The sequence below is a fragment of the Myxocyprinus asiaticus genome, chromosome 36, assembly GCF_019703515.2.
Source record: "Myxocyprinus asiaticus isolate MX2 ecotype Aquarium Trade chromosome 36, UBuf_Myxa_2, whole genome shotgun sequence".
NCBI lineage: Eukaryota > Metazoa > Chordata > Actinopteri > Cypriniformes > Catostomidae > Myxocyprinus > Myxocyprinus asiaticus.
Window position 1 is genome coordinate 13,536,212 of NC_059379.1, and position 144,179 is coordinate 13,680,390.

At 38.1% G+C, this 144,179-nt stretch overlaps 7 protein-coding genes across 22 annotated transcripts in view; 3 read left to right on the top strand and 4 right to left on the bottom strand.

Moving 5' to 3' along the window:
- Positions 1 to 1,927: 1,927 nt before the first annotated feature.
- On the bottom strand, positions 1,928 to 33,145 carry LOC127426890 (carboxypeptidase N catalytic chain-like). Of its 4 annotated transcripts, none has more exons than XM_051674004.1 (19): positions 33,077 to 33,145; positions 20,046 to 20,097; positions 19,303 to 19,506; positions 19,188 to 19,217; positions 19,006 to 19,038; positions 18,868 to 18,900; positions 18,638 to 18,703; positions 17,313 to 17,350; positions 16,946 to 17,057; positions 16,660 to 16,761; positions 16,470 to 16,540; positions 10,646 to 10,842; positions 9,055 to 9,210; positions 4,351 to 4,527; positions 4,141 to 4,252; positions 3,469 to 3,608; positions 2,917 to 3,016; positions 2,700 to 2,818; positions 1,928 to 2,098 (listed from the first exon to the last, which is right to left on the bottom strand). In XM_051674004.1, exons 11-19 carry the CDS (start codon positions 16,537 to 16,539, stop codon positions 1,991 to 1,993), a joined length of 1,179 nt encoding a protein of 392 aa, XP_051529964.1. In that variant the 5' UTR covers position 16,540; positions 16,660 to 16,761; positions 16,946 to 17,057; positions 17,313 to 17,350; positions 18,638 to 18,703; positions 18,868 to 18,900; positions 19,006 to 19,038; positions 19,188 to 19,217; positions 19,303 to 19,506; positions 20,046 to 20,097; positions 33,077 to 33,145; the 3' UTR covers positions 1,928 to 1,990. The 4 variants fall into 4 exon arrangements, with proteins under 4 accessions (XP_051529964.1, XP_051529962.1, XP_051529963.1 ...); XM_051674002.1 differs by having other exon boundaries at positions 16,470 to 16,543; XM_051674003.1 differs by having other exon boundaries at positions 16,470 to 16,543; positions 20,046 to 20,094; positions 33,077 to 33,140.
- Positions 33,146 to 35,247: 2,102 nt separating this feature from the next.
- Positions 35,248 to 67,742, bottom strand: LOC127426878 (glycerol-3-phosphate acyltransferase 1, mitochondrial-like). Of its 4 annotated transcripts, XM_051673961.1 has the most exons (22): positions 67,577 to 67,742; positions 64,479 to 64,591; positions 58,342 to 58,476; positions 55,894 to 56,013; positions 55,734 to 55,807; positions 52,882 to 52,995; positions 52,624 to 52,773; positions 52,410 to 52,509; positions 51,955 to 52,091; positions 51,699 to 51,798; positions 49,959 to 50,171; positions 48,662 to 48,775; positions 48,483 to 48,568; positions 48,248 to 48,363; positions 45,128 to 45,198; positions 44,646 to 44,910; positions 44,332 to 44,483; positions 43,821 to 43,898; positions 43,490 to 43,621; positions 41,913 to 42,102; positions 41,604 to 41,662; positions 35,248 to 39,366 (listed from the first exon to the last, which is right to left on the bottom strand). In XM_051673961.1, the coding sequence occupies exons 3-22, from the start codon at positions 58,441 to 58,443 to the stop codon at positions 39,250 to 39,252; spliced, it is 2,490 nt and encodes an 829-aa protein (XP_051529921.1). In that variant the 5' UTR covers positions 58,444 to 58,476; positions 64,479 to 64,591; positions 67,577 to 67,742; the 3' UTR covers positions 35,248 to 39,249. The 4 variants fall into 4 exon arrangements, with proteins under 4 accessions (XP_051529921.1, XP_051529920.1, XP_051529922.1 ...); XM_051673960.1 differs by lacking the exon at positions 64,479 to 64,591 and having other exon boundaries at positions 35,249 to 39,366; positions 67,577 to 67,741; XM_051673962.1 differs by lacking the exons at positions 55,734 to 55,807; positions 64,479 to 64,591; positions 67,577 to 67,742 and having other exon boundaries at positions 35,250 to 39,366; positions 58,342 to 58,370.
- An 8,037-nt stretch (positions 67,743 to 75,779) lies between these two features.
- Positions 75,780 to 83,483, top strand: LOC127426897 (beta-tectorin-like). Its single transcript, XM_051674019.1, has 11 exons — positions 75,780 to 75,868; positions 76,102 to 76,177; positions 76,308 to 76,498; positions 81,734 to 81,885; positions 81,995 to 82,067; positions 82,313 to 82,416; positions 82,513 to 82,596; positions 82,725 to 82,887; positions 82,974 to 83,052; positions 83,139 to 83,171; positions 83,413 to 83,483. The coding sequence occupies exons 2-11, from the start codon at positions 76,111 to 76,113 to the stop codon at positions 83,481 to 83,483; spliced, it is 1,017 nt and encodes a 338-aa protein (XP_051529979.1). The 5' UTR covers positions 75,780 to 75,868; positions 76,102 to 76,110.
- A 406-nt stretch (positions 83,484 to 83,889) lies between these two features.
- On the bottom strand, positions 83,890 to 103,327 carry LOC127426876 (guanylate cyclase 2G-like). Of its 3 annotated transcripts, none has more exons than XM_051673950.1 (21): positions 102,786 to 103,327; positions 101,289 to 101,637; positions 100,391 to 100,512; positions 97,373 to 97,552; positions 97,144 to 97,288; positions 96,912 to 97,047; positions 96,719 to 96,822; positions 95,553 to 95,719; positions 95,330 to 95,467; positions 94,168 to 94,251; positions 93,967 to 94,071; positions 93,760 to 93,831; positions 93,073 to 93,397; positions 92,332 to 92,509; positions 92,089 to 92,229; positions 91,312 to 91,504; positions 86,081 to 86,255; positions 85,872 to 85,970; positions 85,649 to 85,740; positions 85,467 to 85,568; positions 83,890 to 84,030 (listed from the first exon to the last, which is right to left on the bottom strand). In XM_051673950.1, exons 1-21 carry the CDS (start codon positions 103,152 to 103,154, stop codon positions 83,911 to 83,913), a joined length of 3,396 nt encoding a protein of 1,131 aa, XP_051529910.1. In that variant the 5' UTR covers positions 103,155 to 103,327; the 3' UTR covers positions 83,890 to 83,910. The 3 variants fall into 3 exon arrangements, with proteins under 3 accessions (XP_051529910.1, XP_051529909.1, XP_051529907.1); XM_051673949.1 differs by having other exon boundaries at positions 93,760 to 93,891; XM_051673947.1 differs by having other exon boundaries at positions 96,912 to 97,288.
- A 4,378-nt stretch (positions 103,328 to 107,705) lies between these two features.
- LOC127426913 (long-chain-fatty-acid--CoA ligase 5-like) lies at positions 107,706 to 120,162 on the top strand. Its single transcript, XM_051674048.1, has 20 exons — positions 107,706 to 107,947; positions 108,357 to 108,465; positions 110,239 to 110,303; positions 110,400 to 110,501; positions 110,836 to 110,935; positions 112,338 to 112,516; positions 112,654 to 112,686; positions 112,975 to 113,026; positions 113,172 to 113,245; positions 113,346 to 113,423; positions 113,564 to 113,698; positions 114,059 to 114,193; positions 114,343 to 114,438; positions 115,633 to 115,705; positions 115,791 to 115,879; positions 115,960 to 116,076; positions 118,657 to 118,800; positions 119,503 to 119,604; positions 119,732 to 119,803; positions 120,001 to 120,162. The coding sequence occupies exons 1-20, from the start codon at positions 107,792 to 107,794 to the stop codon at positions 120,133 to 120,135; spliced, it is 2,046 nt and encodes a 681-aa protein (XP_051530008.1). The 5' UTR covers positions 107,706 to 107,791; the 3' UTR covers positions 120,136 to 120,162.
- A 343-nt stretch (positions 120,163 to 120,505) lies between these two features.
- LOC127426891 (palmitoyltransferase ZDHHC6-like) lies at positions 120,506 to 132,860 on the bottom strand. Its single transcript, XM_051674005.1, has 11 exons — positions 132,621 to 132,860; positions 130,391 to 130,922; positions 129,847 to 129,938; positions 126,809 to 126,968; positions 126,284 to 126,445; positions 125,952 to 126,005; positions 122,269 to 122,436; positions 121,942 to 121,983; positions 121,711 to 121,856; positions 121,467 to 121,513; positions 120,506 to 121,335 (listed from the first exon to the last, which is right to left on the bottom strand). The coding sequence occupies exons 2-11, from the start codon at positions 130,655 to 130,657 to the stop codon at positions 121,235 to 121,237; spliced, it is 1,239 nt and encodes a 412-aa protein (XP_051529965.1). The 5' UTR covers positions 130,658 to 130,922; positions 132,621 to 132,860; the 3' UTR covers positions 120,506 to 121,234.
- A 47-nt stretch (positions 132,861 to 132,907) lies between these two features.
- LOC127426901 (vesicle transport through interaction with t-SNAREs homolog 1A-like) overlaps positions 132,908 to 144,179 on the top strand; it is a 200,588-nt gene continuing 189,316 nt past the window's right edge. For all 8 annotated transcript variants that reach the window (XM_051674030.1, XM_051674031.1, XM_051674027.1 and 5 more), the window contains exons 1-3: positions 132,908 to 133,084; positions 142,268 to 142,326; positions 143,211 to 143,321. In XM_051674030.1, coding sequence (XP_051529990.1) covers positions 132,991 to 133,084; positions 142,268 to 142,326; positions 143,211 to 143,321 — 264 coding nt within the window. In that variant the 5' untranslated portion in view covers positions 132,908 to 132,990. The remainder of the gene's footprint in view (positions 133,085 to 142,267; positions 142,327 to 143,210; positions 143,322 to 144,179) is intronic.

Sequence of the window (144,179 nt, forward strand, 5' to 3'; positions counted from 1 at the left end):
TCTCTTCATCAGCAGAGGTTAGACATTATCACTACATTGACCTCTAGTGTTCCTTTTGCTTCAATACAAATTGAGTATCATGCTCACATATGTACCATGCCAGAACAAGTCAGGCATATCACTTATATTTTTCATGAGTTGAAAATCCTTTTGAGACATACACAGAATATGTCAAAAACACATGATAGCTGTTTTGAAAGCACTATGCATAGCTCCTCATCAAAAGCTTGCACAATCAAGAACAAAAGAAGTTTAGGCTTCTAGTTGGTAGTTGGAACGACATACGACTAAACACGTGGAACAAACACTGGCCTATATCAAAGAGACTTTAGCAAAACATTGCCATGTTACCATCACAGGTAAATTTGCGGCAGATCCCAGAGTTTGATTTGACGCACAGCTTTTGATGTCAACTTCAAAAGAAACAGTAAGCCTGTTTATGTTGCTTGTCCTTACTATAATCGATTAGTTGCGTGTATAAACTTGCATGTATTATTTATGAGCTGATGCTTAGCCAGTGAAAGATTATGTGGTGCCAGCTTTAAAGGAATATTTCGCCCAAAAATGAAAATTCTCTCATCATTTACTCACCCTTATGCCATCCCAGATGTGTATGACTTTCTGTCATCTGCTGAACTCAAATGGAGATTTTTAGGAGAATTTATCAATGTTTTGAATGTTTTGATCCAAACAATGCAATCCAAAAATCACATAAGTCAGCAAAATATGTAATCCATATGACTACAGTCCAGTGGTTAAATCAATGTCTTCAGAAGCGATAGGATAGGTGTGGATGAGAAACAGATGAATATTCTCGTCCCTGCTCAGTCAATCTCCACTTTAACTTTCACTTTCACACTCTTCTTCTTGTGTTTTTGGTGATTAACATTCTTCATGCATTTCGCCCCCTACTGGGCAGGGAGAATAATTTATAGCAAAAAAAATAAAAATTAAAAAATTAAAAAAAGGTCTTAAATATGGATCTGTTTCTCACCCACACTTATCATATCACTTCTGAAGATATGGATTAATACACTGGAGTTGTATGGATTACTTTTGTGATGCCTTTATGTGGTTTTTGGAGTGTCAACATTTTGGCACCCATTCACTTGCATTGTATGGACCTACAGAGCTGATATATTCTTCTTAAAATCATAATTTGTGTTCTGCAGAAGAAAGAAAGTCATACGCATCTGAGATGACATGAGGGTGAGCAAATGATGAGAGAATTTACATTTTTGGGTGAACTATCCCTTTAATAGTTGTAGAAAAAGGGCTAAAGTTTTTTTTGTGATTTTTACACAAACATGTATGTACTCGAATTTGCCAGCAGATGGCTATCTGTGTATGCAAAATGTACTGCGCAAAGAAATTCACCACTAGTTGCTGTTGGATTTTCACTTTTAATTACAGTTTGGGATCTCCTTAGAAAATTTCAGTAAATCTGTACTTTGTGTTCAAATATAATTGTCCAAAGAATAGATTAAAAGTCCAATCTTAATTTTTCAATGATAAAAAGCAATCTTACTAAGTTTGTTTTTCAAAGATAAAATGTTTATTTGTATTATTATTATCAACATACTGCAAGAGATAATTAATCTCAAATTGACCTCTTATCATATTCAGACACAATTTGCAGTATCCAATATCAGTCCATCTAAATGTCTCCATTAGTCTACTAACTTCTCATAAAAGAGAGAAATATTTTTGTTACCTAATCTTTGTTTCTGCTCCTTTTATTCAAGTTATTATTAGACACATACCTTATATATATTTGAGCTCTACAAGAACATGAGCACAAAATATGGATTTCTCAATGAAAAGCACACATGTATGCATCTATACAAACAACTGAGAAACTGTAGAAATAGAAAGTTGAGGTTCGTCACAGTGTGTCCATGTTTCCCTTTATTTTACTCTTCTTTAAAAAAAAAAAAAAAAAAAAAAAGCAGAGACAGAGTTTTGTCTGTGTTTAGAGAGTCCTTGCTCTTTATCTTGGTCCAAGGTTGGTTGGAGCTGTTGATGGGCCTTTCTTGTTGGTATGAGCTTTCACATTCAAGTTTGTGACTTTTGGTTGAACTTTCAAATAGAAATGTAACTAAAGAAAAAAAAAAAAAAAGAAATTTTTAGGCATTCATGAGCTCACTCTGTAGGCAAATGTCCAGTTACACTTCTCAAGCACCGTTTCTTCAGCGACTGGTACATGTTATTTTGTTATTGGGGAAAAGTCATAGAGATAAATAGTACTGTAGAATATTGACTAATCATTCATTGGGGTCAAACAATCAAAGACCAATAGTGAAAATGCTTCTATTTTGCATTTTAATTAAAAAAAATAAAAAATAAAAAATAAAAAAAATACCATTACAAATTATATTCAGCTTAACAATTTCACTGAGAAGTTTAATTGAATAATTAACATGAATTTCAGGATTTCTTAGTATTTGGTATGTCCCCCTTTTGCATTAATGACAACACGCATTTGAGATGTCATGGACTTCACAAGTTTGTGCAAAACCTGATGATCCATGTTATGCCAGCATGATTTGAGAATGTTACAAAGAGTGTCTTCTGTGCTTCAGTGGAAGCAAGGAAATCTGATCATTTGTACAAAGGAGTTAACATGGATTTTCAATGTGGCCTCAGACTTTTGGACCCCATTGTAAAGTTTATTTGTCAGTTTTTTATTATGTTTTCACCTGTACAGCTTCAGCTGGTCCCACTGTCACTGTGCTGGTAAAAGGCTGGTACCCTGGTGCAGATGCAGTCACTGTGTAGGTTCCAGGCAAGAGCAGACGGAAGTAGTCCCCATCCGCCCCTAAAACAGCATCAGACATCACACACTACATGAAATGAAATGGTCATACATGTATATACCACAAAGTATGCATGCATTTAATGGGGATCTATACTCACCGCTGGTTATGTCATGGTTTATGCCTGCCACAGAGATCTCTGCATTGCTGATCGGGTTGTTATTCTCATCATAGACCATGCCTTTAATCCCATGGTGCACCTGTAGGACAGGAGGGAGTCACAGTGTGTCAATCAATTATGTGTTTTAGGGAAGCTTTCAGTTACGGTTAGGTATTACACTCACTTAAAGTGGTAAAATGATTCCATTCATTACTTTAAAAGTGCTCGCAAGCAGGGGTAGTGTTACTTCAGCTCACAACAAGACCACATAACATTCATATCAATTTCACATTCTAAGTACCAAGGGACAGGTTCATTACCTGCTGGTGCCATCGTAAAGCTATTAGTCCTTCTTACCTGAGTCCGCCAGAATACTGGGTTCCTTTTTATCCGTTTCATTTGAAATACAAAAGCTATCTCCATTTGCTACAGGTTGAATGCTAGAGGTACTGTTTGACACAAGAGTTAGAGTTTGAACTTCTACTTGTTTCAGTATAGCCGGACAGAGCCAAGAATAAAGCAGGACCTCAGACATAAGAATGGGAAGCTCACCTGCTCCATGTAGGACACCAGAGCCTCCCTGTTGGCCAGCCACTCACTGGCAAGAGCTGTCGCTGGAGGGAACTTGTCACAGCTGAGCTCAAGAGTGATCTCAAAACAGTTAGTGTGGAGGTAGTTGAAGTCCTGCATACCTAGAACACAAAAACAGCTAAGTTTTGTTACAATAAAACTCACCCTCATGTTATTCCAAACCTGCATGACTGACTTTCTTCCGTGGACCACAAAAGATGTTAGCCTCAGTCACCATTCATTTTCATTGCATCTTTATTACAGTATATACAATGAAACTGAATAGTGACTGAGGCAAATGAGTTTGGAACAGCATCAGGGTGAGTAAATGATCACATCATTTTCATTTTTGGGTGAACTGCCTCTATAACCTGCAATACTTCCTTTGTCAACCAGCATCACCAGAAAAAAATATGCTGGTCCACCAGCTAGATCAGCATCAAACCAGTGGTAAACAGCATAAGCCAGCCTGAACCAGCAAAGGATTTCATGTTGGTCTTTTCAGCTGTGTTACTAAATAACCTCTCATCACAGATTAAAGGCCTTGTAATTCCCACATTTTGGCTAAATTAAATCATTGGATGAAAAAAAAAAAAACCACAAGCCTTGTTGAACCAATTGAACGAGAACCGTGGTATGTAAAATATAACCTACCCTTTGACAAAGAGTACCAGCTGGCTCCATTTGTGATGCCTTCATCAAAGTAATCCCCACAGTTCCAGCCCTTATGCATCCAGCTGTGGGCATAGGAGTATGTCTTTGCCAACTGCACACACACAATACCAACATACAAATCTGTAAACATTCACTAGGGAATCAAGAAAAACATCATCCAATCCTTCGTTTCATTCAAAAACAACATACCTTTCGGAATATTTTGTCATCAGCGGTGGCCGAGTAAGCTGTCTTGCCTCTTATACGGGGCTCGCGAGACTTATCGAAGGGGTAGTTGGCAACAACGGCTCCACCGTGGAGGTTAGCTGACAAAATAAAGTTATAATTCTGCATCCATTTGATCACTGCTAAAGTCTCTGGCTCAACCTGTAAGAACCAACAGAGGGAAAATAATACACAGAACACATAAGATGCCTTGCACAAGTTTCACACAACTTAGTCTTGCTTAACCAGACTTTTAACTTGCAGCATAAAGTCTGGTCCTCACTGCATCTTATTTTGGCCAAAAATCGCCCACTTAGACAGGAAAACAACTATTGTCTCATGACAATTCATACTTATTCATATGAGATAGTGAAATCATATTATATTGTACTAGACCGATATATCGTTTATCGATTAATCGGTACCGATAGTTGCTCTTTTTAATCGGTTATTGGAAAAAATATATGCAATATTTTGGCAATATTTTAATTTTTTCCCCTAATTAAATTTTTTTTTTTTTTTTTTTACTTATAAATAAACCTCATCTGGTTAATTATATACATACAAAACTCTTCATCTGGTGAATCTATAGGCTGTAAAAAGCTTCATTTGGTTAATACTCACATATAGAGCATTGTAATGGAGCCAAAGCTCTGTAATTTCAAAATAAGAGTCCCCGGTGTATTTCGGACTTGTTTAAAGTAAAAAGTCCCGTGTTATGCACCAAACCTTAATTTCTCTGGTTATCATTGTGATTTTGGTTGCACGATTAACTGCTTTTGGGGTTTATTCATTTTGCAGCCTCAATGTCTGTGCCCTTCATAGTAAGGAAAGAATAAGATATTTTGTATTATTATATAGATCAATTTGAAAAAAAACATATCGGACAGTTAATCTTTTATCGCCCTTTTCTACCACCTTAGTTATTGGTATCTGCAAAATCCACTATCAGTTGACCTCTACAGTATATCATACGACTTCTTCACCAACCAATCACATACGCTTCCTTTGTCTCCTTTCTTAACCCTGATATTTCCTTTCTTCCGTGGTACACAAAAAATATTTTACAATTAAAATCATGGTAAGGGATTCCACTTTATGGTTAGGTTTAGGTATGGGGTTTGGGCTAGGAATTAAAATGACAAAAAAATCTTTCTTCCATGGTGTACAACAGGGCTTTATAGATTACTATCATTGTTATGTTAAGGTTCTGGTGTTATATTTTATTGTTAGGTTTAGGTAAGATGAGGAAAGCATATGTGATTGGTTGGTCTAAAAGTTGTATGTTTTTGTACGACCCAATTAGTGGGATTGCCCAATATCAAACTATTCTTACAAGTTTCATGAGATCAAGTTAACATGTCCGACTGACATGTAAAGTGACTGTTTGTTTTGTTTTACCTTCTGTTTAGTTACAGGGTTATCTGAAATAAATTATACTACAATCATAAACTGGCGTTGAAAAAAAAAATCAATCTAAAAATGTCACGAAAGTCTCTGCCAACAGTTGTACAAAAAGCATCAAAAATATGTTGAGACATTGTGATCAGAATTTCTGTCTAAAAGTTACAGTAGAAGTACTAATTTTTTCTCAGACATAATAGAAAACAAAGTGGAATATGGTTGTGGATATCTAGTTAACTTGCTATTAAGTGCCTTAAACAAAGCTCTGAATATCTTTCAAAGATTTGATGCCATTAACCTTGCAAACTTTGGCAAAATATGTGATAAGTACTTCCTCAAAAATACAAATTGTATCAACCTGGTACCTTGTTACCACAGCTTTATTTCCTGGTGGTCTGATAAAAATATGTTGTGCCTTCATTCCAGGGTGCTGCATTCCAAACAAAGCCAGCAAATCAGTTTAGAACTGGCGATTTCAGCCAGCACTTGGCATTGTTATGTTAAATTTACATCAGACAGTCAGTCAACAGACTGGACGTAGCCTAAAGCTGAGAATACACACACCAAGGGCATGTTTGTCTTTATTCTGTGTCTTTATTTTAGCCCCTCTTATAGGTTTCTCTGCCATGACATTCCAGCAGCATTCTTTTGGTCTTTCTGGAATATTATTTTAGCTCTGTTATCTGGGAGATCTGACATGTGGTAATGTATCCTACTAAAGGTGAAGGGATAATAAACCTTTGTCTGGCTCTGCTTGAAGTGGGTTCCGTCTGGCAGGACAGTCTGGTGGGGGTATTGGTCCCATCCAAACTCTGGAGCAGACTCAGTATTTATTATGTATGGATCTGTGTATATAAACAGCCATGCATCCCTTTGGCCTCAACTGTCATCGAAGAGTCAGGTTTCACACTGTGAACTCACACAGATGGTTTTCCTCCTGCTTAGCTCAGTGTAGTGTGAAGCCCACGCTGGGGTCAGACAATCAGGAGTGGTGTTTGATGTGTGAGTGGCAGCCCTTGACTCATAGTGAAATGAAGGGAATGTGTCATACTCCTAAGACTGCAGTTCTTCATTTTTTTCTTCCTGAGGGATGACCGGTTGCTAATGGACAAATGTCTCCAAAGCTGGAATTCTCATTTTAGACTGAGGAAAATTTAGTTTTCAGTGTAGAGTTGACAAAGTTAATTAAATAGTTCATACTATACCAGCATCGTAGCATGGTATTTAAATTAAAGTTTAAATAAAAGAAAGTTTCAGGATTTAAAAAATACAAAACATTACAATCATCCTTTTTTGCTTCAAACCCATTCTGTCTTGCCATGAGGAACGGTGCCAGAACTAGATTGCATAGGACACACATGGCTGTTTTGACATAATGGCAATGTGTAAATGACAAAGACACACCCCATCTCGGTAAACTCAACAGACGTTACTGATCCAGTGCGAATTGACAGTGAACATTAAAGACATTTGTCTGGAAAACTAATTTAATCCAAACAAGGCTTTAGACTGAAGAAAATAAAGTTTTTAGAGGAGAAACAGATTTTTTTCTGGACAGTGCTGATTAACATGTGCTAAACCTAAGCTCAAAAATATACAGTGGGGTTTAAAAGTCTACATGGAAAATTTCATTTAAACCTGGAAATAAACAAAATTTTAGGATTTTGAAAAATGTTAAAACAAAGAAATGTTATGACGTAAAATGTAAGAAATATTTCCGGATCACTGATCAAATAAGCAACATTTTTACATTAACTCCTTTATACGAACGGTCAGATTTCCTTGATTCTATTGAAGCATGCAAAATGCTCTTTAAAACATTCTCAAATCATGCTGGGATAACGTTGAACATGAGGTTTAGTACTAATTTGTGGAGTCCATACCAGCTCGATGCATGCTGTCATTAAAGCAAATAGAAATTCATGTAAACTTTTTAAATCAAGTTTTCACTCAAATTGTCATGCTGATAATGCTATTTGTAATGAAAATTATAAAAATGCAAAACAGAAGCATTTTTGCAAATAGTGACAGACATTTGTACCCCTTTTTGTACTCTATCACAAAAATTGTGACCTTCATTGAGAATTATGAGCAAAATCACCAATCTGCAAACTACAAACTAGATCTACTTTAATTACCCAGCAAGTTGTAAAAGGCTAACCGAAATATCCAGAGCTCATGATGAAGACTAACAGCAGTTTTTTGTAAAAGCTAGATCTGTTGACAGTTGATAGAGAGCAGGCCAGCAGAGCGAGAGCTGGAAGAGTTACCGACACACTAATGGAGAGCTTAAGTATGCCGTCCAACTGTAAAAACAACAACGTTTTTATTCGGAAGGCAGAAACTGGCTCTATCCTGCATTTTACTTAAGACTGGAACAGTGATTTATCTATAGTATGTCTGAATATGAGATTGCTGTAACGCAATTTAAAAGTCACTCTATTGCCTATGGAAACATATAAACAACACACTGTATACTGTATAGAGAATACCTTTAGCTCGACTGGTAGAGCATGGCACAAGAAATTCAGCAGTTTATGGGGTAGGCCAACACAGAATCTGTGCCCACAGATTTCCACAGAATTCGAATGTCATTCACAAAGTTCTGCACATCCCACGCCCTTATTTAAACATTTATTAGATGTGAAGTATGTAAATTCTGTGCCACTAGCATCACCAAACAGAATTTCCCAAACACGGCTCCTGTCTTCCATTGGTTGTCAATCATATGGTCCCACCCCATTCTCATGGTCAGGATGCTCAAATAAATGTTTTGATAGCACCACAGTTTTTACAAATGACTTATAGTTTACCGTGCAAATTAAGCTGGGATAGGAGAAAGTATTCTAACATCACAAAAATGAACATGTCACCATTTTACACCTTATATTTAAATCCATTCTACCAAATTCAGCTGAACCCCACCCCCCTGCCTTGTCATGAGTTCAAGTCCCATTTTAGCACTCATACGGATAAATACTGACTTCAATACACTCTAAAAAGTACCTAGTGACTTTATAAATGTCAAAGGACAAAATATGCACACATCACTAAAAACATGGATATATATAAATGGTTAGCATATGTCCTTGATTATTTGCAAACATTTTGTGCCATCTTAACTCTTGCAAAGTGTTTTTCATATTGTCTCAAGATCATGCAATGCTTATCAGAAGTTTGAAGCTACTAGCTACTCAAGCTCCATTACTAATTGCTTGACCCGTCTTTCCCACACCCCATTTTCCATTTGCACGGCACTGTAGGTCAACACTGACTGATGCCCACCTGTAGTTCCCAGTTGTCTGGCAGCGGCAGGTGGTGGTTTTGGCCGTTGTGCTTCTCATAGTAGTACATGAGAGCATTCAGGTCTGGGAAGTTGCGGTTCAAGTCTACCTCCTTTGAGTTTCCACGGCCCACCAAGTATCCATTGAACTCTGGACCCTGGAAATCAGATAAGCATTAGACAGACAGTATATAATTTCCTGTACTTTGAGCAACCTTTGGGATGGGATATCATCTTACATTTCCAGTATTCCATATCAGGGATGAGACTTGCACTTCATGTGGTTTGTTGTGTATGCTTGTTTGTGTTGTGTCACTGAGTAATAGAATGTTACATGAAGCCTGTCTGATAGTGAATTGGCATCCTTTGCTAGTGGTTGTCTTGGACTCCGGTAGGCGAATGAGATGCGTAAAGCCAGATTTAGTCACAAAGAGTTACTGCTGGACCTTTGCATATTTAATTAATCTCAAATTGAGAGAAAGAGTGTGTATTACTGTATTTGTGTGTGTTTTGTGTTGTAGAGGTGTAGATGGCAGGTCAGTCTATTGTATGCTAAAGGAAAGGGGTGCTTGCATGTTTTATATTTGTTCCTAAAAATAAAATCTGTGTATTGTTGTGTGCATCGTTTCATATTTTGATGTTATTTCTTTCTTCTGAGTTCTTCTAGTGTAATTAGTCTCCAAAGAAAGGCAGCGATGCTCTCTGGGACAAGGCTGATTCTACCATAACAAACTGAGAGCCGCAAGAGAAACACTCCCACATCACAGCTGCCATACTAAATGCAGTGTATACATATGCATGTTTGTGTTCACACGATGGGCTGTGATTGCCACAAACACTTTTAGTATAATCGTGCCCAGTTAGGATAGCATAATAAATAGGCTCATCAACTTTCAAAAGGGAGGAGAAAATGTTTCCAAAATCTTTTGTTGTTGACATCAAAGGCTTTATGTCCAATCAAACTCTATGGTATTTTGGCATAAATTTAACCATCACTGGACAGAAGCTAGCCAAACTAGACATATCCTAACCTGGACAAGCTGGGTGCCATGTCCTCATCCTCGAAAACCATGTACAAAACTGTGCAAGGTAAAAGAAAATACGAGCCACACTACAGTACATACGGGTTTAATACTGAGGATTAACATGGTTTGTGCTGACTACAAATTGTTTTGTGCTGTGAATTATTGGCTGCCAAGAGCATGAACCAAGAGACATTTAACAACTTTGTCAGTTTTCCTATTTTAGTCTGTCATGTAAATAATTGTGTACAGTATATTTGTTGGACCTATTCAGTTCATGGCTATATGATTATACAATACATTGCAATGTTAGAGTTTTATGTTTATATTGTATATATATATATATATATATATATATATATATATATATATATATATATATATATATATATATATATACACATTTTCAGTGTTAGAAATTTTAAGAACCTTTCTACAACAATCAATATTGGTACTGTTTTGGGTCACTACTTGAAAATTTAGGTCCTGACTGAGGCAACACTAGTTGAGAACCACTGTTTTAGTATACTAATATTACAATGTAAATGAAAAGCTACTAAGGGCTGTATACCTGCCTGGCCGCCACCTCATATCCATCCGGGTTCATCGAAGGGAGGATGTGAATCCGTGTGTTGTGGATGAGGTGTGTGATTCGATTGTTTCCTGCTCTGTATTCCTCACACAGGAACTGGGATAAGTAGATGAGCAGCTCCCTGCCAAGCACCTCGTTCCCGTGCATGTTCCCTATGTACTTGAACTCTGGCTCCACTGGAAAATACATGTCAATTGACCACCAATCAGGAAGTCAGGAGGTCAAAGGATCACATCCGTGACTAGCATGCAAGCACACAAGAAGTGCAGCCTGTCCTCATGCAGATGATGCAATTTGGATGGAGCAACTGCATACACTCAGAGCAAATATGAAGAAAGCTCTAAAGGTTTACTATGACAGGCTACCTAAACATTTAAAGGGACAGTTCACCCAAAAATGAAAATTCGTGTCGATCCAAATCTGTATGACTTACTTTCTTTTGTGGAACACAAAATGAGAAATGTTAAGGAATGTGTGGGTCTCTCTTTCAGGGCCGGTCAACCCATTAGGCGACATAGGCGACCGTTTAGGGCAGTATTGATTCAGAGGCACCGATCTACCGAGACAATTTTAGCATGTGTCCAATTTGTGTCGAACAAAATGTGCCCTGTGCATTCCGATAATGTGTTGTGGCAACCTCTACGGAACATATAGGCCGTGTACTAAATTCCTTACTGCCATACCATTCTTTTTTTTTTCTCCTCTTTTTCTCCCCAATTTGGAATGCCCAATTCCCAATGCGCTCTAAGTCCTCGTGGTGGCGTAGTGACTCGCCTCAATAGAGTAGAATGCCATTATCACGGCCATAGACTCACGAGTGCGGAGCTTAATCCTTTATATGTTGATACCCATTTATAATGCCTACTTAAAAAGCCATAACATGCATATTTCTTCCCAACATTGTTATAATTAATGTTTTTCTAGTTTGAGTTTATACATTTTATTGATATTAAGTTATAGCTCTATGTGATGAACATTATAAAACTTAAGTCATTATTCACTGAAAATCTTCCTGTCCACTGTCAGCATCTGCATCCTTTCAAATATGGACATGTTGTGATGCACCAACTTGAATATGTGCAAGTGCCAATGAGATATGAGAGCTATCGTGGAGTGGTAAGATTATAAGTGAAAAATTAACCAAATTTCCCAGATCACACAAAGCTATGGTATATGGATTCAGAAGAAATTAAATATAGCAAACAGGTGAAACTAAATATTTTGTCATTTTGGAGCTCAACCACCTAAATTCACATTCACTCTCATTATATGGAAAAGAATGGCCAGTACATTCTTCAACATTTTTCCTTTAGTGTTCCACAGAAGAAAGTAAGTCAAATGGGTATGCAACAACATGAGGGTAAGTGATGACAGAATTTTACATTTTGGGTGAACTGTCTCTTTAATACAAACGATTTCACTCACCATCAGCATCTGTGGTTTAAAAGATGACACCATAAATGCAAATATCAAATATGAATAAATTAAAATTCATTATTTACACCCTACAAAAGATTGAAAGTGTTTAACAGCGCAGCAGGGTACTCTCATCAAAATTCCTGTCTCACAGGCAGTTGTCGGCTCATTATTCACAATTATCTACTCTAACAAGTACCAGAAGATTTCCGTTTGTTCACTTTTGATGCAAAAGTGAGTGATGGCAAGACCGCAAATCTAATTAGCCACTGTGTGCAGGCAGGCTTATCACAGTCTTCCCATTAATCATGGATTAATTGAATCATTGGTTGTGTCTCTTGCGTCTCACGAAACGAGTGACCTCAGAATTAATACTCTCGCTAAATCATTGTTTGGAATCTAAAGGGTCAGGTTAGAAGTCCTTTGCCCACTCTGCTCTACCGGTTCCTGTTTTTATACTCAGTGTGGAACATGTATACATCCTGGAATTCTCTCTGGGATTTTACCTTTGTAAGCATATTGCCAAGAGAAGTAGACCTTTCCATCAGATGACAAAGATTCATGTACTTTTTTTAGCAATGCATGTATAGATTTCTCACAATTAACCTCTTTGTTGATCGATTTTAACTATTTCCAGTAACTGAGAGCTAAATGTGTTTTGAATTGAAATGAAAAAAGGAAAACGGTCTAAAGACTAAAACTAAGAGGAAACTGTATTGCTTAGTTTGCTATTTTATTTTTACATATCTCATGATGAGACAATGGAATTCTGAGTTATCTAGAAGGATCAACTTCTCCCAATTCCTTTGGAGAAATACAAATAGACACAAATCAGGCAATTGTTGGCATACAGTAAGAAAGCTTATAAATGAATGTGGATTGCATAGCTCAGATAATTTGATCTTGGAAGAATTTGATGAGAATGGTTTGAGTTCATATTGAATCTCTGACTTTTGATTGCAGACTCTGGTATCTTGGCAAATCTGAGCGCAGTTTGTGACATTAGTTGGATTTCTTCTAAATCTAGAGGAGATAAATGTGAGATTACTGGAGTCTTTTTCTCAGGAGAAACGTCTGAGAAGCAGGAGACTTCAGCAAAAATCTCCATTCACTCTGCTGTCCACAAGAATCAGTTGAGATATAAGAGATCCCATTTGTGATTTTTCTTTCCTACGGGAATGTCATATTAAGATGAATAATAAGATAATGTTTGCTCTTGCCTGCAATAACTAATACTCACCACATCCCACGGCACATACAGTATTCCCCTCCCCTAAATCCATTACTGTCTATTTCTAAATGCAATTTTCCATATTCAAATGTGCGAGGAGCAGCAGGATAAATCAAGCTGACAGTCAACATTGCCTGGCCAAAAGAAAACCTGTGAATTACCTGCCAAAGCTTTATTTAAAAGACTGTACTGCCTCAGTTAAAACATTTAAAAAAAAAAACTAAAGAGTTTGTTGGAACACACAGCTATGTGGGTGAGGAATTTAATGCTTTGGGACCAAGGTCTGAAATTTATCAGGGTTTGGTCAAAAATGCCACCAAAAGTGACAAAAATGTCTCAGATTTTTTAAATGTTTCGGGAAAATATGGATCACTCTGATATCTAACATTCGATTTCATAATATTCTATTTTAGGCCTTGATAATTATGGTTTAGACACTGTAGTGAACACTGAAATTAATTGATTTGAAATTAAATGAATTTTATTTACACAAATAGACGATTTTTGTTTATGTTAGAAAATACATGCCCTTACAGAAGTAAAAATGCTCCAGAAAATCAATTTCACAGGGTAAATTTCACCCCTCAATAAAAATTACTTAATTTCTGACACTGCTTGCTACAAAAGTTAAGCTCAGTTCATGAAAAACTCACATGCTTCATGAATGCCAGGATTATCACTGAACTCCAGGACATATAGGTGCCGTCTTTCCACACTGAGACCAATGCTGTAGATGCGAGTGATGTAGGGGCATTCGCTTTGGACAGCAAAAAGAGCCCTCACCATCTCCTCGTATCCATGGTGCTGGAAGTCAGATGTCCTGGTCAGCGAAGCTTCAAGTCCCAGAAGCAGTGCCCCAATCCAGATGAAAGATCTGCCTGACAGCATGGTCCTGTACTGCTCTGCAAACAGAGCGGCACTTCCCTTTTCCTCGCTCCCTTTCTCTTTGACACAATCCTGCTCTCCCCGTTTGCCTCCTCCCTTTGGACCTCCTCTCACTCCCGCTCAAAAGAGCCAGTAAGGACGGCCCCTTTCTCTCTTTTGCTTCTGATTCTCTCACCCTTACCATGTGTGTGGTATGTTTACTCATTTGGCATTGTTGAAGAGGTGCGAGTTGGTGTATTGACACCACAGAATTGACACCTCAAGGACAGTTTTGTCTACTTGTACTACACCTCCCCCCATCTGACCACGTTCTTGTATTTCTGGCAGTGCTAATGTTAAACTTTCATTCCTGGGGTTTGTCTCTGTGCCACCGTCTAGCTTTTACAGTAAATATCTTTTTATGGATGACTTAAAAGTATAGTCAGCCCAAAATAGAAATTCTGTTATCATTTACTCACCAAATCCATTTATTTCTTCTCTGAAACTCAAAAGAAGATATTAGGCAGACTGTTATATCCTTAGTCACCATTCACTTTCATTGTATGGAAAAAAAAAAAAAGATACACTAAATGCGAATTCTGACTGAAGCTGCCATTCTGCTGAACACATCATTTGTGTTTCAAGGAAGATGAAAGTATGGTTTGAAACAATATGAGGGTGAGTAAATAAGGACAAAATTTGGGCATTTTGGGCTGAACTATCCCTTTAAAGTTATGTTCCAGGTTCAATACAAGTTAATCTCAATCAACAGCAATTTTAACATAATGTTGATGACCAGAAACAATTATTTCAACTCGTCCCTCATTTATAAAAAAAAAAAAAGAAAAGAAAAAAAAAAGAGGGAAATAATCATTGTTACAGCAGAACAGTGTCTACTTTCATACTTACAGTGGAAGTGAATGGGGCCAGTTCATACATTTTAAAATACACTGTTTCAAAGTTATAGCCACAAGACATAAACATTATACGTGTTAACATGATTTTAATGTGATAAAATCAGGGATTTACCAACGTTACAGTGTTTGTTTAACTTGCATTGAACCTGGAACACTCCTTTTAACAAGAGGGACAGAAAAAAAAGGGACAAATAAAGACAGAAGCTAAAACATAGTGGTCATTTTTATTTAGGGAGAAAGGGATGTGATTAGCATTGACCATCTCACTCCAACACTTGCTCATTTATTAACTCAAGAGTAAACACACTCTGAGCCTAAGAGGTTAGAATTTCAACAGGGCACTCTGGGACAACAGACCATTGGGGGCCAAAGGTTTAGAGAACTGTGATTTGCTGCAGAACTGTCCCCCAGAGTCTTTACCCCATCACCTATAAACTATAAGCTATAAACCCAAAGAGCTGCTGTCAGTCAGAGTCACTATGACCTGCAAGCCCAGAGCTGTCCATAAGGATGGCAGCTGTTGCTTTGCCTTTGAATTTACATCCATTCTCAATAGCTCCGCAAAATGGAAAAAATAACACCTTTCGCATTGAGCAAACTCAGAGGGCAATATGTTTGTGTCATCACCAAGTGCCCTTGATGTTGCTATACAAGGTATCGCTATGCGCACCATGAAAAAGAAAAAACTAAAAAGGCTCGTGTGATTGTTCGGATTTGTTGACATCAGATTTGCTCATCTGATATCTTTGGAGGGTGAGATTTTGAAGAGAGGGTGTGATTTAATTCTGAGGCTCTGGCTGCAGTTAGCGAAATGGCTAACAGCATATTCAGCAACTTTAATGGAATCAAAATCTTTCTAGCAAGTCAGCCCTAGTGAAAAATAATATACTTAAGCACACTTCAATCGTGGGTGCTTCAGTATACTAAAAAGTATTGCTGGCAGGCTATAAATTGGTATACGTAAAGTCTGAGGCACTTACAATGGAAGTAAATGGGTACAATCTGTGAACATTAAAATATTCACTGTTTTAAAGGTATCCACAACATTCCTGTGACCCATGACGCTTTTGTATTACCATAGGAATAAAAATGACAGAAACTTGAGAACAAATGATCACAGAATTATAGCGAGGTGATATTGTTCTTCCTCACCTATATGTTAATGATTGTGGATATGAGGATTATGGCCAAATATCGCAAATAGAAGCATTTTATCCATCGATGGAAGAACTTGAGCAGACTAACCTGAAAAGCTATGTGGCCTATAAGCGCCTTCACATGTTTTGAGAACTGTAGATAATTATGTTTATTTTAAAGCATATATTGAGTCTAGTCAGAACATGAATAGTTTGCTGTACTGAGATTATGTACTTACTGCAGATACAGGGGAGGTCCAGACAGCAGGATGCTCGTGTTTTACAGGACTCAGGTGATGATACTGGCATGCTGCTGTTTTCAGATAAAACACAATTATTTTGCAGGAGATGACTGTGTAGTAAGCTCTGTATAGCTTAATAATTGTCAAATTACATACTTAATCTCTGTATCTAAATGCAGTAACCTACATGAATTTTTTTAGTGTTGACTGAGCAGCTGATCCTGTAGATTGAATTTGTTGTTCTTGTGTAGGAAATAATGATGTTTTAGCAGCCACACAATAAACTTTACTGTACAAAAAGAACAACGTGCAATACAAAAAAACATATTTATTTGGACATACATTATAAACATTGTACACAAAAGTTCAATGTTCTCTGTAAAACAGCTATAAAACAGTATGTATTATTATAAGCACTGTACAAATACATTTAATTGATACTGAATTAATGTTCACACTGTTTTCCAAATCACCTTTTCTCCTTAAGTTGTTCCTAAGTCAATCCTTCTGTAGGCAGCTGATGGAAGAAGCAGCATCTGGGACTGGAGTGCTTTGCTTTGCGAGTGGTTTCTGATCTTAACATTGCTGTTTAAGATAAAACTTTAGTTTCGCTTGATTATTAGGATAATCATTAAAAAGCAAGAATCTAACCACATGACACGCAAGCAAGCAGAGACCAGCTATACACAAAATGCCAACCAATCGCACTTCCACTAGTCAACCGGAAATTCCACCCATCTAACGAAATACAGTGGACTCGCTGAGAATATTGTGGATAGCCACAAGACATAAAATATATGCATGTTAACATGATTTTAGTGTGAAAAAATGCTTACTTACATTTTCTGTGTAATGTCCAATTTGATAACGTCACTGCCCTAAAACAACCGAAAAAAACCCGACAATTTAAACAACTTTGCTGCTCAAATAATACACGCGTCTTTTTTTAAATATATATATATATATATATATATATATATATATATATATATTTTATTTATAACAGTTTTTATACAAACATAAAACTGATCAAAGTCTCACAAAATGTATACAAAAAGTATGCTATACATAAACACACAACGGAAAAAAACAAAAACAAAAAAACACCCGAACACGCACCAGATACAGTGAAAAATATATACCTTAATACTTAAACAAAACGTTAAAAATGGAGTGAAGGAATAAAAGAGTGAAGTTATCCATATTACATAAGTGCCCGAGCATATTTCAACTCTTAAAAAGATACCTAAGAAAGGGGCCCCAGATTTTATCAAATTTTTTAGAAGCATCGACTTTAGAAAAATGAATCCTTTTGAGCTTGAGGGCAGCAACCATTTCAGCCAGCCATTTATGAAAACTGGGTGGTAAAGTGGACTTCTACTCCATCAAGATCACCCTTTTAGCCACCACCATACCAAACATAAGAGACAATTGCTGAGAAAGTGTCAATGCTAATATAGGGACAGAACATCCAAGCAAAGCTAATTCAAGATCTGGACTGATATCTTCTCCAGAAACATTCGAGTACCACTGAAAAATATTCTTCCAAAACTCAGAAATCTCAGGTTAAAACCAAAAAGTATGAGCATGTGTCCCATCTGAGCTCTTGCATCTATCGCATAACTGAAAGGTAAATTGTACTGATACATGCGTCTTAATAGAATAATGAATGTAAGTGCTTTTATTAAATTATAAGCTTCACATTTCTGCCTTTAAACCCTCCAAAATCTGTCCCTATTCACTACTATTGTATGCCTCACTGTAACTTTGTAACGTATGCTGGAACTGGCAATGACGAAGACAATGATGAGATGAAGAACCCAAGTGCAGTTTATTAAATAAATGTGAAATCCAAAACCCTGACTACAAAACAAAACATGGACTAGACTAGACTAGACTAGACTTTGCACATACCATTTCACATTCAATACTAGACAACTACACAATGGAAAACATAAATACCAATGAACAAACAGAACTGATAACAAGATAATTAAACAATAAACCAATGAAAACATGACACATGAACATGGAGGGAAAACAGAAATCACATGACAAGGGAAACAGGAACTAAACATTTCAAAATAAAAGACATGAATCAACAAAATACACATGACAAACTTAAATGTTTGCTTTTTTTAAAGAAAAAGAGGGATGAGTAGAACCTAGAATATTCCTTAAAACGTAGTGGATGATCATCACAGCAATAGATGCAGCTATCAGAGGAATGCCTGCAAAAAAAAAAAGAAAAAAAGAAAAAAAAAAGAAATCAATAAAACAAGAAAAAAGAGTGACTGTACTGTATGTACAGTACATGGACAGTATGAAATTATGTTGTTATAAATACAAAAATGTAGTAATTGATCAGTTAATGTTATTAATTGTAAACTCTTACTTATTGACAATGCAGAGACAGAATTTCGGCATTCTGTTAAAAATACCACACAAACATCAGTGACTTCAGCATTTTCATATAAATATGAATGACACGAACATAGACATGTTAATGAACACTTGAATTAAATTAACTTACCAACAGATTCATACTCTTCACTGCAACTGATGGCTACAACAAACAAACTGATATGATTCAAGTAATCTAAAATGTACTTCACAAAAAATTTAATAATAATAATAAAAATTAAAAGAATAGCATAATGAAACAGCATTTTTTTTTTATTTTTTATGACACACTATGACTGCTTTTTGACTCACATTTTTGATCACGGGCACACTCGGTTTTTCCTGTGTTACAGAAATAGATATTTTGAAATTAAAATGAAATGGGTATGGTTTCCAATGGTGAAAAGGTTTGTGATATGTGTCCTACCATTCAGTATCATTCCAGAATCATTCATACACATCAGTTCAATGTTTGCAGGCCACTTAATACATGTCATGCCATTTTTGTTCTCAGTATAGCATGATGAGGTTGATTGACGAGACCCACAAACTTGCTCTTGGTCCATCATTTTTCTGAAGCAGGAGACTTTTTCCTCAGTCGGCATCATTGCAACTTTAAAGTCACACTTTTCTAAACAAAACCAAAACAGGCAAATTCTGTTATTGTAGTAAGTAGATGCATTTTAAGGGTTGTTTTACTAAAGAAATGAAACATTCTTCTCAACACTTATTGTAAAGTGTTACTGACAAAACATGTAACTGTACCCCATGACCCATCCCAACCCTGTTCACAAGGGAAATATAAACGAGTCAAAATAAAACCATATTATCAATGTTAACATATCATAATACAGGCAAAAGATGACATTTCATGTGGAACAATATCAGTCATGCATGCAGTTAGGCTACTCTAATTTGATGTTTCACAGAAAACAGTGAAACACTCTAGGCTTTGCATTACTGGCCAACCCTCACAGTTTCAGTTAGGTTATAACCACAACATTATTATTTTTTATTTAGCAGTAAAACACAAATTTTCTCATCTTCTCATGCACATATATGAAATTGAACAAAATGGCCAAATAACTAAGAGTGTTATTATTGACAATAAAATACCAGTAATAATCTAACAGAAATCAAAGTGTGAAGAAAAAGTAAAACATTAATTACCATTTTGCTGTCCACTGCAGAACTGAACAAGTACAAAGCAAAACAGGATCTGCTACAGAAACAGATGCAAGAATCATTGGGGTAGCCAAATATAACAGAATAAGTTGTTGCTATAGGGTTGCTAACTGTCCCATAAATTAAATCATCCCATTTTTAAGAAAACAGAATTGTGTTCCTTTTTAAAAGCATACAGGATGCAGTTTGTCCTGTATTTTAGCTTATCACACGAAACAACTGAGAATTGTATTTTATTTTATATTATTTATTCATTTAATTAAATCAATTTAACATACAGTACATTTGTCTCTGTTAAAAAGTACAGAATAGAAAACAAATGTAAATAAATGGACCCAGGGGCCCTTGACTTCCAGTGGTCTGGAGGATCCCTGGGCTGCAAGCTTTTGCTGTCCATCAACTTGAACATTTTTGTTTATATAGGCTTAAATATGTGAACCCCAAAGCCTAGACAAGGCCCCTTCAGTAGGGCCCTGTGACTGTGAGGACCCCCAGGCCTCTTAAAGCACCCTTTTGCCTCCCTGTTTCTAATTAAAATGAGTTTGAGCCACTCTTTGTCTCTATAACAGCGCTCGTATCATTTGAGACATGACTTTCTAAAGCCTCTTCATTATCAACATGATCAAAACTTTGCTGAAAAAATGGTTGTATGCAGTGCATTAGATCTCTACTGCCTCTTGGTGAAATTTTCCATGCTCTTCTAGAAGTAGAAGACCTTGTAATTTCATTTCCAAAATGGCTGCCTTCATATTGTGGTACTCATTTTTTTTTTTTTGCTGATTTTGTAAAAATTAAGTTAAATGAAATTAAAAATAAAATGAAGAATAACATTTATATTGCTAATGAATTCAAAATGAGTATTTACTGAATTTAAGCAACGTGTGCTAACTTTTTTGTAAATTATTTAATAGAAAATTTATGTTGAAAATGTAAATTTCTTAACCCTGTAATGCTGTATGTATCAAATTTGATACACAACGTTTGACGCTCCTGTCTCGCTCTCTGTTCAAGCTGAAATGCCAAAAAAATAAAAAAAAGTTTGTTATGTAAGTTTCACATGTTTATGGCACCATCTAGTGGTTGTTTGTGAAAAAAGTGGTTTCAATGTTTATATCAATCTATTTAAATTGGTGGCGAACTTCCGCAAAAAATTACTTATGTTGGGATAAATTACAGCTTATTTGAATAAAGTAAAAGTGATAGTAATGATTATATTGTTACTGATATTTTAAAATAAGTATTTGCTGAATATAAGCAACATGCTTGGTTACATTTCTTTTAAATTATTTTATTGAAAAAGCATGTTGAAATTACATGTAGCAAATATGATACAATAGGCTTTTGAGGTATATCTCTGAATCACCATTACATTACATTCATGCCCACTATAAAAATAAATAAATAAATAAATAAAAATAACAGAGACTTGAAAATTCGGACATATCATTTTTATAAGATATATTTAAAGTGTGAACTAATATTTCGTGTATTTTCATAAATGCAGCCTGCTCTACCATTATAAAGATCTCACTATTTTACATTACAAGCTATGATGTCATCTTACCGTATGTTCCTGAGACCCAGCGGAAAAAAGTTTTACAATTTCCCTTTTTTAAATTCCAGTATAGTATTTGGTGCATAAAATACATACAACCCCAATTCCAAATTATTATATTCACCCTTTGCTATATTGAAAGCACTACAACTAAACATTATATGATGTTTTTCCTTGTAAATTTCTTTGCTTTTTGAAAATATACAGTAATTTCAAACAGATGATTGCAACACGCTCCAAATATTTGAGACAGGGGCAATTTAAGACAAATAACAATTTGACGAGTTGAAATAAGGTGATGTGAGACAGGAGATGTTAAACAGGTGAGGCAATCATGTCATAGTATATAGTATGCCTCCTAAAACAGCCTAGTCCTTCAAGAGCAAGTATCATTCGAGACTTGTCAGTTTGCCAACAGATGCTTCAGCAAATAATCCATCACTTTGAGAACAATGTTCCCCAGAGACAAACTGGAAGGATTTGGGGTATTTCACCCTCTACAGTGCAAAATAGTTGAAGTCAGAAGTTTACATACACCTTAGCCAAATACATTTAAACTCAGTTTTTCACAATTCCTGACATTTAATCGTAGAAAACATTCCTGTCAGTTAGGATCACTACTTTATGTTAAGAATGTGAAATGTCAGAATAATAGTAGAGAGAATGATTTATTTCAGCTTTTATTTATTTCATCACATTCCCAGTGGGTCAGAAGTTTACATACACTTTGTTAGTATTTGGTAGCATTGCCTTTGAATTGTTTAACTTGGGTCAAATGTTTTGGGTAGCTTTTCACAAACTTCTCACAATAAGTTGCTGAAATTTTGGCCAATTCCACCAGACAGAACTGGTGTAACTGAGTCAGGTTTGTAGGCCTCCATGCTTGCACATGCTTTTTCTCTTCTGCCCACAAATGTTCTATTGGATTGAGGTCTGGGCTTTGTGATGGCCACACTTTGTTGTCCTTAGGTCATTCTGCCACAACTTTGGAGGTATGCTTGGGGTCATTGTCCATTTGGAAGACCCATTTGCGACCGAGCTTTCACTTCATGGCTGATGTCTTGAGATGTTGCTTCAATATATCCAAATTATTTTCCTTCCTCATGATGCCATCTATTTTGTGAAGTGCACCAGTCCCTCCTGCAGCAAAGCACCCCCACAACATGATGCTGCCACCCCCATTCTTCACGATGGTGGTGGGATGTGTTCTTCGGCTTGCAAGTCTCACCCTTTTCCCTCCAAACATAACAATGATCATAATGGCCAAAAAGTTCAATTTTGTTTCATCAGACCAGAGAAAATGTATCCAAAAAGTAAGATATTTGTCTTCATGTGCACTTGCAAACTGTAGTCTGGCTTTTTTTATGGCGGTTTTGGAGCATTGGCTTCTTCCATGTCGATATAGGACTCGTTTTACTGTGGATATAGATACTTGTCAACCTGTTTCCTAAAGCATCTTCACAAGGTCCTTTGCTGCTGTTCTGGGATTGATTTGCACTTTTCGCACTAAATTATGTTCATCTCTAGGAGATAGATTCAGACAGAATATGATGGCTGTGTGGTCCCATGGTGTTTATACTTGTGTACTATTGTTTGTACAGATGAACGTGGTACCTTCAGGCATTTGGAAATTGTTCCTAAAGATGAACCAGACTTGTGGAGGTCCACAATTTTTTTTCTGAGGTCTTGGCTGGTTTCTTTTGATTTTCCCATGATGTCAAGCATTAAGGCACTGAGTTTGAAGGTAGGCCTTAAAATACATCCACAGGTACACCTCCAATTGATTCCAGTTAGCCAATTAGCCTATCAGCAGCTAATTGCCTAAAAGCTTGACATAATTTTCTGAAATTTTCCAAGCTGCTTAAAGGCACAGTTAACTTAGTGAATGTAAACTTCTGACCCACTGGAATTGTGATATAGTCAACGAAAGTAAAACATTCTATCTGTAAACAATTGTTTGAAAAATTACTTAAGTAGATGTCCTAAACGACATGCCAAAACTATAGTTTGCTTATATGAAAAATTCATCAAGATGGTGCCACGGATGGCCGCCACGGTGTGTAGCTCTTCAGTTCTTTTGTTGTTTTTGTTTGTTTGTCCTGTGTTTAGTAATATTTTTCCAGTCAGTTTTACCAGGAACGAACTGCTGAACATTCTGCAGCATGTACCAGACAACCTTTTCCCGGTTTTTGAATATTCGGATGTTTTGCTGGACATTTTAGTCAGAGGTGCAGCTGTGTTGTTTAAACGCGCTAAGAGATGCAGGCAAGGGAGACGAGCAGGCGCGCTGGTCAGGCTCCGTCGGCGTGGCTTTCGAACAGCGCTGCCGAGCATTCATCTAGCGAATCTCCGCTCTCTTCCTAATAAAACGGACGAACTACATCTCCTCACCCATACAAACAAGGACTTTTCAAACTCTGCTGCCTTGTGCTTCACAGAAACCTGGCTGAGTGAAGCCATTCCGGACAGCATGTTACATCTGCCGGGCTTTCAGCAGTTCAGAGCGGATCGCATCGCAGAGTTAACGGGGAAAACGAGAGGCGGTGGAACATGCTTTTACATCAATGAAAGTTGGTGTACAGATGTAACAACGTTAAAGAGGATGTGCTGTTTATTAACTGTAAGCCGTTCTTCTCACCGCGGGAGTTTTCCTTGTTTATTCTGGTGAGTGTGTATATCGTGCCAAACACGTGTGTGAACACAGCGCTGCAACAGCTGACTGATCAAATCATAGACACAGAACAACATTACCTGGACTCAGTTATTATTATTCTTGGGGATTTAAACAAAGCAAATCTCACATGTGAACTGCCCAAATACAAACAGCACATTAAATGCCCCACCAGAGACAGGAACATACTGGATCATTGTTACACAACAATAAAGGATGCATATCGCTCTGTCCCTAGAGCAGCTTTGGGACTCTCTGATCACTGTCTGGTTCATCTTCTTCCAAACTACAGGCAGAAATTAAAATCAACCTAGCCAGTAGTAAGGACTGTAAAGAGATGGACCAATGAAGCAGAGCGGGAACTACAAGCCTGCTTCGATTGCAAGGATTGGAGTGTTTTTGAGGCTGCAGCCACAGACCTGGTCGAGCTCACAGATACTGTTACATCAAATATCAGTTTCTGTGAGAATATGTGCATTCCTACTAGGACTTATTTAAAGTTCAACAATGACAAACCATGGTTTACAGCAGAGCTCAGGCAGCTTTGTCAGGCCAAAGAGGTTGCTTACAGGGGTGGGGATAAAGTCTTGAACAATCAGGCCAGGAACACACTGAACAAGGAAATCAGAGTGGCTAAAAGAAGATACTCTGAGAAGCTGAAAAACAAGTTTTCAGCTAACGACCCTGCATCAGTGTGGAGTGGCATGAAACAACTCACAAATTACAGGACACCTACCCCCAACCCTGTGGTGGACCAACAATTGGCTGATGACTGAATGCGTTCTACTGCAGATTTGAAAGGCCCAATCTCACACCCCACACCCACTCTGACCTTCACTTCACTTCACACAAACACTAACACCTCCTGCAACCCCCCTCCTCCCCCCTCCTGCTACTCAACCTGCACTTAAGATCTGTGAAGATGATGTGAGTCGGGTCTTTCGGAAACAAAAGACGAGGAAAGCTTCAGGCCCAGATGGTGTCTCACCAGCGTGTCTTCGATCCTGTGCTAAACAGCTGGCCCCCATCTTCACACAGATCTTCAATAGATCACTGGAGCAGTGTGAAGTCCCATGCTGCTTCAAATGCTCAATCATTATTCCTGTCCCAAAGAAACCAAAAATCACAGGACTTAATGACTACAGACCTGTCGCCCTGATGTCTGTGGTCATGAAATCATTTGAGAGACTGCTGTTGGCCCACCTGAAGAACATCACTGGACCCTTTCTAGATCCTGCTTATCGAGCAAACAGGTCTGTGGATGATGCAGTCAACATGGGATTGCATCATATCCTGCAACATCTGGACAGACCAGGGACATATGCAAGGATCCTTTTAGTGGACTTCAGTTCGGCTTTCAACACCATCATCCCAGCTATACTCCAGAATAAATTACACCAACTCTCTGTTCCCATGTCTATCTGTCAGTGGATTACCAGCTTTCTGACGGCAGCTTGTGAGACAGGGGAAACTCACTTCCAGCACCTGTACAATCAGCACTGGTGCCCCCCAGGGATGTGTGCTCTCCCCACTACTCTTCTCCCTCTACACCAATGACTTCATAACCAAGGACCCCTTTGTCAAGCTCCTGAAGTTTGCAGACGACACCACTGTCATCGGCCTCATCCGGGATGACGATGAGTCTGCATACAGAAGGGAGGTTGAACAGCTGGCTGTCTGGTGCAGTCAAAACAACCTTGAGCTGAACACACTCAGAACGGTGGAGATGATTGTGGACTTTAGGAGGAACACCCCAACACTGACCCCCCTCACCATTCTAAAGAGCACTGTGGAGTCATTCAGGTTCCTGGACACTACCATCTCACAGGACCTGAAGTGGGAGACACAAATTGACTCCATTGTGAGAAAGGCCCTGCAGAGGTTGTACTTCCTTTACCAGCTGAGGAAGTTCAAGCTGCCACAGGTGCTGCTGATACAGTTGTACTCAGCAGTCATTGAATCTGTCCTCTGCACTTGAATAACTGTCTGGTTTGGTTCAGCTTCGAAATCAGATATCAGATGACTACAAAGGAAAGTTCGGACTACTGAGAGGATTATTGGTTGCCCCCTGCCCCCACTTCAAGAACTATACACTTCCAGAGTGAGGAAAAAGGCTGGAAAAATCTCTCTAGACCCCACTCACCCTGCCCATTACCTTTTTGAACTGTTGCATTCTGGCCGACGCTTCAGAGCTCTGAGCACCAGAACCGTCAGGCACAGGAACAATTTTTTCCCTCAGGCTATCCATCTCATGAACAGTTATATTGCCCCATTGAGCAATAACTATGTGCAAAACACAGTTTAGTCTTTTTTATATTTATCCAACACATCCAACCTCTTCTGCCATTTCATTCCTCTAAAAAAAAATAAAAAAATAAACATTTGCACTGTACATAACTGATTTGTATTTTGCACTGTACATAACAGATAACAGATTTGTATTAGATTTGCGCTACGTATGTGTATGTGTGTATGTACGTATGTATGTGTGTGTCTGTGTGTGTATGTATGTATGTGTATAATTATTTTTTATTTTTTATTATTAATCTATGTCTTGCTGCTGTTTTTGTATTGTTGTACACTGGAAGCTCCTGTCACCAAGACAAATTCCTTGTATGTGTAAGCATACTTGGCAATAAAGCTGATTCTGATTCTGAAGTCTGAGGACTTCAACCTAAGTGTATGTAAACTTCTGACTTCAACTCTAGTTAAAAAATTCAAGGAATCTGGTCAAATCTCAGTGCTTAGAGGGCAAGACGAAAAACATTTCTGAATATGTGTGATCTCCGATCCCTCAGATGTCACTGTCTTAAAAAACATCATTTATCCGTAATGGATATCATGAACATGGGCTTGGGATAACTTTAGTAAACCTTTGTTAGACAACACCATTTGCCGCTGCATTCACAGATGCAAGTTAAGACTTTACTGTGCAAAGCAGAAGCCCTACATCAACACTGTCCAGAAGCGCTGCTGACTGCTCTGGGCTCTGTCTCATCTTAGATGGAAATTAGAACAGTGGAACTGTGTTTTTTGAAAAACAAAGCCGTCTTGTTATGGGGCCAAAGAAGAAAAGGGCCATCCAAACTGTTATTAGCGTCAGGTCCAAAAGCCAGTGTCTAAATGGGCCAGGGGTGTGTCAGTGCACATGGCATGGGTAACTCGCACATCTGTGAGAACACCATGAATGCAGACAGATATGTAAAAATTTTGGAGCAACATTTACTGCTATCCAGCACCGTCTTTTCCAGGGATGTACTGCCTGGATTTCAAGTGCATGGCTGTGTAAGCAGAGAGTGTGGGTGCTAGACTGGCCTGCCTGCCGTCCTGACCTGTCTCCAATTGAGAATGTGTGGCGTATTATGAAGCACATCATACAGCAGCGAATACCCTGTACAATTGTGCAGCTAAAGACTTACATAATGGATGATTGGGGAAAACTTTCAAAACTTAACAAACTTGTGTCTTCAGTGCCCAAATACTTAATAAGTGTTATTAGAAGAAATGGTCATGTTTCACAATGGTAAACACTCAACTGTCTTAAATTTTTTGGAGCATGTTGCAATCATCTGATTTGAAATTACTGTACATTTTCAAAAAACAATGACATTCACAAGGAAAAACATCATATAATATCAAGTTGTAGTGCTTTCAATATAGCAAAGGGTGAATATAATTTACAAATCACCCCTTTTTGTTTTTATTAGTATATTTCATACTGTCCCAACTTTTAAATATAAATATATATATATATATATATATATATATATATATATATATATATATATATATATATATATATATATATATATAAAATGTGCAAATGTATTTTTTATTTTTTATATTTTGTCTAATGGTACTAAAGAAACATTTTTTTTTTCATATGTCAGGCTTTACAGGGTTAATCATCATTACATTACATCCATGCTCACTACAATAAAAAAAAAAAAAAAAACAAGCTTTGAAATTACTGACATATAATTTTAATATGATATTTAAAGTGTGAACTGCTATTTGTTTTACATATGCAGCTTGCTCTGTCATTATAAAGATCTCATGGTTTTATATGACAAGCTATTATAGTGCCATTTTACTATAACCTCCTGAGACACCGCAAATGTCAATATAGTGTTTGGTGTATAAAAAACCTTTGATAATTGATTTAAAAAAACATTTTGTATTTGATGTGCTGAATTGTAATGCTATACATTTCTATAGTGCATGTCTGCCCTTGCATTACAGACAAATAACTTGGCTTAGGTGGTTGGGGAAAATAAGATATTTATATTTTATTTTCACACACAAAAGTGTGTGGTGCAAAAGTATTGGTTAAACTATATACAAAAAGTTTGTCGAGACAAACTATAATGGTGGCAAAACTAAAAGTTTAAAATCTACAGTCCTACAGTAAGATAAAAAGCGCTAACATTCCAAAACAAATTCTTAGCTCATTTGAACATTTTGTCAATGTGATGTAGTCTTGGGGATTTTTGGCCAGAGCACTTGTATGGGAGCACTTGTATGGGAGAATAATAACGGTAGCCAAGCTGTAGGATCGTTCCAAACAGAATAGAATGTTTTTATTTTGATACATACAACAATGGTATAATCAGATTATAGTGGTTACGACAGGTATTTTTAAATTAGCTGACGCTGGGACATTAACAATCAAAATTTTGCAATGTGTACAGTGCAATGCAACACTCTACAGATACACTGGAGATCATTTTAATCATATTTTAGCTTTTTAAAAATGTACAAATTCTACATTCTAGCAATTAATATGATGTCATGAAATTGCATATACAGTATAATAACGATACGAGATGTCACTGTGTAAAATATCAAGTCAGCTACAGATTTTCAACACAAAATATTCACAAGATTGGAACCTAAAAATTTTAATAGAATTACACATTTAATAAACATTTAACATGTACTATTAAAAAATTACCTTAGCTGCCCATTGTGACCTGCATGATTTACTTCAGTGGGCATCAAAAATAATTATTACTATTTTATCCTAATTCTGCTACTAGGTTAACATTAGGTTTATGGAGAAAGGCTCTGCATGGGTTTCACAGAACCCATTTGTAGATGCTGTAGGAGCCTATTTGTTAAATTCTTCAATATTTAAAGTATTTGATAAAGTTAAAATATTTCATGTTGTATTATTGCCCCTTTAAATATATGCACGTTTACACATTTATTTCACATTTTGTTACATGCTTGTTTCTCTATGCATAATTTGTAGTATTTACAATTTGTTTACAAGTTACATGTTATATTGAGTTTACATTGATATGTATAACAAGCGCTAAAATGGTATACCGTCTCTTTAGGAACAGCCCCTGCTCAGCAAATGTGTTTAAGTTGAGCGGGTTCTTTAGCACATCTGTCCTATGTGTGATTAGAATTAATCTGACAGTAAAAAGCAGAAAGGGTATTATAAGAGACTTAAGAAAATGGATTCTAGAACAGACATGTTCAGTGAACTCGTCAATGCTGTCTGTCTGGTAGTTGCCTAATGCTCAGAAACATTTGTAATTTCGAGGCTTAAACTACACATCAGTAGTGTTAAACCACAAGCTGACAAGCCGCTGGCACACACTAAATGCTGGCTGTCTGGTTTCACGTTCCAAACCCTCTCTGAATGTATCTCTTACAGTAAATTTGCTGGTCCACCAGCTAGATCGGCACCAAACTACAATGTTCCCACCCTTTATGACCAATTTCCATGATTTTTCCATGATGTTTCCAAGTATTTGTGATTACTGGACACAGATTACTGGATACAGTGCAAATTAATAATACACTGATTTGTGAACTGTTTTGACTAATTCTAATGTAATTCTGATGTCAGCAGCCATATCACCCTGTAGTGCTAGACCAGTTGCCCACTGAAGCCAAGCAGGGTCGAGCCTGGTCAGCACTGGATGGGAGACCTCCTGGAGAAACTAAGGTTGCTGCTGTAAGAGTTGTTAGTGAGGCCAGCAGGGGGTGATTACCCCACGGTCTATGTGGGTCCTAACGCCCCAGTGTTATGATGGGGACACTATACTGTAAAAAGGCACGATCTTTTGGATGAGACGTCAAACCTTGGTCCTGACTCTCTGTGGTCATTCAAAATCCAAATTCCCTCCATGGCCCTTATCAATCATGGTTTCTTAATAATCCCCACATGAATTGGCTCTATCACCCTACTCACTCCTTTCCACCAATAGCTGGTGTGTGGTGAGCGTTCTAGCGCACTATGGCTGCTGCACACTGGTGGTGGTTGAAGAGAGTCCCCTGTTCACCATGTAAAGCGCTTTGAGTGTAGTGTCAGAAAAGCACTATATACTGTAAGTGTAACATTTAGGGCAGTCGATTTAACGCATTAATTCAGTGCGATTAATTATATAAAAAATAAAACCCAAGTAATCATGTCCCCGGACGTGATAAGGAATATTCCTTCCATCTGAGCAATTCAAGCTTGAAGCAACACCTGTTTTCTCCAGGGGGCAGTAAGCGAAACTTCAGCTGTTTGGGCAACACGCTTATAAAGAGAACAAACCACACTCCCTGACAGCAGAAAAAACAAGATGAGAACACATTCTTGTGTTCAAACACAGCTTGATGGAGCGCAAATACGAACGCAGGGATCTCAAAACGTGCTTCTCCAAGTTTCAAACTATGTTTAACTTGACACATCGACCTAAAACTGTATGTTTATGATGCGACGCAAACGAGACGCTCTAAAAGTGTCTGACGCAGGTGTACATTGACGTATCGTTAGAAAAGCCCTCATAATAAATTTGTCTCGGACTGACTCAATTGCAAAATGGATTGTGTGAACTGCAGGCCAATGATAGGCAGATGACATAAATTAAATAATGGAAATAAACATATATTGCATACTAAAGCCTCTTTTTGAATTGTCTTTTTGGTAACACTTTGCAATATGGTTCAATTTGTTAATATTATTTAATTAATTAGGTATCATGAACAAACAATTAACTATATATATGTTTTTTTTTACAGCATTTATTAATCTTTGTTAATATTAGTTTATAAAAATACAATTGTTGATTGTAAGTTCATGTTAGTTCATAGTGAATTGTTACTATGTTACTAATTGTTACTAATGTTAACAAACACAACTTTTGATTTGAGAAATGTATTAGTATATGTTGAAATGAATATTAACTAAGATTAATAAAAGCTGTAAAAGTATTGTGCATTGTTAGTTCATGTTAACTAATGTTATTAACTAATGTTAACAAATGGAACCTTATTGTAAAGTGTTACCATCTTTTTTAATGCTTAATTTGTGTTATAAAAAATAATAATGTAGATAATTAAAATGCATTACATCATTGTGGCATGAAGTAATTCATTTTAATTATCTATATTATATTTTTATAGTATATATTTTATGTATAATGATTTAAATATAACTATAAGTATTTAATAATTATTTATTGAATTATTGTTATTTGAGGGGCTTTCTAATCAAATATTTATATATGCGATCAATTGCGAATAATTGGCATACCATGTAATTAATTCAATTAAATTTTTTAATTGACTGAGAGCCCTAGTAACATTCATTCATTCAATTAAAAGAACTGACTCAAAACTGGCAATGGAGAACCGACTCATCCCTATGGCTTGCAAGCATGTTTTACTCTACGCAAGATATTCACTATAGAAATTTCCATGACTTTTCCAGGCCTGGAAAATGCCATTTTCAAATTTCCTGATATTTCCAGGTTTTCCATGACCTTGAAACCATGAAATCCTGAAACCAGCGCTAACCAGAAAAAAACGCTTAAGCATCAGTAAACCCCCCATTTTGTTCTTGTTTGAGACCATAAAATGGGGGTGTGGTAACTGACTGCTGAGAATCCTCATCGTATTGAAGTTATTCAAAATGAATGCAATGTTTCATTTCAGTCCATTGACAGTACAGATTTGTACTCTGCACCACAAATAAAAATTGCCAAATGATTCATTGACTTATGCAATTACCTGATGAATTTGCTGAAATTTCATGAACATTTGACTGACTCAGAGACATTCATATTATCATTGTGATCATTCAGTGAACATATCGTTGAATCACATACAGTATGTCAAACTGAGCTTAACATCATGCAGCAGTAGACACGTTTTTTCCGGTTGGCCATCTTGCACAACCCACAAACCCTTTACAAATCAGCAACATTGTTCAAAATAAAAGTATTTGATGAATCTTTGTTAGGCTAGTCAGACCAATATGGGGATTGTTGGCCTAACATGTAATTGTGTGTAGATTCTAAGTATTTCACATTTCCTAGTATCTGTGACTCAAAAAATACAAATCTCTGTTACAAGTGTGAACCTCACTATGTATGCTCTCGGAAGTCAAATGCTCTCAACAAATATCAACTCAAAAAGGCTTGTTTACATGACATTGTAATGTACAGTATGTTAGTCTAAGCAGATGTGTAAACTTGCTGGCTGAGCTAGCAGTTGTAAGTACCTTAATGTACGATATTGCATTGAGATAACTCCAAAATCCTCATTAGCACATGAGTGCATGAGGAAGCACTCATGCACTGCAAAACAAGTTCAATGAGCTCACCATTCATTCAGTGAAAGGAAGATACTTCCCTTTATTTCTTTGGCACAGCATACAAACAAAATAAGAGCAAGAATTGAAAATTTCATCATTGATAAAGGGTGATTATAAATGCAGCCCCTCTCTTTAGTTTTGAAACCTTTCTGCTTGACAAGCCACCATGAGAAGTTATGCAAATCACTCACCCCAAGGACAGCCACATATCGCAGCATGATGAAGAGAATGGATTAGTTTTGAGCATTTCACGTCCCCTTGTAAACCAGCCTATCAGATTACAGTCCCACCCACACACACTCCCCAGATGATGTATGTTGAAAATGAATGTTACAAACAATAGAGAAACTTTTTTCTCATATAGATACAGACATATGTTTCTGACAATGGAAAGAACCTTTAGTATACTTTAAAGATAGAACAAACCACATGAAACAGACCTCACTATTCAGAAATGTCTGCTGTTGCACAATGCAATCCAGTCGTAATTCACAGTCTTTCAACCACTGCTCATGTGTGATCAAATGTTGATCACACTTGCTGCTGAGGTAGTTTACTGTCATCATTATTACGGCTGTGTACATTCCGCCGAGGGTGAACATAAAGGATTCACTGGGAGAGTTACGCAATGCCCCCTCACTAATTCACCTGGTACACGCCTAGGAAAGACCACTATTTCTCCATATTAAGAAGCACAGATTGATTTACACTCTATTTAAAGGAGAATTTAGCAGTCTTGCACTTCAGACAGCTAATTACAGCATGCATTGCAAATGATTTACTCGCATTGTACATATTTTAATTTGAAACACGTGTAAGTAAATGTAAAAAAGTTGTGGTAAATCGTTGATACGAGTCAGAATAAGTCAGAATTTATTTTAAAAGTGTGTGTGTGTGTGTGTGTGTGAGAGAGAGAGAGAGAGTGAGAGAGAAAGAGAGACAATAAGAGTGTGGGGTGGGTTCTTCTAATGCTAGGATGTTTTCACATCCTGTGGTTAAAGCACATTGTAAAATCGCCGATTTGTAATCCATGTTTCTGCACACTCTCATAATAGATGTCTAAACAAATTCTGATGCTTCTCAGTTTTAAGGCCTCCAGAGAGACAGATTGACAGGGAATCCTTTTCTACTCAAATGACAGTTCACAGAGCTGTAAAATAGACATGCAAAAATTAACTAATTCATTTCTGAATTGTTAATAAACTTTTTGTCATTCATAGAAGATAAGGTTATGCCACAGGTATGGTATTTCCAAAACACCTCGCAGACAGCAAAAAACGACTGCACTTTATGCATGCTTCAACAGCTACAGGTGTTGCCAGATGTTGTTATCTCTATGAAATCTATAAATCCAGGGCATATTCAAATTTACATTGGATTTGCATATAAAATGTAAAAATGTGAGTTGCACTATACTGCACTATATCTTCACCAGAAATTCCACAGTTAAACATGATTTTTTTTTTTTTTTAAATGAAGATGAAATAACATGCACTGATGGCTTCAACAACCTCAGAGCTCACAGTGTCTCTGCCTTTACAGGTTTATAATTAATCTTTACAAATATTCAGACATGGAACATTCTGTAGCTGTTGATGGGCACATTGTCCAGTGTAAAGGCTTCCTGTATGAAAGGACTGGGCTGTGCTCCAGGATGTAATCATTACCACATTTCTGTATAATCTGTGCATGTGTCACAATGAAAACAAATAGCATTGGGTCACTGATTCTTGTGTTAAAAAGCAGCACATACCGTATTATAAAGGTTTTCAGCCCCCAATAAGAGAAATAAAACCTCTATATAAAAGGGAAAACAAATATAAAAAGAGAGCCTCACCCAAATGGGGAAGTAGTCCTGTGGTGTGAATTATGCCCTCTGTTCTTTTACATAGTCTCCCAGATCTGCCTGCATGACGTATGCAGCCAGCTGGAAGTATAATCCTCAAAACTCTCCCTTTCACCTCAGCATATACAGCTTAAGGGTTTTGTCATTTCTATGAGAATGAAACTTCAGCTTTCAGATATGAAACTCCACATGTGTAAATGCAAAAGTGGAGATTTAGAGCCAAAAAATAAATAAAACATTACTTAAATTTTGATCAGTTTCTCGCCCACACCTATTACATTGCTTCTGAAGATATGGATTTAACCACTCGAATCTTATGGGTTACTTGTGATTCCTTTATGTGATTTTTTGAGCTACAAATGCCTTATCACTTGCATTGTGAGGACCAGCAGAGCTGAGATATTCTTCTAAAATTCTTTGTGTTCCGGTGAAGAAAAAAAGTCATACACATCTGGGATAGCATGATGGTGAGTAAATGATGAGAGTTTTCATTTTTGAGTGAACAATACCTTACATTTTTTGGATATTTCCCTACAGTCCACCCTCTAGAGTTGGTGTATAAGAGGAGAATGATGCACAAATTGTTTGCCATCATGGACATCTCTTACCTCCTCCATGACATGTTTTGGAACTGTTCTGGGTACATATAGTGTAGTTTAAAATACATTTGCACTGTAATCTGTATCCCCATTGCATAGTTCACAAAACTGTGCCAACCATTTGTTAACATATTCATTTATTTAAAAAAAAAAAAAATTTAAAAAAAATCTACAGAGCATGAAAATGTCATCGTTTTACAGAAAAACAAAGAGTAACGACTGAGAGTAAGCAGTACTAGTAAGTCTGGCTTCAGTGCTAGGGTAATTTCCTCTTTCACTACAACTACACTACACTACACTCAGCAAACATGCCAAAGTATAGAAAACAGTTCTACTGCATAATTTAAAAAGCATTCTGTCTGCAGGATTTAGAGCTCAATAAGAAGCCCCATTGGTTATCCAGAAGCCAGAGCAAACATAATTTTATGCATTTGTTTTAGTAAACTCCCCATCCCACAATACAATTGTGGGATCTCTACCTTGTATACAAAGTTGATTTTAAATGCTATATTATCACTTAGAAGACAATGCAGAGGAAAACAACTACATTATTATTTGACATGAGGAATATAAAATTTGACTACCTTAATATTTGTTTTCTATGTTTCTTTCAAAATCTAAATGTAAATGTATTGCTCACATTTAGTGCCACTTGGATTTACTGCTGAGCAATAACCCACACTTCACTTGGGATTAGTGGAGTACATGACCATGTCAATGGACATGGGACAAATGACAATAGAATTATTGCTGTCTGATGGGAGAGAAATGCATGTGGCTGTTAATAGTCATGCAAATCTCAAATATACAGTTAACAACTGTCCTAGGTTATTGAACACATTTACACATTGTAGAAACAATTATTATGAAACACATACTTTTTGACCAGTTCTTGTTTCCTTTGACTCAAAAACTGTGTATTGCTAATTTAAACCTTATAATTGCTGCCAAATTGACGCAAGCGCAACTATTTTGTGCATGGGACAACAGGGGTAACTAACTGCACCAAAATATGCTTTAATACAGTATGTGCATAATAAGTTTGAGACCTTTTTAAAGTTATTAGTGTAATATAAGTTATTACATACGTTATTTACCCAACCTTTACAGGCTTATGCTTAGATACCCCAAAATACTTCAAGTCTAATATATAGTTAATAATCATCAGGGTTCCCACAATTGTTCTTGCATTCATAAGTTAAAGATTAAATATCAGTTTTAGAGATTGCACGCACAAAGAGCCATTTCTAGCTGATTTCTAGCTAACTAGAAACATGTTCACTATTCACAACATTTCCAAAACTTTTCCATGACTTTTCCTGCCCTGGAAATCAACATGATCACACAGGGAATTGAAATGTCGCTTCCGAAAGTTCATGTACCCTGAAATCAACCCCAGTCAGCCGAATTACTGACAGGTGCCGTCTCCCATCAGGCATCTTTGCATTAATATAGTGTGAACACAGGGGCCTGGGTAGCTCAGTGGTAAAATATGCTGGCTACCACCCCTGGAGTTCGCTAGTTCGCTAGTTCGAATCCCAGGGCGTGCTGAGTGACTCCAGCCAGGTCTGCTAAGCAACCAAATTGGCCCGGTTGCTAGGGAGGGTAAAGTCACATGGGGTAAACTCCTCGTGGTCGCTATAATGTGGTTTGTTCTCGGTGGGGCGCATGGTGAATTGAGCGTGGTTGCCGCGGTGGATGGTGTGAAGCCTCCACACATGATAAGATGCGCAGGTTGACTGTCTCAGACACGGAGGCAACTGGGATTCGTCCTTCCCCACCCGGACTGAGGCGAATCACTATGTGACCACGAGGACTTAGAGCACATTGGGAATTGGGCATTCCAAATTGGGAGAAAAAGGGGAAAAATCCCCCCAAAAAAATAATATAGTGTGAACAAATTTTTTTCTAGCGCTACAAATTGCACTAATGTAGCATGAGGAACCACCGAGAAATGGCTTCTTGTCCTGTAAGTAACCAAAAAGTAATCGTGTTCACATACATTTTCGCTGCACTGATGGTAAGGTTTAGGGTTGGGGTTTAGGAGTTAATAAAATATGCATTCCTGTTGACTGTATTACATCATTTACAACTAAAAATACAACCTGCTTTTTCACCCAGAAACTGCATCTCACACGTGCCGCCCATACGTTCAACATTTCCAGCTTCAGCCACTGCGGGCATCCATTTTAATTTTGAGAAGCACAGAGCGATTTAAGGAGCAAAACATTCATCCTACTGTTGTGGAATTCAGAGTGATCAGTCTGGATAATTCCAAATTTTTAATGACCGTGGGAACCCTGTATCACATTCCAAAGTTTTCCAGTAGTTTCCCAGGTGTACACGCCTAGCAGCTACATTCTCGCAGTTTATCCATGTAATGCAGGTGAAACACAGGCACTGGAAAGTCTCAACTTAAAATAGAGCTCTAACGTAGATATGCCTATGAGCTGACTCAAAGAAGTTCCCTTTTCCTAGAGTAGCTTTTCACATTCACTTAAAAGACTTGCCAAAACAAGCATGAGTCACGCCTGGATAATGCACAACATAAGAAAAAGATGTTGATGAATCAGCAGAAAAGGCTTGAAAATAGGAAAGACAAACTGTTGGGTCTTTAAGTAGTCAAGTCTTTTGTCACACCTGATAACAATTAAAATGCCACTGGACCATTACTGTGTTCTCTTGACTTTCTACAAGCTCTATATCCATTTTCTAACAAACAAAATATTGCACTTTTGAATATGTCATTATCACGGCAACATGTACCTTTTCAGCATTCTTGTTCTCTTTGCTTTTAACAGGCTTGTGGCATAAATACAGGTTAATACACATACTACAGACATATTGCACACATGCACACACATTCACACAGATGTACAGAAAATTCATTGCAGAGCATCTTAACCCTTATAAAAAATATGACAGTAACTGAGGAGGGAATAAAAGTGCTTGGCTGCAAAGGGACCTCTCCTTCAAATATTACATAAGAGATCTGTGAACAATTTTACAATAGCCAGCCAAGTTTCAAGCTCAATTTCCAGTAATGTTTACCCTGTTGCTGCACACATGATACTCCCGGCCTGCTAAGACCATTACATTTATCTACTGTTTGCTGTGTTACACAATAACTAACTATTCTTCATGGACGTCCAATTGCACCCATAGAAAGTGACTAAGTGGATAAACAAGAACTGACCTTTAATAACCCACTAATGGTACAAATTGCTCAGTAACTATTTTTTGTTCCTCTCAAAGTCTTGAAGTAACTGTTGCGCAATTTCCACCCGGCCATTATTAACAGCTCACACTCAGTCGTCTGCATAGTCACCTCATTCTTCCAAATCTCTGCCACAAGATTATTTAGAGCGAATGCTAGAATGTTATTCTCTTTAAAATGTTCTAACAGTACTAGTGATTTAAAAACAAACAATTAAATGCCCTTTTTAAAGATTTCTATACACTCGCCATTACCTTGGTGAAGTATGCTTGTTAAAACTGAAGGCAGCCTGTTCTCATAAGGAGTGACATTCATGTTCTGATTGGAGTTAAAAAAAAACAAAACAAAAAAAACTACAACCAGACAGACTGACACCATATAAATGCTCATAGCTAGGAAAAGATAAGATTTAGCGTACAATGGCAAAATGAGTACAGTAATCCACAACTACAGCATTAGTGGAGGCTTTCCATAAAAAAAAAAGAGTGGTGCGTAAACTAGTTGTGTATTCAGTGGTACATAAGTGGTAAGTTTCACAGTGAACGGAAGACTAACTCTTGTATAGCATGAGGCGTTCAGTGAAGGCACTTCCAGGTAGAGTAGCACCTTTGACCTTCATGACTAGCCTGTAAAAAGCCCTTGAGTGGGGTGGTGAAGGGGAAGATGAGCTGGGCGGCTGTGTTGATGGTCCAAGCATGTGGCTCACAGTAGGCTGAAACCCAGAATGTACTGCAGGAGTTTGTTCCTGTTGGCCTGAGGTAAGAAAGCACTGCTCAACTCCAGACAACACACAGAACCCTCTCGTCTTTCTTTAAGCACCTGTCGATTACAAATGGCATGATTACTTCACATATATGCAGAAAATTCTTCAGACAGCCATCTGTGTACAGAAAGGTTTTCTAGTTGGAAATGGTTTAGACCAGTGGTGCTCAAGTGGTTTTGCTGCAGGACCTGATTTTACATTGGAAATCAAGTGGCGAACCACCATAGTAAAAAATTGGACCAATGTTCCCTCTAAGCCTCGCACAAGCACGGCTGCACACTTCTGTTGTTGCTTTTATCGTGCAGATTAGGGGTGGGTAAAAATTGTTTTTCTGATGCATCATGATCTTCATTTGAATTATATCGATTCTTAAATCCCAAGGTTGATATATTTTACTCTATGCACAACTCTCTACTATAATGAGAGTAAATTGCTCGCATCCGCAACCAAATTTAAAATTTATATATTTGGCAACTGGCTGGTAAATGTTAGGATTTCTCTCACCAGTGATTGTTTGGTATAGTGGGAAAGAAGTTCAGCACCGTGTTGTGAGTAAAAGTTTGGTTTGACTCGTCGTGTGTGTGTGTGTGTGTGTGTCCAAAGACAAGACCACGCAATCCATTTGTCATTCAATAGTGTCGCTTTTAATACCCTTTTTGTTCTTCACACTGAGTTGAGAAAAAAAAATAAATCAAATAACCACGCACAGCATGGATGAGATAAAGCCATTTGCGTCTCTCACGTTAAACATGCACTCATTTACAAAAATGCCAGTTTTCTTTAAGACAGTGGTTCTCAACTGGTTTCGCTTCAGGACCCAGATTTTACATTGGAAATCAAGTGGCGACCCACCATAGTAAAAACATTACCTATATTTAATGTATCCTGGGTCACATTTCCTTTTACCTTGCATAGTTTGTTCATGGTTTTCAAGTATTTTCAAGTATAAGGGCATGCACTGTGTTTCAAGTATCAAGTGACATTATTTTTGTTATTGATGTCAAGAACAAAAGTTACAGGATGTTTTCTCTCCCCCCTTTTAAAAACTGAACAGTATATTTATTTATATGAGCCCATTATCATCCTGTTTGTTTCCTAATTTCAAACATCATTCAAACAGAACATACATATTACAGAGGAGGAAAGGCTCCTCATTACCATGGTTAGATCAGTGTAGCTAGTCGAATAGTAAAATAATAATAAATTATAGTATTTATGAAAAAAATACTAGCCGAAACACATTTTGAAACTTTAACTACAACTGCCATTGCTGATATAAAAATGAGGTCTAACAGGTCTACCTATTACAGACAGTACCGGTTTTTAGCATGTGTTCAACAAATCAATGTAAATACTTATAAATAGTAAAAATCATGCAGTTAAACAATAAGCATGTAACTAAATATAATGTATGCAGATAGAATACATGAATTTGTTAATTTTTAAAAACCTAATTGTGATCAAAATGATGAAAAACGAATAAAATATAATTAGAAAAATTAATATTTTTGCAATGTTCCTAGTTAGAAGGCTAATGCACACAGCACATATGGAAGCCCACAGATGCCATGCAAAATTATTTTTATATTAATATTAAGTCTTCTGTGATTTCGATATACAAGTTATAAAATATCAATCTTTTCTATTGATCGTTTCTTTTTTCGAGATGAGACGGGAAAAAAATATATATGAAATAAGTGTTGTGAGATCTCTCAACGGTCTCTGTGACAGCATTAGATTCTGTAAACAGAAAACAAAAATGTGTCCGTGGAGACGCTTTCTGCCTGTCAATCATTTTGCACGTTCTCATAGTATTGTAGTTGCAGCAAATTGAGTCTAAATGCCATTTTTATGCCATGTTGCTCATAACAGTTGTCAGTTGAGGGCGCTATTTTGCTGCTGTTGTTTTTGACAACAGCTTCTGCTCGATGTCAGTTTCAATAAAGCTCATTTGGTATGTTTGAAGTGCAGGGTTTTGGAAAAAAGGGGGCGTGGCTTATCCAATGGGTCAGCTTGTGGAAATTCTAGAACGGCTAAAATCACTTACAGCACTTTTAATATTTCATATAATAACATACATTTAACAATCTATATAATACATGTACAAACAACATATATCCATCTTTTGCTTTTTATAATTTTACAATTATATAGTTTATGTACAATTATATAGTTGTTTATTATTCACATTCAACACTGTTTTTTTTTTTTCTGCTATCCGCCACCCGCCAGTTGAGAGCCACTGGTGTAGACATATAAGTGAGCAGCAAATGTCAAAAGACAGCCCTCTTACCCCCAGCTCTTTAAATGTTTTCACAGTATTCTTTACGAGGTAGTGTGTGGCACTCTCTCCTAAAACAACAAAAACAAATCTTTAGTTATAGAGTATCTTTCATACAGGATTGTAGCTCACAGTGCTTTATAACCAGATACATAGATAAATTTCATTAGATAAATGATAAAGATCACAGGACAGAGACAGATTGATTTAACAGAATGTACAGTTCTGGTTTCTTATCATATTGTGGTAGTGGGTAAACACCCTCAAATTGAACATGTTATTAAGGGCTCTTTTACAAATCAAAAAGTGCAGATGACTCACCATATGCAGCCACTCCTCTCTCTGTGCGTGTTAGCAGATATCTGAAAAGCTGCTGGGTGTACTCTCTCTCTGACATGGATGAACTCAGGCTGTGTATAAAGATAGCTGCACCACTGTAGGCCTCTAGCACAGGGGTGACAATCTTCTGCAGGAAAGTAAAAAATTCCTGGTGCTCAGCAGATGCACTCACCTAAAAAAAAAAAATCATAATTTACATGCTTTATCTTCAATATGAAAAATGAAATTTATTATAGGTAAAATAGGGTTTATAAAATAGACCAAGTAGCATTAATTCTGTTTGTCTGAAGCAACTCCCTCACAAATAAAGATATATATCTAGCTATATAGAAAATATTTCTTAGTGCCTTTTGCTACTATTGTATTGTTTTTGCTACTACTAGAGACATAAGAGAAGGAGATGGGCCACTCCTAGAAAAATGAATGGGATAAATCATAGCTTGTAATGTGACAAAAGTAGGAATGGAAGTCCCCTGCCTTTCAGTTTAAAAGAACCAATTGCCTTTTTGAGCCAGTTTACCCAATGTGCATGTGTATTAGCTGGATGTCATTTCTTTTTTTTTTTTTTAACATGATTTGAGTTTAAGTAGTAAAATTTATGATGCCATTGTTGTCAGATTTTTATTTTATTATTTACACACAGACTTTTGAATTATAATTTTGACAAAATGTTTAGGCAATTTCGCTTTTTCCCTATTCAAGTAAATAGGAGCTGTACTTGTATGCCAATTACCTAAATATGAAATAGCTTACTGAGAGTATTACAGAGTGAACTGGCTTGCCTTAAATGAATTGTTCAACCAAAAAAAAAAAAAAAATTTATATTATCTAATCATTTACTCACCTTCATGCCATCCCAGATGTATATAACTTTCTTTCTTCTGCTGAACACAAATGAAGATTTTTAGAAGAATATTTCAGCTCTGTAGGTCCAAGTGAATGGTGACCAAAACTGTAAAGCTCCAAAAAGCATACAAAGGCAGCATAAAAGTAATCCATACAACTCCAGAGTTTTACTCCATGTCTTCTAAAGTGATCCAATCAGTTTTGGGTGAGAACAGAGCAAAATGTAACTCCTTTTTCACTGTACATCTTGCCATTGCAGTCTCTAAGAATGATCATGATTTAAAGCTTGACTACACTTTGGTCACTCTTCACTTACATTGTATGGACCTACAGAGCTGAGAAAAACAAAAGATACTGTTTGTTTTTTTTAAATCTTCGTTTGTGTTCAGCAAAAGAAAAAGTCATACACATCTGGGATGGCATGAGGGTGAGAAAATGATGAGAGTACTTTCATTTTTGGGTGAACTATTCCTTTAAAGCAACTTGACCTTTTCATTGATTGTTGCACTGTATCATGTTAAGATATTTCATGATGTTACTGTACCCAAAAATATGAACCCATTAAGCATCATATTAACTGTCTTTCATTTCTCTCTCCTCTTATTCTAGGTGTTATGCTTTTCTCCCTTTGGGCGTACATGACTTAATTATTTGCAATAATAAGTCCTATAAATTGTTTTGACCCATACAGCAAGATACACTGTATGACTCACCTTTAGATAACGGTCTCTCTGTTCATCTCCAAAATCACTGTCTTCATCCTCCTCATCGCTTCGCCAGGAAAGAGCCTCAGGGAACTTTTTGGGCCAAGGCTCCTCAGATGGGCTTAACTCCTCCTGGTCATCCTAAAAAACGCAGGAGGAGCAAAACTATGAATTTAAGAACAGTTTTTCAGCCAACAGACATACTGAATATAAGATGAGTACATTTCAATTCAATATTTTGAATTATGCATTGATATTATTAGGTTGAGTTATTGTCCAACCACAAATTTAAACCCAGAAACATGCAACTAGATATTTAAAATCAGAATTGACAGCTCACCTCAGCCACAATCAGCACGCCATATTCGATTAATCTAGTGATGGCATCATGGAAGACCTGATACAAAGTCTGACACGGCTATAGAATGTCAAGACAAAAGAATCCCCTTTAATAAATCATTTACAATCTGAATTTCTTGAATGCACATTTTATGTTAATTGAAAATTCTTCTTCTGCTTTGTACTAGTATCCGGAACGTCGCACCAACAGATAGGTTTAGGTCTTGCTACTAAACCATAAACTATTTTTACAAAACGAAAGGTATTACGACTTTGAAATCTGTTTCGCTTTTACATGATCAAACAGTTTTGAATTTGTAACTGATTAAAACTGTATACAGTTTGTTAGTGTAGTGGTTATATGATGTAGACTGTTAACCCCTGGTGTGTGGTGATAGCACCAAGTGAAATTCCTTATTTCAAAAGTAAATGTTTTTTTTCATTGCTTGAATTATCCACATTTAACCACTTGATGGTGCTGCTGCTTAAATGGCAGTGGAGAGAGGACATACCAGTGCCAATGCCACCTCATTGGACAGGAAGTGGGAGAGGCCTGCAGCTCTGCGGATCAGTCTCTCTTGGCTGAGCAGCGTCGAGGAAGAATTCTGCTCACTCTCTGAAGTTACTGCAGCTTGCTCTCTCAGTAGGGCCAGTGTGCTACAAGCTATCAGACATACGTAAACACTTAAAATCATCCCTTAATACTCCAGCAATACACAAACAAATGGAATGCTGTATTTATCATGATAAATAATCATTCTTTTCAACTGTCATTCCAATTCAAAAACTGATCCTAGATCTACACTATGACTCCAAGTGCATTTACCTATAATTGCATCGGCAATGAAAACGTGGAAAAGGCCGTTGCTGTAGAAATTGAGCTCAAAGAGTGCAGGCACAGTGTTGCTGGGGGCGATGATGAACTCTGTGTTTTTGTTGGTGCTGGTGACGTTCACACAGTTTCCCAAAAGGCTGAGTGCATGCATGACCACGTCCTCTGAGTTCCCAGAAAAGCCCAGATCGAAGTCCCGTGATAAGATCTCTTCCTTCATATTGAAGAAATCCTCCACCAATTTAGACAGAAGCACACCCTGTCCAGTAATGATCACAGCTGTTTGTCACAGTAGCCTGGTTTACACCTGCTATTATTAATATCTGTCATGGGTGGTCTGATTGGCATGGATCTCAATACCAGATGTAAATGAAGTCAGTGGTGCACCGACAGAACTGGCACTAGACGTCATACTTGTACGTCGTTGAAGAGACATATTTATGTACATGTTGAGTAGAGGTGATGTCAGTGCTTACCTGCCTGTGTCGATACAGGAGGAGACAGGCCACGATATGAGTTGACATGATTGCTGATGATTTACTGGCAGCTATGGAAAACACATAAACATAGTGATCAGATGGACTGATAGTGAGAGCTGCAGCAAAGTGGTTTAACTAAACCAAACTGCAAGATGTGCCATACAGTTAATCTGACCATTAAAGGAATAGATCACTTACTCACCCATATGTTGTCTCAAGCTTGTATGACTTACTTTCTTCTGCGGAACACAAAGATTTTCGATGAATATTTGATGCGTGTTTGTTCATTCAATGAAAATCACCGGGGGTCCAAACTTTCAAGCTCCAAAAAGGACATAAAGGCAGCATAAACGTAATCCATTTGACTTGAGTGGTTTAATTCATTTCTTGGTGCAATCATGATTTTAAGCTTGATTACACTTCTTGGCTCTGTACAATCACTCTTTCACACGTGTCAAGTGCCAGGAAGTGTAATCGAGCTTGAAATCATGATCGTGTCAACGAAACTGCAGATTTCAAGATTTCTAGTGAAAAATTCGTTATTTTTTGGTCCATTTTTCACCCAAAACTGATCGTATCCCTTCAGAAGACATGGATTAAACCACTTGACCTTTATACTGCCTTTATGTCCTTTTTGGAGCTTGAATGTTTTGGTCCCCATTGACTTGTATTGTATAGACAAACACAAAATGTATCCATTTAAAAAAAAAAAACTTTTGTTTTTGTTCGGCAGAAGAAAGTCAGCATAAGAGTGAGTAATGAGAGAATTATAATTTTGAGTGAACTATTCCTGTAAAGCGGAAGAGTGTAAAGTCTGAGTCACTAGTGCCACCAAATGGAATTGCAAAATTAATTATTGTTTTCAAACAGGTTTCCAGAACACTCCCCCATCTGCCATTGGTCTCTCAAACAGATATCCCCCTCAAACTCACGTTATTGGTTGAGCCAATGTTGCGGTGTCAGGCTGGTCGAGATGCTTAAATAAACCAAGAAATGTTTTGATTGCTTCAGAGTTTACACTTCCAGGGAAATCAAACTACCGATGGCTTACTTATAATTCTTTCTCTATCCCACTCTTTGCTTTCTTTCTATTTGTTTCTTGAAAAACCATCTAAGTGTCTCTGTAACACATTCTGAATATAAACCAGGGTTCATGACAGTGTCTATATTAAACATTCACAAGCAAGCTGCAATTTCACTTCACTGTGCAGATCCTCTGACCTTCTGTCCTCAAAAAAGCAGCACCACCAGGGGGAATTCAAACACAGATGAATGTGATTGGCCAAGTAAATCTCCACACCATATATGACCTTTAGTATCCTCCAAAAACGGTCAGGCACACTATTTTGTACGTACAAAAGTTGTGGGTGAGAAACAATATGAATATTTAAATCCTTTTTTACTATAAATGTCCACTTCCACCAGCCCTGCTAAGCGCCCTTCTCTTCTAAAGGCGGTTTTACACGGGATGCGGTCACAGCGCATTCCCTATTCATTTTCAATGAGTGAGAGGTGACAGGCGGCAAATCGGAGGCGGCAGTCGAAGCGGTGCCGCTTTCCAAGCTCATTGATGAGAATCCTGCCGCTTTTTTGTGCACAACTGCTTGCGCCGCACACCGCACAAGATAAAAATATTTTATCTCTCCGTGGCTTGTCATTGACCAATCAGAGCTGAATTTATTCACAACCAATCAAACGACATTTAGTTTTTGTGTAGTCAAAACAACATCTAGAAGAATAAACTCGCTGTTGATAAATTTCCTGACCTATATAACAATTCTTTGAGTGTTTATAGAGGCATAAATAGGAAAACAGCCTCATGGGAAGCTGTGAATGGACGAGTCGGTGTACCAGGTGAAAATACATCACAGAAACACGTATAGCTTATGTTTGGAAGATAGATGACTGTGCGATGTATACAAACTGGCCGTGGACAGTCTAGATTAATATAAAAAATTGCTTATTACAATATTTATAGTTATAAAAGATTTTATGAAAAAATAAGTGGCATTTATTATTGCAATCACTTATATAAAAACTAATCACATTTTTACAGTAATCGCCTCAGAGACATCGTATCTGAGCAGAAGCATTAGGGGGCATTATACTTTTACTGGAGCATTTTGCACCGCCTCTCATATGAACGGAAAACACCTGTATACACGAGAGGCGGCAAGAACGTTCCATGAAAAACTGCCTCAAGAGTTCTTGTTTTTGTTGATTCGTATTTTTTGTTCATGTCACCACCTACTGGACAGGGAGGAGAAATTATAGTAAAAAAGGACTAAAATATTGGTCTGTTTCTCACCCACACCTATCACATCACTTCTGAAGATATAGATTTAACCACTGAAATCATATGGATTTCTTTTTTGCTGCCTTCATGTGCTTTTTGGAGCTTCAAAGTTCTGGTCACCATTCACTTGCATTGTGAGGACCTACAGAGCTGAGATATTCTTCTAAAAATCGTAATTTTTGTTCTGCAGAAGAACGAAAGTCATACACATCTGGGATGGCATGAGTGTGAGTAAATTATGAGAGAATTTAAATTTTTGGCTGAACTATTCCTTTAATGTCATTTCTCAAATGAAATCAAATTTATGACCTAAAAAATACTGCAGAATCTTAAATATGATTTCTTCATAATCACATGATAATTTTTAAGAATCATTTTTCAAAATCCTTAAACAGTAATAAATTAAAAAAAATTAAAAAATTAAAAAAAAAATCACAGATTTTCAATGTGTTTTGAACCCACTGTACATACTAGATGCTAGGCATACTAGCTTGTTGTTTGGTGTGAGGGGGTATCGTGGCCTTTATTCAACAGACTTGTGCAGTTATTTTTTTCCAAACAATGAGCCCGTGTGTTTTTGATTTTCACTTTGTGTCAGTGATTCTGTGAGGCCATGATATACAAGCAAGTTTTCCAGGAAGTGTAGATGAGCAGTACTGCCAAACAAATATAGCCACAATCAGTTTTTCTTTTATATATATGTAGATCTGTTAACCCCACATCACATAGGATTTTGCCTATTTTGCCACCCTTGATCCCTTGTGCTTAAAATTGCCCACCTCCTCAGAAACTGGTCATATGACCTGTATCATGGCTCTTACTGAAAAGTACGTGCTTGGCCAGGTTAGCAATGACCTGCCTCCTCCAGGGCTCATCTGAAAGGTCTCTAGAATTGAGATTATCTCCATCTTCTCCGTTAAACACAGCCTGATCAGGCCTGCACAGAAACAGATAATCAAAGATAATTCCATTAGCCCTGTTCTTCTTCATACCAAGAAACACCAGTTCACGTGATTATATGGGGTATTGATAGCTGAGAGCAAACAGAGGCCATACTGTGCAGCAATGATGGTAGGGAGTAGGATCTGCTCCAGTGTGATGGGGGGTTGGAGATGCCGACACCGTTGCGTGTCCAGGTATTCCTACAGCAGTAGAGAGACAAGACTGAAACATTAGGGGAGTGATCTGCCATGAATTTAGCCAGATAAATTTAATAAGCAGATCTAGAGCTTAACCTTAAGAGAGAAGGGCTGAGTGAAATCCACACGAACACAGCCGTAGTTCTTCCTGAGCATTCTGAACACACCGCAGACCACACCCCACAGACTTTCATTTTTCTTAGGTTTTCCCTGAAGAAAGGAGAGAAGTGGAATCATTGAACAAAGTCTCATTACATAAAAACAAAATTTGACATAAAATCAGAATTCTTAAAGCTGCAATACGGACCGTGGCCTCTCTAGCGACATCTGTGGTTGAAACCTAAAACTGCAACAACTTGCGGAGAAAGATTTTACACGAGTTGTGTTTTGGCGTTGCTCTTCTGTGTGGATAAATCACATGATTTGAGTTTACCTGGACATTGTCTGTGATACTTCAGACATACATTAACCACCTGCAGAGCCGGAGTCATAACATGCTATTTTCATGTTGATATTATGTTATTCGTTTACCCATTTGTAACCAAAATATTACCTTCTTTGAGAAAAGTTAACACTCTTATTTGCATATTTAATATGATTATTCAAATGTTTTGTCCACTACAAATTAATGTTAGTATCAATTTAAGAGGTTAAACTCGTGATATAGTTAATATGTTCAATGGAAGATCTTACATTATTTTTATATTACAATCTAAAGCCTCACTGAAAAAATGCAAATGAACTGTAATACTACAATAGTAGGTCTATGCACTGTAAACAGTAAGATTGTAATATAAAAACAAAAAACAAGGATTTAATAATGTCGCTGCTGTCCTGGACAGCAACTGACTGAACCGCCATAGCTTCCACAGCCGACACATTTGCGACACAGCCGGTCCTTCTTTTCTGAAGTTAGGGACATGACTTAAACTCATAACGACGAATGACATATGCCTGCGATTTTGTGCCAAATTTGACCTGACAGCTTGATGTTAAAATCATTATTGTAGGCTTAACATAGTGAATCGGGGTAAGGCAAGGACATGGTTTTGAAGAATTGTTTTTTATGTACTCACTCACTAATGGACTTTTGTTAATTGCAATCATAGAAATCTTACATACTGCAGCTTTAAGAAGTCTTCAAAATCTTAAAGGTTCAGTAGCAAAAACAGCCAGTTTAATTCTAAGGGTCAGAGAGAAGGTAGAATATGGTCAAGTAAAACTAAATTATTACTGTTATGGTGCAAGACACCTTGACTAACATTATAAGAGCATACATAATGGTGCAAAAAGCTAAAATATAAAATATATGGCCTGTAAAAAAAGCTTTTAATTATCCGTTTGCCTCATCAATGTCAACTTTAAGATGACATTTCGCCACAGTGGTTCCTACCAGCTGTTCACTATTGTAGTTTCCCTCAATAATGCGGTCATATGAGATCCCAACAGGCACGATGAGAACATCTGGGATGCTACTGATACAAAGTGCATCTACCACAATGGACAGCATGCCCGCACGTGCTGGAGACGGCTTTCCGCTGCGAGAGCGCGTACCCTCTAAATACACCTCTAGAAACTGCTGCTGCTGCAACAATTCTTCCGTGTACTGAAAGAGAGAGAGAGTGTGGAAGAATGACCCTTAAACTGAAGTGTGTAACCTTTTGAATGTTAAAATACTTTCTACTATCCCCAATTAATGTGTCGAGAGAACTATAAGAAAGTCATTTGAAAGTGATTTCACACACACACACACACAAAGTAATCCACTACAAATTACTAACCAAGTACTTCTCTAAAGTTGTAATCAGATTACTTTACTGATTACTTCATCGAAAAAGTAATCACACTACTAATTACTTTTAAATACTTTTACTTTTCAAAACACTTTTTTGTTTTTCCGCTCAAATTCAAAATAATGTTTCTCCTTGTTCATTGTCGCACACCCTTCAGACACAGAAATGCAAACAGATGTACATATGAATTCACATTTTATTTGTATTACTCAAATAATATATATATATAGTTTTATATTTGTAACCCAAGTAATGTACTTAAAAGTAATTAATTTAATTGTTAATCAGTAACTGTAATCTGATTACAGGAATATAAAAATGTAATGAGTTACACTAGTTTTTTGTGCCTAAAAGTAATTAGATTACAGTAACGAATTACTTTGAAATCCAATTACACCCAACACTGCTAAACAGTGTTGTATAATCACTATGGATCTACCAAAACATTGCTGTTTGATTGAGCATCCAGATCAGCCCAACATAGTGACATGTGCTCAACCAATGGGGCGAGAGTTTAAGGAGTGTCTGGCTGTGCTAGTGGCACAGAAATTAAATACTTCAACTTTAAATTCACAGAATCCATATGACATCATGCTCATTGTTTCCATTCACCAAACACAAAAATAATAGACCTCTGGTTTTTTTAGGCCTGAAATTAGACAACGTAAAGAAAAATGGCTCACAATAGCAAATATAAAGAATATTTTTATGAGCATTCTTGTGATCTCACTGTAACAGACACTTTTTTTGTTTGATTAGAAAGGAGACACTGACATTTTATCATAAAATTAGGATTTAAATGTGATATTCACTGGCTATACAACACATTTACAATAACTACAGCAGTCCTGAAGACCCAATACCCCTTCCTCTCCAAATTCCCAGTAATTAAAGCAGCTTGTTGTGTTTGTGGTATACAACAGGAGACAGCATGAATAATGCAGAAGTACAGTAGTCCATCAGCATCCTGTGACATGCACCTCTAATCAACAGCCTCTTCATAGTCGCTGCAATGACAATCAACATGTCATTTTAAATAAGGTACTACAGCCGACTAAATTAAAGCTGTTGCAGTTCCCCATTGCTCACAAGATAATATCCTACATCCATTACTCTCTCAACAAATAAAATACAACCCAGAACCACAAATAGATGACTCCATATCAAAACAGAGAAACCAAACCTCTGAAACAGAGGGCATGTTCTGTATTTAAAGTCTTCATAGAGGTAGTGTTCAAAGAGCCATTCTTTTCTCTACTAGCCCACAAGACCCAGAAATTCAAAGGAGCATTTCCAAACTTCTACTTTGTCAAACACAAACACTTCTTTTGTGAACTTACTGCATGTAACAGCGATCTGTATAATACATCCTTCTTTCCGTCAGAGGTCTCATCCAGTTTACGCCGAATGAAGAATCCTCCAAGTTTGCGAATCAGTGTGCTGAGAGAGCAAGTGAGAACGTAATGTACAATGAATTCACACCTACGGCATATTTATGAATCAGTATTTCAAAGAACAGACATTCCAAGTATCACTTTATCCAGTTTAAACACAATAACATGCTAAATAACAGTCCCTGTACGAATGCCTTAGTACCTTAAAATGGGGATGTTGAGGTTGTTGCCGGCTGCGATGTGAGGGGCTTTGATGTTGTGGCAGAAGAGGATGAAGGTGATGAGCAGGTAGTCTATGTGGGACTTGTGAACAGGAAGGAAGACCAGAGGAGCATTGTACTAAAACACAGAGAAGACAGAGTAAGATGTCAACTATACTTGAAACATAATAATAATAATAATAATAATAATAATAATAATAAAAAAAATCCAAAAACAATCTCCAAAGTCCACTGATCATATAAAAAAAAAAAAAAAATCCAAAAAAGGACTATAATTAGCAAAGGTACATTTAAAAATACAATTAATTAACAAATAATAAGTGACTTTGCCATCTGATGGTTTTATCCATCTATAGCTGTTTTAGGAGTTGCTATGTGCTATAATGCAAATAACACATAGTACTGTAGGTGGAATCAGGCCATGAAGATGTCTGACCTCAGATGCTGCTTTCTTGACCATCTCAAGCTGACCTTTATGAATCTGAATGCTCCAGAAGAAGCCATTAAATAGTTTCAACAATACCCATCCTGTTAATCTAAATGAAAATCAGAAGAGAGGTTCTCAAGAACATTTATTTCTAACAGCAACCCAAAAATATAAAATATTTATAAGAATCATATGGGATTCCTTTAGTAACTAAAAGCTGTACCTGATGAAGGCAGGTGAGATATTGGCCACCATTTCTTGTAGGAATCCTCTGGCCTTCCGTCTGACTTTACTGGCAGTTTTGGGATCCACTCCAGATTCGGCATCTGTATGACCATCCTCTGCCGCTACATCCACAATAGCGCTTTCAACCCTAGAGTATTGAATATTCAATATTCACATTGAATCCGAGTGCTGTGTTGCTTTCCAACTGCTGAGATACAGACTGTTCTTCAAACACTTATGATCTGTTGGTACCTACCTGCTGTTTTTGAGCACGTTCTCCACCATGTTGCGAGCGAACATGTCTTTCTGGACATCCCTCTCCAAGACAAACAGCATATAGCTCAGTCTCCTTGCTAGCCAACCTCTGTGTCTGCACACAAACAATAGTTACTGTGTGTGCAATAGAGTAACAAATTGATGACAAAACATTTAGACAAACACATACACTGACTGTGTGTACACTATGGGTTGCCATGATATCAAAATTTCAATAGGCGATATGCTATTAAACACACACCTTTATTACAAATGTTTAATATTAAAGGAATATTCCGGGATCAATACAAGTTAAGCTCAATCGACAGCATTTGTGGCATAATATTGATTACCACAAAAATACATTTTGACTTGCCCCTCCTTTTTTTTTAAAAGAGAAATCGAGGTTACAGTGAGGCACTTACAATGGAAGTGAATGGGGGCCAGTTTTTAATCATTAAAATACTATTTTTTTCAAAAGTATCGCTACAAGACATAAACAATATGTGTGTAAACATTATTTTATTGTGATAAAATCACTTACTAAACCTTTCTGTGTAAAGTTATAGCATATTTTACAACTTCGTTACCATGACGATGTCAACAAACCCTAAAATGACTGTAAAAATGACAATTTAAAGAACTTCACAGCTAAAAAAAAAAAAAAAAAGATACCCCAGAAGAATTAATGTAAGTGCTTGTATAAAACTATGAGCTTCAAATTTCTGCCTTTAAACCCTCCATAAACTGGCCCCCATTCACTTCCATTGTAGTGCCTCACTGTAACCTCAATTTTTGCTTTTTTTAAAGAAAAGGAGGGACGAGTCGAAATACATTTTTGTGGTAATCAACATTATGCCACAAATGCTGCTGATTAAGCTTAACTTATATTGAATCCAGAATACTCCTTTAAATTAAAACTTTGGCATGTAGCAAGCATTTCTCAATTTCATCAACATGACTTGGTACCAAAGAATCAGTACTTTTGACATCCTTAAATCGTACGCAAATGTAATTAATCTCAATAACCACTGAAAGAAATGACCAATTATCCCTGCCTTATTACACACAGTTCACTCCCTCTTGTGATTGGCAGTACCAGCTCAGACCATGTTTTGTCCTTGTCATCTGATATACTGTAGGCACATACTATCCCCTCACAGTGTTAATAATTCAGTTCCTAACTTTCCACTTCTCACAGAAACCTTATTTATATTTACAGGTGCATCTCAATAAATTAGAATGTCGTGGAAAAGTTCATTTATTTCAGTAATTCAACTCAAATTGTGAAACTTGTGTATTAAATAAATTCAGTGCACACAGACTGAAGTAGTTTAAGTCTTTGGTTCTTTTAATTGTGATGATTTTGGCTCACATTTAACAAAAACCCACCAATTCACTGTCTCAAAAAATTAGAATACATCATAAGACCAATAAAAAAAAACATTTTTAGTGAATTGTTGGCCTTCTGGAAATTATGTTCATTTACTGTATATGTACTCAATACTTGGTAGGGGCTCCTTTTGCTTTAATTACTGCCTCAATTTGGCGTGGCATGGAGGTGATCAGTTTGTGGCACTGCTGAGGTGGTATGGAAGCCCAGGTTTCTTTGACAGTGGCCTTCAGCTCATCTGCATTTTTTGGTCTCTTGTTTCTCATTTTCCTCTTGACAATACCCAACAGATTCTCTATGGGGTTCAGGTCTGGTGAGTTTGCTGGCCAGTCAAGCACACCAACACCATGGTCATTTAACCAACTTTTGGTGCTTTTGGCAGTGTGGGCAGGTGCCAAATCCTGCTGGAAAATGAAATCAGCATCTTTAAAAAGCTGGTCAGCAGAAGGAAGCATGAAGTGCTCCAAAATTTCTTGGTAAACGGGTGCAGTGACTTTGGTTTTCAAAATACACAATGGACCAACACCAGCAGATGACACTGCACCCCAAATCATCACAGACTGTGGAAACTTAACACTGGACTTCAAGCAACTTGGGCTATGAGCTTCTCCACCCTTCCTCCAGACTCTAGGACCTTGGTTTCCAAATGAAATACAAAACTTGCTCTCATCTGAAAAGAGGACTTTGGACCACTGGGCAACAGTCCAGTTTTTCTTCTCCTTAGCCCAGGTAAGACGCCAGGAGTGGCATAACAAGAGGAATACGACAACTGTAGCCAAATTCCTTGACATGTCTGTGTGTGGTGGCTCTTGATGCCTTGACCCCAGCCTCAGTCCATTCCTTGTGAAGTTCACCCAAATTCTTGAATCGATTTTGCTTGACAATCATAAGGCTGCGGTTCTCTCGGTTGGTTGTGCATCTTTTTCTTCCACACTTTTTCCTTCCACTCAACTTTCTGTTAGCATGCTTGGATACAGCACTCTGTGAACAGCCAGCTTCTTTGGCAATGAATGTTTGTGGCTTACCCTCCTTGTGAAGGGTGTCAATGATTGTCTTCTGGACAACTGTCAGATCAGCAGTCTTCCCCATGATTGTGTAGCCTAGTGAACCAAACTGAGAGACCATTTTGAAGGCTCAGGAAACCTTTGCAGGTGTTTTGAGTTGATTAGCTGATTGGCATGTCACCATATTCTAATTTTTTGAGATAGTGAATTGGTGGGTTTTTGTTAAATGTGAGCCAAAATCATCACAATTAAAAGAACCAAAGACTTAAACTACTTCAGTCTGTGTGCATTGAATTTATTTAATACACGAGTTTCACAATTTGAGTTGAATTACTGAAATAAATGAACTTTTCCACGACATTCTAATTTATTGAGATGCACCTGTATACTGAAAGGTAGGCATCTAAGCAACAGTCTAGTGGTCCAGGCCTGAGTCCAGCAGACGTTGATGTTTACCTCGTGTGCGTTTCATTGATGTAAATCACATTACGGAGCCCAAGTGAGGGGATGCTGGGATTGAAGAGCCTTTCCTGCAACACGCCATTTCAGTAAATCAGTCAAAACACTGATAATTCTTGAGAAACACATGCGCATTACATTCAGTAGCAAAGCTAACCTGACTCTGGGGTGTGCAAGAGTGACAGCACCTTCCAACAAATGGTCTCTTTCGATTTAACAGACCCTCCTTCCGTGTGGTGGTCACAGAATGAAAGACAGATGGGCTGGAGCTTCTGTCCTGCAAGGTATAAGCACTGTATGTAGTACAAGAGGCTATTATTATTAATTTTTTTTTTACTCTAAGTCCTGGTGGTCGCATAGTGATTTTGCCTCAGTCCGGGTGGCAGAGGACGAATCCCAGTTGCCTCAGTCAACCCGCGCATCTTATCACGTGGCTTGTTGAGCGCGTTGCCACGGAGACATAGCGCATGTGGAGGCTTCACGCCATCCACCGCGGCATCCGCGCTCAATTCACCATGCGCCCCACCGAGAACAAACCACATTATAGCAACCACGAGGAGGTTACCCCATGTGACTCTACCTTCCCTAGCAACCGGGCCAATTTGGTTGCTTAGGAGACCTGGCTGGAGTCACTCAGCACGCCCTGGGATTCCATTGGCCTGGAGAACAACATCCACCGCGGCATCTGTGCTCAATTCACCATGCACCCCACCGAGAACAAACCACATTATAGCAACCACAAGGAGGTTACCCCATGTGACTCTACCCTCCCTAGCAACCGGGCCAATTTGGTTGCTTAGGAGACCTGGCTGGAGTCACTCAGCACGCCCTGGGATTCGAACTAGTGAACTCCAGGGGTGGTAGCCAGCGTATTTTACCACTGAGCTACCCAGGTCCCCGGCTATTATTATTATTGTTATTACTGTAACCATTAAACTAGGTAAGTAGTGATTAAAGGATTAGTTCACCAAAAAAAGAAAATTCTCTCATCATTTACTCTCTATCATGCCATCCCAGATGAGATGAGTATGACTTCCTTTCTTTAGAACACAAACTATTTTTCTGTAGGTCCACACAATGCAAGTAAATGGTGACCAAAACTGGTGCTCCAAAAAGCCTATAAAGGTAATCCAGAAGACTCCAGTTGTTCAATGTCTTCTGAAGCAATCCAATCAGTTTTGAGTTAGAAAAGACTAAAATATTACTCCTTTTTCAATGTACACCTAAACATCAGATGTCTCTTTGGCGATCATGATTTCAAGCTTGGTTACATTTTCTGTAGTGCCATCCAGCACTCTGCAAAATGTTCTAACACCAAGGCACTAGAAAGTGTAATCAAGCTTGAAATCATGCAATGGCAAGATGTCCAGTGAAAAAATATATATATATATTGGTCTGTTCTCAACCAAAATCGATTAGATCGCTCTAGACGACATCGATTAAACCACTGGAGTCGTATGGATCACTTTTACGCTGCCTTTATGCGCTTTTTGGAGCTTCAAAATTTTGGTACCCATTGCATTGTGAGGACCTACAGAACTGAAATATTCTTCTAAAATTCTTCATTTGTGTTCAGCAGAAGAAACAAAGTCATACGCATCTGGGATGGCATGAGGGTGAATAAATGATGAGAGAATTTTCATTCCTTCAAGATACTAGATTTTTTTTAATCAACCATTGCTAATACATTTTAATCAAACTCCAAACCAGATTGGATAGTGTCCTCTGATTTAAACAAATACATTTATCACATAAGCTCACAATTGTAATGTTTAGAACAGTTGCACAAAAAATGTGGTATAGTGCATTTAAATATGGTAGCAGATGATGAGTGAATGACAGACATTAAAGGTGAAGTGAATACTTTGAACTATCCCAACTTAATGTAGATAAACAACTAGGTCGACGCATAGTGGATTTTGCCGATGCCGATAACTAAGGTGGTGGGAAAGGCCGATAACTGATTAATCGGCTGACAGTTTTTCAAATGTTTTTATAGAATGTCAAAGAAAATTCTTATTCTTTCCTTACTATGATAGAGTCCTAAATGAATAAAATCCCAGATTTAGTTCATTGTTCAACTAAAATCCCAAACATAACCAGAAACAAATTAAGATATGGGGCATAACATAACTTTTAAGTATAATAAAATAAACAAGACTGAAACACACCGGGGACTCTTATTTTAAAATGATGAAAAAAAAAAAACTGTCGCCATAGATTTTTGCAGATAACGATAGTTCCAAAAAGCAACTATCGGCACAGATTAATCAGTAAAACCGATACTGTGTATCGGTCTACCTATCTAAACAACTACAAGTAAGATATTTTTAGGTGGACTTCTCCGAAAAATGTAAACACTATGGTGTTACCAAAACATTGCTCTGTTTGAGCATCTTGACCTGATGACATGGCAACAATGTCTGAACTAATTCTGCTAGTTAAGTGCAGGTCTATCTGTTTGTATAGCCAGTGGAGGACAGGGGGAGTTTTTAGGGATACCCATTTAAAACATTAATATTTACAATTCTGTTTGGTTTCACTATCGGTATGGAAATTACTCTCTTCACATTTATCGATAAGCTTCAGTGTTCTTTGTGCTTACCTGCTCCTCACTGGGATGCTTCAGATAGCCACTTCCTGCATCGGGAGGATTATTGGCCTGGAGAACATTATCCGGCTCGCCCAGCACCATTCGGACATCCATCCCCTCTCTTCAAACCAAACATAAACAACCAAACTGTTGGGACAGAGAAAAACAGAGAATTAGAGGCAGTCTATTGCCACCCTCTGTGGGGCTGGGTTCTGATTACAGCTTTTCACAATAGATCACTCTAGCCGGCAAAATATTCTACAGAAAGCCAGAATGCAATACCATTGTGCCGTCTATTCGGCAAAGCCCCTCCAACTCAGCTGCTGTTGAATAAAGGGAATGTCGGGTGATGCGCAACACCCAATCATGGCACCAGAAAAAAAAAATACGACTGTTCGTCAAACCTGCTTATGTGGTTTCAGGTGTTCAGATATTTCAGGCAGAAAAATGTCAGGAGGAACGGCAAAAAACAAGAGCTTGATTGAATATGTGTAGTCAGGCATGTTGGGAAACATATATTACAGTGACATATCCAGGCCCACACTGCAAAAACATGTTATCCTGTAGATATACAGTATGTAACATCTTTAAAACAAGATAAATGTACTTGGGAAGCAAAATTGTGTAAGATTTTCCATTGGCAAATAGTTTTTTTCTCATTTTAATTGTAAATCTCACTAAGGTTATTTCCATGTCAAAACAAGCAAATTTCACAAACTTCCCCAGCTAACATTTCTGATTTGTTTAATGCTTTTTGTGAAGAAGGATAAACATAAATGAAGATGAAAGCCAAAATATTAATTGCAACTGATCAATATTTACTGAGTAATCCATTATTTTGTAGAGGGGGGACAAAATGACAGTTTTCGCCTATGATTTTGGAGCAAAACTACAGGTAATTTTATTTAGTCATGACCTTTTCAACTTTAACCACCTCAAGGTTGCTAAAACAGCACACGTGAGTGTGAGCCTCTCCACTTACCTCTGCATATCTCATAATGTCCTGGGTGACCTGCAGTTACACAGTCTCTCAGTTCTTATTCGCTCATTTGCTGACCTGTAGATGAGATCGCCCACTCTCTGGTGTCATGTTAGCCTCTTGTCTGCACTAAAACTCACTTTAAAAATATAAATGATAGAATCTAGCAGCTGTCCAGGGCAGAAAGGGGGGAGAGGTGAACTAGAGGGGTGGTAGTCAAACCAAAACTGTACTGAACTTGCGCTCTTGCAAAGTGATACATTTATGGAAGACAAGCTGTGGAAAAAAGATCACGTCAACTTACGGGTGCAGCATGTACCCTTTAAAACCAAAAATATTCAGTTCACATTAAGTGTAGCAAGAAGCATCTCCCTCCAAGGCTCTATTTTGGCAATAGATGTGCTAAAAACAAAATCAAACAAAAAGCTATTTCTAAGAATAAATCTGAAGATAAACTCAGAGTAATCAGATCTTGTATCATCCTGATGGGATTTATTTTATGATAATAAAGCCATCGTTACACTGCAAAAGTGTATTTACACAGACTGTTCAGAGTACATTTTATGCTGCTCAGAGGTGGCATAAATGCATTTGAACAGCAATTATAAATTGCGTAAATAATATTATGAGATTAATAATTTAAAGTGCACCTATTATGGCTTTTCAAATATTACCTTTCATGTAGTGTGTTATATAGCTGTTTGTGAATGTAAAAAAGTGTGCAAAGTTTCAAAAATCAAAGTGCATGACAAATGGAGTTATTGACTCCCAAAAGAAAGAACCAATTCTGAACACCTGAAACGAGTCGTTAGTAATTCCAGACTTACTTCCTGTAATAACCTACATAATTTGGTAACAAAAAAACCCACCTCTGGTCTTCATTGGCTGCTCGCGAACAGCTTTGACCCGCCCTCAAACACTACACTAAGCGGAAGACCAATCACAACAGACTGGGACATCTGACCAATCAGAGCAGAGTAGGCTCTCTGAAAGGAGGAGTTTAGAATGAATCCTTAAGAACGGATCATTGAACGAGTCGTTTTTGACACTGGGGGAAAAAAAAGGTAATGCTGCAATTTAAATTATGAGCAAATTAAAGTGTTTTTTGACCTTGGATGCATGTAAATCTATTGTATGAGACCTTATAAACAAAATTAGGCACATTTAAAAACCATAATAGGTGCACTTTAACTGAAAAATTATGAATATAGACATACGAAACCGATAAAAATATGAAATTATATTTTTAAATATAAAAACTAAATTATGAAATATATGCTCTATCATGACAACAATAAAGTTTAAGGCTGCTCTGATGCTGCATTTCATTTAACCAAAGCAGCATCAGAATTGCTTTTGATACTAGGGGCTGAGGTTGGTCAGAGCAGGCATTAATTATTCTGGCTTTTATGTGGCATTGCGTCTTTACACAGAATTTTGAGCAGGCACAAAGCAGCCTTAACTCGGCTGTGTTAAGTAATAATACTTAACAATGTGATGAGACCAATGAGAATCATTCCAGAGAGCTGTGTAATAATATAGGCTATTAGTGATAGACCGATATATCGGCCAGGCCGGTATTTGGCCATTTTGCGATTATTGGCATCGGCCAATAACCATGTTCGCTTGGCCAATAAACAGAAGTTTTAACTTTCTCTTGTGACAATTCCAAACTCTACCAAAAGATTTGTCAATGGATTGCCAACAATGTTTTCAAAGTTTTCTTCTTTTTAAGTCTATGCAAATTTGAGAAAATATTTAATAAAATAAGTTTTTGTTTTACTTAAGAAATTTTTGTGCACTTTAACAACAGAATCTGATTTGCTGGATTTGCACATTTCAGAAAGCTCAATAAAATATTAAAATTATATTTTGGTTGCATTTGTGAGATAATAAAGTGTACTTGATTGTGTAAAATAGGCACATAACATCATAATATCGATTTCAGGCGAAATTGCATCGGAGAAGACTTTGAGGTATCGACAAACATCGACATTAGGGCACAAGTACTCGAGTACTTGGGTACTCGGTCGTGGCAGCATTGATCGATCATGAAAACGATGATCGATGGTGATCATGCATGATATGACTTTTCACTTAATTCGAAATTCAGTGACAATTACCTGACAACTACAACACACGTGTCAAAGAGGGAGGGAGCTTATTTTTAATTTTGAGATTGATTACGCTGTGATTTTGAGAGGTACATTAATTGTCAGAGACATCTCATAGCAACCAAACTGATATACGACGCTGCAATGCTATCGTTACGATAATCAAAAGAGAGTGTATTTAACCTGTCTTTGCAAAACGTTTGCTAAACATCTTTTATTATCATTTAATGTAAGAACTTTGACTAGTTAATGGATATTATTCAATAGAAGTGAATGTTTGTCACTGACTGTAAACCTCCCTGCCCTGGATGACGTAATACACACCTGCATCTCGACGAAATGGGAGTTGAAGGTTTCTGAACGAGTTTCCAAGTTAGAAGTTTGACATAATGTGTCATTCCGTTGCACTTTCCCCAGTTGAATGGTGGAAATTCCAACTCTCCGAGCTGAATGGAAAGCTTCATGAATCATCACAGCAACAACAATATGGAGCATTGCAGCTTTCCCCACAGGAGCAAACACTTGGACACACACACATACACCAGGCGTGTGGCAGTGGACTCAATGCAAATATAGCAGGTGAGTGTTTCAAACAGCTAGACAGAGCACAGCTAAATGGAACAGAATGCAGTGTCTTCAAAACTGAACTTCAACTTTGCACGCTTATTAAAAACGTGATGGTTATGGCGTAACCTGTTAAGCCAACTGCGATTTGAAAATAGACGGTTCAGACCAAAAAAAAAAACAAAAACTGGTGCACACTTACTAAGATTACTACGGTAACCTGAAGAACAGACAGACGCGCGTTACACATATTCTTTCATTGAGTTGGGTAGCGAATCTTCACATAATGACAAAATAAGATGCATTATATTTTGATTATGCAATCTTTTGTACATTTTGAAACAGATTATTTTATACCAGCCTATAATAATGAATAGACGATACACTGGAACAACAAGACACAATGCAGCAGCCAAAGACATTTGTCAGACATGTTATTATATATAAAGTTATGTACATGTCATTGCCCCTCGAGTACTTGACGAGTACTAAAGTAATTAGTCAGAGTACTCCAGTAGACAAAATGACCAAAATGTCCATCCCTAATCGATATAAGATCGTATCGTGATGAAACTTGCGATTTACAACCGTATCAACCACTACAGGTTATATCTGTTTATGTTTCTAAGAAAACATTTGGTTGTCATACACAGTCATACAAACAGAAGGTGAGAAAGAGGAAGCACATCAATCAATGAGACACAAGCTCTGCACCATCAAAGGTGCTGACTTTCACTTCCTCAGCTGTCAACAGATTTTACAGTAGCACAGTATTATTATGGGTTCTTCTTGTTACCTCTGTGAAAGCACTTCTTCAAAACACCACATCAGCAGCTCACAAGGGCATTAAAGAGAACACAGTGGGACTGTTAGTAGCACAATACTAAGGCTGTTGGATGTTATTCTCAATTATCTTGGGCATAACAAGCAGAGATAGGAATTAAGACTTTATTCTGATTATTGTTCTCATTCAATGGGTCAAAATGCTGCAAATCGGCTACACAGCATTGCTATGCATTGTCCATTTTGATGCACATATGCATGTCTTTAGGCTTTAATACAACATATGCAACTATATTTTTACATTTTCTGAAGAAAATGCGAATAGTGCTTGCCCATGTACAACTAACCACCACTATACTAAGGTGTTCTGAGTGTTCTTAGCATGTTGCTAAGTGGTTGCTATGATGTTATGAGCAGTTGCTAGGGTATTCTGAAGGGCTGCTTACTTACTCCAAGAGCCCATCAAAAGAGCCCACTCCAATGTCTCTATAATATTCTGGTCCCAAGGCCCAAGTCCATCTTTACAAGTCTATAGCTGGGTTCCCAACGAAATGTTTAGCATTTTTTAAGTGCATTTAAAAAAATTTGACTAGAGAAAATACAAATCGTTGCACGTTTCCATGGACAACGTCATGCGTGTTATCTTGATGGAGCAGCTGAATGATCTCCTTGCTTCTGGGAGAGTTTTATTTGCAGGATTGGAGCAGTTGTACCTCATTTTATTAAATGCTGCCAGGAGACGCTGCAGAATAAATGTAACATCTGATATAATGAGGGCTGAAATTCCTGCGATGCCCACACGCCGCCAGCCTCCGCATACCTGGGAGCACCAGCCATCATCTGGCGTGGCAGATTGTGAGGATCCATTTTAACGACCAGCTGTGGGTTAAACACTTCCAATTGTCAAGGGCTATGTTCAAAGAATTGTGTGCCAAGGTCAGACCTTTCGTTGGGCCACTTACAGCAAGCTATCGCACTCTCATAACACGTGCACAAATGGTCAAAACACGTCATCGTTTTGCGAATAAACTGTTTCCATCACCTTAACACGCATTTTAACTAGTACGAAACTCCACCTCCTCCTAGCGCATTCAATTTTAAGCAAATGTTGAGAGTTTATTCGCATGTCAAGCATTTCCACTCAGGATTTCTTACTCACAATTTGAAAAATTGTTGGATGGAAATTCAGCTTATGAGATTTTTACCACTAATAATCAAAAATCATAACTCTGGTCACTCAGAAAAAGTAATAGCACACCTCTCCTCAATAAGATGACTTGAGGTATCATTCATATCCATAGCACAGAAGGCTCTGAGTGGTAAGTTATGCACCAAAGCTTAATATTTTATGTTTTTGAGGTTAGAGTTAGGGTTCCTCCAAACAAATGAATGACCCTAAAAATAAAATAACAGTATTTAAATAAAGAGTAAGCAAATCAACTTTAATCACTGTAACCCATTATTCTTGGGCGACCGTAATTAAGATCACTCCATCACATGCTCTCATTAGGGTAAGTGGGTCACATGAAGAGAGGATCTTTGAATGAATGGAGCAAACCAAGCCAAGAAGGGGGAGAAACGATTGAATAATCTCCTCTACAATGAGTAACAACCCCAAGCAATATGCAGAGCACATGCTGAATGAGCATGAATGGGAAGAAGGAGAAATACAGAGAGAGATGCTAAACATTGAACTCTGGAAGCCATGCCTGCATTGTCTGATTTGTTCTCTGCCAATGGGTGACCAGAACACTGATGAGAAAGGAGGGTGGAGAAGAGAGGGAGGGACGTGTTTTCGGAAGGTCTGGCTGAATGTCAAAACCTGCAGAGAGAAGGCCTGCTCAGATGCCAAAAAAGAAAAATAGCCAAGGACTCTGAAACTTTAAGTCACTGAATTGACCCTTTGCTGATATTTAAGAAAACCTATCTGATCCAACACTTACAAACAGTGACTTTGCAACTAGAAAATGTCCAACTGATCCAAGTACTTGGGAAGCCATACTTGCCTAATATCGTTGGCTAGTATGCACTAAGTTGAGCCATGTAGCTTCCTGTTTTTTATGAATTGGCAAAAATAAATATTTAAAAAAAATAATTATGAACCGGCTACAAAAAAAGAAAACATACACTGACTCAAGTGCACACACATAAAGCCATAACAACCAGACACTGTTTTGAAATAATCAGTTTCACAACAACACACTGAATAATGTATAACACTAGTTAACTTGTGAAGTTAGACTTAGTTAATGAAATGTCACCAGTAAAGAAAAAGGTAAGGCCTGTAATCATAATAGTAAATTAAGTAGCCTACCCTTCATAATAGGGCTGGGCTATATGACAAAAAAATAAAATCTCAATTTTGATCAAACGGTTCACGCAGAGCAGTGCAGCAATATAAAATGTATCATTTATCAATTCAACTCGCAAAGTTCGTCAAAATGATCGCTTGCCAAATGTTGGCTATAGATGCAGTACACTTGAAACACGTCACATAAAGCATTCATTAGCGATCTATCTGAATCATCATGGTAAAGGGAGCGGTGGATGTTTGCTTCTCCTAAATATAGCCTCTCCAATTTATTTGATACTTTTTAATGGGTCAAAGAAAGGAGGTCGTTCATCAACATGCGCACATCGATGCAAGTTATGGTCTTAAGCCATTATATACATGCATGATGGACAATCACACTGTGTACAACTGAGAAGATTACTGCTGTCTTTAATATCAGTCTCCGAGTTGTTAACCTGATACGTTCATTTGGAGTGCGCCACACACGTGCAGCTGATCAGATCGGTTGCGGCATTAAGACAAGTGGTGTGAATTCATTCCCTCTTCCTTATTCGGCCTTTGGTGGATTTACAATGTATCTAACTACAGCGTTTGCAGTGTTTTTAGGCAAAATCTCAATTTCTCGATTAAAAACAAAGTGTCAAAACGCAAATTCGAATTAATCGAAAAAAATCAGAGAAAATGCACAGCCCTACTTCATAATATACGAAGGTGATTTAAAAAAAAAAAAAAAAAAGAAAACTGTGATCACTAAACGCGCCCCAGAAATGTCCTGGTCATATTTAACCCAAAATCAATAAAAAATAAATAATTAAATGAAACTGTTTATTTATTAACGAAAATTGAGCTTACATTTAGGACTATTAAAGGGATAGTTCACTCAAAAATGAAATTTCTCTCATCATTTACTTGCCCTCATGCCATCCCAGATGTGTATGACTTTATCTCTTCTGCTGAACACAAATTAAGATTTTTAGAAGAATATCTCAGTTCTGTTTGCTCATACAATGCAAGTGAATGGCGACCAAATCTTTGAAGCTTTAAAAAGCAGCGTAAAAGTAATCCATATGACTCAATTTGTGACTTCAGAAGTGATAGGATAAGTGTGGGTGAGGAAAAGACAAATATTTACGTTTACTATAAACCTCCACTTTCACTCTTTGTGCATTTCACCACCACCATTGGGAGGAGAATTTATTGTAAAAAAGTACTTAAATATTGATCCATTTCTCATCCACACCTATCATAACACTTCAGAAGACATGGATTAAACCACTGGAGTCATATGGATTACTTTTATGCTGAATTTAAGTGTTTTTTTGGAGCTTCAAAGTTTTGGTACTGATTGTCTTGCATCCGAACTACACAGCTGATAAATTAATCTAAAAATCTTCGTTTGTGTTCAACAGAAGAAAGAAACATCTGGGACGGCGTTAGGGTGAGTAAATGGTGAGAGAATTTTCATTTTTGGGTGAACTATTCCTTTAAGATTTTTTGCATTGTGACATTATTTTCAGGACACTTCAGTACATTTTACCCCCAAATTCTCTTTGATTCACAGTAAATATGCATTAACGCGTCTAATTTTTTTCATTGATGATTCCCATTAACGTAACAGTCATTATTTTACTGTATTACAGTAAAAATATGTTGTTGTACAATGATTTTTGAAAAGCAGCAAAATGAAAGGCAGTCCCAATGAACTGAGAACTATATATATTACTTTGCGCTACTGAGAATTTCAAAATAACAATTTTCATTCGCATTGCGCTAATGAATATTGTGAGGTAAAATGTGCGTAACTGTTATGAAAATGTGACAATGTAAAAAATCTTAATGGCCCTAAAAAGTAGCGTAATTTTCTATATGCAAAATATAAATCTGTATTTGTTTCTCTTGATTTTTATGTAAAATAGGATTAGAATATTTTTGACAGGTTTCGTGATAATCACCGTCCTGCGTCAGCAGACCACATTTCTGTAACGTTCACTTTTCAAATGAACAATTTGAATCCGCACGCGCCATTTGAAACGAGCTGTCAAAAGCTCGCGCTACGGTTTGCAGTGATGTCCTCGCGCTAGCTGTATGCTAGTCTGACTGTTACGAGCCTTTGTCAACTCAACCACGCTGTGGTCGCACAAGCTGCGAAGATTCGTCTTTTTAGTTCTTGAGCTGCACGCATTGTTAGGCCATTTCGTACTGAAAGCACACATGTAGTGCAACTATCAACTGTGTGCGTTATAAAGAGCAACTCCCGGCGACGTTTGTGCTTAATGTGGAATTTACTCCCAAATAAATAAATAAAAAAATAAAATGCTCGGCATGGAAGGGAAGGTCGATTCAAAATCATACACTGTCCTTTAACTTGGGCTAAAAGTCCCGTAGTTTCAACGTATATTCACTGAGCAATCCCTTCGTGCTAGCTTGCTAACCCACTCGCGCGCCCACCCTATTGTGTTTCAAACTGAACGAAGTCAGAAGAGAAAGCTTGGTATGCAAAGAAGAAGATTTTACCTGGAGAAAATGTCTTTGATGCGCCATCACATTTGAAATAGCCTCTTTTGCGTACTGTAAACCTGCTCTCGTCCTTAAGACAGCCGACTACACAACCTACAGGCTGCACTGCAGTTGTCAGCCACTGCCTGCACAGAGAAAGAAAAGAGATGCATGACAGCTGGGTTTATGCTCTCTGCCCTATGCTGTCATTGCAGCGTTAGTAGATAGAGCCACGAGGGGTCGTAGTCACATGCAATGTGTGTAAAGTAAGCTGAGACCATGTTATCATTACAGTTTTTGGTGCATAATAACACAAATATCTTACAGTTTTATTCAGATAGGCTATGTATATATTATTGTCCTCTTTAAAGGGATAGTTCATCCCAGATGTGTGTTATTTTCTTTCTATTGCTGAATACAGATTTTTAAAAGAATATTTTAGCTCTGTAGGTCCTCACAATGCAAGTGAATTGGTACCAAAATTTTGAAGCTCCAAAATGCACATAAAGGCAGCATAAAGGTAATCCATAAGACTCCAGTGGTTAAACCTATATCTTCAGAAGCGATATGATGGGTGAAAAACACATCAAAATTTAAGTCCTTTTTTTACTATTCTTCTCTCTGCACAGTAGGTGGCGATATGCATAAAGAATGTGAATCACAAAAAAAAATGTGAAAGTGAAAGTGGAGATTGATAGTTAAAGGTATAGTTCACCCAAAAATGAAAATTCTCTCATTTTACTCACATGCCATCACAGATGTGTATGACTTTATTTCTTCTGCAGAACACACAAACTAAGATTTTTAGAAGAATATCTCAGCTCTGTAAGTCTATACAATGTAAATGGATGGTGAGAAACAGATCAATAATTTAGTCTTATTTTACCATAAATTCTCCTCCCTGCCCAGCAGATATGCATGAAGAATGCAATTCACCAAAAACAAAAGAAGAAGAACGAAGTAAAAGTGGAGATTTATAGTAAAAAAGGACATAAATATTGATCTGTTTCTCACCCACAGCTATCACATAATTTCTAAAGACATGGATAAAACCAGCTTAAATGTTTTGGTCACCATTCACTGCCATTGTATGGACTGAGCTGAGATATTCTTATAAAAATCTTTATTTGTGTTCTGCAGAACAAAGAAAATCATTTATATCTGGGATGGCATGCGAGTGAGTAAATAATGAGAGAAGTTTCATTTTTTTTGGTGAACTATTCCTTTAAAAAGGGCTTAAATATTGATCTGTTTTTACCCACACCAATCATATCACTTCTGAAGTTATAGATTTAACCACTGGAGTCATATGGATTACTTTAATTCTGCCTTTATGTGCTTATGGAGTTTAAACATTTTTGCACCCATTCACTTATATTGTGAGGACCTACAGAGCTGAGATATTCTTCTAAAAATCTTCGTTTTTGTTCTGCAGAAGAAAGAAAGTCATTCGCATCTGGGATGGCATGAGGGTGAGTAAATGATGAGAGAATGTTCATTTTTGGGTAAACTTTTCCTTTAAGAAACACCACGACTTAAACAGTGGTATGTATCATCTCAGAGATCTACTGGGACTAAAATGTCTGTGGACTAAAATGATTTGCTAGGCTTAGGTCTAGTTGATATGAATATTTTTGGAGCCAGTATAGATAAATTAATTTCATAGTCTTTTTAATCATTTAACAGAGAACATTTATTCTGCTATCTTATCCTGTTATACAATTTTAATGTTATTAATCCCCTATAAAGGGCAATTTAATATGTTTGCAAGCATGCAGAACTTATTTTAAATGCGACTTTTCTTGATCTCCTAGCAGATGATTCTGGTACACTGAATTAAACATTAAATATGCTTGATAATCAGATAAAGTGTAAGCTCAGTGGTAAAACTTCTAAAGAAGACTATTTGTGTGAAATAAATGTTGTCCTCCTAACAAATCTAGTTGCAGAATTGAGGCCTCCAAGTAGTCTTTTTAAGTCTTACTCATTAAGCTGACATCCTGCTGGGTCTGATTGTATATTCAATAAGAAACAAGAACATTTGCATATGTATTCTGGACATGTCCTTCTTAAATTATGCTGGTGTTTTTTCCAACATTCATCCTCATTTATTAGTCTTTGGAGGAGAGCTTTGAGCTTCAAGGGCTTTTTGGATACAGCAACAAGCAGCCTATGTTTGAATTCTGTCTTATTCAACATACACAAGGGTTATGTATCTGTAAAACTTCCAGTTGTATGCACATTCACAGGTGTATGTGTGTACATGCTACATTTTCTCTGACACCAAATAACCTAGATTCACTGTAATGCATTTAGCACACCTGGTGGACCATCATTGTATTGCTGTATGTGAGCTGTTCTTGGTCCACTGTTGGTGGTGAGATCTGTGTTGCTCTTTACTAGTTAGACTTCACCAATGCCACTTTTTTTCTGTATGTCTTACTGTTTACGTTTACTATTGCTCCAACTATGAACAAACCCCTAAGCCTACAGTATGAATAAAACTTTGGTGCATAAGTTAGGGTTACTGCTATAATAGTTCTCGTTCCTTTTGCTCTTTATTGTTTTTGGTTTTCATTGAACTTAATAAACTTTCTGCATTTGGGTTCTAAAATCCTACTTGCCAGACCATAATAATTACAGAATGCAAGACCCAAAAATGAACCCAGCAGAGCACATTTTTTGACCAAGGATCAATGACGGTGGTGGATTACAGTTTAACATTTTGGAGGCTGGCCTCTCGCATTGGTGTGGGGGAGAAAGCACTGAGAATTATGTTTTGGTTAGGGTTGAATAGGACTGTTAAAGAGCTGGTGCCATTGGACTGCGTTAATATTTCACTGATGGAGTTTGTTGCTAAAACAGTTCTGGCAGATTATCATCTGAGGTGTGCTCTCTCACCAGAGACGGTGGTCTCAACTTTGATGGTACCAGTCTCTGTGGTCTCAACCTCGGTGGTCCCAACTTTGGTAATCTAGGGTACCACGCTATCTGAATCGGCAGTTACTCTGACCATGCTTGCCACGGACTGCGAACCAGCGTCCACGCCTGCCACGGACCACAGGCCAGCATCCACGCCTGCCACGGATCACAGGCCAGCGTCCACGCCTGCCACGAACCAGAGGCCAGCGTCCACGCCTGCCACGGACCACGAGCCAGTGTCCCCGGCTGCCCTGACCATGCTCCAGAGGTTTTCCTAGTCTCCGCCTCCTGCGGCCTCGCCCCCCGAGTCTCTGTCTCCAGCAGCTCCGTCCCTTGAGTCCTCTAGTGCTTTGCTTGCTGAGTTCCCTAGTACTTTGCTCTCTGAGTCCTCTAGTGCCTTGCTTACTAATGCCTTGCCCTCTGATAACCCAAGCACCTCATTCTCTATCCCCTTGCTCCCCGAGTTCCATAGCAACTTGTTCTCTAGGGCCTCTGAGTCCCCAGCTGCCCTTACCACTGAGTCCCCAGCTGCCTTGACCACTGAGCCCCTTAGTGCCCTGTACTCTGCTTCGCCAGATGCTCTGACTTCTGAGTCCCCTTGTGCCTTAGCCTCTAAATACCTTAGTGCCTCACCCTCCGAGTCCCCTGTGGCTCCGCCCTCCAAGTCCCCTGTGGCTCCACCCTGGTCCGCCCCTGGTTCACCCTGGCCGTCCGCCCTGGTCCCCTAGCCATCTGCCTGGTACGCCCTGGTCCCCTGGCCTCCCACGGATCTGCCCTGGCCTCCCGCCAGATCCGCCCTGGCCTCCTGCCAGATCCGCCGTGGTCTCCTGGTCTCCTGCCGGATCCGCCCTGGCCTCCTGGCCTCCCGCCGGATCTGCCCTGGTCTCCTGGTCCTCGTCAGTCTCCGGGCCCTCCACCAGCTCCGCTACTGACTCCGTCCTGGTCTCCTGGTCCTTGCCAGTCTCTGGGCCCTCCGCCTGCTCTGCCCTGTTCGCCTGGCCCACCTTGCTCTCCATCGGCTCCGCCCTGGTCTCCTCGTCCATGCTGGTCTCCGGGCCCTCCTCTCGGCCCACCCTGGTCTCCTGATCATCCGCCGGATCCCAGGTGGGCACCTGCTGCCATGCCTGGTCACCCTTGGTCTCCTGGCCTCACCTGATCTGCCCTGTTTCTTTTGGCCATTCGTCGTATCCCCCGAGATTCCATGGTCTCCTTTTGGTTCTGCCTTGGTGTCCTGGTCACCTGTCAGATTCACCCTGGTCTCCTGGTCACCTGTCAGTTCCCTCCTGGTGTCCTAGCCACCCCCTGATGTCTCCTGGTTCCCTGTGGTTTCAGCCCACACTGTCAGCTCCCCCATGGCCTCCTTTTTGCCCATCTGGACTCTTCCTGTTTCCTTTGTTTTGGGCATCAGGAGCCACCCTCATGTAAATAGAAAATGATGAAAAGCCATCATGGATGCAAGGTTTGCAGCTGACTGTCCTACTTGTAGTTGCAAGCCTCACAATGAATCAAAGCTAAAAAGAGCGAGGGACTAAAATAGATGCAAGTGGGCGAAAGAAAGAATTTTAGTTTAGCACAAATATTTAAAATTGTTTCTTTGTGTTTGCATTCTGATGCAACATGCACACCTGGTATTGCATAACATACTGAAGTCTCACAACACCTGAACAATTTGAACACCTGGAGGGCTCTTCATAGTCAGCTGTAATGCTAGCTGTCCCTGGGCTCCAGGCCTAGGAGTAGATTTGCATCTGCCATAGTTTTCTTTCAGGCATTGCACTCTAATGTAGAGTCTCTTCCATTCTCATGATAATAAGCGCAAGTGAAAGTAGCCTTTGCTGCTCTATCATTTTATCACATGGGATATCTGTGCCGGGGCTATCTACACCTCATTATTTTACATTAGAGGTTGTAATTAGCAAATTTTGGCTAATATCTTTTGATCTTAATAAAAAAGCTATTCATAAAATATGCACTCCCTATGTGTAACATTACCTGTCCCATTGGGCAATATACTGTATATACAGTATATAATACAACATTTACAAAATATTATTATATTTAAATATATAATGTATATTTAAAATATATTAATACTTTTTTATATATATTTATGGTGTTTACTGTATTTTTTCTGCAATAACTTTGAACCATTTTTTTCTATATTAAAAAAAAAAACAACAACAACAAAAACATATAGGCTCTGTACTGTCCAAAATATGTATGGTCAGAATGACTGTATAATCGACTTGGTTTATAATCAAGGCCTAACATGCTTTTTCAGATTAGACTACAGGTATCCACAACAAGACTATTCTATGGCTAGAAAATATGGTTATTGTATTGAATAAAAATACTGTCTATTTATATTAGCTGGATATAAATTGGTTTATGTCGTGACTCTGATTAGCAGTGGGTTTTCACTCCCCATCATAACCAACAATGTTTCAGTTATGTTCTCCATAAATAAACACAGAGCCACATGGGGTATGGAGCACATCTGTCTGCACAGGCTTAATTTCCACACGAGAAGATTATGTTTTAATTGTGTTAAACTTATTGGCATTAGTGTGACCAGAAAGAACCTGCTGACCTCTTGCATTCATGATTTATACACGTGAAGAAAGACTAAATAGGGATACTCCCCTGTCTTTAAATTTGAGGCGACACACTGTCTGAGGATAAATGTCGCTTCTCTAAGTGCCCTGCTTTCCTTTGAGGCTTGAAATACTATCTCTGTGAATGGCACATCCTTTGCCTATCAGATATTGTGTCCTTGTCTTCAGTCTTCTTACCTTATCCAGGGGCCCATCATGATCTATAAAGGCCCCATCTTTACATTCCCTTTCAGATGTTTGAGCAGGGAAATCCTAAAGGCTCTTTATGCACTTGCTCCCCAGTGTGATGTTTTTGGATTTGTGACCAAGTGTCAGTTCATGGATGATGACTTTGGTATATGGTAGATCTAGGGGTTTTTGCCACTGAGAATCATTATCAGTCTGACTCATGTGGTTCCGGAAAGCACTTATTTCCTGACCTACATTGCATTGTAACTTCTTGATATGGGTCGGGGGCTGACCATTCCACAAAGTATTTTGCTTACCTCTTAAAGTGTTCATGACATGTAGAATAAAAATGTTCTTGATATTTTGACGTATAAGAGGTCATTGTACTATGAAAACAGACTGTAAGTTTAACGACTCAAAACTTCTTCCTCACTGCAAAAAGTGCATTTGTTGAAACCAAGCTGCCAAAACGACTCATTCTCTTCTTCTTCCACATTGTGATGTCACATTAAGGTAGAAATTTGCATCTGACAGCCTCCACAGCAACAAATCAAGGCCTACTTTACCTTATCATTTCCATAGCCCTGCCCAGTAGTGGTGAGATGGCAAGGAGTTAGCTTTTCATTTCTGAAATTGTGCATCCTCATTTCCTTTCCTTGCTTCCTTTCCTCACTTCCTTTCCTTGTTTCCTTGCTCCACCCTCTTAGGAAACAAGGAAAGGATGGAATCAAATGATCAAATTATCACCCATAATTTAGGAAATGAGAAGCTCCCCAGGTCAGTCAAATGCAGAGAGACAATCATAACAGTGGGCGTTTACTGTCAAGTCTTAAAGGAGAAGCAGCACCATAACCAAGTGTTTCTGACTAAGGGTCAGAATGAGGGTGGAAAATGATCATGTTTTACAAATATATAAATGTTTTTTGTGCAAAAAAACTTAGCTAATGTTATAAGTGAACCTCAAAGCCATGTTATGACCCCTTTAAAGGATCATTTGACTCTAAAATAAAGTTGGACTGCACGATTATATCAAAAAATCATAACTGATGATTATTTCCCTTGAAATTTTAATTGTGATTAATTTTGATAAATAGAATTTACATTAAAATACTTATTTTGGGTGAATAAACTGCATGCTATATTCTTTATGTTGGCTACACATCCAAAACAAGCTAAGAACTGTGTTTCTGAATTAATTTATTGCTGTTTTAAACATCATTAAGTCAAGACTGGTTGTCTAAATGGTCAGCTTTACATTGGCCCACTTAGAAGCATTTTAATAATAATATTTTTTAATCAGTAACACACAGAAAGCGAGCAACAGAATTGTCTGTGATTGCTTACAGTGCTTAACTGCTGCAAAAACACAAGTGAAATAGAAAGTTTTGATGCAACATGAGTAGACCTACATGGGCTGCTTTAACTGACACTTTTCATGATTAGTTCATCGTGGCAGCTGTTTGAAGAATTGTACTGGTTGCTCTTTTCTATGCAATTACAATGAATGGGGACTGAGGCTTTCAAGCTTTAAATGACGCAAAAGCACAATAAAAGTATCAACAATGAGGTCCATATGACTTGTGTGCTATAGTGTATTCCATGTCTTTTGAAGCATTTTGATAGCTTTGTGTGAGTAACAGACCAAACTTTAATTCGTTATACAATGAACATTTTGACATCTGCTCTGAATCTCCTGGACACATTCATGAGAGTTCATGAGAGAAGTAGCGGTTTCTGATTCGCTCTTTTGAATCAGAACAATTCCTTTAAGAGACTGCAAACTACAGAAATGGAAAGCATCTGCGAAAGGACTTCCCTGATAAGAAATCTTAGTATCTCCCAGTACAGCCCTTTTCTTTAAAACAGACAGGTTGAAGACTGTGTACAGCCAACCTACTTGTAGTTATAGCACTTGCATCTGTTTTGGCTAAGCTGAATGGGACTGGCCTTTATGACACTGTGCTGCTTTAAGAGACACTCTGGCACAGACATGTCACATTAGGTAACTTCTGATGGCAATCCACTGATCGGCATGGTTGCCTAGCAGAGGCAGCACCAGCAAGGTATTACATAACCTGGTATGAGTGTAATTTTGGAGGGCCATTTTCAAACTGCCCAAAAAGATCCTCATTCCTAAGAACTCTGGAATGAGACCTTGACCTCTGCCACTGAGTTACCATCACACAAGCATGTCAAGGACTGAGACACTGGCTAGTGGGTTTTTCATGCATTTTTGCTATGTGAAAAGTTTTCACATGCTATGTGAAAATAAAAAATAGTGGAAGAAATTTCTATGTTGTTGGTTTAAAGCTGAGTAAATGGTCTTCCCTTGAGAGGTTGGTTATTTAAAAGTCAATGTCTGGCAATCACAGAGAGCTTTTGTGCTCTCCTTGACAATGCCATGACCAAAAGGCCTCACCAGACTGGCTGATCAAAGAAGCGAGGGGGGTTCGTGCCTACTTGTGGACCTATAAAGCAGCTCTTGTGCTGACTTTAACTCTGCTCTTAGGATTTATCATCATTTACCTGCAGAAGAGCCACAGAGGAACCATGCAAACCTTCTGCTAGAGACCTGAGCCAAACATATCTTCAGGATCCTGCATCGGTACTGTATTGTATGAACGTTAATTAGAATTAAAATACTGTGGTACTTGTTTATGCAAAGTGTGATTTGTCTTAGAAAAATAATATCATCATTAGACAGAAAGTAATTTATAGATACATGTAAATAAACTTATCATGTATAAGATCTGAAATACATGCAAATGCTTTGACTGCCTAGTTTAAGTACATGTTTAAACATTTTAATGCAAATCCAACATAATTCTCTTTGTTCAGTGAAATGAAATGGCAGCTGTTGGTGTTATCCTCATTTTCTTCCCTATGACATGGGCCTGTGCCCCTCAAAAAGCTGGTAAATGTGAAATGAACATCACATTTGAAATGTTTCCTATCATTGTTGATCAAAGGGCCGTGCATTTGGTTTTGGCTTAGTTTAATCAGCAAGATAATCCTAACACAGTCCAATTTGTCATCTTTTTCAGATTATGTGATGGTATCGTGTTTTCCCAATGCCATCATTGCAAACGTGCCAGAGTGTCCATATGGATGGGAGATTGGCCAGCTGTCCCTGGGCGGCGTGTGCTACTCCGGTATTAACACTCCGGGCTTCTATCGTTTCACCATCCCAGACCTCACTCCTAAGAATCACTCTTACTGTGGGACCTTGTCTGAGGTGAGGTATTTCATTAGTTTGATTCTGTAGAGAGGTCATGGGTTAAGTCTGGGCTCAGCGGTTAAGGCTCTGGGTTACTGATCAGAAGGTCGGGGGTTCAAGCCCCAGCACCGCCAAGATGCCACTGTTGGGCCCTTGAGCAAGGCCCTTGACCCTAACTGCTCCAGGGGCGCCGTATCATGGCTGACCCTGCACTCTAACCCCAGCTTAGCTGGGATATGTGAAAAAAAGAATTTCACTGTATATGTGCAAACGTATAATGTGTGATAAATAAATAAAAAAAAATAAAAAAAATGTACAGCATAATGTACAGTCACTTTGGATAAAAGCATCTGCCAAATGCATACATGTCATTGTGAAAGTACTACACTGAAAAAACCTGCAATTGTTACCTTAGGAAGCTACTTCTACCAGATGTAAAATAAGTTTGTTTGGAGTAATGTATTCAGGTTGATTTAGATATATTAAATACAAATTTTGACTTGAATAAAAGCAAATAAGTTGTTACCACATGAAGCACATTTTATAGGTTAACATTTTTTTCGTCCCACAGTGCAAATATTATTTTCTTAATCAGTAGTTTTGTCTTGTTTTCCGCAAAAAAATATCTAAACATCCTTTAAACAAGATACATTTACTTGACAAGCAAAACTGCATAACATAATAAAATTATCTTTATTAATTTTATTTCTTACCCTATTTCCAAATTAGGGGTTACAACAAGTTTTTAAAACATAAGCATAAACCTTACTAAATTTTAAATTAGATTTATGCTTAAAACAAGAAAAAACTATTGCCAATAATGTAAGGAGAATAAACTTAATTCAATATACTGTATGTTCTCTCAAAAAAGTTGTAATATCTTATGAAATTCTGCTTCTCAAGAAAATACTTGTTTTAAAATAAAATATTGTTTCAAGGATGTTGAGCTGTTTTTACTTGAAAACTAAATATATATATATATATATATATATATATATATATATATATATATATATATATATATATAAACAGGAGATGAGAACGGTAAGGATCATCACCTGGCAATGATTGTCTCTAACAGCTGTTTGTCATTGCAGTGAGAGTGGAGATGGATTTTAAGAGCGAGCTGGACGCCAGTGAGGGGAGAGAGCTGCCATGCACACACTGATACTGTGCTGTGCTGTTAAGATTGCGCTGAAAAGCGAGTTTGTGTTTGTGAAAATAAAAAGTACCTTTTTGAGTTGGAACTTGCAGTCTCCCGCTTTCTCCTTTCCGTTAAGAAGAGACCTTTTACACTGATGACGAAACCCGGGATTTAAGGGAGGAAGAATGCCGACATGGATACCTCACCTCTGTAGGATGTTTTCAAGACCCTCGCCAGCATCCACCAGACACAACATCAGGCCATCCTGAGCTGCGCACGGAACAGGAGCAGCAGTTTATTGCGCTCCTCCAGGCCCAAGTGGAGGACCGGCAGATGTTCCAGAGCTTGCTGCACCAGGAGGGTGCTGCCGCTGTGTCCTCGGACCCCCTGACCGTCCCGTCCCAGGTTCCGCTAGTCAATATGGGCCTCCAAGACGATCCTGGAGCTCTTTGAGTGGATAGCGGGGGCATGCGGATGGCCGAGCACCCAGTGGGCAGTCCAGTTAATTCCACTGTTGTCCGGGGAAGTCCAACTCACGATGCAGCAGTTACCAGCGGAGAACCTCCTGGTGTACGCTGACTTGCGGAAAGTCATCCTGCAATGGGTCGGCCGGACCCCCAACGCTTTTGCTCCATGACCATTGGTGAGCACGGCCACCCGTTTGCCTTTGCCCAACAGCTCCGGGACGCCTGCCAGAGGTGGTTGCTGGCTGAGCAAAGTGACATCGGAGCTGTCATCAATCTGGTGGTTCTGGAGCAGTTTATCATTCGACTTCTAAGAGGGATGGCGGAGAGGGTCCAGTGCCACTGCCCTGCATCGCTCCAAATGGCCATCCAGCTGGCAGAGGACCATATGACGGCATATTCTTGAGCCGGCAAGCTCTGAGATCCTTCTCTCTCTCTCTCTCTCTCTATCACTGTCTTGTCTCCCCTCCTCCCCCTGCTTTCCATCCTGTTCCTCCACCCTGGAAACAGGTAGGGGCCCCTCCCAAACCATCCCCTCGGCTCCAGGGGTTGCACTACCCACCGGTTTCCCCTGCCCCTCTCTGCTCTCACTCCCAGGGTTGTGGACCCGCTGTCATGGGTGCGGGCATGGAGCCTGGGCCGGTCTGTTGGAGCTGCGGGGAGCCCAGGCATTTCTGGGACCATTGCCCGGTGATGGAGATGGGGACATTGGTTTGGGTCCCCAACGCGCCGCAGGCCACCCCTGATCAAGCTGAGATGTACCGCATTCCCGTGAGTATTAAGGGGGGTACATACCAGGCCTTGGTGGATTCGGGTTGCAGCCAAACCTCCATCCATCAATGCCTGGTTCAAGACGAGGCTTTGGGTGCTAGTCACATGGTGAAGGTAAGGTGTGTGCTTGGGGATATCCACGATTATCCTGTAGTGACTGTGACGATTCAATTTCGGGGACAAAATCATAGTGTCGAGGCTGTGGTTAATTTGCGCCTCACCCATGTAACAGAGCGTCTCGGTGTGGGATTTGTGATGCGCTGGCTGGGGAGGCAGAGACATAAGGGTGATGTAAGGGAGGGGGAAGTCTCGGCTTCCCCAACCCTTTGAGGATTTCCCACTGGGGATTTCCCTCTGGAGCAGACGCGAGATGAGACTCTTAGGCACGCCTTCGACCAAGTGAGAGTGATTGATGGTCACCGTCTTCAGTCAGATATTGCACATGCCTATCCGTACTATTCTGTTATAAATGACCGGTTGTATCGAGTGACACAGTACCCTCAGACAAAGGAAGATTCAACCCAGCTATTGGCAGGACACTTAGGGCAGGAAAAGACACTGAACCATCTAATGGCCCATTTCTATTGACCAGGCATTTGCGGGGATGTTTGCAGATGGTGTGCTGCATGCCGTGAATGTCAGCTGGTGAATCCACCAGCTACCCCAAGAGCGCCTTTGTGCCCGTTTCCTTTGATCGAGGTCCCCTTCGAAAGAATTGATATGGAATTCGTTGGGCCATTAAAGCGGATGGCACACGGGCATCACTTTGTGTTGGTTCTGGTGGAATATGCAACGCGATATCGGGAAGCAGTGACTTTGTGCAACATCTCAGCACGTAGTATTGCGGAGGCACTCTTCAGAATTATCAAGCTGTATGAATTATTGGGTATTAAATCGATTCGGACAAGCGTCTACCACCTGCAAATGGACAGCTAGGTCAAACGGTTTAATCAAACCCTGAACATGATTCGTAAATTCGTGCACGAAGATGCTCGGAATTGGGATAAGTGGCTTGAACCCCTGTTATTCGCAGTTTGAGAGCTCCTGCAAGCCTCCACGGGGTTCTCCCCTTTTGAATTATTGCATGGGCATAAGCCTTGCGGAGTCTTAGATGTCGTGAGGGAAAATTGGGAGGAGGGACTTTCAAACAGTAAAAATTAAACTCAATACGTTCTTTACCTGAGAGCAAAACTCCACACATTGGAGCAACTATCACAGGAGAATTTGCTACAGGCTCAAGAACATCAGGCCCAGCTGAATAACGGGAGCTCGGCTATGGGAATTTACATAGGGAGATAAAGTCCTTGTATTACTACCCACATCAAGCTCTAAATTACTTGCATAATGGCAAGGGCCCTTTGAGGTCACATGGCGAGTCGGGGAAGTCGATTATGAGGTTAGACGAACAGATAGGGGTGGAGCACGGCAAATTTACCACCTCAACCTCTTAAAACCGTGGAGGGAGGTGGTCCCCGTGGCTTTGGTGATGGTAGTACCGGTGAGGGAGGAGCTCGGGCCGGAGGTAAACTTAAAAGCCAATCGTGGCACCCCGGTCGCTAGTGGAGACCACCTCTCACTGTTGCAAATCAAGGACGTGGCCCGGTTTTCAAAGAGAATTCTCGAACGTGTTCTCGCCCCTTGCCGGTCTTATGAACCTCATAAAACACCATATCAAAACAACTCCAGGGGTAGTGTTACGCAGTCGTCCCCTCCCCTTCTGGAGAGAGAGAGCTACAGGCAGCTGTCCTGTATGCGTTTGTGTTGTCTTTTGCTTTAAGTTAATCATTAAATTATTATTTATATTGTCAAGCCGGTTCTCGCCGGTTCTCACCCTGGTACATTGGTGCCGAAACCCGGGAAGGAGGAGGGGTGCGCCATAGTAGAGTCCTCACCACTACCATCCACCCCAAAAGAGCAGCCGGGGCCATCCGCCGGGGTACTGAGGAGCCCGGCCGCCTGAAAGCAGAGGAACGACCGCCGACCGCGAGGGGAGGAGGTGCTCCCGGCGGCTGCCAGGGGCGGAGGAGACCCCTACTGGCCGCTAAAACACAGTGGGGTCAAAGACAAGACCGCAGTCCGCGAGTGGGGATGGGCTCACTGCCGACCGCCTGGAGTGGGAGAACAGCTGTCAGGGGCGGAGGAGACCCCTACCATCCACCAAAACACGGCTTTGTGGCATTCCCACCACAAAGCAGTGTTTTTGTGGGTGGTCCTCGCACTTTGGTACTACCTCCTGGGATGGGCTTTCACCCTCTGTTCGGACCACACCACACTCCAGTGGCTCTAACGCATTAAGGATACCAACGCACGGGTCACCCTTTGGTATCTGGCTCTTTAGCCTTTTAAGTTCGAGATGGTCCACAGACTGGGGGTGCAGATGGCTGTTGTGGACTTTCTCTCCAGAAATGGGGGGGTGGGGGGGGTACAGATGGCTCCCTGGCCTGAGTCGGGCGATGGGGGGTATGTGGTGGTGGGGGTGTGGTTGAATGCCGGCTTGTGAATGGAGAGAGAGATCAGGAGATGAGAACGGTAAGGATCATCACCTGGCAATGATTGCCTCTAACAGCTGTTTGTCACTGCAGTAAGAGTGTAGATGGGTTTTAAGAGCGAGCCAGATGCCAGTGAGGGGAGAGAGCTGCCACGCACACACTGAGACTGTGCTGTTGTTAAGATTGCGCTGAAAAGCGAGTTTGTGTTTGTGAAAATAAAAAGTACCTTTTTGAGTTGGATCTCACTGTCTCCCGCTTTTACAACTGTACATGATTGGTATATTATAATATTATTGGTTGCTCAATTTTTCTGAAACAGAGAAGTACAAAATAAAAGTACAAATATTACTGTAATATAATACATTTGTTTATGTTTTACCCATAGTATATAGGAGGAAAAGACCCACGGTACATATTCTACAACTCAATAGTATCCAATGATTCCTCGCTCACAGTGCGGAACCAGCCAGTCAACTACACATTCAGTTGCACCTACAAAGCGGCTTATCTGGTCAACAATGCCGTGTTCAGCCAAAGGTAGACCCTGTTACACTAACGACAAGTCCAGTAGGAGTAGATATTAGCAATCCTGTGCATTCTGACCATTGACTTGCAGCGTCTTTACTAAACCCTCTGCTTCTTCCAGAGTGGCAACAGTTTATGTCAACAATGGGAGTTTAGGTTCTTTTAAGTCTCAATTGTCCATGAATGTGTTCACAGTGAGTACCCCAGCTTTCCTCATAATTGTTTGTTGAAGAGATCTGTAAAGAAGCTAACTTATAAAAATAGTTTTGATTTGTTTATTTTTTTTTTTCATTTGTGCTATTTCACAGCATTAATGACTTTTCTATTATTCAAAAATGTGGAAAATAGAATGAGAAAGTGTTCAAACCTTTGACTGGTAGTGTATAATATCTCAGAATGAAGCTGCAACTAACTTTAGATTCATCTTTGTGGTTTGTAGAACTCAAAGTTCCTGTACGCAAAAGATGCACCGTATGTGATTGACACATCAGAGATCGGATCTGAGGTGTTCATTGGTATTGAGGCGAAAGGACTCAGTAACCGGTGAATCATTTGAGTCATTTAAAAGAAAGGAATCTAAATCTCATCAAATTCACAGATTAAAATAAACATTATAAACTCACTCCTTGATGTTAACAGGTTCAAAGTAGTAATAACAAATTGCTGGGCAACACCTACACCTTATTCAACAGACAGGAAAAGGTGGACTTTAATTCTGAACAGGTAAGATTTTATTGTTTCCAATTAGCTCTATAGAAAAACAGTTGTCAATTCAAACAAATTAGTCCAGAATGTGTTTGTTTGTGTGATTCAATACTGCTCTCTGGTCTCTGTGTGTTCCTGGTTCACAGTTGCTCTTTAGACAGCACAGTCACCATATTTGAAAATGCCAAAGACAGTCGGTCCATGTTCAAGTTCAATTCATTCCGCTTCCAGCGGTTAGAGAAAGTGTCCACTGTGTGGCTCCATTGTGAGGTTCAAGTGTGTGATGGGGAAAAGCTGTTCTGCCAGCCAGTGAGTGTTAGAATAACAATATAATGATTTAACAGTTTCAGATAGATTACTGACCACCACTGAGACTCCTCTTTACTCTGTTCAAGACTCCATGTTCATCAAGAAGTACTGAAGTTGAACCTGATTCAAATGGAGGCATCCTGACCATGGAGTTTCAAGTTAAAGGTAGTTATCAATTACATTGCTGCACAATTCAGTTAATAATTGGTTTATAAACCTGACACCTTTCTTTTAAATCTGACTGTTTTCAGCACAACTTTCCTCGAGTTACATACACCTTGCAGGTAAGTCTTTACTAATAATGTTGTAGAGCAGACAGATGTATGACTTTGATATAAGCATTTTTTTATAAAGTAGGCACCAGCTTCACTGCATTGTAGCTGCTTGTAAATTCATAAAAAAAATTTTTTTAAATAGTTGTATCTGCATTGTATCTTTCATCTTAAGAAACATAATTAAGCAAAAAGTCACTTCCTTGTGATATGTAGTACTCAGGATATCCTCTCTCATCCCTCTGTTTCACAGGCCCATTTCTGTGTATGCTGTCCATAATGCTATTGAATGAATTTTTAGGATACTTCAGTTTGTCAATTTAAAATGCAATGAAACATACCTTTGCACTCATATACAATTACATACAAATATACCTAAATATAGACACGCATGCAAACACCTGTCCTGCACACAACCATACGTGCCTCAGGGAGTGTATCAACATATTTCTATTAAACGTACATCTTTTTCACTCATATAGTTTTTGTGTAGTATTCCACATGAATATTGGTAGAACAAGAAAATAGTCTTTGAAGCTTTTACTATCATTTGTCAATCTTTAGCATAACAAAAAAGGAGACCTATTCTTGTTGTTTTTATCTTGAATTATCTGTAAAAATATTTTTAACTAAATTCTTTTAAAAGATTGTGTCTTGATATTTTATTCATTATTTTTTAATAATCATAATTATTGTTGTAATGTCATAATAACCAAGAGTATATAAAATCGAGCGGTCTCACTTTTTAAGTCTATATATCAGGTACAGTAAGGGTGTGCATTTCTGTTGATTTCGTCATGCCTGGGGTGTGCTGGGGTGCTCTTTTTTCTTTCATCTCTCTATCATTTGTAGAGGCTGGTTTGGTTTTTTCCTGTTTGGACATTTAAGACATTGCAGAAATTACAACATGATTTTCTGTAAAGTTGCTTTGAAACGATATGTATTGTGAGAAGTGCTACACAAATAAAAATGACTTGACTTGAAATGACAGGGCAGGACTGTCTATATGTCAGGTCTCAGTTTAACAATTTCTGTTAAGTAATTAGCTTTGTCATGACTGTGGCCATTCCTGTTATGCAGTACATTTTCATGTTTTTTAATATATTGGATAAAATATCCATGCATTAATATACTGGATAAAATATGAAACTTGCACATTTTAAAGATGCAAATCATGTTTTCTTTTTTTTTTTCTTTTTTCTTTTTTTTTTTTTTTTGATCACAATATCACAATTAAGTGAACATAGCCATTGGGGTGAATTTAAAGGTGCACTCAGTAATGTGTGTGTGTTTGTGTTGTCTTGCACTTACAGTGACACCTAGTGGCTTGGATGCAACATTATGTTTCAGATGCATTTGTATACATTTACTATTCACAGTCAGCCATGATTAATTGAATCCATGAGTGAAAGTGTCAAATATCAGGGTTGTAACTGAGATTAAGCAAGTAGTGTTTGTCTGGTCATGTGATTCTAACTTGGCAGCCCCCCTGACGTGACCCTCTCCATGTAGAATAAAACAGCTTTTATAAGGTAACAAATATGACTGGAGTCATCATCTCATGTGAGTGGTTATGATTTTATACATATATTGTAAAATTACAATTCCATTCTATAGGAGTAAAACTTTTTTAATGAGGAAAAGAATTACTGACTTTTTATAACTTTACCACTTTCATTTGAGTGAATGTTGCCATGACTGCCATGTCCCCATGTGCTATGCACTAACTTCTAAAATGAAAAACTGGGACTGGTGTTTCTTCATTTGTTCAGTTCTCTAAGTAAATATTTAAATTAGTAAGAAATGTATAGGCTTTTCATGTGTTCTAAACTTCCCCATCCATCCTTCTGGTCTTATGTAAGATCCTCTAGAAAGTGACATCACATTTAGTGGGAAAACAGCACAAACATCAGCAAGTATTAGCAAAGAATTTGATGAATTCTGTTACGTTTTGTGGTATTAGTTGGTTTTTCTCACTCTAAAACATTCCATCCTGTTTGATTAAATTACAGAAATCACTATGATAAATACAAATTTGAAAAGATGGGTAACTTTAGCTCTTTATTCCATCCTTTTAGATTCCACCCCGTTTAATTTTCTTGCCATTGTGTGAACAATCAAGTAATAAAAGGCTGAAAGGCCTGAGATTTCTTCTGAAAGTTTGATGTACCCTTAAATTACAACACAACTATATTCTTTTCAAGTGTTACAAAAGTTCATATGTACTGCATAACAGGAATGACCCAATGAATACCTCAACCCATGCCACACACATAAAATAATAAATATAAGTGGCTTAATACTTACACCTGTTACTGATTTAGGGCTTACATCACAGTCCTGGCCAGTGGGAAGAAAATTAGATCCAGTTTTGCTTTTTAACCAGAAGGTTTTCTGAGTTCCCTTTCCCTAAAGATCACACAGTGATGAATTCAGAAGCATATGGCATTAGACAATAGACACTGTTTCAACAGTAGAATTATACAAACCTTGATTTCAATATCGCCCCTCTCCTCCAATTCAAACTTTCCAGTCTTAATGAGAATATCAGCAGTACTCTGAGAGATATGAATTCTCATTGCTGAAAAAAGAAAGCAGGAATCAACTTCTTAGAATACATAAACCACAATTTCAACAGATTTTACTCATAAGGCTTAAATAGAGTCAACCCTCTTAAACAACAGTTGATGAAAATATGTCAAAAGAATTTACGAAGACTGTTGCTTTCCATCCTGGAAGCCGTGTTCACTGTATCTCCAAACAAACAGTATCGTGGCATTGTACTACCCACAACTCCAGCAACCACTGGGCCTATAAATGTTAAACACAAAAGATTATTACGACCTTATTTTCTTTGAGATTGGGTTTGTATCTTTCATAGATATACAGTTAATGTCACCTATAGTATATAGTACAAATACCAGAATTAATCCCAATCCGTAGGGCCAGTTTCTCAGTAGGCAAATGTCTAATTTTGAACCTTTTGATGGCGGAGAGAAAGTGGAGGGCCATAGTAGAGATCTCCTCTGCATGAAGAGTACCATTACTGATAGGCAGCCCACTGGCCACCATATATGCATCCCCTATGGTCTCCACCTATTGGAGAAATGACATCACAAAATTAAGTTAAAGGGATAGTTCACCCAAAAATGAATGGGTACCAACATTTTGAAGCTCCAAAATCCACATAAAGGGAGCATAAAAGTAATCGATATGACTCCAGTGGTTAAATTAATATCTTCAGAAGTGGTATGATAGGTGTGATAGATAAATATTTAAGTAATTTTTTTTGTCAGAAATTCTCTCTCCTGCCCAGTAGGGGGCGATATGCACAAAGAATATGAATCACCAAAAACAGAAGAAGGAGAAAGTGAAAGTGAAGGAAAAAGGACCTAAATATTGATCTGTTTCTCACCCACACCTATCATATCGCTTTAGAATATATGGATTTAAACACCAGAGTCGTCTGGAGTACTTTTATGTTGCCCTTATGTGGATTTTGGTACTTCAAACTTTTGGCACCCATTCACTTGCATTGTATGGACCTACAGAGCTGAGATATTCTTCTAAATGTCTCGGTTACGAACGTAACCTTGCTTCCCTGAAAGGGAATGAGATGTTGCGTAATGACGCAATTGGGACTACGTCAGTTTATTGGCTGATAGCGCTTAAGCAACGCCCATAGGGAGCCACGTCACAGGCTCTATATAGGCGAGCGCTTGGCACCATCTCGCCAGATTTTCTGTAAAAGGCACGAGCCTATGCAGCAATTAGAAAGTATGGCCAGCTACGCAACATCTCGTTCCCTTTCAGGGAACCAGGGTTACGTTCGTAACCAAGACATTCCCTTTCAAGGAAACAACAATGTTGCGTAATGACGCAATTGGGACAAGATACCATCATGCCATGCGAACAGTAGCTGCCAACTCTCTAAGCCTGTGTGGCAAGCTTACAGCAGTGCACAAGCGAGCTAAAGAAATAGAAATCTCAAAAACGTACTCCTGATCCAACAGAGAGAACTTGGGAAGCAGGAGACAAACTCTCGTCTAAATTATGCGGAGAGGACAATCCTGCCGCCATACAAGTGTCTTCCAAGGACGCACCTCTAGCCAATGTCCATGAGGATGCCATGCTCCTTGTAGAATGGGCTTGAAAACCCAGAGGCAAAAGCAAACCATGCGCCCTCTTAAATGATGCCAATGCTAATAATAGGTCCATTTTAAGAGTCAGAAATGTATCAGATACTGATGTTAAAGGCTCGAACAGAGCAGCCGAGAGCGACTCGAACACCATAGATAAATCCCATACAGGGACGCAGACGGGACGAAAAGGTCTAAGCCTGCGTGCTCCGTGCATAAAAAGAGAGACAAGAGAATGTCTTCCAAAAGAAATTCCATTCACCAGCGCATGCTCAGCCGCTATAGTGGCCACAAACACTTTAAGCATTGCTGGGGTAACCCCGGTCCCAAAACACTCTTGCAAAAAAAATCCTGTACTGAACCAACCGGGAAGTGGACTGGATCCTCACTTCGCGCTGCACACCAAGAGGCGAAAATACGCGATTTAAATGTATATAACCTTTTCTAGCATTTAAGATGGTATCAACCACAGTGGGGATAAACCTCAAAAGAGGGCCCCTTTGAGGGGCCAAACACACAGTTTCCTTAACTTGACTGACTCTGACTGGGTTCTCCCAAGGCATTCTCTCCAGAAGAGAGACCAGATTTAAAAACCATACTTGAGATGGGCAATACGGTGCCACTAACAGAAGCTGAACATGATCCTCCTGAATCCTCTGCAGAACCGAGTGCAGTAGGTTGATCGGTGGAAATGTGTAAAGACATGCTGTCGGCCACTGATAAGCCAGTGCATCGATGCCCAGCAGTGCCGGGTGCGAGAGAGAAAACCAGAAGGGACAGTGTGACGTCTTGCTTGACGCAAACAGGTCCACTTCCGCTCTGCCAAACCTCATCCAGATTAATTCTACAATCTGCTGGTGTAATGTCCATTCTCCAGGCAACAGAACCTGTCTGGACAGGAGATCCGCCTCCAAATTAAACCGGCCCGGAACATATTCTGCTCATAGAGACAGCACATTGTCCTGTGCCCACAGAAGAATGCAAAGTGCCAGCCTTAGCATTGCATGAGAATGCACCCCTTCCTGACGGTTGATGTAGCCACCAACTATCTGTTGTCATTCAGATGAGGACATGACTGCCCCTAATTTCCGGAAAGAAAAACCTCAAAGCTAACAGCACTGCTAGCATCTCCAGACAGTTTATGTGCCAATTCAGCTGCTGACCCCTCCATACTCCTTAAGCAAGATGGTTCTCATACACAGCACCCCAACCCATAGAGGAGGCATCTGTCGTTATCACCTTGCGACAGACACACCTGTCCCAACAGAACACCCATCCACAGAAAGCGGTTCCGCTTCTATGGTCACAGGGCTTGGTAGCACCCACATGTCACTCTGATGGGACGAAATGCATGCGTCAGTGGTTGAAATCCCTATATGGAGTTCATCCAACACTGAAAAGGTCTAACATGCAACATGCCCAGGGGAATAACAGCAGATGCCATGATCAAAAGCCCCAAAAGTCTGTGAAATATTCTCATAGGGGGAACGTGTCCCACTTTGAACATCGCTAGACACTGGCGGAATGACAGAACGCAAGTTGGAGGCAGGTGTGTCGGAATTGTCTGCAAGTCTAGCTCCACTCCTAGAAATAGCATCTGTTGCCTTGGCAACAAATTGCTCTTGTCTAGGTTGACTTGCAGCCCTAGATTGTTCAAGTGACTGAGAACAACATCTCTGTGTTTGGCAGCCAAACTCTCTGAGTGAGCTAATACCAACCAATCGTTGAGATAATTCAAAATGTGGATGCTCTGAAGCCAAAAGGGCATCAGTGCTGCATCCATGCAACTTGTGAACATACGAGGTGCTAACGCAAGTCCGTGAAGAAGGATGCAAAATTGGTTCACTTTGCCCCCAAAAGCGAACATGAGAAAACGCCTGTGCCTTAGCATAATTTGAATGTGGAAATAAGCAAACTTCAAATCTATCATCACAAACCAGTCCCCTGGCTGCACTTGTGACATTATGCTGTAAAACAAAAACACATTCTCTCTCATTCAGATTACCCAATTCGGAACACTGCTGCCAAGCCGTCACACGGGTAGACAGGGGAACTAATTCATGATTCTCTATTGCAGTGCAATGAGTAACCACTAGAAAGCACTCTTGGCTTACCTTTGAAGGCCGCCTTGCAATCAGCGGCACAGTGGAGGGAAGTCCTTGTGCCTCCATCACTGTGACTGATTGAATGAGGTTTAACAATGTTTGCCTTATTACATTTAGGCATTATGACTGTCGTCCTGAAGTGTGCTTACAGCAGGAACGTTTACAGAATAAATGATCTTTCCTTGTGTTTTGAAAGGGAAAGAGTGTATGAACATTGGGGAAGAGCATTTACACTTATTGTACATCGAATTCCGTTATGCCTGTCCCGTGGCCATGGGGACAGAGGCTGAATTTGATCAGGCAATTATAAAAAGAGGTAACTTTGAATGTATTTACAGCAGAGGACACCAGATAAACCATCTTCCCAAGCATAGAACGGGGAAGAATGTGCAAACATGGAGGGAATTGAGAGCAAGCAGGTTTGCTGCAACAGCCCCAGCATTTATTATGGGGGAACAGTGTGTGATATTTATGAGTGTGTAATTCGTGAATACTTGTAATTAATTATACATTGAATTCCATTATGCCTGTCCCGAGACCCTTTGCCAAGGGGACAGAGGCTGAATTTGATCAGGCAAATATAAAAATGGGTCACTCTGAATGTATTTACAGCAGAGAATGCCAGATAGCCCATCTTCCCTAGCATTAGAACGGGGAAGAATGTGTGAACATGGGAAAGAAATTAACATTAATTGTACTTTTTTTTAAACTCACTCCTCAGCGTAAGTCGCGGGGGGAAACCGAGCCATAACCTACCTTTGATAGGTGAATTTTGATACTAATTTGCCTCCATTTATAAAGTATGACCCAATGGTTTCTTAAGCAGAAACTATAATCCAATCCATACATAAATTATGATATGTTTGGTCCTCCATACACAAATCATGAACTACTCGATCATCCATACACGCTAAATCTCGAGTGTCCGATGCGTATCAAATGGCAAAGCAAGTGCGTTACCGACAGAGAACACATAACACAATTATGTGGGTGCTCGCCCTCACGGGGGCCACGCCCAGTGCCTCATTACGCTTCTGTTAACTCTCTAGGGCGACAAAATAGGAGAAATTAGGTCTTTTAAATAAGTGCCTACCTTTTCCATTGTTCCCGCGATGAAATACCTCCAAACCAGCGTTTTCTTGATGGAAAATGGACTGCGTGACGCGTAACGGTGCCGAACTAGGCTGCACACAGGATAAATGAGCATGTCTCGATGGCGAGAATGGTGCATCCGTTCAGAGGGAGAGAGAAACACAAGGCAAAGTCCGATGCCAGTCCTCAATCCTTCTTCTTATGACAAGAGCCGGAGCCTAAAGGCTCACATGGCTCCTTTCAAAAACTGCATGGTTTGACAGAGCCTCGATGTGGCCCATCGGGCCAGTTTAACAATGCGGTTGAATCCCCACACAAGCTGCTCATTTCCAATGACGTCCTCAAGAGTTGTCACTCAAAAGGGAGAACATAGTCCTCGCTTTGGCATGAGTCACTAGTAACCAACAAGGGCTTAGACAAATTTGTGCACTGAAGTAAGAAAATCTGGTGCCAATCACTCGCCTATATAGAGTCCATGACGTGGCTCCGTATGGGCGTCACTTAAGCACCATTAGCTAATAAATTAGCGTGATTGTATACAGGCTTCAGACCACGTGAGACCACTGATGTAGTCCCAATTGTGTCATTATCAACGTTGATGTTTCCTTGAAAGGGAACTTAATTTGGGTTTTGCTGAAGAAATAATGTCATACACATCTGAGATGGCCTGAAGGTGAGTAAACAACGACAGAATTTTCATTTTTGGGTGAACTAACCCTTTAAGTAAAAGTGAGTGAACTGGACATAGCAAAACCTGTTCATGTTATTTATTCAGAGTCTCTCTGCTTATATCAGGGTGAGAATTGCTTTATTTACCTTGTAGACATCATATAGCTTGATTATCTCATCAAAAAGACTGTAGAGGTCATTAAGGAGGTTGACCACCTCCAGAGCTGAGCTGATGGAGCACATGGTGGTGAAACCCACAATGTCTGAGAAAAAGATGGTCACCATGTCATAACTTCTGGGCTCCACTGAGTTCCCAGCCATTAGCTGCTCGGCAATATACCTGAAAGAACACATTACTTTCATTGAAAATATACAGCAGGTATATAAGTAGTAGACGCAAAACATGTCCATACACTTTTTATTATTATTATTATTTTTTTTAATCAACATCAGAATATATAAGGGAAATTGTAAATCTTAGGTCTCAAACTGGTCAACATTTTTTTTTTTTTCAAACACCTTTTGCTGATCATTCTAGATGGTGCTACAGTGTGAAATATTCTCTGTAGTCACTCGATTAATATAATAAAAGCTGCATGCCTGTACAAAATAATTATATTACAATTTTAAAATGCTTTTTTAGAATTTAGCACATGAATGCAGGACATGCAAAATTCCATATAAACTATGTATGAACTTTTGATGGGAACATAAACATATTATATTGTTGATACTAGCCCACTGTATTTATTATTAGAAACTGTGTATTGTTCACAACAGGACGATGATTGAAATTTGTTCATTAAAATTATTTTTGGTCACAAATGTTTTTTTTTTTTTTTACCAGTGGTTCGAAAAAGGGCTGAAAATACATTAACAAAATATCACTGTCGCAATGATACTATAACTCACTGTGATGTTTACCTGGGCAGCATGCTAGAGAGGAGCTTATCTGCTCTACTCTTTTCTGCTGTGAGCTGATTGGTTCTCTCCTCCACTACTTCTTCCAGATGATTGGCATATTTCTCAAGTTTGCTCACCATGTTGTCCAGGATGTTGGCATGGCTGGAAATTGATAAAGCAGCCCAGAGTCTAATTTAATACATGTTTGAAAAGGCAGGTTTACTCTTTATAAAGCATGTTGGAGTTATTGTCTTGAATTTATACCTTTCAGGGCTGGCCTCCCGCAGGCGTCTCCTGATACTGCTGAATGGAGGTCTGTGGTCTGGGTTCTCACTCCAGCAGGCCTTTAGCAAAGGGATCAGACGTTCATCACAGATATCAGCAGATAGTGTTGGTCTGAGGGGCTCCTCGTTCATAGGGGTCCTTAACTGCTTGATAATCTCTAAAAACATAATAAAGCACATAATCAGAAAGGTCAGACTAGTAAAACTAGTGCGTAAAACTAGAAATCAGCAACACATTCAGTGGCCAAAAATAGTAATTGGGCAAATTTAATTAAATAACAAAATATCAAATCATGTGGCATCTATTTGCAAATAAAAAATTATTTTCTTAGAACTAATGTCACTTTTCTTAGACATTTTTACAATTACTTAGGACATAGTGTCCTAAGGTCATTTTAGTGGATGTGTAAAGTCAGTTCCCCTCAAGTTCACACAGCTGTAGTTCATCACATTAACTATAACCATTTACACTAATGTGCATCGTTTTGTCTTTTGTTTTGAACAGTATATCATTTATTACATCATATAAACCTAGCAAACCTATTATGTGAAATGTTGCTTGGAAAAATGTGCTTGTGCTATCTTTCTTGAAATGAAATTCCACTTGGTTTGATATTTTACTTTATAATGCAATGAAATTCATACATTATTAAATGTGGCTTACATGTCTAAATGTTATTTTGGGCCACTATATGTCACATCATACAACTGCAAACAATACCTTTTGGTTCTAGATGAATGTCGTGGTACGGGCCCACCTCCGTACTGTACATCAGCTCTCGCATAATTATGGCAAAGCTAAAGATGTCTCCTTTCTGCGTGCCATTGAAAGGGTAGTAGGCTTCTCTCAAAAACTCTGGAGCTGTCCAATACATCTCCTCATACTTTGGATTCTCCAGTGGGATCAGTCTGTATTTTGTGCCATGTTTGAACTCCCACAAGCCAAAGCCAGAGAGCTTGATCTGTAGCCTGCTGTCCACCAGACAAGTACTGGGTCTCAGATTTCCATGAGACTTCATACTGCTCTTATGTATGTACTCCATACCCTTCAGAGAGCATAACCCAATAAAACACCTTACAATGGTACAAAGGTTGACCAGTTTTATTCTAAAGCAAAATGCTTTATACGCACATTATTAACATCTAATATACATCTAGAATAAATCTAACAGACTTTATTGTGGTTCATGTTTATAATGAAAACAAAATTGCCAGTGGGGTAATAAAATAACCTTAATTCAAGATAGATTCCCTGAAAACAATCTTATTGTCTCACAAAATTTTGCTTATTAAGTAACTTTGTCTTGTTTTAAGGATGTTTTGAAAGTAATCAAGACAAAAATGCTGATGAAAAATATGTTTGCAGTGTAATGCAATGAACGGCATTACATTGAAACAACATACTCACATTAACAATGTCATAGGCAAAGGACAATTTGAACATCCAGTCCAGCTCAATTTCACTGTTCCCCAGAACATCCTGATGTTTTAGAAGCAGAATAACAGATATGATGAGGGGCTGATGGACCTTAAACTTGAACTAAAAGCAAAACATTTCATAAAGGTTTCAATCATATTCCTAACAGATGATTCCTAATTAAGAGTAGACGCTCACCTTTAAACTTCCTTTCTTGCAGTACTGCATGACAATACAGACATTTGGCGGCTCAATACACACACCGAAAAACTGTACAAGGTTCTCATGTTTCATCTCTCTCATCTACAGGAGGAACAAGCAGATGAATTTACACTCTAAGTGTTGGCCTATGATTCAGTCTAGTTGCCACGTGGAGGTAAGAAACTCTGAAAATTTTACCACATTGAACTCTGCGATGACTGATGGTTTCTTGATATCAGTGAGGGTTTGATTTTTCAAGTATTTTATGCCCACCTTGTTTCCCTGCACCATGAGCAAAGTAAGGGTGTTAGTTTAAATAATTACTGGGTTTGTACATTACATTCAATAAGTTGTGTCCAGAAGGTAACCCTCCGGTTGCTGAACGTTTATTGTGTTTATTTGGAGTCTTACAGAAACCCTACTACTCCTGAACCTAAATCTAACCTTAACCCTACTCTTAAAGGGATAGTTCACCTAAAAATGAAAATTTTCTCATCATTTACTCACACTCATGCCATCCCAGATGTGTGTCTTTCTTTCTGCCGCAGAACAAAAACAAAGATTTTTAGAAGAATATCTCATCTCTGTTGGTCCTTACAATGCAAGTAAATGGTGATCAGACCTTTGTAGCTCCAAAAATCACATAAAGGGAAAATAGAAGTAATCCATAAGACTCCAGTGGTTAAATCCATATCTTCAGAAGCAATATACTGTAATAGGTGTTGGTGAGAAACTGATAAAAATTTAAGTCCTTTTTTTCTCTAAATCTCCACTTTCACTTTCACTGAAAGTCACATGTGGTGCCTGTTTAGTTTCACTTTCACATCTGAAAGTGAAAGTTTAAGTGGAGACTTAGAGGGTGAGTAAATGATAAGAGAATTTTCATTTTGGGTCGAAATATTCTTTTAAATCTAACCCTAATCCTAAACCTTAGTAACAGAGAACAAAACTTTTGCGAGACTTTGGCTACTGGAGGGTTCCCTTCTAGACACAGCCTGTTCTATATTCAGTACATTCTTGCCAGGGTTTATAATGAACACTTGCCAAGTTCCAAATGCAAGTGAGTAAATAAAATGGCCAGTTGGTCAGTAACTTTATTAGGAACTGCAACATTACATAGTTTAAATCAAATTCAAACCAAATACATACAAAAACAGTCTACAAAAGAAAACTGTCGTGAATTGTGCATTGGCTAAGAACTTTTACTGCTGTTAAAAAAATTCCATAGTAAGTTTATCTAGGATGCCTAAAGTTATTTTTTTCCTCCAGAGATTCATATGGTGAACACACATGTAGAATATTCCTAATTTTTTTTTTATTTCAGACCGAATGCCTCCATTAACACTGAGAACACATGCACCTGATAGAGAGCAATAGTGGTGTAGATGGTTTCTTTGCAGCTTCCTCTCAGACTACAGCTGTTTGAGGAGAAAATGGACTGAGAGCCTTCACTTCCACCTTTGGTTGGTGTTGTGCTAACAGATAGTGTTTGTGTTCCCTGTAAAACACACTTTATTACTACATATGATATCTTTTAGTAGCCTGAGAGTATGTGTGAATATGTGTTGTCGATTTCATCTTACTTTGGGCTCTCTGAGGATAGTTATGTCACTGTAGTTTATGAGCCACCAGTTAGACTCATCCAGGCGGGTTTGAAGACGAATCTTCTGTAAGGTCAGCAATGTGACCAAGACCACAGCTGACACTCCAAACACAGGCAAAGCCACCAACAGAACCAGAAGAGATATCTCTGTAATATAATTGTGCAGACAACAGGACTATTTGCTACATGTGAATAGAAATTTCAAGTGAAAGTAGTATAATAAACACTGAAAAAATGTTTTAGCGGGTCACCTAAAAATGTGCTTCATGTGGTAACATAAAAATAACTGTATGCAAAATCACACTCAGTTTAGTCAAAAATCTGATTTCTGACTGAATCCACTTGAATACATTAATCTCTTGATTTTCAGGACTCCCTGCTGAGCTTCAAAAACTGATAAAGCACATTAAGCTTGCTTAAAAGATCGATCTGTCGCCGAGGCGGGGTCTTGTGTTCTCTTCACGTGACCAATGAGCTTCTTCTTTTACTGAAGAACTGACAAGACGTCAAGCTGATCTGAACATTTTCATCCGAGATCACACTCAGCTGCATAGCATTACAATCGCTGATTGTAATCCATAGTGATTCTGTCACTAATGTGCACTCAGTATTTTTTCCTCATTTATTAAGGTTTACTCCTAAAGAACTGAATTGTAGTTTTGAAACATATGTATAAAATCATGACCACTCATATGAGATGAAGACTCCATTCATATCGGTAAACTTATAAAAGCTTTTTTACTCTACATGTAGAGGGTCCCCTCATGGGGGCTGCCATGTTAGGCTGACCACATGACCAGCCAAATACTACTTGTTTAATCTCAGTAACCACCCTGTCATGGGACACTTTCACTCTTGGATTAAATTAATCATGACCGACTGTGAGAAGTGAATTTCTACAGTGGCACTGGCAACTGAAAGCTATTGAGTTTGAATGATGCTGCATCCATGCCACTAGGTGTCAGTTTAAGTCTAAGACAACAAATAATAAAAAAAATTACTTAGTGCACCTTAATGGTTAAATCAGGTAGAAATAGATTCTTTAGGTAACAATTACATGTTTCCGTTTACAGTGTAGTATAATAAAGAAATGTACAGTATATAATAGTATAATAGAGACAGTAGTATACAGTAAACAGTATTTACCATTTTCTAACCATTCACAGAGCTCATTGTCGAAACCACAGGGTGGATTATCTGTTGGAGGTTTTCCAGTTGGCCAAACTACATTAGAAAACCTTGATGTGGGTCTTGCAAAAAAAAAAAAAGATTAAGTTATTTCATATAAATGTTGAGCTTGAATGTTTAGTTATGAATATCAGTAGTATTTTGTTCTTACTTGATCGTTTTTGTATGGCTGTCAAAGTCCAAAACAGGTACGAATTTTATCACATCTTCCATTTGCTGCAAGTCATACAGTGAATAGTCCAAGTTCCTCTCTCCATATTCATCAAAGTGAACCAGACCTGAAGCCCCTGTTGGAAAAACAAAGATTATTTTTGTTATATACAATGAATACAGTTTAGCAAAAATGAGAGGCTTTACAAACCTGCAAGTGCATCGAAAATTACCATAAAACCTGATGCTGGTCCTATCCCTAAGCTTTTTCAGAATCTCTCGTCCATGACTGATGTCTTTCCCATTTTTAAAGGCTTCTTTCAGACCCATTGCATAAAGCAGGACAGCATCATGTAAATAGACAGCGTAGGAGCTTACCTAAAATATCAAATACAAAATGGAAGCTAAATTAAATTTGAAGGGATGCTAAAAATGATTCCCCCACCACCAAAATATTCTCACCTCTTTTTCTGAGGACAGGTTGCTGTAAAAAGGGGCCCCTTTCAACCTCTCATAAGCCTGCTCGAAGAAGTCATAGTAGTCATATCCCTCATAGGACTTCTGAGCGAGTACAAACACCATCTCAAAGGCCTTACACATTGTTTGATTTAATTCACCTACAGAAGATTTCCACAGATTATCCTAAACAGAAAAAAAAGTGAGATCAGGTACAGTATTTAGGCTAAAGAGAATTGTCAGCAATGGAATCGGATTCAAATTGATATTCAGAATCATAGTCTAAACATAGTCAAATGATAGACATATAGAAGATAGACTTTGAAAGACAAAATTTTATAGACACATTTTGAAGCTTCAAAAGCACATAAAGGCAGTAGTGATTAAATCCATATCTTCAGAGCGATATAATAGGTGTGGGTGACAAAGTGTACAACATTTAAGTCCTTTTTTACTATCAATCTTCACTTTCACTTCTACATTCTTCTTCTTTTGTTTTTGGCGATTAACATTCTTCAAGCATATCACCACCTACTGGTCAGGAAGGAGAATTTAAAGTAAAAAAGGACCTAAACATTGGTCTGTTTCTCACACACACCTATCATATTGCTTCTGAAGATATAGATTTAACCACTGGAGTCATATGGATTACTTTTATGCTGCCTTTATGTGCTTTTGGAGCTTTAAAGTTCTGGTACACATTCACTTTCATTGTGAGGAACTACAGAGCAGAAAATGTTCTTCTAAAAATCTTTGTTTGTGTTCATCAGATGAAAGAAAGTCATACACATCTGGGATGGCATGAAGGTAAGTAAATGATGAGAGAATTTTCATTTTGGGGTGAACTATCCCTTTAAATAGCAAATATTGGTGCTTTGACAAAGTAACACTATTTAGAAGTCTTTTTACAAGCAAGGAAATATTGACCATAAAAAAAAATTTCACCAGCTGAAAGTGTATGAATTATAGAGAGTATTTGCTTTACTGTGACATGGCTACAGGCATTACACTGGTGAAAAATACTTTTTTGAGCAATTAAGACAATTAAATAATTTAATTGAATTATCATATATTAAAATTAACAATTTGTGTGCAAGTCATTACATTGCGTTTACATTATATGTTTAACATAGTATTCTTCTACAACACCAATTCTGAAAAAGTTGGGACAGTATGAAAAATGCAAACAAAAAGAAAAATGAGTGATTTGTACATTATAATCCCCCTTTGCTATATTGAAAGCACTACAGCTACGCATTATATGATGTTTTGACCTGTGAATTATTTTTATTTTTTTAATGTACAGTAATTTCAAATCAGATGATGGCAACACGCTCCAAAAAAGTTGGGACAGTTAAGTGTTTACCACTGTTAAACATCACCATTTGTTCTAATAACACTTATAAAGCATTTGGGCACTGAAGACACAAGTTTGTTAAGTTTAGAAAGTGGAATTTCCCCCCATTCATCCATTATGTAGGTCTTTAGCTGCACAATTGTATGGGGTCTTCATTGCCATATGGTGTGCTTCATAATGTGCCACACATTCCCAATTAGAGACTGGTCAGGACTGCAGGCAGGCCAACCTAGCACCCACACTTTCTGCTTACACAGCCATGCACTTGTATGCGGGCAGTATATGGTTTGAAGTTGTCCTTCTGCAAAATGCAATGACATCCCTGGAAAAGATGGTGCTGGATGGCAGTATATGTTGCTCCAAAATCTGTACATATCTGTCTGCATTCATGGTGTTCTCACAGATGTGTGAGTTACCATGCCATGGGCACTGACAAACCCCTGGCCCATAAAGACACTGGCTTTTGGACTTGATGCTAATAACAGCTTGGATGGTCCTTTTCCTCTTTGGCCCGGATAATACGACGGCTGTTTTTTTTAAAAAACGATTTGAAATGTGGACACTTTGGACCAAAAAACACAGTTCCACTGTTCTACTTTCCATCTAAGATGAGACCGAGAACAGAAAAGTCAGCAGCGCTTCTGGACAGTGTTGATGTAGGGCTTCTGCTTTGCATAGTAAAGTCTTACCCTGCATCTGTGGATGTAGCAGCGAGTGGTGCTGACTAACATAGGTTTACTAAAGTTATCCCAAGCCCATGTTCATGATATCCATTACAGATGAATGCCGTTTTTTAAGACAGTGATGTCTGAGGGACTATATTGTGCACTGTAAAGGGTTAAAATGACCAAATCCATCCAATTTGTCTTTGGGGAACATTGTTCTCAAAGTGCTAGATTATTTGCTGAAGCATCTCTTGGCAAATTGACAAGTCTCGAATGATCCTTGCTCTTGAAGGACTAGGCTGTTTTTGGAGGCTCCTTATACAGTGTACAGTACTATGACACAATTGCCTAACCCATTTAACATCTCCTGTTTCACATCGCCTTGTTATTTCAACTTGTCAAATTGTTATTAGTCTTAAATTGCCCATCTCAACTTTTTTGGAGCGTGTTGCAATCAACTGATTTGAAATTACCGTATATTTTCAAAAAAACAATGGAAAGGTAAAACATCATATAATGTGTAGTTGTAGTGCTTTCAATATAGCAAAGGCTGAATATAATTTACAAAGCACTCCTTTATGTTTTTATTCACATTTTTCATACTGTCCCAACTTTTTTGGAATTGGGGTTGTAGTTCACATTTAAGTATTCAGTCACTACACAACAGTTATACACAATCTACATCAATGACAAGAATCTTGTGATTTATACAGATTTGTCCTGGATATAACAGACTAGACTTGAGAGGATGGTAATCTTTATGTCAAATACAAATACGAATCTCTATCTACAAATGCAATATTGCATAGTAATAATATTTACGTTTCAATACATACATCTTTGTAAAATAAGTGTAAAAACACTTTTTTCATTGTAAACATTTTACGCTATGCTGTAGGTGTTCTTTTAAATAAAAACATTGTCGTAACCCATTCAAACCAGAAATTCACCTTCAGTTATTATTCATAATTGTTCAGTACAGTTCAGTACCAGCTCACTCACTTTGCCACTGACCTCAAACTGCTGAACGAGAAGGAAAACATACTCTCCATTCACCAGGCCCTGTCTCTGTGCTTCTATCATCAGAGCTGTGGAGTCCTCAGCATTAGCAAGCACAACCACCACTAGAACAAAAAGAATCACCATCAACATCTTATAACCTCAGAGAAAATATCAGCCAAGCTTAAAACCACAGAAGTCCTTCACTGAAATCAAATGACAGATGTAAAATGTTAAATTCACTATCAAAAGGGCATCTAGCCTGCACTATACATGAAGTGTGGGTTAACCACAATGCACATTTACCATGCAGTGACTTTGAAATTATTGTATATTAGTTATTTTGCAGGTTAAATTCACTATATTTTTGTCATTTAACCTCTTTAAAGTTGCAGTGTGTGATTTCTCCACCACAAGCACCACTAAATGGATTTGCAAAAATAGTGATTGTTTCATTTATTTTCCCTTTTGTAGTTTCTAAAAAAAAAAAAAAAAGTAAATTTCTCCATTCACTCCCCACGTATGCCGTTGGTCAAACAAACAGTAAGTCCAACCTCAAACTCATGCTATTGGTTGAGAATGTTGAGAAATGGTGCTGTGTTGGGCTGGCTGAGACCTCGCATAAACAATGTTTTGAAAGCACCACAGAATCACAGTGTTTACACTTTACTGGGAAATTAACCTACAAATAGCTTACTTACAGTTGTCTCTGTATATTAAGCTGGGGTAGCAGGAAGTATTTTAAAATCGAGAAAAAACTACACACTTCAGCTTTAAGAGTTACAGACCATGAGGGCATAAGGGCAGGATATGGTTGTGATCTTAAAGGTTTTAATGACTGAGGTGTAAACTCCACCCAGATATTAAAAGAGCTGAAAGATAAGGACTACTAATGGCTCACCTCTCGTAACCTTAGAAATGAGTTGTAAGTTTCTGTTTATCAATTCTGAGTCACTGGTATCAAACTTGATTCCTGCTGTCACTGTTACTCTGGCCTTGAGTTGCTGCTCCACAGACTTCCAAAGACCATCAACACTGTCCCATGTGTTTGTGTCTGCACCGCCTCCGATCATACCAACATATTTCCAACCAAAGAAATCCAGTGTTTTAACCAAGACTTCTCCAACCCTTTTAAGTGGAGGTACAATTTTGATATAGGTGTCATACACCAGAATATCATCCATTTTTGGTGTCTGGCCAACAAATGCAAACATTGGAATGTTCCATGTGGATGCAATTAGCCCAGTGACCTAGGGGACACAAAGAAATACAATTTGTTCAGAATGCATTATGGGAGTTTTAACATCACATTATTATCCATTTAGTAAATGCTTTCATAACCAATGTGACTTACTGTACAGACAGTACATTGGTTCTAGAGGAACTCTGGAGCAACTTTGGTTCAAGTTTGGTTCAAAGACCCCGGGCCCTTTTTTTATAAAGCTCTAAGCACTAAGCACAGTCCTGCATGATACGGCATATGCGCAAAGTCAAAGTGCTAATGTGCTTTGTCAAGTGCAGTTTCATTTGAAGGTTTTTTCTCTGGTTATTGCACCATCTGCGTCCTATTGTACAGTATAGTCCATTCTCTTAAGTACCATCAATATAAATAAAGATAGCACATTCATAAGAAGTTGGTAGTGTAAATGGGCTGGATGCTATAATTTAGAAGAAAAGAAATATGGACTTTTTGAGCATTAACTGTGTCCTTGCTGAATATCAGGCATATTTCTATGACAGCGACATGCTTCTTTTATGTGCAAGGAAAATGTGGTTCTTGCCAGGAACTGGATGTGAACTCCATGAAATTATAAAGAATGTTAATATAATTGATCAATTTTATCTACTGACACACAATTCATGGACATTGATTGTGTCGGCTTTCGAGGTAAGGCTGTGGATTTTTGCACACACTTCATTTCTACTGATCGATTTTGCTTTAAAAACAAAATTAATTTTAAAACAGACCAAAAATATTTATAACTCACATTATACTACTCAGATTTTTGTCCAATCAAATGCTTTCCAGAATGAGAATGTCCCTCCCAACAATAACAGCTACAGCCAACTAGCAATTTGCAAATCATGGTTCATGGCTGTGACATAGCTAAAGCCTATTGGCTATTTAAAAAAAAAGAACAAGACCCAAATTTCCTGTTCAAAAGGAAATACATCAACACAGGATATAAAACGACACGTTCAGCGATTTCATGGGGTCTTTTAGGGTGCAATGGTAGTAGCTTATGCACTGCACCTTCTAGGGTTTATCCCCTTTTAGTGAAGATCAGACTAGTCTACAAAGCCACACCATGTAATGTACAATATGTTTATATATTTAAAAAATAAACAAACATTTCTTTAATTTACCTGTATCAAAAAGTCAAAATAAGACACTTACTTCAGCCTCCTGAGGACAGGGTGGTCCAAACAGCGCTGAGACATTTTTGTCCATCACTTGTTCAATAAAAGCACGAAGTGAAATCTTTGCATTACAGTCTGTGTCTGTGTACACAAAATCAAAGGTGAAATTTCCACTGAAAGATGGATTTGTGTTGATCTTGTCTATGGCTATCTGCATTGCAGAGCCCAACCTAAGCACACTGAATGGGTAGGAAATGTTCCGAGGAGCTTGGAGCCCAACCGTGATCTTATACTGGGCAGTTTCTCTGTTGCAAACAACAGAGTTTGGAAGAGCTGTAAAAGCGACAAAAAACAGCACCCACCATTGTGTGGGTCCACTTGCTTCTGAATCAAATCCTCCTCTCATCCTACCTGCACAAACTTCAGTCTCATTGATCAGGTTTCAGAAATACAGAGAGATTTAAATGGACTCTGTCTTCCCTGGGGAAATTAATTCTAATCAAGGGTTTCTCTGGAGAAAGAGCACTTAGCACCCATAGTGCTTATTTTAAGTCAATTTTCACTGCAGATTTACATGACCATTTGAAATTCAAGTGCTCTGTCCTTCACCTTATTAACATTATTTTTGCCAAAAATGTTGTTTCTTCTCTAAGTTGTATGATAATATATGTGTGTGTGTGTGTGTGTGTGTGTGTGTGTTATTTGTAAAATGCAAGTTGCCTAATGACTGGGAATGATTGTTTCATGAATTATTAATAATAGCTTATGATAGCTAAGACAAATATAGGTGGATTGCAGAAAAACAAAATGTTCTGCAAATATATTCCAGATTGAGGTGAGATCTTTTTTTTTCCTCCCCAATTTGGAATGCCCAATTCCCAATGAGTTCTAAGTCCTCGTGGTGGCGTAGTGACTCGCCTCAATCCGGAGGCAGTTGCCTACAGACCACAGCGACCATGAGGAGGTTACCCCATGTGACTCTACCCTCCATAGCAACAGGACCAATTTGGTTGCTTAGGAGACCTGGCTGGAGTCACTCAGCACGCCCTGGATTTGAACTCACAACTCCAGGGGTGGTAGTCAGTGTCAACACTCGCTGAGCTACCCATGCCCCCAGGGTGAGATCTTTGATTAAAACAACCAAATTGAAATAGGCATTTGTTTAACAATGCATAATTACAATCATTGGTTTACAGTTAACAACTGAGATTAAAGGCCAGGATGTACTATTGCCTAGTTAGCTGAACTTGTTTTGTACATATACTTAAGTGAGCAATCACAAAGTACAGGCTGTTTACCTAATTTCCCTCTTGTTTATGGGGAAAGGTAAGAAGTTTTGAAACCTTTTGTATGAGTTTGATAGTGTTTGTATGTCATTTCAACTTTGACCTAAACAGGGTTGGGGAGTAACGGAATACATGTAATGGGATTACGTATTTCAAATACAAAATATAAGTAACTGTATTCCACTACAGATACAATTTAAATCATTGGTAATTAGAATACAGTTACATTCAAAAAGTATTTTGATTACAGAAGAGATTACTTTGCATTTTATTGTCATTTTATTTAGTGCTTTCAGATGGAAAACATTTATACATATAAATGATGCAAACCAAAGTGCATTTGAACAGCGGTGAAACACTTTCTCATGATGTGTTACATTCATACGAGCAGACAGAGAAGTAAGTTTGAAGTAAGTTTGGAGCAGAAGAAACAGAAATAAACCTTGTGTAAATTGTCAGCTTTACGCTAAGCTAAAATGCTATTTCTAGCCATTTTACATGCACGTTACCAGGCACGATCATATTTTTTATCAAGAAAATTCACGTTGGATCATTATTTCTTTTTTTCTAGTAAGACCTTTGATATTAGGGCAAAAATCGTATTCTTAATAATAATTTTTGAAATGTTTTCCTGTAAAAATATCTAAAAATCCTTAAAACAAGATCAGTTTGATTTATCTTGTTTTAGAAACAACACTGCATAAGACATTTAGGTTTTTCAGAGAATGTATTTTTAACATGTGTATTTTGTCTTACTGTACTGGCAGAGTTTTTATAGTCAAAACAAGTGAAAAAATCTACCAGTGCTGAAGAAGTAATCCAAAGTATTTAGAATACGTTACTGACCTTGAGTAATCTAATGGAATACGTTACAAATTACATTTAATAGCATGTATTCTGTAATCTGTAGTGGAATACATTTCAAAAGTAACCCTCCCAACCCTGGACCTAAATTGTACATCAGTAGTTAAGACTGAAGCCTTGACAGCTTCCATTCAGTTTATTTAGTTGCCTATTATCAGTACAGATTACAAAATCCAAAGGTGCTTCCATCTTATCTTGCATTACGGTGAAATGTCAAAGTTCAGCTGGGCTGCTCTTCCTAAACTGCTGCGATAATGATAATGAGGTAAGAAAACAGTGTGTTCATAAGGTCATGTTGTGTCATGCTTGACTGAAAGGCTGAAAGGTGTTAATGGGAAGTGTGATATGGTTGGCTTGGTGCCGCTTTCTTGTTAACAAGGGTTTTAGGGTCCCAGGGGGGTCCCTGGGGGCCACTTTAACCTGCAAAGCTGTAAATGATGGATTGAATCAGCAAGAAAATGTTACTGCAAACCACTAGAGAAAAAGGTAATCATACTTTATTCCTGCAAACAATATGTGAGTGGAACCAACTATTTTACTCAACTTCTGGTGCTTTCCACAATCAACTTCAATGAACTTCTTTGTGTAATTTTATAGGGATAGTTTAACCAAAAATGAATATTCAGTCACCATGCATTTACCCTGATGTTGTTCCAAACCCATATGTCTTTCTTTTGTGGAACACAGAAGTAGATGCTAGGCAGTATGTTAGTCTCAGTCACTATTCATTTTATTGCATCTTTTTCAATGAAAGTATATGTGGATCTCCTTTTGTGTTCAATGGAGGACAGAAAGTTATACAGGTCTGAAACAACATGAGGGTGAGTAAATGATGTCAGAATTTTCATGTTTGGGAGAACTATCTCTTTAAGTATTGTTTATGCATAAAATGTTTTAAAATTAATTAGGGCTTACCACAACACTGCAAGTATACAGTAGATCTATTGTGGTAGATATCTTAAACCGGACATGAAGCTGCAGCCATATTCGGATAATTTAGTTTTTAGATATCAGTGTTCTAGTGGACTGCCATTGATAGGAGGTGTTTAAACCTAAATACAATATTTTCACCTGACCTGTGCAACTTTTCAACCACAATGTCACACTGACCAGCAAAGGCAAATCTCATAGTCCACCTTTAATAGTGGCACTGTAATTTTACAACTGTGTTTCCATTTTGCACAGGACAAGTGTGCTGGCATTAAACTCTGATGATGCTTCAGCAACACATTTGCTTCTGGATTAAATTCACACATGATTATGTTTTTGTCCACAGTGATTGGTTTTACCAGAGAACAGATAGCAGCAATTGGTTCAAAGGTCACTCATGTGCTGTGAGCTGTTTTATTGGATCTGCGACTATGCCATCTTCCTCAGTTCTCCTGTGCCTTGCAGACCTGCTCAAGGGAATCTGTTTCAGGTCTTTTTTCTCCAGCTCTATCACTTAACTGACACGGCAGACTCCTTCAGTTTACCCAGGTACTAGACTGTTAAAAACATTTGCTTTGATCTTTAATCGTTGCAATACAATTGCGTTTTACAATGCATGTGCATTTTATTATGTCACTGACTGTTATAGTTAAACAGGTCAATGATGATTTTGCTGTTCTGACACGACATTTATTGGGTTTAAATAAAAAACTGCAATTGGAGATAAAATTATTTTAAAAATAACTTGAAAGGATGTTTTACATTTAGCTAAATTTTTTTTATCATGCATACAAAAATAAGTATTGTATTCTTAGAGCAAGTTGCATTCATAAGTCATCTGTTAAATAGCTTTTGCTAGTACACTGATAAGAGAAAGTTGGTGAACCCTTTATTACAATTATCTTTTGAAGGTAATTTTAGTTTGATGGAAATGTTCTAAATACTATAAATCCTAAAAAACAAAACAAAAAAACTTTGGTTATTGCATTTAAAAAAAGTCTTGAAAATACAGGTCTTTAAAATATGTCCTTTAAAATACAGGTTTATAAGTAGATTGGGTGACCATTTGAGATTTCTTAGTACCTGCGACAAAGACTAGCTGATGCTCTTGAAGCTGAAAATGGTTACAAAATCAGTGCTGAAGACTTTGGCCTCCATACACCCATTTACTCACTAATGTTTGTCTTTATCAATGCCTTTGCACTCCTCATCAATCTTTCCATATCTTCTAATCTGATCAGCATGAAAGCAGCACTGAAATCTAATTACAGTGACCTTGAACTGCCTGTAAATTCACTTACATATATACAGTTGTGCTCAAACGTTTGCATACCCTGGCAGAAATTGTGAAATTTTGGCATTGATTTTAAAAATAAGACTGATCATGTAAAAAACTATTTTATTTAAAGATAGTGATCATATGAAACCATTTATTATCACATAGTTGTTTGGCTCCTTTATAAATCATAATGGTAACAGAAATCACCCAAATGGCCCTGATCAAAAGTTTACATACCCTTGAATATTTGGCCTTGTTACAGACACACAAGGTGACACACACAGGTTTACGCAGGTCTTTTGACAGTTCTTTTCTGCTCCCCATGGCTCAGTATCTAGCCTGCTCAGTGCATCCACGTGCGAGCTAACAGACTCATTGACTATTTATACACAGACACTAATTGCAATTTAAAAAGCCACAGGTGTGGGAAATTAACCTTTAATTGCCATTTAAACCTGCATGATCAGTCATCTTTTCAAAATCAATGCCACAATTTCACAATTTCTGCCAGGGTATGCAAACTTTTGAGCACAACTGTATGGTCACGTAGAAAAAAAAAAAAAAAAGGAAATACAATTTTTTTTATAGATGAAACCAACTCTTTCATATTACTCCAGATATTTCCTTAACAATGTTTCTTTACTTGTTATTTTTCTCCAGCAGCCCCAACAGAGCCTGTACGTCATGGAGTTCTTGTTTGAGTTCCTTTTCACCCCACTGTCCACCTCAGGGCTGGTTTTTCTGTTTAGTCTTGCAGCAATAGCCCTGCTCCTTCTCAACACCAGGCCTAAACCACTGCAGCCACCCACATACCTGAACCATCAGAGTGTAGGCATAGTGGTGCGTGCTTTGTGTGTTAAAGTGTTAGCATTGTCTTTTAAAACACAGATGTGCCTGTTTAATCACTGGGAATGTGCACTGGGACCCAAAATAAATGCTAACAAATCAAAATATTAATCAGAATTGATGTAGGATACAAAGGTGGGATGATGGCATGTTTTTTGACAGCAGTCAGATGTAATTGCTAAGAAAATTACATAAATGCAACTGTATGTATTGAACAATATACATATAGTGAAATTATATTATGTGCCAGAAAGTGCAAGATGCTTAATGCTTTCAAGAGTGTTTTATTGTCCAAAATACAGTTTTAACGAGAATCACTGCTTATTGTTTTTTATGTTTGTTTTTTTAAATGGATGTTCTGGTAACGCTTCAGTAGTTCAGTTTCACTGGCAATTTTTTACAGGGTGGAGCTAGAAAATCAGCTCTCATGAAAGATGACAACTTGATATCTTCCTTGTATCAGGATGCCAAAACTCTATATGAGGTTTACCAAAGAGGACTGCGTGTCTCAGGTTAGGCGCCTGGTAAAATTTACAGCGTCACTAAATATTGACATTCTTTTGAAATGAAAGGAATTTATGACACGTCAATATATACAGAGCATCCGGAAAGTATTCACAGCGCTTCACTTTTTCCACATTTTGTTATGTTACAGCCTTATTCCAAAATGGATTAAATTCATTATTTTCCTCAAAAGTCTACAAACAATACCCTGTGAAAGAAGTTTGTTTGAAATCTTTGCAAATTTATTAAAAATAAAAAAAAATCACATGTACATAAGTATTCACAGCCTTTGCTCAATACTTTGTTGAAGCACCTTTGGCACCAATTACAGCCTCAAGTCTTTTTGAGTATGATGCTACAAGCTTGGCACACCTATTTTTGGGCAGTTTCTCCCATTCTTCTTTGCAGGACCTCTCAAGCTCCATCAGGTTGGATGGGGAGCGTCGGTGCACAGCCATTTTCAGATCTCTCCAGAGATGTTCAATCGGGTTCAAGTCTGGGCTCTGGCTGGGCCACTCAAGGACATTCACAGAGTTGTCCCGGAGCCACTCCTTTGTTATCTTGGCTGTGTGCTTAGGGTCGTTATCCTGTTGGAAGATGAACCTTCGCTCCAGTCTGAGGTCCAGAGCGCTCTGGAGCAGGTTTTCATCAAGGGTGTCTCTGTACATTGCTGCATTCATCTTTCCCTTGATCCTGACTTGTCTCCCAGTTCCTGCATGATGCTGCCACCACCATGCTTCACTGTAGGGATGGTATTGGCCAGGTGATGAGCGGTGCCTGGTTTCCTCCAGACATGACGCTTGCCATTCAGGCCAAAGATTTCAATCTTTGTTTCTCATGGTCTGAGAGTCCTTCAGGTGCCTTTTGGCAAACTCCAGGCGGGCTGTCATGTGCCTTTTACTGAAGAGTGGCTTCCGTCTGGCCACTCTACCATACAGGCCTGATTGGTGGAGTGCTGCAGAGATGGTTGTTCTTCTAGAAGGTTCTCCTCTCTCCACAGAGAAACGCTGGAGCTCTGTCAGAGTGACCATCGGGTTCTTGGTCACCTCCCTGACTAAGGCCCTTCTCCCCCGATCGCTCAGTTTGGCCAGGCGGCCAGCTCTAGGAAGAGTCCTGGTGGTTCCAAACTTCTTCCATTTACGGATGATGGAGGCCACTGTGCTCATTGGGACCTTCAATGCTGCAGAGATTTTTCTGTACCCTTCCCCAGATCTGTGCCTCGATACAATCCTGTATCGGAGGTCTACAGACAATTCCTTGGACTTCATGGCTTGGTTTGTGCTCTGACATGCACTGTTAACTGTGGGACCTTATATAGACAGGTGTGTGCCTTTCCAAATCATGTCCAATCAACTGAATTTACCACAGGTGGACTCCAATCAAGTTGTAGAAACATCTCAAGGATGATCAGTGGAAACAGGATGCACTGAGCTCAATTTTGAGTGTCATGGCAAAGGCTGTGAATACTTATGTACATGTGATCGTTTTTTATTTTTAATAAATTTGCAAAGATTTCAAACAAACTTCTTTCACATTGTCATTATGGGGTATTGTTTGTAGAATTTTGAGGAAAATAATGAATTTAATCCATTTTGGAATAAGGCTGTAACATAACAAAATGTGGAAAAAGTGAAGCGCTGTGAATACTCTCCGGATGCACTGTACAAAGTGCTAGCTATACAAACATTTTTTTTACATCCTGGTGCACTCTGTGGTGCACTTGATCTGATATCCACTTATGGCACGATTGGTCTGTAAGAAATGTAATCTCTACCATGCAGGAAATGGGCCGTGTTTGGGGTACAGAAAGAAAGGGCAACCTTTTCAGTGGCTTAAATACAAACAGGTATTTATACCAATCAGAAACAGAATCTTCAGATAAAATTCAAAGAGGCAGCACAGCTGAAGTCTTTGTTTCAATCCTTGCCTCTGGTTGTCTCAGGTTTCAGACAGAGCTGAATTCCTGGGGTCCGCGCTTCTCCATCGTGGTCTAAAGCCATCACAAGAATCATTTATTGGCATCTTCGCCCAGAACCGACCAGAGGTGACACAATAAGTCTTTTCTTACTGTCAGTAAAAATGTACAATATATCTCCAATCAACACAGAAAAGGGGGTTGATATTGTACTAAGGACCCTAATCACATGAAGAAAAGAGAGCCAATTACACTATTTAAAGAGATTTGTCTTAGTGAATTAGTGTACATTCTGAGTTATTTAGAGCATGGCACTAGCAACACCAGTATCATGGATTAGATTCCCAGGGAACACACAAACTGATTAAATATATAATACACTGTAATACGATTTGGATAATATCAATCACCAAATGCATAAATGAAAAATGTACATATACCCACCTCTCTTCCGTACATTCAGTGGATTATCTCTGAGCTGGCCTGCTATACCTATTCCATGGTGGCGGTACCTCTTTATGACACCTTGGGACCTGAGGCTCTTGTCTTCATCATTAATAGAGGTAATTAAGCCTGCTCATTTGGATGCTTCATTAGAGGTGTTGGTCAGAGCAGCTTTAGGAACAACACCTGCTGAATTCCACTGACTGATAATCCACTTTTCAGAGAAAGATGACTTTATTGTGATAGTGACCCTGATGACCTTGCTACCTCTGCCTCCAGAGTTCAAAATAATTATAATTTTCTTGCCTTTGTACAATTGTAAAGTTTCCTTTTCTATTACTAACGAGTAGCATAACATTTATAAAGGTGCTGCTGTGTGATTTTTAATGTTAAAAATATTTTCCTATCTCAGTTTAACGTGGATAGATAACTATAAGAAAGTCATTCATAGGTTGAAATACAGAATAGTGTAAATGATGTGGCTCTGTGCTGCTTTCACAATGTTGCTCTTTTTGTTTGAGCAATCCAACATGTCTGCACCAGTGGTGTGAGTTTGTGGTAGGACCTATTTACAGACCAATGGCAGGCAGGAAGTGTTTGGGGAAACCTGTTTGATGTTTTTTAACACTTTACAATAAAGCTCCATTTGTTAACATTAGTTAACAACATTAGTTAACATGAATTAACAATGAAAAATACTTTTACAGCATCTGTTTATCTTAGTTAATGTTAATTATTTTTTAAAACCAAAAGTTGTATTTGTTAACATTAGTTAATGCACTATGAACTAACATGAACTTACAATCAGCAATTGTATTTTCATTAACCAACATTAGCAAAGATTAATAAATGCTGTAAAAAATATTGTTCATTGTTTGTTCATGATACCTAATGTATTAACTAATGATAGATTCCTTGTTGTAAAGTGGAAAAATCTGGGTTTCATTGAGGTACTAGAGACACATCTTCAGTGGAAGTGTATGAGGTCAATCCATAAACGATAAAATACTTGTGTTACGTTAATAATATGTGTGTTAAAATTGTTTTAGTGTGATAAAATCGCTTACTGACCGATTTGATTCATATTACTAAAGTTATATCAAATTTGACAAAAACAACCTAAAAACGACCGTAAAAAGGACGATTTAAACAACTTTACATCTAAATAATACACAAGTCTTTTAAAAATACACAGATAAATACACAAAACTAAAAGAACTAATATAAATGCTTTTGTGAAATTATCAGCTTCACATTTCTGCCTTTCAACCCTCTAAAAATGTTCCCCATTTACTTCCATTGTAAGTGCCTCTTTTTATAGAAAAGGAAGGACATGTCAAAATTATTATTAATTTTGTTGTTGTTGTGGTAATCAACATTATACAACAAATGCTGTTGATTGAGCTTAACTTGTTTTAAACCCGGAATATTCCTTCAAGCTTATTCAATATTGAATTCTACTGTGATTTTAGACTTTATCTGATGCAAGTACCAGTACATTAAATTTGTACATTTCTGCAGCAAAGATATCCATAGTACTGTGTGATAAGCAGGATAAGGCAGAAACGCTGCTGGCTAACTGTGAGAAAAAACTCACACCTGTTTTGAAAACTATCATCCTCATGGACCCCTTTGATGCTGCACTGAGTGAGAGAGGATCTAAGTGTGGAGTGGACGTTCTGAACCTAAAGGATGTAGAGGTACACTAATAGTTCTCTCTGATACTAAAGTAAAACTATATAATAAAACAACTATACAAATATTAAAGGCTCAGATATCTTGTACCTTTTAAACAGAATATATTTCCCCAATTTTTTTTTTTTTTTTTTTTTTTCAGGCCTTTGGGAAAGACAACCTTCACAAACCAGTTGTAAGTAATGGGTTTTAAGGAATTGTTCACACACACACACACACACACACACACACACACACACACACAAAGAAGTAAAAAAAATAAAATAAAAAATAAATTCATTATTTACTCACTTTGATGTCATTTCAAAGCTGTATGCTGCCCATCAAACTTACAAATGCTGTATTCCAAGACTTCTGTGCTCCCCTACCAAGAAGTTCATTTATTTGTGAAACTTAATTATGAATTATTTTATTATGATTAATTTAGTAAATATTATTTAAATTATATATGTTATTTTTCTAGCCTCCAAAGCCAGAGGACTTAAGCATTATTTGCTTCACTAGTGGAACCACTGGTAAGTGTGATGCAGTGTCTTGTATTCTATTCTATGATCGTAAGAAACACTGTAGACCACATTTATAGCTCTGAAGCCAGAGTTTAGAGAGAAGTACAGTGTGTACTATGTGTTTGAGCTCTAATACTAGTATTCTGTGCTTCAGGGGATCCAAAGGGAGCCATGCTGACCCATGAAAATGTAGTTGCAGATGCAGCCGGTGTGCTTCAGAGCTTTGAGGTGCTGTATTGTATGTCAGTGTGATGGCTACATGATATTTGCAGAGACTATGTAGTGAATGTAGGTTTTAATGTTGGATGTCAAACCTAAATTTCTACAGAATGTCTATGTACCCTTTCCAACTGATGTGTCCATCTCCTTTTTGCCCCTGGCACACATGTTTGAGAGAGTTGTACAGGTAAAGCACTTTCTCATATCTGGCACTCTGCTAAAGTGCTTTTTTTTATGGCATATGAATGCTTTATAAAGAATATAAATGGATTTCTTGTACAGTCACAGAAGAACACTGAAGTGCTTGTTTTTATGTATGTATACCAGACAGTGATGTACGGTGCTGGGGGCAGAGTTGGATTTTTTCAAGGTGATATCAGACTTCTACCAGATGACATGAAAGCCCTGCAGCCCACTATATTCCCAGTGGTTCCACGTCTTCTGAATCGTATTTATGACAAGGTACTGTATAAAAGTACATACAGAGTCAACATTCTCATGGTAAATATACTGTATATTTTGAATCTAAATCTTATATTTAGATTATATTTTTAATCCAAATTTAAATCAGTGGTGGTGCAAACGTTGCCACTATGGTGCTGGGGTGGTTGACAGGGCGTTGCTATACGGTTGCTAAGTATGAGCAAGCGTACGCCTAATATTGATGCTTGCCCGGTAGCATTGACCACTACTGAGACATGAATTTCTGTTGTTCTGATTTTTTTTCATTGTTATACAGTATGTACTATTGTCTGTATTATTTGTTACTTATATGAATGCTCCTATACAAGCCTTTCATTTTCCCCAAAATTATCTGTTCAGGTCCAGAGTGGAGCCCAGACTCCGTTAAAGAAATGGCTGCTGAACTTTGCCATTGAGAGGAAACATGCAGAGGTGAAGCAGGGCATCATCAGGAACGACAGCATATGGGATAAACTCATTTTCCACAAAGTGCAGGTATTCCCAAGAGATCAGAAGGGAGGAGCTTTGAATTTATATGGGGTTTTTTTTTTTAGTTCAAGCAAGCAAGATGGTTTTGAAAATAAAGTTTGATTGTGTATTCCTGTGGGGTATGGTTCAAGAAGGATTTTAATTGTTTTTTACAGGAATCTTTAGGGGGTCGTGTGAGGGTGATGGTAACAGGTGCAGCTCCCATCTCTCCTTCTGTGCTCAGCTTTCTGAGGGCATGCCTCGGGTGCCAGGTAAAAAAACAAAATGTACTTCTGGTCCCACTTCTACACCTAATTGAAATAAGAGTCCAAAAATATATAAACTTTGTCTTGAGAGAGCCATGTTCAGATTTTGGAAACTATGTTAAAAGTCAGCAGTATTAAATTTTGGACTTCTAGAGGTCTTTCAGAGTTTTCTGAAAGGGGTCATATCATGAAGACATTTTCCTTGACCTTTCAAGACCATTCATTAAACTATGCAAACATATCACCCACAAATGGCTGCAAAAATGATGATTTTAATTTCCATGTCAATAATGAATTTATTTTTAATTGGGTCCCCTATCTTTTCAGTCGGATCTTAACAGCAGGGTGCGAATTACACGTCATCATAAATACATAAGAATCATTATAAATTATAATACATAGTCCTAAATTTATTATATATATATATATATATATATATATATATATATATATATATATATATATATATATACTGTACATATATATATATATATATATACTGTACATATACATACATAAGAAAAATGAATACCAGGGGGGGAAAAAATGTGGGCAAATTTTATGCAATTTTGTATATAAAAAATACAGAAAGATTAAAGAAAAGCCCCCTAAAGCCCCCTGTCATCTTGTTCTCCCCCTTTATGATAGCAATTAAATCACAGAAAACAAACAAAACAAAAACAAAAAACAACAACATTAAAACTACTAATTTTTCAACTGTTTTGCACTTAAAAGATAGAGCAGTACATTTCAGCACAGATTGTTAACCTGTCCAGTGTAATGTAGTTTTTGTAAAGAGGGTATTGTTGAAGGATGGGTCAGTTAAAATCTATGTCGGACATGACAGCAAACCTGTAACTTGCGAGTAAGTGTAGAAATGTGCTGTTTACATGAGAAGAGGAAGTTTACATAGAAGCACACCAGCAAAAAAATAGCCCATTTAATTCAATGGGTCAGAGAGAGAGAGAGAGAGAGAGGGTGCAAATGGTCATAAAAAAATTAATTATGACTGTTTTGAACACTAAAATACTTATTATTAATTGTAAGTGGACCTCAGGGGAAATAGTTTAAAAATTAATGTTTTGATCCCTTTAAAAATACTATGATACAAAGTCCTAAAAACAGTGTGTGTATATGTGTATTGATCTGGTGTCACAGTGACCCAGAGCTGACTTTTTTTGTCCCTGGCCTGCTTTCCAGATATTCGAGGCATATGGCCAGACAGAGTGCACTGCTGCCTGCACTTTCTCCATGCCTGGCGACTGGACAGCTGGTGGGTTCCTCTGACTGACAATAATGTTTTTGTCATATACAGTAACACTCTGAATTTTATTCAGTTTATCTACTCTTAATTTCAGGGCACGTTGGCATTCCTGTTTCATGTAATACTGTCAAACTTGTTGATGTTGAGGAAATGAATTACTTCTCCTCCAACGGTGAAGGGGAGGTAATGAAATATAATTTTACAAATCTTATAACAATATGTCATTACAACCGCTCATAGACTAGCTTTGGTGGTTTTTTCAGGTTTGCGTAAAAGGAAAGAATGTGTTCCTCGGATACCTCAATGACCCGGAAAAGACAGCTGAGGCTTTGGACAAAGACGGATGGCTGCACACTGGGGATATCGGCAAATGGCTGCCTGTGAGATCCTTCAATGCAATGTTGCAACATTTAAATGTGTATTTATCGTCATATTAGACAATTTCTTGTCAATGCAACTTGAATGGAAAGAAATGTATATAAGTGATATAAGCAGGTAGCCAAGTATACAAATTGAGGACAAGAATAAAACCCAAAAGTTCCAAAATACCAACTGACAGTTGTTATACAAAACCTAAGTGTTCTTTAAAAATGGAAACTTCAAATAGACAGATAACCACATTGATCACTGGCTTATAATCACTAATCCCTTTAGTGCAAGTACTCTGTTTGAATACTCTGGCTACTTTAAAGCCAAAGTATATTTCGGGTGTGTGCGTTTAGGATCGCTCCCGCACAGTATGTGAGACGCAAATTGCATCATCAGCACAGCCGCACGGCTTGACCACACGCAGCCTAGATGTTCTTGACTCACGCACACGGTCCTTGACCGTTTGCGTAGTCTGCGCATGTGCTAGCAATTGACAGTACTAGAAGAGGCTGCATTCGAAAACGTAGGCAGCTGACTTGCTGCCTAATCAGCAACTGACAAATGTTTTGAATGAATGGAACTCTTAAGGAAACTGGTCTCCAAACAGTTTGAAAAGCACTTTATTTTCATCCTACTTCCGTATACAGCCTCCGGAGGCAGCATTTTCCTGGTTTTGGACGCAGCCAGTGTGTGCGTGTGTGTGTGTGTGTGTGTGTGTGTGTGTGTGTCACAAAGCAGTTGTAGTGCGCATGCGTCAAACACGTACCTATTTGTTCACGGTAAGAAAAGTATACGTAGGCCCTGTCCCCATACCCACAATTGCGGTCTTGGCCACTTGAGTGCGCATGCATGTGAAGTGCATGTCTAAAACATGCCAAAGCTCAGTGCACTTAACTCACACTAGCGCGAATACTGCTTTGCAGCTGTCTCTCGGGCTAAGTGTATCCCAGAGTTCATCACGTTCAGGAGCCCACACCCTGCCTACCCAAGTGATTGGTGTATTTTCACCATGATGACGTCAATGGAAGCTTTTTAACATAAGTTATTTATTATAATCAGATAGTGGAATGTAAGTGAAGCATATATTTATTTTAGTATAAATGAATATATTCAACATTATGTAACTTGTTTGGGATAACTTAATATCAGCAAAATTATATTACAGTTATATATTACACAATTTTACAGTATTTATGGTTATCTTACATAAATGACAAGCCAAAGCATATAATTTAAATGGTTTGTATTAGTAGCTATTAATGGATCACACAGGTTTATAGAATAAAGTTTTATTTTTTTTTATTAAGTTTTATGCAGTGTATTGAGAAACAAATTAAAAAGAAACTGCATATATTTTATATTTTACAGCAGTTATGGACGACACAACTTTACAGTTAAACATTTTTTAATGTGCAAAATATTGAAAATCAAAATGAGAAAAAATAATTAACTTTTACAGCCATATCACCCCGCCTGGTTGCCCACTAAAGCTAAGGCAGGGTTGAACCTGGTCAGTACCAGGATGGGAGACCTCAGGGGCAGTGGTAGCTCAGCAGTTAAGGCTCTGGGTTACTGATCAGAAGGTAGGGGGTTCAAGCCCCAGCACTGCCAAGATGCCACTGTTGGGCCCTTGAGCAAGGCCCTTGACCCTATCTGCTCAAGGGGCACCATATCATGGCTGACCCTGCACTCTGACCCCAGCCTAACTGGGATATGTGAAAAAGAAGAATTTCACTGTATATGTGCAAGTGTGTGATAAATAAAGAAAATTATTATTATAAATTATTTTAATTATCCTGGGGAAATCTAAGGTTGCTGCTGGAAAAGGTGTTAGGGAGGCCAGCAGGGGGTGCTCACCCTGCGGTCTGTGTGGGTCCTAATGCCCCAGTATAGGGATGGGGACACTATACTCTAAAAAGGCACCATCCTTCAGATGAGACTTTAAACCAAGGTCCTGACTCTCTGTGGTCATTAAAAATCCAAGGGCACTTCTCGTAAAGGGTAGGGGCGTACACTGGTGTCCTGGCCAAATTCCCCCCATTGACCCCTATCTATCATGGCCTCCTAATAATCCCCATCCCTGAATTGTCTGCATCACTCTACCCTCTCCACCAATAGCTGGTGTGTGGTGAGCGTACTGGCGCACTATGGCTGCCGTTGCATCATCCAGGTGGATGTTGCACACTGGTGGTGGGTGAGGAGATTCCCCCATACTTAAAGACAAGCGGGTAAGTAGGCAAGACCAAAACCACAAGTGGGGGTAATGGGACAGGTCCTCAGAAAGACAACGCAGTCAGCCGGGTATACCTAGGCCTATATTCCTTTTCAAAACAATTGCCCTGCTTCATTTGCCAGTTACTTCATTCTAAAAGATATGATGTACTGTAATAGGGATAATGGACTTTGAAGTGAAAGATTATTAACCTTCCTGAGTTGCTTACTTGGAAATAATACATGGCATTAAACTCAAATGAGCAACTTCATGACCCTGCTTCTTCCAAATATACAGTACATAAATATATAATACATTAAAACTGTGTACAGAGTTATAACTTTATTGTTAAAGTCATGTTTTGTGTTCAATTTACCAGAGTGGAGTCTTAAAGATTATCGACAGAAAGAAGAATATCTTCAAACTGTCCCAAGGCGAGTACATTGCACCGGAAAAGATTGAAAATGTTTACATTCGGAGTGCTCCAGTTGCCCAGGTGTTTGTGCATGGTGACAGTTTACAGGTAAATTATATTCTCAATTTGCCCTTATAATAGTACCTCAAATCCACTGTTACTTCAAACAATTTGCAACTGCCATTCTTATTGCATTGTGTTTTGCTATCTTAAAGGTGTCATGACATGAGAAATCAAACTTCCCTTAATCTTTTGACATATAAGAGGTCATTGCACTATAAAACCAAGCTGTAAGTTTCAGAACTCAAAACTTCCTCCACACTACGAAAAGAGCATTTGTTTAAACCAAGCTGCCAAAACGACTCATCCTCTACTTCCTCCACTTTGTGATGTCACAATGCGGTAGACATTTGCATTTGACTGCCTCCAAAACAACACATTACTTTACCTTTTCACTTCCGTAGCCCCGCCCAATAGTGGTGAGCAGTGAGATGGTAAGGAGAGAGCAGGTCAGTCAAGAGCAGAGAGCCAGTCATAGCAGTGGGCGTTTACTGTCAAGCCTTAAAGGAGAAGCAGCACCAAAACAGAGCGTTTCTGACAAAGGGTCCGAATGAGGGTGGAAAATGATCTTGTTTTACAAATATTTGTGCAAAAAACTATTAATAAGTGAACCTCAAGCAATGTATTAAAATAATAAAAAAGGGAATGTCATTACCACTTTAAGTTGCATTGTTTTCTGTTGATGAAAAAAGTTTAATCTTAAATCTTTAAGTTTATAATTACATAATATATCCAATTTAATGTGTTTAGTCCTGCTTGGTGGCCATAGTGGTGCCAGACCCTGAGGTGCTACCTGGTTTTGCAGAAAAGCTGGGAGTGAAAGGTTCATTTGTGGAGCTATGTAAAAATCAGGTGTGCAGTTACATGATTATAAAATATGTACATGCAAGATGTAAGTACAAAGTATTCAGCATAAGGAATAAGTGTTTGCTTCCATCCCAAGACATAAGTTTACTTAATCTGATTTATACTTTTGCAGGAAATTAAGAAAGCCATCCTCACTGACCTAATCAAGCTAGGACGTGAAGCAGGGCTGAAGTCCTTTGAACAAGTGAGCAATTTTATGATACATAAGGCAATTTTTTTTGAGCTACGGTCATCTATAGGCTATTTGTAGTGTAATAAAAATACAGTGTGTGTACCTGAATATCGCATTATATAATCCTGAAAAAGACATGCACATTGCAAAGGCCTCTAGATTTTATGCATCGTTTAACAAAAATAACTTTGTGTTTTTGTTTCCTAAAGGTAAAAGATTTGTACCTGCATTCTGATATGTTCACCATAGAAAACGGTCTCCTCACTCCAACACTGAAAGCCAAAAGGGCTGATCTCACCAAATTCTTCAAAGTTCAGATCGACAGACTTTACGCAAACATGTAGAGCAATAAGAGGAGAACTATATACATCTTCAGTTTCTGTGAGCAGCTGACTCTTGATTAAGGGCCAGTTTATTTTGTGGACACAACAGAACTTTTGGATATCCTGTGGTGTGACCGCACATATTTACTCACTACAGGAAGTGCTGTCTGTGTTGTAATGTTTTTCTGTACTCGCTCAAAGGTTAAATATTTCGACCTCTTGGAGAAAGGTAGCATCGCACTGAACTAGCCTTTACTAAATCAAACTTTCTATACAATTGTAATGCAAGAAACAGTCCCATTATGTACTGTAATTATAAAACAAATGTAAAAACAGGAAATGCAAACACATTAATACTTCAATGTTTTTTGTTTTTTTTTGTGATAAAAGAATTATATTTACATATAAAGCACAGAGGGGTGGTGTATAGAGTGGAAAGACATTGTGTTGTTACTTTCCATTAAAAAGTAAAAAATACAATAAAATGAATAAATTATTGTACAGAGCATGGTTGCTTATTTGACTTCAGTGAGGTTGACTTCAGTTTTACGAAAAAGTCATCAAAAATAAGTTATTTGTACTATAAAAACAATTCAGAGAATTTGCATGACAAAAACCTTGTTACAACTGGTGAAAGGCTTTGCATAATCAGTGTGGCATCAAAGAAAGAAAGAAAGAAAGAGAGAGCAAGCAAGAGAGAGAAAGAGGAAGGAAGAAGTTTCAAGTAAACATCTTATTAATCCCTATGGTGCCATATGCATTTTTGTAAAACTCACTTTTTTTTTTTTTCATTTGCCAATTTCTCTGGCAGCTGTTCTTTGGAAATAAAATGATGTATTACAGAATTTTAAAGAAGTTAACTTTGGGGTGCCAGCCCATCTAAACAAACCTGACCAAAGCCAGACCAAAATTGCTCTGGCAACCAGCAAACAGACCCACCTGACCATTTCAGCAGGTTGTATGTGTTTGTTTTGCCACCGATTTGCCAACACCTAGCGCTGGTGCTATTGAACAGCTTTACAAAAGAATTAGACAAAACACAATAAACTTTAGAAATTTGCATCACTGCTGGGTAAAAAATGCTCTGTTCAAACTGAACAGTGAAATATACAATTCTGCATCATTGTTCTTTTTTTTCTTCACTTGTCGAATCATTCGTCGAGCCATAGTGACACTTCTCAACACATCGCCTTGGAAACCATCCTCTAATACAAACTTCAGCTAGAACAGGGAGAAGAATCATGATACACAACAAACTTATGATATACTTCAATAAGGAGTATTACTGAAATAAAGAGCATTATTGAAGTCTTTCATCTTATAACAAAATTGAGACATTTTTCAAATTTTACCTTTTGCCTGCTCCTCATTCAAAACTTTGTCTCCATACATCCACCACCTGTTGATTAAGAACAATGCATGCTCATTTACATAACATGCACTCTTACCGTAATCACAGTTAAACAGTAAATAGGGGCAGCTGGCCTAATAGAATGTGGGGTAAATAAAAAGTTAAAATATACAGTACATTCCAACTGTCGCCATAGGATGAAATGGACTAAGGAAATATCTAAAAAGGCCAGAAAAGTGGCTCACTTTGTTCCTCTTGTAGCAAAGATGGTTTCCCCCTTTGTGAGTTTAATCCTGGGCTCCTCAGTACACGGTGTCCTAAAGAAAGTGTTAAGCCCCTTCCCCAGTGGGCAACAAGCCCCATTGTAGTCTTCCACAACTCTGTATTCCACCTGCAAAGAGTGCGTTTGCCATTTTAACTTTTTCTTTAGTAGATGCTTCCCTCTAGTGTTTGAAAGTGGTTACAACAATACTCACACTTCGCTGACGTTTATCATGTTTTTGCTTCAGCTGCTCAATCTGATAGAGGGAAACAGAAATATCATTACCAATTGAGCTACAAAGCTGTATTTGACTGTAATATAATACTTAATCAATTATTAACCTTTAAACACATGGGTGTTTCACCAAACATTATTACATACCTCAGGTCTTTAGCGACCTGGCACGTGTTTCTACAACAAACAGATCTACAAAATGCCCAGATAGTTTAAAATGTTCAAAACATATTCAAGATATTTAAAAATAATAGAATAGAAAGGGTTAAGGGAGAAAATACATAGAAACATTATGTTTAGTACTTACGGTTAGTGTATACTGGTGACACTTTTCATGTACAGGCCATTCGATTCCATCTCCCACATGGGTACCAGACCAGGTGAACACCTGCTTAAAGTTCTCCAATCGGCTGCCCAGATCATAGGGGAAGATGAACTCTTCACCTGTTTGGTAGTACTGGATTCTGTCTTTGGCCTGGGAACACAATGATTCTTTCTTTAATGTTATAAAACCCCAAAGGATCTACTGATTTCAGTGGGGGCAACACTATGGTTTTACATATGACCTCCACAAGAACTCATCTAGTCACAAAGAACTGTAAAACAGTGTGTCTTTGAGACTACTACACAATTAATCAGACTGAGTGCTTTTAAATGTGGATAAACATTCCCAAAATCTATAGAAATACAAAATAATTTTTAGAAATAATTTCAGAATTATACAGGTGCTGGTCATATAATTAGAATATCATCAAAAAGTTGATTTATTTCACTAATTCCATTCAAAAGGTGAAACTTGTATATTATATTCATTCATTACACACAGACTGATATATTTCAAATGTTTATTTCTTTTAATTTTATAACTGACAACTAAGGAAAATCCCAAATTCAGTATCTCAGAAAATTAGAATATTGTGAAAAGGTTCAATATTGAAGACACCTGGTGCCACACTCTAATCAGCTAATTAACTCAAAGCACCTGCAAAGGCCTTTAAATGGTCTCTCAGTCTAGTTCTGTACGCTACACAATCATGGGGAAGACTGCTGACTTGACAGTTGTCCAAAAGACGACCACTGACACGTTGCACAAGGAGGGCAAGACACAAAAGGTCATTGCAAAAGAGGCTGGCTGTTCACAGAGCTCTGTGTCCAAGCACATTAATAGAGAGGCGAAGGGAAGGAAAAGATGTGGTAGAAAAAAAGTGTACAAGCAATAGGGATAACCGCACCCTGGAGAGGATTGTGAAACAAAACCCATTCAAAAATGTGGGGAAGATTCACAAAGAGTGGACTGCAGCTGGAGTCAGTGCTTCAAGAACCACTACGCACAAACGTATGCAAGACATGGGTTTCAGCTGTCGCATTCCTTGTGTCAAGCCACTCTTGAACAACAGACAGCGTCTGAAGCGTCTCGCCTGGGCTAAAGACAAAAAGGACTGGACTGCTGCTGAGTGGTCCAAAGTTATGTTCTCTGATGAAAGTAAATTTAGCATTTCCTTTGGAAATCAGGGTCCCAGAGTCTGGAGGAAGAGAGGAGAGGCACACAATCCACGTTGCTTGAGGTCCAGTGTAAAGTTTCCACAGTCAGTGATGGTTTGGGGTGCCATGTCATCTGCTGGTGTTGGTCCACTGTGTTTTCTGAGGTCCAAGGTCAACGCAGCCGTATACCAGGAAGTTGTAGAGCACTTCATGCTTCCTGCTGCTGACCAACTTTATGGAGATGCAGATTTCATTTTCCAACAGGACTTGGCACCTGCACACAGTGCCAAAGCAACCAGTATCTGGTTTAAGGATCATGGTATCCCTGTTCTTAATTGGCCAGCAAACTCGCCTGACCTTAACCCCATAGAAAATCTATGGGGTATTGTGAAGAGGAAGATGCGATATGCCAGACCCAACAATGCAGAAGAGCTGAAGGCCACTATCAAAGCAACCTGGGCTCTCATAACACCTGAGCAGTGCCACAGACTGATCGACTCCATGCCACGCCGCATTGCTGCAGTAATTCAGGCAAAAGGAGCCCCAACTAAGTATTGAGTGCTGTACATGCTCATACTTTTCATGTTCATACTTTTCAGTTGGCCAAGATTTCTAAAAATCCTTTCTTTGTATTGGTCTTAAGCAATATTCTAATTTTCTGAGATACTGAATTTGGGATTTTCCTTAGCTGTCTGTTATAATCATCAAAATTAAAAGAAATAAACATTTGAAATATATCAGTCTGTGTGTAATGAATGAATATAATACACAAGTTTCACTTTTTGAATGGAATTAGTGAAATAAATCAACTTTTTGATGATATTCTAATTATATGACCAGCACCTGTATGGACATCAATTTTGCATTACTGAAATAACTATATATTGAATTTAGCTGTCTAGATCCTTTGAGTGGTCAGATCAAAATTATTGTAACTGTTTCCAATGCTGATGACAATAATTTCAGAATAGCGATGCATGATTACGGTTGTTTCTATTAAAAATAACTTTAGCACCTCTATGTGTCACTAAGTAGATTTTGAGGACACTAATGCCAAGAGTACACTATAAGACTTGCCGTCAGCACTCTGCGACTCACAGTCTTGTTTTTCATTGTGCTGGTGCGCACAATACAGGACTGTAGAGTCTCAAGAACACAACCATTTGTCCCCGACTGAGGCCATGTGCACACTGGTATTAAGATGCGTTTTGGGTGATCCAATCACAAGTGTTCAAGCGAGACATATCACCGTTACAGCTGGTCGTCTCTTTTGACCAATTCTGTTCGGATTATGAGGAGAGAGTCTCTGATTTCATACATCAATCATTACATCTGTGTATTACAGAATGATAATAAGTGCAAAAAAGTAAAAGATGAGAAAGAAAGTGTTAAAAACCGGCACACAGTTTCTCTTAATTATAAGCAAACATGATGTTTAGAACATAATTCTGAGTTATCTTAATGCAGTACATGTAACTGAGCTTCTAGTGTGCATGCTGCTCATATTTGTGTCTCTATTGTGCAAGTGCATGCTTTCACTTTTTTACATTTTCCAATTGTATGCGTATTTCCCTTTAAATCTGTATGTTACTGGTGAAAACCCGGCTGTTATAGCTGCCTTTAGCGTCGCCCTGTTTCAAACGGATTGCCCAAAATGCATTTTAAAATTAAGATAATGTGACTCAAGCCAGGTCTCCTAAGCAACCAAACTGGCCCGGTTGCTAGGGAAGGTAGAGTCACTTGGGGTAACCTCCTCGTGGTCGCTATAATGTGGTTCTCGCTCTCGGTAGGGTAGTGGTGAGTTGTGCGTGGATGACGCGGAGAATAACGTGAAGCCTCCACACGTGCTGTCTCCGCAGTAACGTGCTCAACAAGCCACGTGATAAAATGCGCGTATTGACGGTCTCAGACGTGCAGGCAACTGAGATTCGTCCTCTGCCACCCGGATTGAGGCAAGTCACTACTCCACCACGAGGACTTAGAGCACATATAAAGAACAGCTGAAAATAATAAAGACATCAGGTAGGGAGATGTGGGTGAAATTTTATTTTATCTTCTAATAGTTTTTTGTCTTCCGCTTCCTAATACCTTGCCCTTTTCTTGCATTCTCTCTATATTTCATTGGTTTTGGCTCATAGCGGTCTCTCACTCGTTGGGACAGTGCTCACACCTGACGACAAGACGTCTAGATTTCAAGCTGTTTTCAAAACTGTCGTAGCGTCTGGGACTAGTCTCAGAGTGTCCCAGGAGTGCGCACACAACAAGACCGTTCGTCGTGAGATCAGAGACTTCTCGTCGCAGACCAGTTGCTGAATCAAAACATCAAAGGAGATGAGCTTGAGTTGTGTAGTGTCTACTAGGCATAAGCGCACATAATTCAAGGAAGCCTTTAAAAGAGAACTCCTGAAAGAAAGAAGTTGCTGCCGTGCAATTGATTCGGGGAGAGGGATATTGGATTAGGTCACTTCTTTTAGCAGATAAGCATTGAGAAAACGTAAACAAGCTTACTTTCTCCTCAATCCATACTTCTATTGAGGTTTTGTTTCGAAGAATCACCTTCATCTAAAAGAAGAGAGAAAATTGCTGATAAACCAATCAATGTGACATGATTTCATGCAGTTACAAGCAAACTGACGAGTTTGAAAAAACACCTATGTGAGATGACAAAAAACATTAAAAATATCCCTTTCTAATAGTTTTCAGAGGACAAAATGTTGTCAGCTGGGATAAAGTATTTAATAGGCTGTACTTCTATGCCTCACAGCCTTGTTTTAACTTGTCAAGTCAAATACGACATGAACTCTGACTAATGTTTATAGGAGCCACAAAGCATGTTCGACCTGTATAAAAAATAGCATGCCGACAGCAATTGTGGTACCCAGCGCCAGTCCCAAGGCAAAGAGGGTGGCTGCAAATGCTGCAATGCTGAAAGGCATAATGGGATGGTGGATGTACCGAGCAGCGCCCATGTCAATCTTCACTGTGCTCCACCCAAATGAGATCTAAACCAAGAAAATGGGACAGAATATAACCACAACAACCATGAGTAAAGTGTCCTCATATTTGGCATATTCTCACTGTATGTAAGCACATACTGTACAATTATAATAGTAATGATAACATTTGTTTTTATCCAAAGTGACTTAAAAATGCTACATCAATAACATTTTATTATAAATTACAATAGAACTAACAAGAACAAAGTGTAATTATAAGTAACTCTACAAAACAATTAGGAACATTACACATTAAATACATGCAGTTTATTAAAATGACTCAGTTAAATGAACATTGTAATAAGTGACCACAGTAGTAATAATAACTGCATTAACAGGGAACTAAATGATCACCAGAATAATACTTACCCTATCATAGATTTGAGTGTACATGGTCATGACAAAGATAAACGCAGCATGTACGCAGCCCAGAGGAGCAAGCAGGAGGAAGCTGGTGAAGTAGGCATGATTCAAGTGACCACAGCAGTTGTTGATCCAGGGACAATGATGATCCATTTTCATCACACACCTGGAGATGAGGGAAACAAACTGACTTTTTTTGGGACAACTAAACCACAAAATGTTTTATTTGATTAATGATGCACAGCATAAATGAGTTCTTAAAGGGATCATGACATGCCATTTTTAATTATTTGAATATGCTCCTTGAGGTTTACTTCTAATATTAGTAGGGATGGGACGATATGGTTTTCTCACAATTCGCTTCGATATACAATATGAGGTTCATGATTCAATATTACCTAGATTCGTTATGATAACTCTTAAATAACAAATTATGGCAGAAAATTGTGTTTATTTAAAAAAAAGTTTTTTGCACAAAATGCACATTATAATTTCTCATCAAAATAAAGTTCTTTAATACACAATATAAATCTTCAAAGTTTAAATAATAAGAGTTTCTCATATACCTTTCACTATAAGAACAGATCACAAACAAATGAGCCTTCAAAAATTGTGTACTAATGTACATTCAGGCTGATCAGGTGCAGAACAAGCAATAGAACTGAACAGAACCTGTCCTGAAAAAGTATGTGAAAGTGTATATTTATTTTTTAATAGATTGTTTAGGGTTAGGGTTAGGAAAAACCCTTAGAAAAAAATAACCTTCTTTTTACTACTGTAACCATGGTTTCACCAAAGTAATTTGTTTGTACACTTACAGTAACCACAAAATTAACCATGGTTACTATATTAGCAACATATTACTGTGCTAACAACACCACTGTTAATTGCATTAAAACTATGGTTTCTACCAAAGAACATGGTTAATACAATATTAGTAATACAGTGATGCAATCTACACACAAGTCATGCCAAGCCACGGGAACGAATGCGTACAACAGACCCCGCCTCCGGATCAAACCCTTCTCTGCACTCCTTGACATTCACTGTGACCAAATCACTGCGATAAAATCAACATTTATATTCATTTTTATCTATTATTTTAAGTAGTATTAAAGGAAAAATTAAGAGTGGAAACAGGAAATCGAATGGGAAAAAGAGTGGGACAAAAGTTGGATTCCATCCACTGTCGCTAGAACAGCACTACACAATCATACACTGTCTTTACACCCCACGCCACTGCAGCAACAGCTACTGATTAGTTTGTCGCATATTACAGTGGTTCCACCAGACAACTGGGGTGCAAATAGCTGGCTGGTGTGGCAGGGTGCAAATAGACAATCCGTTATTATAATCACATTTTAACTTTTTAAAAATTCTACTTTCTATCAATTAATATTATTTCTTGAAATTGTATATATAATAATGATATGAGCTGTCAATGTTTGAAATAATGTGTACAATTTACAAGTAATAACATTATGTTTACATTCATTTGTATAACAAGCGCAATAATGGTACTGTCACTTTAAGAGTTTAACGTGCATCTCACAGACTAGCACAGGTGTTGCGGTTAATTTACTAACGAGAGAGAAGTCTCAGTGTTTTAGCGCATTCATGCTATTTGTGATTAAAAATAACATTTCTTTTTACTTTTTTAACTGGCTGTAAAAAATAGAGGATATTTTACTCCCCAATTTGGAATGCCCAATTCCCAATGCACTGTAAGTCCTCGTGGTGGCGTAGTGACTCGCCTCGATCCGGGTGGCGGAGGATGAATCTCAGTTGCCTCCGTGTCTGAGACCATCAATCCGCGCATCTTATCACATCGCTTGTTAAGCGTGTTAACGCGGAGACGTAGCGTGTGAGGAGGCCCACGCTATTCTCTGCGTCATCCACGCACAACTCACCACGCGCCCCACCGAGAGCGAAAACCACACATTATAGCGACCACGAGGAGGTTACCCCATGTGACTCTACCCTCCCTAACAACCAGGTCAATTTGGTTGCTTAGGAGACCTGGCTGGAGTCACTCAGCATGCCCTGGATTTGAACTTGTGACTCCAGGTGTGGTAGTCAGCATCAGTACTCGCTGACCTACCCAGGCCCCCCAAAACAGAGAGGATATTAAAAGACACATTATTCAATGAAAGTTGAGTGCGGGATTTCATCTTTAGACACATATTACTCAGAAGAAATGGTCTGTTTTAATCTAAAGCACTTTTCAACAAAACAAGATTTTCCAGGTATTCCAGTACTTACATTTCTAAGAGCTAAATTCAAGCACTTTAAGCACTTCAAGGACCTTGTGCGAACCCTGTAAACAGTGTAGGAAAAAAGCGCAGTAGGGGTAAAATCTAGCGACAGAGAGATATGATGTTTGATGGGTCATTTAATTTATGATCACATGGACAGAACAGGTTTCAAATTTCGAAATATCGAGTTTTGGCTTAATATGGTTCATCATTTTTTTTGGTTTGCAATATATTGAAATTCGATATAATGTCTCATGCCCACATATTAGTAAAGTTTTTTGCACAAAAAAACAGTCATATTTTTGTAAAATATGATTATTTTCCACCCTCATTCTGACCCTTTGTCAGAAACGCTCTGTTTTGATGCTGCTTCTCCTTTAAGACTCAACAGTAAACGCCCACTGCTATGATTGGCTCTCTGCTCTTGACTGACCTGCTCTCTCTTTGCCATCTCACTGCTCACAGCTTTTGGGCAGGGCTATGGAAGTGAAAGTTAAAGTAGGTGTTGATGTGTTGTTGTGGAGGCAGTAAGATGCAAATGTCTACCACAGTGTGACATCACAATGTGGAGGAAGTAGAGAACGAGTCATTTTGGCAGCTTGGTTTTAACAAATGCTCTTTTTGCAGTGAGGAAGAAGTTTTGAGTTCTGAAACTTACAGTATGTTTTATAGTACAACAACCTCTTATATGTCAAAAGATTAAGGGAAATTTGATTTCTCATGTCATGACCCCTTTAAAACATATCCATATTAATGTCTGTCAAAGAAGCAGGTTTTATTCAGATCTACCTGTTACACTTGCGACAGTGATGTGACCTAGGAGCTTTATAACCTTGGCACAATTTACAGAACTGTAAGTACATTATGTCTTGTTGCTTTTCCTGTTTGAAAACACAAACAACATCATGAGTGCTATTAGACAAGCATTTAAAGAAAACACTTTCACAAAACAGAGCATGAGACAAAAAGTTAGATATAACAAACATGCTTAAAGCTTAAGTGTGAAATGTCAGCATCAATAACCGAATTGCAAAAATAATTATTGTTGTCAAACAGTTTTCCCTGTTTCCCCTAACTCTCCCCCTATATGCTGGCTAACAGATTGTCCTGCCCCAAACTCTCACCATTGGTTGACCCAATGTCACTGTTTAGGGCTTGGCAGCTTTTGCACTATGTGGAAATCAACCAACAAATGCATTATTGACAGCTGTCTCTGCATATTAAGCTGGAATATGAGAAAGTATTTTAACATGGAAAAAATTACACACTTATGCTACAAAAATCTTTGCCTAGCCTTCTCGAAACACCCCAAAACAGAACTCATCTTCCTTACCGGTTTCCACTCCAGAGGAATGTACCCAGGCCCCACAAACATGGCATTAAAGTAGTTGTAAAGAATGAGGACACTCCAGTTAATGAGCATAATGAAGTTGATGCTGCCTCCAATGGTGTCCAGTGGCCAGTACCAGATAATGGAATCCAGTATGGCCATGGAGGAGCACACACCGATGACTGTCAGAGCGATGATGGGACCCCAGTGAAAAAGCCTCTTGACCTCATGGAGGTTCTCAAACACAATTATAGCTGATTTAATGTTCATTGTTTAGTTGTGTTGTAACGTATTTAAGTTTCCCAATGTAACTGATTACGCAGTCAGGCGTGTTGTCTGCGTTTACTGCAATTAATTAACCATAAAGAGGGCAAAGGGCATCTTTTTTGTCTTCTCGGAAACAACCAGCGTTCGGCTACGTTACCAGTCACAGGGGCCAGCCATTTTCTAGAGTTGCAAACTCTGTCAGCGTGTGGCATCCTTCCGTACTAAACCTCTGATTGCTCTATCCTTGAGCTGAAACCAAGCCATTCATCTGAAAAAAAGATCAGGGGGAGAAAATAATTATGAAGGAGGAATCTTGGAAAATCCCATAACACACCTCACCCAAAAATGAAAACTCTCTCATCATTTACCCTCCTGCCATCCCAGATGTGTAAGACTTCCTTTTGCAGAACAGAAACAAATATTTATAGAAGGATATCTCAGCTCTGTAGGTCAATACAATGAAAGTGAATGGTGACCAAAACTCCAAAGCTCCAAAAAGTACATAAAGGCAGCATAAAATCATCCATATGACTCCAGTGGTTTAATCCATGCCTTCTTAAGTGATCTAACTGGTTTTGGGTAAGAACAGGCCAAAATAAGTCATTATTCACTATAAATCTAGACATCAGCAGTCACCATGGCGATCATGATTTCAAGCTCAATTACACTTTCTAGCGCCATCTAATGCTCTGCGCATGTATTAATCACTTGAAAGTGTAATCACGCTTGAAATCATGATCATGCCTAGAGACTGCAATGGCAAGATATACAGTGAAAAGGAAGTTATTGTTTGGTCTTTTCTTTTATGCTGCCTTTGTGCTTTTTGGAGACTAAAAGTTTTGGTCACCCTTCACTTGCATTGTATGGACCTACAGAACTGAAATATTCTTCTAAAAATCTTTGTTTGTATTCTGCAGAAGAAAGAAAGTCATACACATCTGGGATGGTCTAAAGGTGAATACAAGATGAGAGAATTTTCATTTTTGGGTGAACTATTCCTTTAACATTTCTGCCAAGATACCATAGTTACTATAGTTAATGTTACTACTGTAAACAGCTTGAGAAGCTTTCAGAAACTTTCTGTCATTTTATTTTAATTATTATTATTATTATTATTTTGACAGCCATTGCTGAAAGCTAATTATTACTTCTGGTTTAATTGTATAAACCAAAAACTGCTATAACTACACAAAAAAAAAATTTTTTTTTCTTTTAGCCTATTTTTAAAATGTATGCATTCATAACCAAATTCCAACAAAAATTAATTGTGTAACGTTAAAGAAAATTGTAATTAACAAACTTAAAATATTTAGTTATTTTATTAAAGATTTCTCAATTGAATTTGATTGGATTTTGTTATGAAATGGAGTTGCGTAAATCTTAAAATATTTTTTTTGAGTGTATGTACAGTATTTTGAGGCAACCCATGGTTACCATGGTGGAGTTTTGTAAGTGCTCACAAACAGACAACTAATAAATAGGCCACATAATACATAATTTGGGTTCAAATGTCCTGGTCTCATTTGCATTCACTTTAGATTGTGACAGTGTCTGTATTTGAGGCTTGTGGGTATACAGATAACAAACAAACAAATGCAAGAACAGAGCTTTAAAATGTTCAATGCTGTGCAGTTCCAGACGACACAGGAAGGAACTTCATCCTGTTGCTCTCAGAGTGCATGAACTGATTCTACCGTGCATTCAATTCAGTTAAATATATTGTTGTAAAACACATAAGATAATCGAGTCTAACTGAAGAAATTACCTTTATCTCTATAGTTCGTGAGTGATCACGCCGACTTAATGTATGTTAGACTCTAATTACTGATACACATGCACTGAAAAAGGCCTTGTTTACTAACAGAGACATGATTGAAATGCTGTGCTTTCAAATGACGACAGAACTGTACATAGCTGTGATCAATGAAGACTGTTTTGTTAAAGGAACATTTTATTTTATTCATACCGCATACTTCTTCGAGAATTCCTTCCTCGTGTCTTGTACGGGCGATCAGTTTCAAAGAAAAATCTGCCCAGAGATCTGTTCCACGCTAAATATGAAGTAACGTACGCGATATTTAACGTCAAGGATAGTGACTCGTTTCAAATATGTTTTCACATAACCAAAACGCGATACAGAGAAATAGATCATGCAATGACAACGGCAAATGACACCACGGCGGAACCATTTACAGGAAGAGACCGGTGTTGTGTCGAACACCGTTTCCCGTGACACCACCCGGCAGTGACGCCTACGTCAATAACAAGCAGACCCAAGCAACAGTGTGTAGCGCAGCCAATCACTGTTATAATCTTTTAAACATAAGAATACAACAATGTCTTCGGATTTTGAAGCGTACGAACAGGATTTCGGCACCCTCACGGCTGAGATAACCAACAAAATTGGAAGAATACCCAAATTAGCCGGTGGTAAGTGGCTGTCAAATGAGCTACTATTAGCAAAGCATCATTTTTGTGGAGACAAATAACTTACTTCCTTTAAATCCTCACTCGTGTCGCTGTTGTGTCTTGTTGGTGTATTATTTAGAAACTTGCCACATCAATTGTCAAATGAGCTATGTTGTTATGAGAGACGGGGTGTCAGATATCAGTGATGTGTGAGGATTTGAGTGACATGGCTCTTGGATCTCATGTTGTGTGTTGCAGAGGTTGGAGTTTAAAAAAGTGTGACATTTCTGACGGAGTAAGAATTACGTTGGTAAATTACTTCCACTATTAAACATAACAGAAGATACTGTGCAACACAATGCAATAAAACAATATGCACACAACATACAATACAGTAGTAAGATTATGTGGGAGACAAGGTGCAAGAAACAGGGCCCAAATCTGACACCCTTACTCTGTTTTTATTTTGATTGTCACTGGCTGAACAGTACAACTGTCAAATTAGTTTTGGATTATATTCTGGATTGTGGATTAGACTAAACGTAACACAAATGAACATAGTTACCAAGCCTCTGTGATGTACTTAATGACAAAGAGAGTTCATAGAAAGTCTGTGTAGATATAGTAATGCATGGGCTTTATATCAAAATGTCTGTACCCAACAGGCATCTTGATCATAGGGTATGTATTGTAAAATGGATACTAGTTTACCAAACAATTAAAATTCTGTTGTTATTTACTCACCCTCACGAGTGGTTCTAAATATGTATGACTTTTATCTTTTGCGGAACTCAAATGGAGATGTTAGGCAGAATGTTAGCCTCAGTCACTATTCACTTTCATTGCATCTTTATTTTCATACAGTGGAACAGCACATGCACTTAAAATCCTAATAAGTTCATTGCAGTCATTTGATTGAGTAAACTCGTTCCCTCAATTCCATTGAATAATGGGGTCTCCCAAAACTTGAGTATTTAAGTTTAATTAACTTGATTTTCAAGTAGAGTGAATTTAACTATTTAAGTTGAGTTGATTAACTATGTAAATTAAGTAGACTTAATCAGATATGAATTTAAATGTTGTTTCAGCTGTTGTACATTTTAATTGAATTGAGTCAATTTTAGATCAAACAACAGCACAGCTCAAATAAAGATGATAACTGATTCTAGGTCAGTTATTAAATAATTCTTTACAGAAATGCATATATGCACTTCAGCTGCACATACACAAAGAGAACTAAGTGTGACCAGGGTCCAACTTGACCAAAGAGACACAGATCACCCTAATGGTGACATTACACCAAACAACTATTTACAACAAAGCATAAATAATACAACAAAAGAGCTAAAACATCTATGAATCCTTAATAACAATTATTTAAATTCCCCAATGTGTTCCCTCTGACCAAGGAAACATCATTCAAGCAGCAAGGGATTGTGGGTATTCCCCGTGGCCTCAATTTTGTACTCAATAGTTTGAGTTATTAACACTTCAAATCTTAAGTCTATGGATTTTTAAGAAAAATAAGTTCAATGAACTTAAATATTTGAGTTATCAGTCCAAAACTTGACATTTCAAGTAATATTTATTTAGGATACAGTAATGACAACTTAAGGGTTTACAGTGTCGGTGAGTAAATGATGACAGAAGTTTTGTGAATGTTTGGTTGAACTATCCCTTCATGTGTACACTAGACAAGACCCATTTGTATTGTGAGTTATTATGAGTCATTCATGCAAAAGGCTGCTGCAGCCTCATCTCTGTTGTGTTGATCTATTTTAAAGCACAGATCAGATGTATTGTGTTACCATGGGAATGATGCTATGTAATGAGTGTGTGGTTATAGTGATAAAATGCTCAGAGAATCCAAAAATAACCTCAACCCTTAGTAGATAAAGTATGATCAAACTCTGTGTCTCAAGGACTTCCTTTACAGTAGTAGTATCTCACATTCTTTGTAGTTAACCAGAAAATGATGGGCTCCAAAATTCATATAGCTAACACAAAATGTGCATATTGCTGCTATAAGTTAAATGAAATGAATTTGCAGTATTATTTGATATTTCTTATTCTTGTTTCCCAGAGAAGTTCTGGAATCACATTCTTGTATAAACAATTGTTTACTTTCATGCAACCTCTTTTTTTTTTTTTTTTATAGAACATCATGTGTTCTTTATAGACTATTTCAAGGATGTTAACAATAACAAAGGAATTAGAACCCCACTGACCTTTATGCATTTCCGGTATCATTACAGGATCCTTTAAATAAGGCTTTGAGTTAACATATTTCCTCAAAGAACATGAAACGTTTACCTGAAATGACTTATCCAGACGTGTTATTGATACTGAGCGTCTACGTAAGGGAGTATCATAGTTTAGATGCTCACAGTTATTTTCTCACCGGAAAGATCAGGAATATTGGATTGCTCCTATTATAATCAATGAAGCTGTCTGCGTGACCTGCGAACAAGGTAAGGATTTATTTTTTAATAATAAAAATACTTTTCTTGTCTCTTATTATCTTCTGTACTACTCCAGCTACTCTGAGAACTTAGCAGTTCGATTCTGCAGATATTGTTAACCTTTGTGTGAAATTGCTTGTTAAGTTCCTCATTTGTAAGTTGTTTTGTATAAAAGTAATTTGTTTGCGACTTGCGCGGCTTCATTCATTATAATGGGAGCGACCTAAAGTCACTTTTAGAGCTCTGCCCCTCAAACTTGCAATTAGTTGGCATACATTTTGTTTACCTACCAGAGATAAGATATGTGCTACAGTTGTTAGTACTGCACGTGCCCAGCTGTCTCGCTTCACTGCAGTGGTTGCTTTCTCGAAGATCTAAATGCTTTAAGTTCCGTTAGTTCCAGGCATCCAGGGAGCATCCAGTCACCAAACAACATGATCCAAATTTTAATAATAACATTTTATGACATTGTAACGGTATTCGTGTTAATGTCACTATGACTAAAGCGCCTCCTTCTGTTGTTTTGAATGAGTTTGACAACTAGCAGGAAATGTTCAAGGGACAAAGACGTCACTTCCTTAAACTGACGAATAGTCCTTCATATGTTCTATAAACCGACGAATACAGTAGTCCTTGAAATGGTCTATAATCACTCATAACACAACAGAGTGTGATTTTTGGCTCTATGTGGAATATTCTGATTTTATTTGAATTATGATAGAATGGTAGTACTGTAGTTGAGGCTTGTTTGAATCACAAACTAAAACATATAAAGCAGGGATGTGCATGGGTAATTCAAAAGTCAAGTACTTGTTCAACTTTAAATATTCGACTTGTAAACACTACTCAAATCTTTTGGGGGGAATATTTGATTTTTGTATGTGCTAATGATATATGACATTGTTACAGGAATAACATTAACAGGAAAGAAAAACAGGTTCTAAGGTAAAAGGCTGAACTTAAATTCATGTTAGATTCATTAAATATGTGTTAGACTACTTGACTACTCCAAATGCCCTTCCCTAATCTAAAGTCAGGCAAAATAGACCTGAAATAGATAGAATTCTATGCTTAAAATTTTCTCCTATTTATCTTACTTTTGGGCGATATTGTGTACTGTGGATATGGAGTTCAGTATGAACATTGTCCTGATTTGATTTATGGCATTTTTGTTGAAGGATAGACTACCTGTTTCTTCACTTAGTTGCACTGAATACCCTAATAAGCTGACATTACTCTATTGATTGAGTAAACTCGTTCCCTCAATTTAATTGAGTAATTGCATCTCCAAAAGTTGTGTATTAATTTCACTTATTCACTTATTGTGTATTAATTTCACTAAACGTGCCTAATTTTGTTTTAAAGGTCTCATACAATAGATTTACATGCATCCAAGGTCAAAAAACACTTTAATTTGCTCATAATTTAAATTGCAGCTTTACCTTTTTACCCCAGTGTCAAAAACGACTCGTTCAATGATCCGTTCTAAAGGATTCATTCTAAACTCCTCCTTTCAGAGAGCCTACTCTGCTCTGATTGGTCAGATGTCCCAGTCTGTTGTGATTGGTCTACCGCTTAGTGTAGTGTTTGAGGGTGAGTCAAAGCTGTTCGCGAGCAGCCAATGAAGACCAGAGGCGGGATTTTTGTTACCAAATTATGTAGGTTAGTACAGGAAGTAAGTCTGGAATTACTAACGACTCGTTTCAGGTGTTCAGAATCGGTTCATTATTTTGAGAGTCAATAATAACATTTGTCGTGCACTTTAATTTTTGAAACTTTGCAAACTTTTTTACATTCACAAACAGCTATATAACACACTACATGAAAGGTAATATTTGAAAAACCATAATAGGTGCTCTTTAACTATTTATGCTAGGTTAAAGTAACTGGATGCAAGTAGACTTAACTCAGATTTGCTATTCAAATATTGTTGTTTCTACTTAATAATTTTAGTTGAACTGACTCAAATTTAGATCGTACAGTAACACAGCTCTATGAAAGAAGATTATAACTGATTCTAAGTCGGTCATTAAATAAGCGTAATTTTCCACTGAAATGCATATGTATTCATATAAGTTGCACTTGCACAAGGTGAACTGAAATAGAGTTAACATGATCCAACATGACCAAAGGGGACACAGATCACCCAAATGGTAACATCACATGAAACTGTGCTGTTTGCAACAAAATAACATTAATAATACTACAAAAGAGCTAAAACCTCTATTAATTCTTAATAACAATTATATATGCCCCTATAAGTTCCCTTTGACCAAGGAAACATAGCCTAATTAAATTCAAGCGCAAAGGATTATGAGTATCCCCCATATCCTCAATTTTGTACTCAATCGTTTGATTTACTAGCACTTATAATCTTAAGTCTATTGATTTTTAAGATAAATAAGTTCAGTGAACATAGAGATTTGAGCTACGAGTCAAAGACCGGGCATTTCAAGTAGGCTAATGTTTAATTAAGACAACTTGATTTTTCCAGGGTTTTCAGTGTGGCTCTGCATTGTCCTCATATGTACAGTATTTGCCTGTGTTGAATCTGTTAGCTCATTCTCTCATTTGCTTATGACGTGGTACTATTTTCTCAATTCTTTTTTATTATTTCAATTTTTTATTATTGCTATAATCAGTGTATAAACCCAGCAATAATTGTACATTTTTTAATTTAGTGAAATTTTGCCCAAATTAAAGTTAGACCCATTTTGTTTTTAAATTGTACAGGAAGGGAAAGTATGGCATTTCTAGAAATGATTAGGCCTATTATCTGAAAATACTTATCAGGATTTGGATGCTTTCTGATTTAGATTTAGCTTTTTATTTTTTGCTCACCTTGTGAACAGCTCTCAGAAACACAGTTCTGTTTCAGTTCAAAATTCAATACATGACTTAAACATCATATCTGCAATACAGTTAATATGATATAAGCTCATGCTCTGAGTGTGCTTGATTGAAATTGAAAGTCAGTGAAATGAAATATTACTTTTAGACAGCACAGTTACTTTTCATGTAAATTCTTGTTTTCAGTCAATATTAACCCTCAGAGGTCTAGTCATATCCTGATGCACTGGCATTGTGCTTCCTTTGTACATGGACAAAAGGTGAGAGAGATTAATAGCCTATTCAATCATAGAGCATATGCTCAGTTCGGTAAGCGGTGCCAAACAATCGCTGAACACGATTGGCTTTCCTTTGCATTATTTAAGCATATTTAAAAGAATGAGAATGTGCAAATTGTTGAAGCTTAAATTGCTTCTTCAGAGCTTGGCAGAAACAAACATTGTGTCATCATACCAGCCTACCACCAGCTGCTAAATGTATTTAAATAAATCCACTGAATATGAACAAAGCCATATGCAAAGAGAGCTCATTAGTGATGGCCAAACCATACTCACTGTTGCCAGAGAAGTTCTTTTCTTGAATTCACTTCTCAGTTATGCCCATAAAGGAGCAGTTTTCTTTTTGTTGCACAAATTTGTTTAAGACCATGCGGTCTGACAACAATGGCATCAACAAAGGGGCTTATGGTGTTGTGTTCATGCCATTGTACAGTGTCACATATGTACAAACACTGATAAAGGCCACTGGACAGGTAAAATGCTCTTGGCCATTTCTTGCTCAAGCTGTATGCGTTCATTCACACAAGAATCACCAAGATGTTTTGTTTTGTTGAACAGTGCAAAACTTGCTGTGAAATATGAATTTGACAATAATGCAAGGTCTTGCTCCATTAAACATAAATGTGTGTTTTGTGTTTCTGTAGGTATATTTGCACTAAGAGAACCATCTGTCAATCACACACAATGAAAAATTGAGCAGTGATGCAAAGCTAACTTTTCTCAGTGCAATGCTTTACCCAAAGAGCATCTGACCTTGTGGTGCTGCCCCATGCACCTCCAATAGTGCAATATATATTTCAACTTACCCTGTGTTAGAGGTGAATAGAGGCCCCTCCGTTTGCTCACCTTGTAGAGAATTGCCCCTGGCTGTTTACACTGTGTGGGCTGTGCAGTTGCACACAGATTTTAAAAATGGATTGATGACCACCAAAAGACATTAGAAAGCCAAAGGGCAAAACAGAAGTTCACTTTAGTTTCCAGCTTACCGACAGCATCCTGGTTTGATTTCAGTAGATGTTCCTTCTTAATGATTTGTGTTTTTGGTTGGTATGGTTTGATGTGCTTCACTGGTCTTATTTGATCAGTGGTCTTTCATAGAGTTTTTATTATTTAAGGCCTACTTGTATCATGCAAAGCTTAAATTATAAAACGAATACCAGTCCTTTATAATGGAAATGAATGGGACCAGTCCATAAACATTAAAGTACACCAAGTTTCAAAATACAGCGATCAGACATAAACATTTTATGTTTTAACATGATTTTAGTGTGATAAAATCGATTACAGGGTTTACCTGCATAACGTTGTCATGGCAAAACAGTCAAATTCGAATATAACTTTACACAGATCAGGATAGTAAGTGATTTTAATCACACTAAAATCATATTAACACGTAAAATTTTGAAGTATTGTGGCGATACTTTTGAAACAGTGTGTTTTAACATTTATGGACTCGCCCCATTCTCTTCCATGTAAGCGCCTGACTAACCACAAATTAGCTTTTCTTTAAATAGACGAGTGACAAGTTGAAACTATTTTTTTGTGGCAATCAACATTATTGAGAGGAGAAAAAGAAGAATGTGCTCGCCGGCTCCCGGACGCGCTGTCACCTCAACCTCAACCACTCCTCCGACCCTCTGGTGGATGCCAGCTCACTCCTCCCCCGGCGGACGGCAGCGAGTCCTCCGGCCCCTGGCGGATGGAACCGCTCCTCCCCTTCTCGGCAGATGGCTGCGGTTCCTCTGTCCCCAGGCAGACAGCTGCGGCTGCTCCCCTGGCAAATGGCAGCGGTGAGGACTCCGCGACAGCGCATCCCTCCTCCCTCCTGGGTTTCGGCACAACTGTAACAGATAAACGGATGGGCAAGGAGGAGGCGGAAACAGGCTGAACACTCAACATAAATGTTTAATGATATAAATGAACTTAAAACAACATAAAACATAAACAAACAGACACGCACAACGGGGCCACGTGCATCTCTCTCTCTTGAACCAGCGTCTCCGGCTGCCCCTTATCTCGCTCTCCCGCTGATCAGCTGATTCAGCACCGGCCATGCTCCATCACGTCCCGGCCATGCCCTCCTCCTCGTCACAACAATAAGTTATTTACATTTTTTAATATTCTTTTTTAGGTATAGAATTAATGAATACATTTTTTTATTCTTTTTTTTAACATTGGTGTCTTTTATCATATTATTATTGCTGCCGTTTTATAACGGTTCAAGTTTTGCCTACACTAAAAAAAAAATAAATGTGTTGGATTTACTTATATATGTAGCATTTTTGCATCATGGTTTTTAAGTAAATTCAACTTATTGTCATTTTATGTCAGCATAACTAGAAAACACTTGTTAGATCTACACAAATGTATCAGTTCATTCAACTTTATTTACTTAAAAAGGTATGTCAGACGAATAAGATTTAACAACCACTAGCATGTTGTTTCAAATGAACATGTTTATAATTGTTTCTACTTAATTTTATTGGCTTAGAAGGAAATAATGACTGGGGTCAGTCATTAAACTTGATTCCCCAAAGAAGTACAGATAAAGCTGCATTAAAGCTACACTTATCACATGCGCAAGGAAAAATTACACAGATTGAACAGGATCCCACTTCACCAAAGGGAACACTATTCACCCTAATAGTGACTTTACACAAAACAACTAATTACAGTAAAACAACATCAATAATACTAAAAAGAGCTAAAATCTCTATGAGTTCTTCACAGCAACTAAGTACATGCCCCAATAAGTTCTTTTTGACCAAACAAACATGCTTAAATTAACAAAGCGCAAGGGCTTATGTGTATTTCCCACAACCTCAGTTCTGTACTTGATCGTTTGAGTTAGTAGTACTTAAAACCATCATTTTATAGATGTTTAAGCCAAAAAAGTTCAAGGAACTCACAATTATTCTTTTACTTTATTTAACACTACAAGTTCACCTTGTAATTTATATTTTGTGTTGTATACATTAATACAAATGAAGTAAAACTTATAAATTTACGTTTCTGAGTAGAAGCTATTTATTTTGTTGCGTTTTGGTTGAGCCAACAAATTTTTTCTTCAGTGTAACGATACAGCCTCTTGTGGCTAATTGCTTTATTTAAAAAAAAAAGCTTCATGAACTTGCATGTGAGGGGTGTTGGATACTGAGCATACAGGTATTTGATCTAGAAAGAGCTTTGCTTATTTTTTCAAATTTACTTTAATAAGGTGGTGTACATGTAAATTACAAATAAAACATTCGGTCATACTCTAGGCTTTGTTGTGGCCTGGCTCTTACCAGTGGCTTAAAACCAACACAACCTCTTTGTGCTCATTGTGAGTGGGTGGCAGAATGGCAGAGTTTGGCAGAGCTGACATCTCTCTTCTCTTTTAAGTTGCCAAGAAGCGTCTCGGCGCTCCTTCACGAACTAACAAAGGCGTTTACACATGGAAAAATAAGACACATCAAATATGGATCTTTGTGCGTCGAGAATGTGTAAATATATCTTCAAATGCAAGCTTGTTTTTATTTGCTCCCTTGTTGTTGCGGGGGAGTCGGGCTGTTGTCATAAAGCACAGCTCCTCCATCCACTGATCAATATGTTTTCCTCTCTTTCCCTTTCAGAGGAGAAGACACAGCTGGTTCTAAATGTCGACAAACAGCTTGAAGAAGTCAGAGAGTTGGTGGGTCTTTGATCAGTAATTTCCACTCACTCATTTTCTAAATAATGAATTTGGAGAAATTTCCCCCCTGCATAAACAACACCTGCAATGTTGCTGGTGACATCAGACACTCTTTATCTGTCTGAAGGCTGCTCGGTGCTATCGGTGTGATCACATCCACATAATGCGCTTTTAAGTGACACCGTGCAACACATTTCATACCATTATTGGGGGAAGGTGCCGTGGCAGGTGCCGAAAGGAGGGATGTGTGTCGCATGTAAATTGTCCCATCATGTCATGTTGATTGGACAGTGTAAGTCAGCAGGGCCCTTTTGTGCACGCCGGTTCGCTCACATATGACGTGGACACATGTCGTAGTTGTCAGAGCTGAACTGCACCAGAGGTTTTAATGAAGCGGCACCTCCTAACATGACTTGATTTGCTGGGTGCTTGAATCAATGCCTCTGTGTTACTTCCATGTAAATTAGTTGACAGTAAACAAGCTAGACAGTTAAACTGTGTTGTAGATATCAGTTTATGTGTCTCAAAATGGTGCACTCACTATTTCTTTCCCCATTTAACATTTTTCTCCTAAAGAAATAAGTAATCATTTTGATAAATATGTTTAAAATTATGTACACACATGAAATCCACCAAATAAAAGCTGCTTTATTTTGCATAGAGCTTAGAAGTGTCATAGGGCCGCCATATTGAGATCACATGATCTCGGTTTATCTGGGTTACCAATCATGGCTGACTGCAAATAGCACATTTCGACAATTGCATCGATAACCAAAAAGTAAATAGTCCAAGATGACTGCCAGCGCAACATAAACAAAAATTACTGAGCGCTACTGTAAGTAGTTGGCAGTTTGATTTTCACTGAATATAATTGATGTTTCTAGCTGGAGCAAATGGACCTGGAAGTTCGAGAGATCCCTATCCAGAGCAGAGGCATGTACAACAGCCGTCTGAAGAGCTACAAACAAGAAATGGAAAAACTTGAGAAAGACTTTGTGAGTATTAAAATCGTCCTTAAAACACAACATGTTTACTGACGGCATGCTTGAATAGCTTCACCTACAGTTTTCTTATTCTTGTAAACACATGCATGCACATGCACAGACTGAACAATAGTTCTTCTACTTTAAAAACACTGAAGGTCATTGATATCTCTCTGTGGTTAATTCAGAGTGTATTTTTGAAACAACTACTTGGGCCAAAGTGAGTGGGCCTGTATTTTTCTCCAGATGTCCTTGTTTAGTTATTTATAACTCTTACCTGCCCATGGAGTATCAACCCACACACATCAAACCTTAATGAGACACTTTTCCTCTGAAGCCAAATTTTCCCTGTGCTTGTTTTACATCACCCATGTTTTACTGCCTCCTTGCCCCCTTTTTTTTTACTCCCAAATAGTGATAATCCTATTCAAATGTATTTCTGCTTTCTCTGAGGTGGCCACGTTCACATTATACAGTTGCAGTTTTGAGAAAATAAACAGAATACAATAAACAAACTTGGATTCTTTGTGTTTTGGAATATGAGATGATTCTGGCCTTGCTTGTGTGTCTCAAAAGAGTCTTTGAGACCAGGTTAATACACTACAGTATTTTAAACCTTATGAAATTCCCTTTTGTTTCAATAAACTTGAGTGTATTTTAGAATCACATTTGTTTGAGATACTTTGTCATTTTTCCCTCTGTAGAAATGAGACCTGTTGTCTTTATAATCCACTTCATTTACTCATGCCACCATATGAAGTCACAGCACGCCTCAAATTCTCTTAATTTGAAGTCGTTGCTTTTAAGTCCAGCACCTGCACCTAACACAAGGTTTGCTTGATATCAATTACCAGATGGCTATGACATCAA

Bases quoted from the DNA above. Each gene is read 5' to 3' on its own strand.
- LOC127426913 (XM_051674048.1), top strand. From the start codon at position 107,792: ATGGAGTTCTTGTTTGAGTTCCTTTTCACCCCACTGTCCACCTCAGGG. The intron at 114,194-114,342 runs GTATTCCCAAGA...TGTTTTTTACAG, and splicing joins TCATTTTCCACAAAGTGCAG to GAATCTTTAGGGGGTCGTGT. The intron at 115,880-115,959 runs GTAATGAAATAT...TGGTTTTTTCAG, and splicing joins CCTCCAACGGTGAAGGGGAG to GTTTGCGTAAAAGGAAAGAA.
- LOC127426890 (XM_051674001.1), bottom strand. From the start codon at position 14,201: ATGCTGTCAGGCAGATCTTTCATCTGGATTGGGGCACTGCTTCTGGGA. The intron at 9,211-10,645 runs GTATACAGCCCT...TCTGATTTCCAG, and splicing joins ATGAGGTGGCGGCCAGGCAG to GGTCCAGAGTTCAATGGATA. The intron at 2,099-2,699 runs GTGAAAACATAA...TTTTTTCTTTAG, and splicing joins GACCAGCTGAAGCTGTACAG to TTACATTTCTATTTGAAAGT.
- LOC127426878 (XM_051673961.1), bottom strand. From the start codon at position 58,443: ATGGATGTCCGAATGGTGCTGGGCGAGCCGGATAATGTTCTCCAGGCC. The intron at 55,808-55,893 runs GTTAGCTTTGCT...GGCGTGTTGCAG, and splicing joins CTTGCACACCCCAGAGTCAG to GAAAGGCTCTTCAATCCCAG. The intron at 39,367-41,603 runs GTAAGAGGGCTG...TGTAATCGACAG, and splicing joins AAACATTTAAAGAGCTGGGG to GTGCTTAAAGAAAGACGAGA.
- LOC127426897 (XM_051674019.1), top strand. From the start codon at position 76,111: ATGGCAGCTGTTGGTGTTATCCTCATTTTCTTCCCTATGACATGGGCC. The intron at 82,417-82,512 runs GTGAATCATTTG...TGATGTTAACAG, and splicing joins GCGAAAGGACTCAGTAACCG to GTTCAAAGTAGTAATAACAA. The intron at 82,597-82,724 runs GTAAGATTTTAT...CCTGGTTCACAG, and splicing joins TGGACTTTAATTCTGAACAG to TTGCTCTTTAGACAGCACAG.
- LOC127426876 (XM_051673947.1), bottom strand. From the start codon at position 103,154: ATGAGAGGAGGATTTGATTCAGAAGCAAGTGGACCCACACAATGGTGG. The intron at 93,832-93,966 runs GTGAGCGTCTAC...CTAAAACATCAG, and splicing joins GCAAGAAAGGAAGTTTAAAG to GATGTTCTGGGGAACAGTGA. The intron at 85,741-85,871 runs GTAAATTCTTTT...TTCTTTTTTCAG, and splicing joins GATGGAAAGCAACAGTCTTC to CAATGAGAATTCATATCTCT.
- LOC127426891 (XM_051674005.1), bottom strand. From the start codon at position 130,657: ATGAACATTAAATCAGCTATAATTGTGTTTGAGAACCTCCATGAGGTC. The intron at 122,437-125,951 runs GTAAGCTTGTTT...TTGTGTTCCCAG, and splicing joins AAGTATGGATTGAGGAGAAA to GCCAAAGACAGAATCCAGTA. The intron at 121,336-121,466 runs GTAAAATTTGAA...TCCCTGTTCTAG, and splicing joins GAATGAGGAGCAGGCAAAAG to CTGAAGTTTGTATTAGAGGA.